The 129,779-nt window shown below is 44.3% G+C and overlaps 4 protein-coding genes across 8 annotated transcripts; 3 read left to right on the forward strand and 1 right to left on the reverse strand.

Moving 5' to 3' along the window:
• The first annotated feature begins 5,003 nt into the window (after positions 1-5,003).
• PRKCI (protein kinase C iota) lies at positions 5,004-31,164 on the forward strand. 2 transcript variants are annotated; one of them, XM_064665830.1, is made up of 18 exons: positions 5,004-5,242; positions 10,844-10,965; positions 15,349-15,438; positions 16,810-16,860; positions 18,029-18,114; positions 19,159-19,299; positions 20,107-20,161; positions 20,634-20,692; positions 21,152-21,328; positions 22,314-22,411; positions 23,374-23,460; positions 24,031-24,166; positions 24,689-24,776; positions 25,701-25,826; positions 25,936-26,015; positions 27,021-27,110; positions 27,397-27,512; positions 28,624-31,164. In XM_064665830.1, exons 1-18 carry the CDS (start codon positions 5,127-5,129, stop codon positions 28,709-28,711), a joined length of 1,806 nt encoding a protein of 601 aa, XP_064521900.1. In that variant the 5' UTR covers positions 5,004-5,126; the 3' UTR covers positions 28,712-31,164. The 2 variants fall into 2 exon arrangements, with proteins under 2 accessions (XP_064521900.1, XP_064521901.1); XM_064665831.1 differs by lacking the exons at positions 5,004-5,242; positions 18,029-18,114.
• Positions 31,165-36,408: 5,244 nt separating this feature from the next.
• Positions 36,409-54,499, forward strand: SKIL (SKI like proto-oncogene). Its single transcript, XM_064665829.1, has 7 exons — positions 36,409-36,563; positions 37,464-39,386; positions 43,925-44,022; positions 45,402-45,640; positions 45,851-46,095; positions 46,873-47,097; positions 49,372-54,499. The coding sequence occupies exons 2-7, from the start codon at positions 38,280-38,282 to the stop codon at positions 49,531-49,533; spliced, it is 2,076 nt and encodes a 691-aa protein (XP_064521899.1). The 5' UTR covers positions 36,409-36,563; positions 37,464-38,279; the 3' UTR covers positions 49,534-54,499.
• Positions 54,500-57,984: 3,485 nt separating this feature from the next.
• Positions 57,985-68,056, forward strand: CLDN11 (claudin 11). Of its 2 annotated transcripts, none has more exons than XM_064665814.1 (4): positions 57,985-58,438; positions 61,156-61,320; positions 66,871-67,035; positions 67,547-68,056. In XM_064665814.1, the coding sequence occupies exons 1-4, from the start codon at positions 58,213-58,215 to the stop codon at positions 67,579-67,581; spliced, it is 591 nt and encodes a 196-aa protein (XP_064521884.1). In that variant the 5' UTR covers positions 57,985-58,212; the 3' UTR covers positions 67,582-68,056. The 2 variants fall into 2 exon arrangements, with proteins under 2 accessions (XP_064521884.1, XP_064521883.1); XM_064665813.1 differs by having other exon boundaries at positions 57,987-58,438; positions 66,871-67,147.
• Positions 68,057-70,796: 2,740 nt separating this feature from the next.
• On the reverse strand, positions 70,797-101,370 carry SLC7A14 (solute carrier family 7 member 14). Of its 3 annotated transcripts, none has more exons than XM_064665811.1 (8): positions 101,149-101,370; positions 87,057-87,456; positions 81,786-82,022; positions 80,814-81,031; positions 78,787-78,933; positions 77,485-77,693; positions 76,060-76,937; positions 70,797-74,823 (listed from the first exon to the last, which is right to left on the reverse strand). In XM_064665811.1, the coding sequence occupies exons 2-8, from the start codon at positions 87,358-87,360 to the stop codon at positions 74,501-74,503; spliced, it is 2,316 nt and encodes a 771-aa protein (XP_064521881.1). In that variant the 5' UTR covers positions 87,361-87,456; positions 101,149-101,370; the 3' UTR covers positions 70,797-74,500. The 3 variants fall into 3 exon arrangements, with proteins under 3 accessions (XP_064521881.1, XP_064521882.1, XP_064521880.1); XM_064665812.1 differs by lacking the exon at positions 101,149-101,370 and adding an exon at positions 100,718-100,861; XM_064665810.1 differs by lacking the exon at positions 101,149-101,370 and having other exon boundaries at positions 87,057-87,823.
• Positions 101,371-129,779: the final 28,409 nt, after the last annotated feature.

Raw genomic sequence — 129,779 nt, forward strand, 5'->3', positions numbered from 1 at the left:
TACTCATTTCCATGTATAACAAAATAGAGACTCTTTCAAGTGCACCTTACATTTAGCAGCTGTTGTTTCGATGCTATCGGCAGCTTCTCGCTCTTAATCGCAGCACAAGCCATCCAACTTTCCTTTTTGAGGCTCTGCTTGCTTCATTCCACCCTTCCTGCCACCCATCAGCTCGAAGCACTGTGTGAATATGAGTTAAAACAGTATCTCTGGTCTCTCCTGCATCACTGATATATATATATATATATATATATATATATATATGCACTTTCACAATACTTATGGGGTTTGGATGTATTTGGATGCCTGTGAGAGGTGCCTTCAGGATAAATCCTGTGTAACCTCCCTTGCCCATCACCATAGGTACTGTGGCAGCTGCACTGGGGGATCTCGGAATGGACTTTTGGAATTCCATTTGGAATGGAATTCCATTTGGCATGGACTGTGTAGGGAGATGGTGGAGTCACTGTCCCTGGAGGTGTTTAAGGAAAGACCGGACATAGCACTTGGTGCTCTGATCAAGTTGACATGGTGGCTTTCGGTCATCGGTTGGACTCGATGATTGCAGAGGTCCTTTCCAACCTAACTGATCCTTGATCCTCCTGAAGGGGATGGGGATGTGAGAGCCAGGCTGGGGGATGCCCCAGCAGCTCTGGGATCACTGTGAGACAGTGACCAGCTTCATACCAGTGCAGCGAGGTTGTGGTGAGGGGCCCAGTCTCCATCACACCCACAGCTCTGCATGTGGTGCTGTGTGGTCATTCAGGTTACTGACTGGGGAACAAAATCAGGCTCATTCCCCAGTGTGCAACAAGCCAATAATGACACACTTGAGAGTGACATGGATTATTTATTTCAGAGCTGCCCAAGCCCAGATGCTTGGTGGTATCCCACAAATCCAGCACACCCCACTGGACTTTCCACACTGTCATTTATACACAGAAGTTTGGAGTTAGTCACTTCCCAAGCACAGCCCCTCCATTAGAATCAAAGAATCCCAGAATGGCCTGGGTTGGAGGTACCTTAAAGCTCATCTCATTCCACCCCACTGCCATGGGCAGGGACACCTTCCACTAGACCAGGTTGCTCCAAGCCCCGTCCAATCTGGCCTTGGACACTTCCAGGGATGGGACAACCTGTGCTAGTGCTTCCCCACCCTCACAGGGAAGAACTTCCTCCTAATACTCAATCTAAACCTCCTCTTTGTCAGTTTGAAGCAATTCCCCCTTGTCCTGTCACTCCAGGCCCTTGTAAATAGTCTATGTCTTCCTTGTAGGATCCCTTCAGGAACTGGGAAGCGGCAGTAGGTCACCCTGGAGCCGTCTCTTTCCCAGGCTAAACAATCCCAATTCTCTCAGCCTTTCCTTTTAGAAGAGATGCTCCATCCCTCTGATCATCTTGGTGGCCTCCTCTGGACATTAGGATTCATTATTAACTTCTATACAAAGTACATAGTCCCAGCTAACTTCTACACATGCTCCAGGGAAGGGTCTGCACCTGGCCAGGGTCTTTTTGACCTGTAGGCATGATTTTTGGTATTACAATGAAGATAGTTCAGCTACAGTATACAAGGACCTTGAGTATTTTGCCAAGTTAGCACTGTATGCATAGACATCAACATCTTGATTTACTGCTTCCTTAAAGCTTGTTGCTTCCAGGATGTCCTTGACTAAGGGATGCATCTGCTGCCTGTCCCACTGATGAGTTCTCCTTTCTTGCTGATTAGGCTTGAAAGTATAAAAAGATCTTACATCACAGAACATCCTGACTTCAGATAATTCTAACATATTCTGCATTTTGCAACAAAGTGAACACGGCTGCAGGGACAGGTACTGCAAGGTTCCTGTGGGAGTGGTAGAATTCAGGTATGTGTTGCCTGTGACAAATGAGCTTTATTTTTTTCATGCTTTAGCTACAGTAGGAAAACGGAGGATGTGGTAGATGATGCTTGGAGAGTGCTGTTGGGAGGTGAATCACAAAATAATTTGGGTTGGAAGGGATCTTTAAGATCATCCAGTTCCAGCCCCCTGCCATGGACAGGGACACCTTCCTCGTTCCCATGGTTAAGGTCAGGGAATTACCTGCTTGTAGTGCTTCTCCATATATGGAATACCTGCTGCTCAAGGACCTCAGCAGCTCCAGCCAGGGCACTGCTGGTGAACTATTAACTTCTCTGAGGAATGTGAAACAGCCTTTTATCCCTGTTAAGCGAGTTTTTACTTCCTTCCTATATAACACTGCCTCAGAGCTTTCCCTGCTATGGGGAAGACTAACCCTCCCCCTAAATTAACCATGATTCATCAGAATTGAATTATGTCAATAATTCCAGTCTGAAATTAGCAGCTCCTGCATATTACCAGGCATAGATGAGCAAAGCCCAAACTCCGTGAAGACAAGTAGTCGCTCCACCTCACAGACCCAATTCAAATTTTACGTGGGACATCTTGATAAACTCATCCCTCTTCGTGAAATATATTTCTGTGATGAAGCAACGTCTTCTGTATCTTAGAATTATGCAACATTATTACACAGCCTTAGGTATACCAGTGTTTCCAAAGCTGTTGTATTCCCAAGGATACAGAAAGAGTGGCTCCATGCAGTGAGAGGCGGAGAACTGCTACCTCAGACAGGAGTGCTGGTTCATGGCAGTTTAAATATTTTATACAGAACCAGCTGTATGAATAAGAATGAAATGCTTGACCAACTGCTGATTGGACATTTAGCCTCAAGCTGCACCAGGGGAGGTTCAGGTTGGATATCAGGAAGAATTTTCATGGGAAGGGTTGTTAGACATTAGAAGAGGCTGCCCAGGGAGGTGGAGACCCAGCAGGAGGCAGAAAACATGTTGGAAGTCTTGGTGCAAGACAAAGGTGAGTTCAGGTAGACCAAGGTACTTCCTGTTGTACAAATAAGACTCTGTGGATGCTGGGTGGAGCAAATAACTTGCTTCTGGGGAACAAAGAACTGAACAAATCCCTGCAGGAAGGTCAGGTAGAAAAAAAAAGCTGTACTTTGCAACCACAACTAAAGCAAAGAAAATAAGGCTCTAAGTTGTTTTATCACAAACATGAGGAAGAGCCAAATGTGTTGCTTTGGAAGTGCAGCAGCCTGTAACAAAAAGCTGAACTCCAGGGTGCTCCAATACTGATTGGAGGGGGCAGTGGGAAAAAGGAATTGTTTTACTGTTACAGAAGAAAAAAAATGTTCTCACTTTCTTAGGACTGCCGGAAGCATCCCTCAGTTCAGGAAGTGTTGGGCAATAAATGTGTGTTGTCAAAGTTATTGATGTTAAATAGGCAAAGCTGAGAGGAAATACTGCTTGCAGTGATAAGGTGGCTTATGATTAACAGATTTAATCAAAATACCTTTTGTTAACCACCCTCTTTACCCTCTCAGTGAAAACAAATCCTTCATGTTACTTTTCTAAAAAAAGTATGTATGGGAATTAAAGCTTCGCCTGAACTGACCATATTGTCTTGTGGGGAGTCCACACTGCATGGAGTCTTGAGAATTCCCACAGAAAACACTTTGGTCAGTGGTAATTGTAAGAAATGCATTGCCATCATTTCTGAACAGCTCCTGCTGCCCATCAGCTCTGCACTGACTGCTTTTGCCACGGATTTGTGTTAACATCCAGAATTTTCTGTCACCTCAAATCAGATTGGGATCAGCCACAACAGTGGAGGAGTCATGGTGTGAACTGATTGCAAAGGAGCTTAGTTAGATGTGCCCAATGCTTTTATTCCTGGCATTGGGATGGTAGTGATGGGTTTGGTTTCATGGAACAGCTCAGCTGGAGCCTGGCCCACAGATGGAGAGCTACTTCCAGCCAGTACCTCTATAGGCATTTCTGGCTCCTTCAGCCTTAAAAGAAGAACAACTGCAGAATGGTTTGGGTTGGAGCACTAAAGATCATCTCGTTCCAACCCCCTGCCATGGGCAGGGACACTTTCCACTAGACCAGGATACTCAGAGCTCCATCCAACCTGGCCTTGAACGCTTCCAGAGATGGGGCAGCCACAGCTTCTCTGGGCAACCTGTGCCAGGGGCCTCACGTCCCTCGCAGGGTAGAATTTTTTCCTAATATCTAATCCTAACTCTTTTTCAGTTTAAAGCCACTACTGTGTGTCCTGTCACTCCATCCCTTGTCCAAAGTCCCTCTCCAGCTCTTTCGGAGCTCCTTTAGGCACTTAAGAGGGCTTTCAGGTCTCCCTGGAGCCTTCTCTTCTCCAGGCTGAACATCCCCAGCTCTCCCAACCTGTCTCCAGAGCAGAGGGGCTCCAGCTCTCGAAGCATCTTCACGATCCTCCTCTGGACTCACTCCAGCAGCTCCACGACCTTCTCGTGTCCAGGATCCCGGAGCTGGAAGTAGCACTGCAGGTGGGATCTCCCCAGAGCAGAGGGGGAGAATCCCTCCCTCGCCTGCTGCCCACGCTGTGCGGATGAGCCCCGTCGGTACCTGGGTAAAACGAGTTTTCCTCCTTAGCTCCCTGTGCCGGCGCTGAATATCCAATACCCCACATCCTGCTGCGCTCCCGCCGCGCCGGCGCCGCGGCCCCGCCATGCCCCGCGCTGGGCCGTACCAAGTGCCGGGGAGTTGTGTGTGGATCGCGGTGCCGGCCCCGCTCCGGGGGCGGCGAAGGGAGCAGAGGGACCGTCCGACGGGTTCGGACCTGCCCGACTGGGAGCGGCGGCTGCGACGGCTCCGCCACTGCGGCCCCTGTTACCTGCGTGCCGCCACCCCCTCTCCCCCCTCCGCTCCGGCGTGGAACATCCCGCCCCAGAGGTGTGGAGTCCCGCCGGGGAGAGCCCACGCAGCTCGCGGGGGGGGCACACACAGGGCGCTGTCACCCTCATCCCTGTGCAGCAGAGCTGCCACCCGGCTCCTCTCAGAACGACTCCTCCGAAAAAAATCCCACGCTCCCCTCCGGTGCCGCCCCGCGCGGTTCTGGGCTCCCCCCGCCCCGCTTCTCCTGCGCGCTGCCCTCCGCCCCCCTCCCGGCACGTAGTGCCGCCCGGCGCGGGCGGGGCGCGCTGAGGCGCGGGGGTCGCGCAGCCGCCGCCGCCCCGGCCCCGCTCCCGGCCCTGGTCCCTCCCTGAGGATCCCCCGGCCCGGCCCGGGGGCGATGCCGACGCAGCGGGACGGCACCGCCGGCAGCACCATGTCGGCTCCGGGCGGCCTCGGCGGCAGCCTCGGCGGGGACGGCGCCCACCAGGTCCGGGTGAAAGCCTACTACAAGGGGTGAGTGCGGCGTCGAGCCCCGCAGGCGGGGAGCGGGGTCTGGGGTCCGGGGTGCCCGGCACGGGATCCCCCGGACACCCCTGGCTCCAGCCCTGGGTATCCCCTGACTCCAAGGGAGGAGGGAGAGAAGGTAGGATGAACCCTCTACGACCGTCCAGCCGTGTTTACATGGATTTCAAGTGCAGCGCTTGTGTCCGGAGGAGCCTCCCCTCCGTATGTTGGGGTCTGGGGGGAGCTGGATCCTCCCTCTTGCTGGGATGGCCTTCCCGATGAACAAGGATGTACCTGAGCAGTCTCTCTGCCCTGCTCACCCTGCTTCCCTTCATCCCCAGGCCCTGCTGGCAGAAACAACTGCATATTCCTTCATAATACACGCCAAAATTCATACTTGGTGTGTTCAGGGTCCAGCTTTGGTCCTGGTTGCTCTGTATTAGGTGATGTCCAGATCTAGAAAAAGAGGATGTTTGTATGAAAATCTGTTTCATAGGTTTTTAGGCTGTTTCCCAGGGACTGAGTGACTTCCAAGGGAACCTATGAGTGGTAACTAAGATTATTATTATTATGTACCATCTATTATGCTTCTGCTGTTAAAAACAAACAAAGCAAAATATTACAGGTCAGCAGAATGGAAATTTGAATTTTGTTGGCCTAATTCAGTGTCTCTCCAGCAATAACATATAAGGCAGAAGAAATGTTCTGTCTTGGGCTCATGCCCCCCTATTAAATAGTAACAGTTACAGGACTTAAAAAGTTTGAGTGCAAGGGTTGCCAGTGGTTCACTGAGCCATTAAGTCTGAGTGGAGGTGATCTAAGCAGCAAAAAATGTAGATTGCATTTTTGGATTAAGAGTGAACACATGACACTTGACAGCTTCCTTGCAGTTATCTGTGTTCAGCACAAGAAGGGATGCATTACTTCTTCAGTATTTACTCTCTGCTATCTCTGGCCCTATAATTTTAAGGAGAGGTATAGAAACCACACTGAGCATTTGGCATTTGCTGCTGTGTTTAGTTTCTGGCTTGTGTCTGATTTGGGGCTTTTCTTGCCTGAAGTCTGTAGAAGTTACTCTAGAGACTGGCACAGTCTGTGGCCTTAAAGGATGTGTGAGACTCTGTCAAAGTAATAGTATGTGAAATTCTCAGCTCTTTGTTTCACAGTCTCTTTAATCTACCTTTTCTTAAGGAAGTGGAGATGCCCGTGGCTATCAGCTGGCAGAAGCATTCATTTGGTCAGACAGTGAACTAAAAGGGGAATTGTTCTGCGTTAAAACCATTTATTTTTCTTCTGCTGGGTCAGTTCTAGTCTTGATCATTTTCACGTGCAATCACATGAATTCTTGCTTTAGCAGACGGAGGCTGTGGAGCAGGAAGGGAGAAAGCAGCTCAAGGGTGTGGGAGTGAGGAAAAAATCTGCTACACTGGGCAGAAATGCTGCCTCATGACCCTGGTAATAATTTCAGAGATATTGGAATGTTTCTTTTGAGTCTCATCCGTTGACTTTTTCTCTGTTAATGCAGTTATCAGTTTAATAACATCACTGAGTCATGGAGGGTGTTGGTTAACCACTGTGAATACCTACAGACTAACAGGCTGAATGCCTTAGTCATGATTTATTTTGAGATAGAAGCAAATTATTCTCTCCACTTTCTTACAACAGAAAGTCTCAAGCCCCTTTTCAGACTCACATTATCAAGTGGGTATCAAAGCCAAACACTTTATTTGCACTTACCCTGGAATGACTTGGAGACTGAGGATCTGAGTGCTGATATCAAAGGCACCTTTTTCCCCTTTCCTCAAATAAACCATCTCGAGATTAGAGCTGGATCGAGGATTTAATGGGAAATAGTATTAATCAGGAAATGTTAATCTCTCTTAATTTCATTTTAATAGAAGCGTTTAAGTGGGTTGTAGAAGTTATTCAGAAAGTCCTGCTGGGAAGGTCTTTTCATCTTCCAGGAGGAGTTTCTGGCTAAAGAAAAAACCAGAAACCAACAGCCACTTCGAAGTAGAGAGTTGTTCTTGAAAGGTTTGTGAATCTGATAGTTGGGATACTTGCCTGGGGAAAAGAGCCGAACCTGAATTCCTAAAACATGGGTCTGGCCCGGAGCCCAATTGCTTTTCTCAGCCAAGACAAAGACTTCACACAGGACCCTTTGAAGAGTCTTTGTTTCATTGAACTGTGCAGTGCTAATTCTTTATCTTAAATTCATGAAAGATGTTAAAACAGGAAGGAAAATTTTCCTGAAAATGAACAGAGATCATGAGAATAAGGGGGTGGGGATTTCCCGGAGACTTGGGAACTAGGGCAGTGGGTTGAGTTTGTCCACGTATTTCCTTCTCTCGGGTGAACTTTGCTTATCTTTCTCATAGGGCTGGTTGTTTAAAACGCTTAAAATAGTGTTACCAGTTGTAAAGAGTTAGTGTGATTTGTGCAGTGTGTGTAATAGAGGGTCCTCACAGAGTTTTTAGGAATTTATTACTCTAAAAGTTTCCATAGTTTTTTGTTGATGCAGTAACAAAAGTATAGCAGCTCCATGCTTATGGCACTGATCAGCATCTGTAATTACAGCCATTTCAGCTCTCTGATGATATTCAAAGTTTGCCTTTTGTCTTATCTCATTTGTTGTAGATGCTTTTTGTCAGGTCAGCACAAGTTGTTATATCATTAATACATGTTGTAGCAGCAGAGAACAGGTGGGAATAACACACTGCTTGTGCTCAAGGAGCCCTGTAGAATTCATGCTGTTGATTTAAAAAAAGAAGCAAAACCAATCAAGTATAAGAACCATTTTTCTGTCATGATTAGAAATCCTAGCTTGTATTCTTTCAGTGCCTGACATAGGTTTTATGCTGTGTAGGCTGTAATGTAGGTTAGATTTTTAATAAAAAAGCAGTTACCAGTGCTCTGCCTGCCTTCAGTTTGACTTGGTTCGAATGAAAAATACTCCTGACAGTCCTCTCATGATACATGTTAAACTTGCTTCTTTTCTTAATATTAGTGTAGTTGCATGAGTGGGAAAAGAGGGGTGAAAAAAGTTGAATTTTAATTGTAAAATCAAAATGTACCTCCATAATGATTTCCATAAAATTAATTTCTAAAGGATTCTTGAGTTCTTGCATACTTTCTTTTTGTTGTTCTTTGTCTTGAATGCTTTCTGACCAATTCTTCAGCCTAATGTCTTGGGTTGTCTGTTGATGATCAAGGAGAGTGTTCAGCGTAAGAAAGCCTTGGTCTAAGCCTATGGAGACACTTTCATCCCTTCTTGCTGTTTCAACACTGGTTTACTTTTGCAAAAGTACATTTTTTCCTGAAAAACTGATTGTGGGATCAGGTAGTTTGATACCTCAGACCTCCACAGGGGAAGGAAATGCTTTAAATGGTTGTGAGTGTCAGTGCCTGTCCCTTATGGTACAGAAATGACCCTGACACAGCAGAATTCCCCAGGAGTCCTGTGTGGCTTCATTTCAGTGGTCTGTAATTAGACATTACCAAAAGCCTTAATGACTGACCCAGGTGTGTGATAAATATATGGGTATGTAGATAATATGTATAATGTATTTCCACATCCATAATATGGGATACATTAGGCTGTTTTGTAGATGTTGCTTGTGGAACCTTTTTTATACTTATATAGTCTTTTTCTTTTAATATTGCTCTGAGCCATAGTTCTCTGAACCAGTGATCATTGTGTGGTATAGCAGAGGAGATCTTCCAAATTATCTCATAACTGTCTGATACATGTCCTGTTGGAGTTATTAAGATAGTAATCTAGAGGATTTGCTTAAATTCTAAAATAATTAAACTAGCCTTTATTTGAAGGACTAAAATGTGAATAAACAAAGGAATGGTAAACTTTAGCACCAAATCAGTGGAGCTGCCAAGTAAGCAGTGCCTTATTTCCTTCCCGGAAAAACAGGAAATACAGGTTAAGGCTTTGCCTCCCAACACGGAGCTGCTCTGTGGGGGGTGCCCGTGTGTCTGTGACAGTAACACGCTGTCACATCCACCTCCCTCAGGGGCACAAACGTTGGAATTGGGTTCCCAGTTATTGCTGGTTTTAGGGAGGATGCAAAGGGAGACCTTTGTGTTGCACAGAAGTTTGCTGTGTGGAGTGAGCACAGTTGGGCCTTTCAAATGAAGCCTCATTTGCCCCAAATTGCTGTATTGTGCCTAAATACCGGGCTCCAAATGTTTTGGTTTGCATCTTGTCTCATGTGGAAAGATGAGGAGCAATTCCTCAACCAAACCATGTAGCAACTTTTTGACTGCTTTATTCAGATTACTGAAGAGGTATGGTGTCTATCCTGGACACCTCTATCCTATTTACTGGAGTCTTTCCTGTACCCAAACCAGCTGATCGTGCTCATAAATCCAGAAGCAGACTCGCTGTTCTTCTGGAGTGCTTAGAAACTGCTGCTTGATTTTATTCCTGCTGCTGAACGTGGAGGAGCCTCAGGCCAGCAGTTTGTTTATCGTGTGCTCTCTGCACTCTGGAGCGTCGTTCTGGTTCCCTGACCATAACTGTTACATTAAGTCACCTCCTCGATCCCACTCTGCCCATGCACAAGGTGATTTAAAGACATTTAACTTGCTGCATATGTACACTTCATTCTGGTGGAAAGCTTGATGTGAATTTTGACCAGATAAAAACTTTCTCTGTTGCTTTGGTTATTTTTTTCCCCCCACCAAACACTCCTGGGAGCTGGCACCCACTGATGCAAATCCAGCTAGCTGAGTTTTTTATGGGAAAATTAGTCTTGTAGCTCAGACATTGGGTTTAAATTAGTTGTTTGAGGAGGAGTGTGTTGTAAACAGCCTTCCACCTTCCTCTGAACTGTATCTCCTGACTCCTTTGTTTAAGGGACTGAACCCTGAGTCACCTGTTCCCCTTTAAGGCCAGACAATACCAACACAATTGGTCAGCATTTTATGCTAACATATTAAAAACAGGTTAACTCAACTTTTAATCTCAATTATCACAGAAATACCCATTCTGCTTAACAGATAAATTTGAATTCTAAGTATATGGCTCTCTGTCAGCCTTCCCTTCATAGAGTGAAACACCATTCTTGTTTTAAAGGCACTTTCAATATTTGGAACATCCCCCCAAATCTCCTAGAAAACCTGTTTAATATTTGTCATTAATTTTTTATAACATCTACACAATCAGAAATTAGTCAGAGAAGATGTGTATATTTTTACATTTTGATATCTAATAACAAAATAACTCTTACAGAGCAAGTAAAACCAAAAACATTATTCAAAACATTTGTAGCATTTCATTCTTGAGTTTCCATTGGTGTAATATATCTGATTTCTCTGTGTGGCTAATATCTGCTGCAACTCACTCCATAGTTATTTGAGCATTAAATCTTAGTTTCTCTGAAGCAGATACCTGGAGGATTAAATGTCAAGTAATAAAAATCACTTGGAACCTGACTTTTCTATAGGAAGGGAACCTCTGTACTTCACTTTAACATTTTGGAGGGAGGCTGCATCAGGGGTGGGTTTTATATTGTGGCATATGAACAGTGTTAGAGGTGACGGTCAAATGCTACATTTTGCAGTGTAATTTCTCAAATCTGGTTTTCTCTTGCTCAGGGACATCATGATAACCTATTTTGAACCTTCCATCTCGTTTGAGGGACTGTGCAGTGAAGTTCGGGACATGTGCTCCTTCGACAACGAGCAGCTGTTCACCATGAAGTGGATTGATGAGGAAGGTAAATCAATGCTCATCAATATGCTGCTCAACTTTCCAGCTTTTCTTTCCCTTTCATCTTTTCCTTTCCCTCTACCTTCTTAGAGAGCATAGAAATAGTAAATCTGACTCCAAAAATAATGGTTATCCAGTGCTTTTGTAAATGCAGCTTAATGAAAAAGGTGGTTGTTTCACACTGCTGAGTGTGTAACTTTCTCTCTTTTTAAACCAAGTAAGATCTCAGTGAATATCAAAATGTTAATTTAATGTTGGGATTTCTTATGAAGGGAACAGAAAGTACTCCCTTATACTGCTGAAGAAGACCATGATTCCCTTTACATCTTTGAAAAAGAGTTCAACTGACATTGAATTATACAAATAGCAGTATTTATCTAAAATATTGGTGCAACTTAAGATATAGTTGAGTTGTATGTGTAACCAAAAACATTATATCTCGAGTGTTATCAGCTGTTACTTTAACAACCTGAAGTCTATTAACACATAGCTTCTAATAAAACCTTTTCTAAATATTAAAAGGGAAATTACTTGTCTGAATGATGTATAGTTGCTTTTCATCAAAGTGCAATAACAACTTTAGCTGAGAACCTGTCATCTTTAGCACTTAGAGTATCCATCTTAAAGTTTACCTTGGATGAAAAAAGTCTGGAGGCTGTTCTCCCTGTTCCTTAGCAGATGTCATCCAGTCGAGCTGTATGTGTACAGTAGTATTTTTTTTTTTTAAAGGTTATTTGTAGGTCCTATTTTCTCTGTGCATTCAGTTTATTCTGCACATAGTTTTGAGCGCCAGCAAAGACACATCTGGGTTATGGGATGGCTGTGGAGTTGTTTTAGCTGATGCAGTACATAAAGGGCTGCAGTGTGCAGTGATTTGTTGGCCGTGGTTGGTGTTTGCAGGCAGCCATCAGCATAAAAGGTGCTTATAGAACTCTTTTCTCCCTTTCAAAATTGGATGACTGCCAGTTTATTTGGAGCTGAAAGCTAAACATGGACCAGAGCTGATTTTTGGAAGAGCCCTGTAGGCAGGTGTGTTGAAGATTGTGTGGGTTTGGGAGTCTGAGCGGGGTGGGGGTTTTTATTTCCTCTCATTATGCCACAGTTATTTACACCAGGCAGATGCAGTACAGTAAAATGAAGTGTTTATGGCTGATCATACAGCAGAGCTATTGGAGTTGAACATTTACTTCACAGTAAACTGGCTGTGTTGTTTTATCATGAGGAGGATAATGGATTCCTCACTGCAGAGGAAGAGTCTGCAGTGTCTGTCTTAGTAAGAAGTATATATTTTAATAAAAATTTTGTGCTGATTCAATAATTTATTTGAAGTCACAGTTTGTTCTGTCTCAATTTCTGCTCTTTAATTAGACATAAGTTAAGAAAAAAGGAATGCTGCAGTTTGACTGAATTATATTCATATGTTCACAAAGGAATTCATTTTCATGAGCAAGCCGTGTTTGCTTTAATCATTGACTTACAGTTTAATGTCAGTGGATAAAAAGTTAATTTGGTGATGAGGAGTGTATTTAAAAAAATCCTTCTGTCTTTTTTGTGAGCAATTCTTGCATGAAAAATGCATGGCCTCTTGCCCAGACCCTTGCCTCCTCTCTCTCCACCACTCTGAAGTGTTTTCAGTAGATATTCTTTCTAGAAACCTGCTTTGCTTTCTTGGAAAATTCCTGTATCACATCCTCTTCACTAAAACTGAAGTTTGCTCTTTAATAGTAACATGAGGAAATGTGTGTTGTGGGCTGGTTCGTGTTACACTATTGCTTTTTATAGTATAAGACAAGATAAGGGATCTAAGGCATCACTGCTTCCTGACTGAACTGCCCGTTCATGTGTGTGACTGAACTGGATTTACCTGGTCAGTAAGGCTTTTATTTGACATATAGTAAGTGTGGTTTTAGCCTTTGCAAGCTGAAAGCATCATGTGTAACTACTCCTGTGTCATAAAGGTAATGGCACACTAAGACAGATCTAATTTAGTTGAGTGGAATCACTTCCAAAATTCTCAGATGCTACTAGAAAATAGTATTAACTTGATTTGGTTTTAGACAAATTTCTATTTTATCTGTATATGGCTGATTCATCTTCCCTCTGTCTCCTGAAACATCCTGTGGGATGGGCACTGGCCTTGTGTGTGTCCTCAGTCTGTTGTTTCTTGCTGTATAACTCAAAAGTAAATATTTTCCTGTGTGTCCCAGCTGTCTTTGACTGCAATATTTGTACTGCTTGAACTTGTTGAAAGAGATGTCTATCAACTTCTGTTCCTGGTTTGCTTATTCTTGAGACCCTCTTTTGCTTCTGCCAAAAGGAAACACAAAGCTGTTTGTACAGATGTCAAAAACAAATGAAGAGAAACTGGTTTGTTGATTCCAATAGTGAGTCTGAGTAAATAAGTTGTTCCTTCTCTTCCCTGTGCTCTGCATGATGTAAGTTTGTGGAGTGGGTGGGCAGTGGGATGTTCAGGTTGGCCAGTTGTAGGGAAATGGATGGGAAATGATGGCAGGTGGCTTCAGAGTCTCATCTGCAGAAAACAGTAAAGGCAGAACGCTGCAAATGGACCATTTACATTTATTACTATTTTAACAACAGAAAAGAATGGACAGAATCACAGAATGGCCTGGGTTGGAAGGGACCCTAAAGTTCATCCAGTTCCACCCCCTGCCATGGGCAGGGACACCTTCCACTAGCCCAAGTTGCTCCAAGCCCTGTCCAACCTGGCCTTGGACACTTCCAGGGATGGGACATCCACAGCTTCTCTGGGCAACCTGTGCCAGGGCCTCCCCACCCTCACAGGGAAGAACTTCTTCCTAATACCCAATTTAAACATATTCTCTGTCAGTTTGAAGCCGTTCCCCCTTGTCCTGTCATTCCAGGCCCTTGTAAATAGTCTCTCTTCATCTCTCTTATGAGCTCCTTCAGGTACTGGGAGGCCACAATAAGGTCACCCCAAAGCTTCTCTTCTCCAGACTGAACAATCCCAATTCTCTCAGCCTGTTCTCACAGCAGAGCAGCATGCTCCATCCCTCTGATCATCTTGGTGGCCTCCTTGGACTTGCTCCAACAGGTCCATGTCCTTCCTGTGCTGGGGGAAGAGACATTAGAAACAAATACATTATGATACATTAGAAACAAAACAAATTAACTGGAAAAACTTCTGTGGGGTGAGTTTAATGTTGAGCTTAAATAGTTAATAGACTGTTGCTCATTAACTTTCAAACCATGGTCTTGACCAAAGACTCAGAGCAGTAAAACCTCCAGAGTGGATCCAGTACAGCTGAGATGGGAATTGTCCTGCCTTCTTCCAATTTACCACTTAAGGACATGAAAAGTAGCATTTATTTTAAAAATTGGAAGTGTTATATGGCAGCAGACTTGCTCTGTGGGGTTTTGGCTAGAAAGAATCTTGTTCTGCTCATGTTGGAGTACAAGCAGGCAGAGATAAATCCCTTGTTCTTGCACAGAACATCTTGTGTAGGTGGAGAGAGGGGGAAAAATTGAACTAATAACTAGGAATATTTTCTTTCTTTGGGGCAGATGATTGAGATTCAACATTGTTTTTAAAATGTTTCAGTTGTAATTGTAGTATTATTTTGAAAAAGGCTTACTGTTTTAGGGGGACAGTTTTTTTATAATGTTTCTAATCTGCATCAGACACCAAAGAAAACACAGTCTTGGCAGAGAAACTCTATCCAAGTATTTGGCATGTAATTTAACCTGCATCGTCTCAAATGGTTGACAAAACTGCAATTGTTTTATAAAAAAGAAACAAAACCAGCCAACCCACACTTTTTTTCCTGCCTTGATGCCCTTTCTTTAAGGGATTTTATTTCAAAAAAGTGAGAGTGTGAAAGTAGTAGTTAAAAATCAGAAAAATGGGATGTTGTGCTTAGATTATGTTATTTGTCAGAAGTTTTCATTGGGGTTTGAGGAGAGACTAGAGGTGTAACTGCTTTTGCACCTCTGGTTAAATTCTTGGCAGTGTTGAAGCAGCTGTGAAAATAGAATTGACTCTGTTCTAATTAAAAATCTGCTAAATAAAATGTAATCTCAGAAGGTTTTTAGGTGCAGGACCATAACCTGCCCCCCCTGTACTGAGATGATCTATGACCATGCTTGTAGCAGACCAAACCAGTGATGTTTTGGGATGATGATCTGCTTGCCTCTTGGGAATATCCCATATTTTTATTTCCCCTGAAAGCATTCAATATGAATGTATTTTCAGATGTACTCTCTGAAGAGCGTTAAAAATAAATACTACCACAATTGAGAATGTTGTTCTGCTTTGTTACAATAATTATCTCAGAACCAACTGTGAGGAAACTGTGGAATGGCACAGAACAAATTGGGATGAGTGCTGTGTTGTTCTGTTATCTTTCCACAGGAGATCCATGTACAGTTTCTTCTCAGCTGGAGTTAGAAGAGGCCTTTCGGTTGTATGAACTAAACAAGGATTCAGAGCTTCTGATTCATGGTAAGGGGAAATTTGCTGTATTGCTGCTCATGTTTGTACCTGTGAAGAGTGGAATTCTGACCTTGCATTATCTGTGCCTTTTGCACGTCCTCCGTGGTTAAAGCCTGTGGTGGAGTTGTGTCAGGGGGATGCTGATGACCTTGCACTGTGATTTTAGCTGCTCTTTATTAAATTAAGGGGGGAAAAATAATCTGCTGGTAGTTTATTGATGAAGGACAATCTTCCTGACAGACTTCAAGTGTCATCATTCATTCAACCCAAGTGCCTGCATACACTTGCTGGCAGTGAGTGGGAAAAGGGATGCAGTGCAGTTTATTTGTTTGTTTTATTTATTAAATTTATTTACTATCCTGCACTTTGTTGTTGATGAGTGGTTTAGAGCAGCATCTATATAAGGAAAAAAGTTAATAAGCTCCACTTGTGATGCCAGATGAGTCAAAAGTTTGACTTTTCTAAAACTAAATACTTCAGTTTTAAACCCAATACCAGTTTTAAACCAAATAATATCGTGCACCTGTTTGATGTGGAATTGTTCAATTTTTATTTTTCAGGGTTATATGCCTATTTTGGCAGCTTCTGCAAAGTATTTTTCTTGTTGTTTGTAAGTTTTTGCAAGTAGAATGTTGATCTTGGTTTACCAGATTAGAGCAGAAGAGCAGGGGATCATTGTGAAGTATTGTTGTGTTACATTACAGTGTCTTAACATGCTCCTGCTCTTAAAAGGGTGCAAAAAATCTAGTTCACCATCAGCCCATTTGAAAGGAAGAGGAAGCTTTTCAGCTTTCCACAGGGAGTTTTAAAATGTGGAAGAAGAATGTAGTCTTCTTCCACATGTAATGTTTGTAGGTGTATTTCACCGGGTTTCTGTATATTACTTTACTTTTTGATCTGCCCTTTCTCCATTTATTTTGGTATTTGATAAGCTTCTGATTAAACTGGCACTAGGGCTGTCTCTCCGCAGTTATACTTCTCTTTGACAGTTCTGAAGCTGAATAAACTGTAAAAAGTGGGTAGTGTTACTAAAACTAAATAAACTGGAGAAAAAAAGACATGTTGTCAACATCATATGTAGCTGATTTTAATATATATTGTCATATAATACATTTATAGCATTTGGAAATCTTGACTAACTGTGAAGATTGGTCACATGAGAAACCAGAATCATTATTTTTTTCTGGTTACTTTCTTTAGGAAGTAACTTCATTTATTCTGCTTTTTGCTTGTATTTCTCATGTATGTAGGTTTTGTTGAAATGCAGTCAGTGTTGTCCTCCCATATGGCTGAATGCCTTTCAGGAGTGTTGTATTTAACCCAAAGATTTATTTTCTGTCTGAAATAAAAATTCATGAGAAGTTAATGTCTTTGTTGCAGTGTTTCCTTGTGTACCAGAGCGGCCTGGCATGCCTTGTCCAGGAGAAGACAGTAAGTGGGCATTTTATTTGAGAAGTACAGAAAACCAGTTCAGATTTCCTGTTTTAGCAGATTCTGATATTCTATGGTTTGGCATCCCACACTTATGAATATTAATAATGCAAATCTGTATAAATTAAATATTGAAAAGGAATAGAAAGTCTTGCTAAACTTAATGTTGTTTGTCACTTCTGACTCATTGTTAATAAGCATTTCACATTCCTGTTAACTATCCATGTCACTCTGCTTTCCTTGCTTTTGCCTTTTCTATCGTGACAGTTTTTTATCCTATTCCTGTCTTTTTGGGAGTTGACAGATTGCTGGGTGACAAATATAAGGCTTGTAACCAGTGGTAACCAGTGGTAATGACTTGTGTCACCATTTACAGATCTGTGGTTAATTGATTTAAAATGGATCTTTAGGTACTATCAGGAGGATTCTCTGAAAACCCCTAAGTTATGTTAGCTGATGTTCTAGGCATTAGAGGGGTAATTTCCCCTCAGTCTTAAAGTTGTATAAAAGAGTGTGTATATGTTATGCACACTCACATCTGTCAGCTTGGTGTCCAAGTCTCTGACAAATGCAAATGTGCAGTTAACTTGGGCAGAATGTCTGAAAAAAATGAGGTTGCAGGCTGAATCAGGAAGAGATTTGCAGCTCAGTGTGGGTTTGTATATCTTAGTTTTCAGTTTTGTTTCCTGATATGCCTCAAGTAAGAAAAAAATAAAAATAATAATTAAAAAAAAATCAACCAACCAAACAGTGTCAGCCTTGGATCTAAAACACTGGAGGATTTGTCAAGCCATCATATAAATCAGGACATGCTCCCAAAATTCACATCCCTTCCTCCTTCCCCTTCTCCCACAGCTCCTCCCTAAGTTTAGGTAAGGCAGGTGCATACTTTGCACACCAGTGTTTGTATTGTTTGGACAGCTTTCCTCCTCTTGACTCACTGTTCCTTTTAATTCTGGAAAATCAAAATCAACTGCATTGATTGGGATATTCTATTTCAAATTTTTCCAAAACTTCAGAAGATACTTGGAACGTTCCTCTGTCTTCCTGTAAGGTGCAGGAGTGAAACCTTACTCTGCAAATCCCTCTACACAGAAAGGTCCATGAGCAGCTGTTGTAGTTCTGTGTTTGTATTTGTATGGAGATAATCCTGTGTTTTTCCTCTTAGAATCCATTTATCGCCGAGGCGCCCGCCGGTGGCGAAAGCTCTATTGTGCAAATGGTCACACTTTCCAAGCCAAACGATTTAACAGGGTGAGACTCTTGTTGGGTACTTAAAGCCATGATACAGGGATGTCTTACTTTCCTAACGATGATGTCGCTGCCTTGAAAAGTTGTAAGGTAGTTTTATTCTCATTTTTGTTGTTTGTCTGTAGGCTTTTGGTAACCCTGTACTTTCAGGAAACTTAATATTAAATTATCAGGAACTTTAAAATAGAAAAACATGAATTGGTTGCAATTTTCTCTACATATACTTTGAAACCATGATATCAATCATATAAAAGCTCCTGTGTTCCCTTAAAATCTTCCCAGAGGGCAAACTGAGATGCTGGCACTAGATGTCTGTGAGCTGGAAGTGCATATTCAGTTCTTTAAGTTCTGGGGGTAAAAAGGTCTGAAGTTGCTTATGATGCATAGACTTTTCTTTTGTTACTTTGGAGAAACATCTCAGTTTTCTCCTTTAAAACTGCCTGCTTCTGGTGCCATGTAATCGACTGAAAATAACAAACCATTGGGAATATTTTCAAGAAGCAGTGGTCAAATATAATTAGTGAAGGACCCAGAAGGCTGTCTGCTGTATTCAGAAAAAGACACAGCAGAAAACAAACCCAAAATATTTGAAAAAGTCAGGTCCCTTGACAGCTTCAATGATCTTTCCTTCTTCTCTAAGCTTAGTGTATTGTGTGCTTAATGCTTGAGATTGTCTCCACTAAACTTCATCTTGAGCATCCTCATATCTAACTTTGGCTTTTTTTTTCGTTTTGTTTTTTGACCTCATGCAGGTCAGAGGCTGTCAAGGCACCCTAGTTTAATCACTTCCCACTCTTGCCTCTGTAGGCACCCTGTACGTGGATCTTTAGAGTTGTGTTGTGACTGTCAGTGAGTTGTGATCTTCCCATTCCCGTTATCTGGTGGTTTAATGTGTTGAAGCTTTCGCTCTCCTGCCTTCCTCTGTTAAGGACTCCTATGCACAGAGAGATGAGATACACAGCAAATGAGCTTGGTTACTGAAAATGTGGCTGGATGGTTTTTATGGTTTAGTTTTGCTCTTTAATCAGGGCTGGTTTATGATTGCAGAGAGCTCACTGTGCCATCTGCACTGACCGGATATGGGGCCTGGGGCGCCAGGGCTACAAGTGCATCAACTGCAAACTCCTGGTTCACAAGAAGTGTCACAAGCTTGTCAGCAGTGATTGTGGCCGTCACACACTACAGCCAGTAAGTAAAAATTACCCAAGAGGTTGTCTTGAAAAAGCAACAACCAACCAATCAAACAAACAAAAGATTTTATGCTGTTGGTTTTCCGACTGCAAATGATCACAGTAGATGAAACATCATTTTTTATGGTTAATGTGACTTTTGCAAGAAAAATTTGGCATTCACTGAGCAGAATTAGTAGCAAGACAGGAGTCTGGTTTTCACATCTGTGTCAAGTGTAAGCATACAAGTGACATTTATCTCATCCTTCACGATATCATTACACAGCACATTATTTTACATCTTCAAAGTGAAGTACAGGTAAAATAAATTCTCTGTCAGTTAGATTATTGGATTATTTCCAATTTACAGAAAAGGAAGATGAAGTGTAGAAAACTTAACTTTTCTCCCAAGAAGTTTCAATCATCCTTAGTTCTTAAGTCACCAGAAAATTTTATTACTGCTTCTGGTTTAATAAAGCAGACAGCTACAAGTCTACATTTTATGAATTCTTTTGACAAATATATGTACTGCTGAAGTACTTAAGTTTTTCTCACTTCTCATCTGCTATCCTTCTGTCCTATGTTGTACTGAGTTGTCACTTCAACAGCTTCTGGAAATGTCGTAACTTCCAGAAAATAGGGAAAATAAGGACTGCAGTTGGGTTTTTTTGTTGTTTAAGGGTTAGAGCCGTAATTATATTGACTAGTCAAGTTAAAAAGTAGCTAGATTGTATTCCTTAGGGATCATTAATTTCATTTATTGACTCTAAAATAATGCTTCTCACACTTGGACAGTTTATTACAAGAATTTTGTGCATATTTACAGGAGCCAATAATGCCTATGGATCCATCATCAGTGCATTCAGATAATGTAGAATCAGGTAACATCAATAATTTTATTTCTTTAAATTATTGCAACCTGCTGAAACATGAACTTTGAAGTAAAATTATTTTAAAAACCCTTCTTTACTTTTTCGTAGAATAAGAAAAGTAAGACAGCTTCTTAATAATCAGGAGGATGTAAATACAAAAATTCCAGTTTTCCATATCAGTTTAAGAAACTTGACAAAAAACAGAGAATTTAGGCTGGCAGTTACATTTTTCCATCAGTAAGCTTTAAATGCCCTGATCAAGCAAAAAAAACAACCCTTACCAGCATCAGCATAGTTTCTACTGGAGTGGTAACCAAACAGTTTATTCTTGTAGCAGTCAGAGTGATGGTTCTAACTCAAACCCATCAGTTGAATACTTGCCATAGATGCATTTAAATTGTGTATCTGAGTGTGGAAATCTTAGGGCAAAAGAAAATACTTTTGTGCTGCATTGGTCTAATAATTCTTCCTTCACCTCTAGTGATTCCATACAATCCCTCGAGTCATGAGAGCTTGGACCATGTTGGTGAAGAAAAAGAGGTAAAATAGCTTAACCAGGCTAACTCTGTGCATGGAATATCTCAAGCTGGAAGGGATCCATGAGGATCCTCAGAGATCTTACAGCCTGTGTGTCTCTCAGTTTGTAGATTTTGGTAATCTAATTTGTCACAAACTGAAAATGAGCACATAAGGCACATTTGGGTTGCTCACTCAGGTGTGTGCACGTATGGCTTGCTCACTGTTTTGTTTTGAACCTTCACTTGATTTAGAAAGTATTCCAAATTCCTCCAGTCTGGTTTGTTTCTTAGCTACCACCTCTCCTCTGCCTCCTTTTTTTCCCCTCACATTCCTTTCCAGGACAGTGCAGTTTTAAGAATAACAACTTGTTAATTGAATTACTTGTTTATATTAATTTTGCTCTTCTGTTCGAAATGCCGACTTCTGCAGTTGCTCACATTGGCAAGCTGCTTCCCCATTCCCAAGTGTCTTTATCCACAGGCAATGAGCATCAGGGAAAGTGGCAAAGCTTCCTCCAGCCTGGGCCTTCAGGATTTTGACTTGCTCCGAGTCATTGGAAGAGGCAGCTATGCCAAAGTGCTGCTGGTCCGACTGAAGAAAACCGAGCGCATTTACGCCATGAAAGTGGTGAAGAAAGAGCTCGTCAACGATGATGAGGTGGGCAGGGGGTTTGTCAGTGAATTGGGCAGGGGGTTTGTCAGTGAATTGGGCAGCTCTTCCCAAGAGCTCCAGTATCCCCCACGAGGTGAGAGCCAGGCTGTGGGCTGCAGCACTCATGGAAAATTAAACATGTATTATTATACTGCACTATAGAAGGTAAACAAGGCAGGTAACAGATTTTGGGATCTTCACTGCCAGGCTGGTGGCTCCAGCCACCCTCCTGTACCTGTGGTTCTGTCATGGGCCTCATGATTTCTGCTCTCAGTGTCTCCTTCCATACTCAGCACTGTCTGCAGCAGCACTCCTGCAGAATTGAAGTGAATAAGCCTGGATTGATTCCTTATTTTGGAGCAGTATTCTGTATCACTCCTCTTATGTTGGTTTGCTGGGCTGAAATGAAGTGGGTGGAGTCTGATTTTCTTATGTTCAAGTCTGGGGTTTTTTTGTCACGAAGGAATCTCCCAATGTTATTTGAATTGCTGTTTAAATCAGACCTCTATCTTAACAATTTTTGTACCTTGCACAGTGATGAGTGAAAACTTGTCAGCAACTGCAGTGTTAAATTGCTGAAAACCTCCTGTTAGTGAGGATTTCTTTGGGTTTCTTTAGGCTACTCTGAAAAGATTTGAGTGACTGTGACTTGCTGTCCAAGAGGTTTTACATTTATTTCTCAGTCTGCCATTAATTTCTGCTCCACCTCTTGGTGCTACTTTACATTTGTCTGCACCAGTTTATCTTTGATAGATGTTTTCATTCACAAGTGTGGTTACACATTGAGGTTAAAAGTACAGGATGTTCAGGAAAAAAATGGAATATACTGTATTGTATTGCTTCACATAGCAGAACTATGTAATATTTAATTTCTTGCAAGTAAAATAAGGGCAGCAAAGCACTTGGAAGTCTTTCTGCTAATTGTCATTAATACTTGACGTAAGAAGTGCAACAGTCCTTTTTCTGAATGTCACTTTTCTTCAATAAACAGGATATTGATTGGGTTCAGACAGAGAAACACGTCTTTGAACAGGCTTCAAACCATCCCTTTCTGGTTGGACTGCACTCTTGCTTTCAGACAGAAAGCAGGTAAAGGTCATAAGAAAATAAGAAGATAGTCTTATTAAAAAAAAAATCATCCTGTTAGGCACCTCAAAGGCCTATTTAAAGCATAAGGTGGTAGGTAGGTAGCAAAAGTCAGTGTTTTGTAAATCATTGTAGCATTTTATGAGCCAAATCCCGTGTTCATCTAAGGTTTTCAGATGGGAAAGATGCAAAAGAATATAAAGTACTGTTAGGTGTGATGTGAAGATTTCTGGACAGAAAGAGAAGTGCAGCTAGTGGGGAAAAAAGGCTTGAGAGTATGAGATATAAGGGACCTTGAAATGGGAGGGGAAAAGCGAGAGGAAAATCATAAGTTTAAACAATGAGGAAATTGGTCTCAAACTTGCCTGGATTCTCTGAAGATGAATCTCCGGGCAAGACTCAGAAAATAGAATCTGAATTTTTAAAAGGAAAGCACAAGTAATAGAGACGAAAATGATTGTTTTCCTACTCTATACAGTAATAACTTTAAGTACCTATAAAATACAGTTATTGTATATTTAAATAATACTCTTATTGTTTTGTAAAGGTGACAAGCTAGGGGAGGGAAGTGAGAAGAAAGTATTAACCACAAACAAAGGAGATTAAAAGGATCAGGAATGAAAATCAGTTTGGGTTTTTTTCCTGGTTTGTGCATAGAAACTGATGTACATCTATTTATGTAGTCACAGATATAATAATGACAAGCACTAGCTCTAATCTAGGAGTATGGAAAGGTTTACCTACTTTCTTTTAGCAATAAAGGAATTACCTAGAGAAACTTAGTATACTTTTATATTATATTTAACACTGGAAATTTATTCAAAAGGAGGGGAAGTGGTGAAACCAGCCATATTAGCAGAGAGGTGGGAGGAATGGAATTGGCATTCACTGATACCAGACCTGTAGCATCTCAAACCCCTTTCAGCCATGTGCACAATCATTTGTAACAATCCTGTGTGTTCCAGGTTATTCTTTGTTATAGAATATGTGAATGGAGGAGACCTGATGTTCCATATGCAGAGACAGAGGAAGCTGCCAGAGGAGCATGCCAGGTGTGTCTCATTCCAGATTTCTTGCATCAAAACAGTGCAGAGATTATGAGGATGAGCCAGCAAATCCTCTCCAGATGTTAAGGATTTAAGCAATGTGGAACTGCATCCTCATTTTGGTGCTGCAAGCCTCCGTACTTTCATTTCAAGGAGGAACTGTAGTAGGAATCCCTTAGGTATCGTTTGCATTGGCATTACCCTGTATGACTTAAGTGTGATTTTTTTTTTTCCTAGAAAAACAGTTCTGTGGTATTTTTTTACATGTCTAAATCAATGTGTTTCTCTTACAACAACCACTACCAGCTGTCCAGGCAAATGCTGAGTTCTTGGTGCATATGCTTAATCTCAGATGGTGAGATGAAAGGGATGATTGCAGTAGTCATTAATATTAATTAAAAACAAATTTTGAAGTGGATAGAAACATTTGGATGATTATAAACAACTTGCCACTTCTCTGTGGAAAAATAATAGAATACATGGGATTATGCTTCAAAACTATCATACTACCAAGACTTGTGTTATTGTGGGTTGGGTTTTGATCACTCGAGCAATCAATATCTCTTTCTACATCAGGTTTTATTCTGCTGAAATCAGTCTGGCATTGAACTATTTACATGAACGAGGGATAATCTACAGGGATTTAAAACTGGATAATGTGCTGCTAGATTCTGAAGGGCATATCAAACTCACAGATTATGGCATGTGCAAGGTAAGCTTTATTTTCTTGCTAACCAGGGAAATCAACAATTAAGAAGTTGTCATAAATTAAAAGGTGCAGAGACTTAAAAATGTGAAATGTCAAGGTATAGATTTGGACACAGGGCTCATGAGCTGTTTACTCATTTCACTTCCACGCATGGAGAAAAGACAAATGCCAAAGTGCACAGACTACAAGTGTAGGTACTCTTTGTGTTTTTATAAAGCTGCTGGATCGACTTGCCTGGGAGGGATTGACTGAACAGTCAGGGCAGCTGGATTTCAAACAGAGCAAGAGGCTGAAATGTGTCAGTCCCGCTTGGTTCTGTTTGGATCCTGTGACTCTGCCCATTTCCTCTGGAAAAACTTCTGTCACTACAAAGACTCTGGAGCACAAGTTTGACTTTGCCCTGGAATTGCCATTATGCTGGTTATTAAGGACACTTAAATGAACTCAAAATTAACTTCTTAACAGAGAGAGAGTGTGGGATCTTTGGTTAACTGTAAAGTATTTTCTTCCTGTCTCTTCTCAAAGGAGGGTCTGAGACCTGGTGACACAACCAGCACATTCTGTGGGACTCCAAACTATATTGCTCCTGAAATTCTCCGGGGAGAGGATTATGGTAAATGGAATTTTTTTGGTGCTACTTCATAACTTCCACCTTGTCTCTTACTTCTTACGTGAGTTGCTTAGCAGTAGAAAGTCTAAATCTCCATTAGAAGTCTTAATTCATCATCCTGTCTGAAAAAGTAAATAAAGCCTTCAAAGGAAGAGCAGAAAACATCACACAAAGCAAATGAGAGACTCTGCCTTCCCTGTTTTAAATTCTTTTTGCCAGTCTTGAAGAATAGCTTGAGTCTTTCAAATGTATTATTGTTTATAACTATTTTAGATACTACTAATGATATACTTGCAGTCTGGAATTGTGTTTGGCTTTGGAGCTTTACATTTGGCAGCAGTGATAGATTAGATACAAATGCATTGCAAAGGGCCTAGATAGTAGATGTTTGCGTATTTTTTTTTTTTTAATCTGCCATTTTATTTCAGTCAGATGTCTCTTTCAGACTGGCTTTAGATCTTCCTTTCTTATCACAAACATTCTAGGCCAGACAGACTGTATCAGTCCCAGCCTGGCTACTGGGATTTTCCTTTAGCAGAGTAGATGTGCTTTGCTCCATGAATGACTGACTTGCTACTGTTAGGAATCACATACTTCCTCCTTGTCCTTATCTCCCTCCCTGGATAACACACTGTTGGTTAGTAATGAGTAGCTTAAATATTATCTAAACCTTTGTTAAGGTCTTAACACCAACCTTTAAACTCTACATTTCCTTGTCTCTGTACAGCATCCCCTCCTGTTGTGCACATAATGATCCAAGTAACGTCTGCTACAACCATTATCTCTCCTTTATTCAGCTGATTGGAAAGACTGGCAATACTTACATTTTTTATTTTATTCTTTCTTCTCTGACTGTTTTTAGCCTCAAAAGTGTTGGTATTTTTGTTGTGAAATGTCTCCAGTGGTGTTTTCTCTCTTGAATTCTAGGCTTCAGCGTAGACTGGTGGGCTCTTGGCGTGCTCATGTTTGAGATGATGGCGGGCCGGTCACCGTTTGACATCGTGGGGAGTTCTGACAATCCTGATCAGAACACAGAAGATTATCTCTTCCAAGGTAAGGACCATAGGTGCTTCTACACTCTACACTTCAGTGCTGTGCTTCTGCTTACCTTTAATCTGACTTCAAAGATGTCAAGGCTGATAGGAACCTTGTTTTCTTGCAGTAATTTTGGAAAAACAGATCCGAATTCCCCGATCCCTCTCTGTTAAAGCAGCAGGTGTTCTAAAGAGTTTCCTTAACAAGGTAAGAGCTAAAGGGGTTTATTGAAGGCTTCTCAAGAGCAGCTGGTTTTTTGAATACCTGTTGACTGATGTGCAGCTGATGTACTTTGTCTGCCATATAGAGAAACGGAGTAGAAAAGGCGTGAGCCTAAAACAGAATTTTAGTGGGGCTGAACACTTGTCTGAAAACGTGAAGCTGCAGGATCTCAGGCTGGGATTGTAAGGAAATTTCAAAGTGAAAGGCATAGACGTGCTCCAAGTGATTTCTTTAACCTGGGGAACTGAACAAACTTATCAGATTTATTTTGGTTCTTACAGAAGCAGCTTAACAAATCACTTTAACACCTCCTGATGACTCCAGGGAGGGAACGCAGAGGCAGGATGTGCTCACTGCTTGCTGGGAGCTCTCCAGCCTGAGGGTCAGAAGGTGCTCATTTAGTAGAGGATGAGTCCAAGCACGTGCTGTCCTTCAGTGAGAGTTGCATGAGTAGGAAGAAAGGAACAGGAGAAACCAGATTTTGTTAAATTACTTTAAGAAAATAACACTGCTCACTGCACACTGTTACAGCTCCCTGGTAGGAGAGCTGTACATGGAGGTGGAATTGTCTTATTAAAAGAACCTTCTTTCCACAGTATTTACCAGCTGCAGTTACTGCCCCAGTGTGACTGCCTGGCATAATCTGCTCAGGGAGGAGCAGGGGAGGGTATGGGTTAGAAATCAAATTAATTAGTAATCTAACCACACCTGCTCTGAAACATGTGATGTGTTTAAAAAGGTCTGAATACAAATGAAGAAATATGGCATGGTCGTTCATATAACATTCAGTTAGGGGCTTCCATATATTCGTGCCTGTTTCAGACAGTGAATTGGGGCAGTTTCCAAAGTAAATAATGTGAACTTAGTTCTTCAGTGTCCCGTATGACTCTGGTGTTTCATTTCTTGTGGGATTTGTAGCATTTGCATTTCATTCATGGCACCATGAATAGGCCAGGGCACTTATTTAGAAATACTTTCTTCCTTGCACAGGATCCAAAGGAGCGTTTGGGCTGCCATCCTCAGACAGGGTTTGCAGATATCCAGGGACATCCCTTCTTCCGCAATGTGGATTGGGATCTGGTATGTGAGAGCCCACTGGCTTGGCTGATCTTCTTTGCTACAGTAATTGGCTTGAAAACTCGTATTGAGCACAAGAGATGACTAAGCTCAAAACCCTTGAGCTCTTAATTTGTCTTATACCATGATTGCAATGCAGAATCTTTTAACCCTTTTACACACAGTAAGTGCCAGGAGATTAATAGAATGATTGTAGAAAGTGTAAAACATAGTAGTAACTTCCAGCCTTGTTTAAAAGCAAGGTTGTAACTCGTTCTTGGTGTCACTTATTAAGTGCATTTATTCTTAGATGGAGCAAAAACAAGTGGTGCCTCCATTTAAGCCAAATATATCTGGAGAGTTTGGTCTGGATAACTTTGATTCCCAGTTCACCAATGAACCTGTGCAGCTCACTCCAGACGATGAGTAAGTAATGGAGAATTTACAAGGTTCTGATTAAATCAGTGAAGAGGTTGTCAAAATTCATTTACTAGCTGTAGTTGTAGTACATGAAAGGATATTTAAAGCAGTAAATAGCATTTTCTTGTGTTAGTTCAAAGAAAATTCTGTTGTGTGTCCTCATGATAGACATAGTATTTCTGGATTAAGCAATTTACTCTGGCACAATGTAAAAATTAACTAACAGTGGAAAAGTTGCTATAAAGAATCTTAGTTCAGGAAAAGACAAACAAGTGCTATTTCACAAGTTTTAGTGGTATCATCTGCAAGAAATGAATGTGTGAAGGAAAAGACCTGTTTTGTCAAGTAGTTTCTTTTTGCATTGCTTCAAGCAATGTTATTTCTAGAATGTTGGGTTTAAATTGAATTTATCTGAACAAGAGAAGATGCTTGGTTTGGCTTGTTTGGGTGTTTTAAATTGTTAGTAGTCAGGTGAGGTTTTCCTGGCTGAAAAGCCTTGGTAAAATGCATGATAATGTGGTTGATTTTGGTAGTGGATTTGTGGTTCCTTACTCTGGAGGGGCCCTGATGTGGGATGAGGAGGGAAGGGCCTTTCTAGTTTGATTGAGTCACTGCTGTTCACATTTCAGGAATTTTTCTAGGGTTTTATGTAACATTCATGTAGCACATTAACACAGTGAGCATTAAATGTTACCTGTGCACCTTAATCAGGTCTGAGATCCAGCTTCCTTCTTCATCCCTTTCTAAATGTGGAATGTGCAAATAAAGTGTAGAAAAGTTCCTGATGCAGGTGCAGTATCTGTCACATCTAATGTTTTCAGGTTTTTACAAAACTGACTGTTTAGGGAAAGTTTTAAAACTGCAGACCTTGTAGATTGCTTTGTGTGAGAACATGCAGCCCAGTCACTGCTCCTGAGGGGTTTTGTGTTTCAGTACCATTATAAGGGTTAGAAAAAAACCAGTGGTAACTATAAAGGTAGAGAGGAACAAAAGAGAGAAGGGAAATGTTCTCAATTGCAATCCACTGTGCAAGTTTAAATTTTAAGTCAAACTATTTAGTTAATATTGTTATCTTTTAAATTTTGCTGAACTAATGACTGTTTCTTAATCTTAATAGTGATATTGTGAAGAAGATTGACCAGTCTGAATTTGAAGGCTTTGAATACATAAATCCTCTTTTGATGTCAGCTGAGGAATGTGTCTGAATTCTCCATTTCTGGACTGTGCCAATTGTTACTCTGTTTGTTTCTGCATGGATAAACATCTCTCCATTTGGATGCACTTGCATAGAATGAGTAACTGAACATCCTGCCCTTGCCACCAGTGAATTACTCACTAATTTTCTTTTTGTATTAATGTTGTCCAGGACAGTTGTTACGCTGAACCTTCAGCTGCCAGATTTAAAATGTTCAACTTTCCAGCAGTTTTGCCAAACTTGAATTTTAACACAGGAGTTGGTCTATGGGGCTCCTGTGCCTGAACAAAGGTGTCGGGCTGTATAGGTTGCCAGTACAGCTTTCTGAGCAAGGAGAGGTTTTTAGTGCTTAATAAACACAAATTGCATCAGGTGATGTAATTAATTATCATTCAAGGATTTCAGGTTTTTCAGCAAGATGAGTAAGAACTTATCACTTCTGTAGTTCTGAATCTCTTCTCTCTAAACATCTGATTTCCCTGTTTTATGCTTAGAGCTATGTTAGTGCCCTTCAGATTGAAATGACAGCAAGGAGAGCAGACACTGCACAGGTCAAGAATGGCTGCTTTCACAGGGTTTATTGATCCTGTCCTGAAGGAGATGATTAACTCGATATTAGAATTGGTAGACTTTGCTCCAGAATTCACACTAGGAATTACATGCTGATGCAGAGAGTGCCTTTCTAGCCTGGCCCTGTCAGCAAGGGTTGGACACGGCATCAAGTGTCAGTTTAAATAAAGAATTCAGTTAACACTTTGAGAAGTTAAAATCTCTACAGCATAGTTTAGCGGTAATGGGCAGCTAATACTGACAGATGTAGAGCCTCATTCTGTTTATTGTTTTTACACTTTCTGTCTTAACTGCATCAGAACTGCACACGGTACAGCTGGGGCCTGGATCAGGGCGTTGGTTCCTTTTTGATCTTACTGCCACATTGTTGGGAATGTGTTCCACTTTGCCAGTGGAAAAAGCACATCTAGAATAAAAATAGGTGCTGTCCACAATAACTCCCTCAACTCCTCCCCTTAGAGATGGTGATCTGTAATCACAGTCAAACCTGAAATGTTGGGAGCAGGCTCAAGGAAAGCAATTGAAAGAATGGTTCAAACTAGGACTTAGGAGGTGTGTTTCTTACATTTCATGTTAGTAAGCAGTGTAATATACAGCACAGGTAATTCTTATTTGTAATGTTTAAGCAATAGTTATGAATGTTTTGGGCTGAAGAAATGCCAAATGTACCACTTTTTTTTTTTTAATTGCTTTGGGGAAAAGGGATTAAGAGACATTGAAGAAAGGAATCTGTATTGTGTAAGAGCTGCAAGACAAGCTAAGTGTCACTGAAAGCAGGTCTGAGTATCTGCAAGCACAAGTTAGCAAACATTACCTGGAGCTTTTACAAAGACTTTCTGCTTGGCCAGTGTCTCTCCTTGAAAATCCTTGTATTGCAACACTGTAAATTCATAGTACAAATCTTCCTGTCTATGTTTGTTCACTTCCATGTGAGCTGCAAGGAGAGAGATTGCACAAATACATGCTGGTGTCATGGTATCATAGTCAGCTCATATTTTTCTTTGCAACATGAATAGGAAACTTTATACTGGGCTGAGTTTTCAAAACTGGGAAGTGATTTGAGAGGCTTCGGTTTCAGGGAAGTGTTGAACCTCCACACTGTTAAAAATCATGTTCCCTTAAACTCAAGTTGTGTCTTTTCAAATGTAAAATATCAGAGTAAACCTTTTAAAGAGCAGCTAATACCTTCAGCACGCTTATGTCAAGTGAACTGCTTACGTGCAGTTTTAAAATGGTGATTGTTCAGCCTCTGACTCCTGCACCCACATGGCTGGTTTAGACATCAGGGCAGAACTGATATTAAATGCAGAAGCTATTTAAACAAGAAAAGCCTTGTCTCTACAGTGGCTTAGTTTCCTATGGGGTATTAAGGAAAACGGCTTTATGTAAGGGAGGACATTTCTGCCATTTATCACAGAAGAGTAAAGCAAAACTTAATTTTTGTTTTTTAACATAGATAATGCCACAGAAAAGATACTTTTTCTATTTACATATCTAACCATTAAGAATGTTGCAAAAGTGACAAATATCTTAAATTACTGTAAATCCAGTTTTAAACTTTAATTTTTTCCAAAGTGCCATGATATTAACTGTTATTTTTCACTGTTAAGCATATAGCAACTGTCATAAATATTCAGAAGGGACATTGGGTGTAAACAGTCCAGTGCAGTAGGCTTTGTTTTTTGGAGAACGTGTCTGCATCAGAAGCATGATGTATTTATGTGGAGTAACCTCCTTTTTTGTATGTGAGTTGGATTCCTATGGGTGCTCTGCTAGTTAATATTGTCACTATTATTTTCCTGTTTCATATGGAATATGGTCTTGAATGTTGTTGTGTAATCATTTCCTTTGTTTGTGCACACTTTTTACTTTAAATAAAACATTTATATTAGGCCTCTGTGTGTTAAAATCTCAAACAAATGCTGTGAAATGCTGAGCTTTGCTTGGGATTGACCCTTTTAACTATCCACAACTCACAAGAGCCTTGTTCTAATCTTGTCATTTCTTGTAGAACGTTGCTCTGGGATAGACCCCAGCAACCCAAGAAATGCCTTCCTCAGCCTGCATTTCCCAAATGTGTCTGAGAATGCAGGTCCCTCTCCAGCATCATTCCTCAGCCTCATGTTCCTCATGCCCTTTTGGAGAAAAAGCATCCTCGTAGGTTCTGTCTTTCATTCTAACACCAGAGCTGAGACAAAAGCTGTGAGGCTTCAGTGTGCTGGGCAGAGACTGAAACCTTCAAGGGAAATACAAAACGCGACTCCAGCTTGCTCGTCCAAGGGCCTCTTTCAGCTGGAACTTGTACAACGTCACCTCAGCTGCCAGAGCTGGGATTTGGAGTTCTGAGCAAAGCTCTCGTCTGCTGCACTTATTTCTGCATGATTTCTTTCTTTGTTTCTTCAACTCCTCCCCTGCATTCTCTGAGATTTCTGACATGAGAGGGGGCGAGGGCACTTACCTCATACCCTGCTATGGATGCAGTATTTTAATATATCTGTGTTCCAGTCTCTGTGTATGTTTTAGCAAGAGGAAATCTCTTCAGTCTGGCTGGTTATGCAGAGTGTTACCAGCAGTCCCCGGCGAGTGCTGCAGATGGCTGCATATCTTACATGCTTAACCTCCCCCCACGCACGCTCCTTGTTTCTGTTCAGTTGGGTGCCCAGCTGCTCTCGCCTCAGTCTGAGCAATTGTTTATGCTAAGACACTCTGTAAAAGAAATTAATAGCTTGTATAATCTATATATACACTTGATAACTGCTAAGCGTGCGTCCTCTCTTTGTGCTGGACGGTGTAAGACGTTTAAGCAAGAGACATTTAATCTGAAATTGGCCACAGAATAATGATGTTTTCCTGGGAAGAGGGAGGTGGGGATTGAAGCCTCTTTGAGCAAAAGGGGATTTTACCATATCTTGCATTTTCTTTTGAAGAGTTCCCCCAGGAACTTATTTTATTTTAATTATCTTATTTTAAGATAATTTTTTTTCTGCTTGCCATAAAGGGATCTGAACTGCCTACTTGAAGTGTGGGCTCTTACCATTTAATCACCAATAATTAAAAGCAGAGAAGCATCTACCTCCCCTGTCTGTTTGGCTTTTGCAGGAGATGGATGGCATAAATAGAACCACATTTGTATCCACATTTGACTTCTAAACGTGAACAAAGTGCCTGGGTTTACACCTCTTCTGCTCTAGGGTAGCACTAAGGTGTAGTTCAAGTTCTTCAGGAGCTTCAGTGTTCTGTACGGGTCTGTTCCCACAATGACTTATCCTGCAGGATGTGGTGCCTGCCAAAATCCATCAACTTTCTGTGCTTAGGGTAAGATAATAGGGTATCTGATACAGTATCTTGTCTGACTTAATGTGGCATAGGAGGTTTCACAACAGTGGTCTGAAGTGTTACAGTTTACTATTAAACATTACTACTGAAGTGATTTAAAAGTGCAGTATAATACCTTAAGAGAAGGCACAGTCTTTAGTTTAGGGTTGAACTGTGCTCTTTAGCATCTTCAGGGAGTGTGTATATGAAAAGTTTGTAACCTTCCCCACAGCCCCAGCACTTCTTGAAAATTCAGAGACTTTAGTAGTCAAAAGATTCCTCCTGTGCACTGTTAGTGCACTTTATTACCTCTTGCAAAGGTCTGTAACTCAGGTTTTAGTTGCACAGTGTCTTCAGAACTGCTTTTCACAGTCCACAGTAGAAGTTGTAGGCAGAGTTAACATCTTTTTTTAGACAATCCTCTACCTACAAACTTTGTCTTCCATTGCCTGATTATTGTAGCTCTATAGCAACACTATCATTACAGCACAATAGTTACCAGAATTTGCAACCTGAAATGGAAAATGTGCAGCAGAACTTGAAAAAAAACCCCAAATTAAACAATGCCACTGACTTTCTAAGCTTCCATTACATCAGTAGGTCTAATAAAAGATGGAATATCTGCCTACGTACATTGCCTTCCTTACAGCCATCGATCAGTCCAGCTCTGGTGTTATACATCTTGCATTTTCTTCAGTAAATTTAAAATGGATTATGATAAAGTGCATTTAGCAGATTGGTATTTGAAAAGAATTTTTTTTTATCAGGTCCTAAATTCCTAGAGGGTGGAGCAGACAGGAATGTCTAGAAAGTTTGGACAATTCTATCACAGGTCTGGGTCTTTCAGGATCAGCTCCAAAAGCTGGTATATTTAGAAATCTTGTTTTATTCTGCTATTATATATATGTGTATATATTTAAAAATATATAAATATGTTCTGCTATTCATGGCTTTGTATCTCAATAAATAAGTACAGGGTGTTAGTCTTCTTCACAAATGTGTTTGCTTTTCTATAAAGCTATTTGTTGTCTTACCTGCAAACATCTTATTGCAGAACAGTAGAGAATTAAACAGAATTTAAACAGACAATTGAGATCAAACATAAGTGCACTTCTGCATGTTCCCTATCCCTTTCCTTGCAGTTCACATTTTCCTGTAAGGCTGGTGCTTGTACTCCTGCAACTGCTTTGCCTCCTGGTGTTTGCTTAACTGTAAATGGAGAGGAAATGCCAATATTTATAAATCCTTCTGCAGAATCACTGTGTGAGGCAATCCTGGAAATGGCTGCAGAGGCATTTGTTGTCGCAGCCACAGTGAGATGACGCCTGCACAGCCCTGTGCAATTGTGTTGCTGCAGGCTAGAGGATGGAATTCATGGAAAGCACCAGGATTCAACTGCCCATTGCTGCACAGTGCTGGATTCAGGTTTATGGTCCAGCATCCATGAAATTTTCTTAAAATACACACTATTTGTGGTGACTTTCGAGTGGCTGGAAAGCACAGAGGTGTCAGTCCTGGTCATACCTACCCTTTTTGGCGATGATTTTGCTGCTGTGGGGGAGTTGCACAGGCAAAGTCTGGCAAAAGGAGCTAGAAAGTACTAGGGTACATGTAAGTAAGGAAATATGCTCTCCTCATAATGGTAGTAGTCATGAAAATAACTAAATAAGTACTATTATGGGGAAAGACTGACAATCTTTAATGATTTACAGAAACAAAAAAAAGGATAAGTAATCAAGTATTAAAGGAAGTTGGGGGGGGATGTATTTCTCCAATGCTTGTTTTCTTCCCCAGTATTAAATCTCAGTCCCAGTTTTTGGGAAGCTTTCCTCTCTGCTTTGGCCTACATGGAATGAAAGGAATTTATGCCTTCTCTTCCTTCTCTGTTTTCACAGGTAATTCAGAGGTTTACATCCCTCAACAACACTAAGGTTTGGTTTTGGTACCCCTTTGTTTCTAGGAAAGCTGCCTGAGTGCTGCAATGTGGCAACAGTAAAACAGTGATCCTTGTTACGAGATTTTCTACTGAATGTAAAAATTGAGGTCGTGCTCTATTTCAGTTTTACGATTCCTTCATCTGTACCTGTGTTCTTTAATAATAGAAAGGTGAAGTGGTTTTCTGTAGGTTTTAAAAAATGAATATAATCATTATTGTCTTTGTCATCACAGTTATCATTAAAAGCTCAGGCATTGTTATTTTATACAGTTATTCTAAACCCTATTCTACTACTTAAACTGTCAAAAATGAATTATTTTTGCAATATAACGCACCACAGGGCCCAAAGATTGCACCAGCTGCTGTGCAAACATGGAATGAGGGATTGCTCCTCCCTACAGATGTGACAATCTAAGATCAGCAAGGGGCAAAACCCACACACAACATCAGTAATTCCAGGTCACTCCTTGCCCAGCCATCATCAGGAGGAAATGTAGATCATAGAATCATGGAATGATTTGGGTTGGAAGGGACCTTAAAGATCACCCAGTACCAAAGATACTGTAGATATTGTTGTAGATATCACAATGGATGTGGTGGTTTACAAGCAAGAGATGACTCATGAAGCAGCTTCAGAGATGCTCAAGGACCCATTGGTGGGCCCTGCCAGCCCAGAGGGAAGCTGAGCATACCAAAGGTGCAAAGTCAAGGATTAAAACTCCCCTCTCAGCTGATCAACAGTGAGGCAGGTTTTGCCGCTCTCTAATAATCCTTCTGGGACAGCATTAGGAAACAGCTCAGGAGGGAGCCCTGGCCGTGGGCAGCGCTGGCCGGTGCTAGGCAGTGCCTGGCAGTTGTACAACTGCCCCATTTTCATGTGCTGTGCTTTTGTACTCGCATCAAAATATGTAACTGTGTGGGATGAAAGGCAACGGCAAATTGGACTGTGCCGTAATCCCAGCTGAAGCGCTGTCTTCTCAAAGATGTAAAACAGAAAAGCTTTGGGTTTCTTGCAGGCAGCAGGAATTTGTAATATGTGAACTAGTTGTACAGCGACTAAGCAGTCCCTGAAGAGCATCTTCCCCACCTCTCTGCAGAATTTGATCGTTCCGCTTCCCTAAATGTCTCTTGCACTTCAGCATCTCCTGTGAGTCTGTGACTGGGGGAGCAGTCTTGTGAGACTGCTCTGGGGACAGACACCATCGCACCCACTCGCCTTCACCACATCTCCGTGTCCCCAGCAGTGGGGGAGCAGAGCAGAGCCCACCCTGCGTGGGGACCCTCGCTGGGGGACAGTCACTGAGGGACAGTCACTGAGGGACCCTCTGTCGGGACAGTCACTGAAGGAGCTTTGCTGGGGACAGTCGCTGAGGAACCTTCGCTGAGGGACCCTCTATGAGGGATCCTCGCCGAGGGACAGTCCCTGAGGGACCCCCATTGAGGGACACTCACTGGGAGCCCCTCGGTGAGGGCCTCCGCCTGCCGCCGCCGCGCCTCGGGGGCGCGACCCTCCCGACAGTTCCCTGCCGGCGCCGGGGCCTCCTCCTGCCCGGCTTTGCCCTTCTGCCATAGCCGCTCTCCCTCCCCCCCGCCGCAGCTGCCGCTCCGTGCCCGTCCCTCCGCCGGCGCCTGCCGAGCTCTGACGGGGGAGAGAGGGCGGCGCGGGGCCGCGTCTGACCCGGGCGGGCTGAGGTGGGGGCGGCGGACGGACAGAAACAACACTTTTTAATGTCTATTATATTTATATATTTTTAAAATATAATTTTTAACGTATTCCGCCCTCTCCCGCGGGCGGAGGGGGCCGCTCGGGGCTCCCCGGCGCTGAGGCGGCGGCGGTGTCGGGAGGGAGGGGGGGAGGGGCGGGCGGGCGCTCCCGCCGCTGCCCCAGACAGTGGGCGGGGCCGGCGCGCGCCGCCGGCGGGTTCGTGCCCGCGCGCCGCCGCCGCCGCCGTCTCGGTCTCCGCAGTGAGGTCACGGGTGGGCGGCGCGAGCGCGGCGCCTGTTCCGCTCCCCGCGGCCGCCCGAGCCCCCGCGGCGCCGGGTGAGGAGCGGGGAGCGCGACGGGGACCCGCCGGGAGCGGCGGCGAGCGGGGCGGCCTCGCCGCGGGTGGAGGGGGGGGAGAGCCGGGGGGAAGGGCGGGAGCGCCCGCGGGGGATGGGAGGGAGCGGCGGCGGCGCGGAGGCGGCGGGGAGAGGGGGACAAGGGGGGCGCGGGGGAAGCGGGCGGCACGGCGGCGGTGCGGGGCGGACAGCGGGGAGCCGGGCGGGGCGGAGGGGAGAGCCCGGCGGCGGGAGGGGGAAGGGCTGAGCCGTGCCCGGAGCGCTGCCGGCGGGGCCGGGGTGAGTCACGGCGCGGGAGGGAGCGGCGGGATGCGGCGTCCCGGGAGGGGCTGGGGTTCGGGGGCCGGGAACCGGGAGTGGGGTCGGTGCCCGGCCCTGGGCTCGGGGGAGCGCCCGCCCTGCGGGGCGTGCTCGCCGGGAGAGCCGCTCCGGGCCGCCCCTTCCCCCGCCGGCATCGCCCGTCTGCCGGGCTCGTCCCGGGGCTCCGTGAGTCACTGGGAAAGGCACCCTGCCTCTGGCAGCCAACCCCAGGGTGGCTTGGGTTCCAAAGGGCCTTAAAGCTCATCTCATTCCACCCCCCTGCCATGGGCAGGGACACCTTCCACTAGCCCAGGTTGCTCCAACCTGGTCTTGGTCACTCCCAGGGATGGGGCAGCCACAGCTTCTCTGGGCAACTTGTGCCAGGGCCTCCCCACCCTCCCAGCGAAGGATTTCTTCCTTGTATCAAATTAAACCTCCCTTCTTTCAGCTTAAAGCCGTTCCCCCTTGTCCTGTCACTCCATGCTCCTGTCAAAGGTCCCTCTCCAGCTCTCTTGAAGCCCCTTTAGGTGCTGAGCAAACCCTGAGATTGCCTGTGACCGGCCCCTCTCTCTGTTCACAGGTTATCAGGAAGGACTGGCAGAACTCTGCTATAGCACATGAATTCAGCCCATGGCCTGGATCTCACCTCTACTACTAATAACTCAGGCTGGGAAAATTCTGACACACGCCAGTGACATCTGGGCGAAAGGTGACTCTCTAGGGACGTTTAGCTTTTGCTGTCGATCTGGATCAGCCTTTAGTTTGAGGATTTATTTGTGAACTGCCGTAGTAACTCTTATGGTGGTGGTGAAATCATAAAGCTGGCAGCACAATAAAGCAAGCCCTTAAGATTGTGTTTGGTCTCTGGGAGCTGAAAGTGCTGAATAAAATTTTCGCACAACTTAAAACTGCGTTTTGGATTGGCTGCGTTAAGATTGACGTTCTTCAAGCTGAGCCCATTTTTCTATTTTAATATTTAAATAGAGACTTGTTTGAAAAGACAGTATATTTTTTAAAGGAAAACAATGATCAAGGATGGACATGTATCAGCACATCATTTTTTACTAAATTGCTGTACAAGACTACTGTGTAAAATAGGGGGCAGGGTGTGAAGAAAAGCCTTTTGTATAAATATTGCAGTGGGTTTTTTATATTAGAAAATTGAACAAATAACTAAAAAAGTTGTATAACCTCTCCATTAATGATTTTATGGTATTACATGCAAAATGGGTTACAGTTTTTACTGTTGGAGGCTGAAGAAGTAACATTTTACTGAAAGGATTGTGAAACTTGTTGTACCTGAGGTAATCCAAGATCACTTGAAACTATTTTTTATATGAACAATCAGGAAAATGCACATTTAAGACTAACTTAATTAAAGTTCTGGTGTTTAGCAATGGAAAGCCCACAGATAAACTTCCCTCTAGGTCTGGTTTCAGACCAGAAAAGGAGCAGGATCCAAGAGGATGGGAGTCCTCCACTGAAAAAAGCAATGACAGAAATGCATGTAAATAACAAAGTGCAGGTTGTAATAAATAAATTGCCAACAATAAAGAAGGAAAACTTGGATGACTATGACGAAACTCCTGTGGAGGCTGATGGGGAATCTGCCAAGCCAAACAGTGCTTCACTATCTGAGCCTTTGAGTTTAAATCCAGGTTTGAAACACACATTGGCACAGTTCCACCTGAGCAGCCAGAGTTCTCTGGGTGGACCGGCAGCTTTTTCAGCTCGTTATTCCCAGGAGACCATGTCACCCACCGTCTTCCTGCCTCTTCCATCGCCACAAGTACTCTCCGGCCCGCTGCTCATCCCTCCGGACAGCTCCACGGAGCTCACCCAGACTCTGCTGGAGGGGGAATCCATCTCTTGTTTTAAAGTTGGGGGAGAAAAAAGACTTTGCCTTCCTCAAGTGTTGAACTCGGTTCTCCGAGACTTCTCACTGCAGCAGATCAACACGGTGTGTGATGAACTCTACATTTACTGCTCACGGTGCACTTCCGACCAGCTCCATATCCTGAAGGTTTTGGGAATTCTTCCGTTCAACGCTCCGTCCTGTGGGCTCATTACGCTGACGGATGCTCAGAGACTATGCAATGCTTTACTGCGCCCCCGCACTTTTCCCCAAAACGGCAGTTTTCTCCCCTGTAAGAACACCTTGGCCCAGCTGAAAGAGACTGGCAGTGCCTTTGAAGTAGAGCATGAATGCCTGGGCAAGTGCCAGGGGCTGTTTGCACCTCAGTTCTACCTTGCGCCGGACGACCCGTGTATCCAGTGTCTGGAGTGCTACGGGATGTTCTCGCCCCAGACGTTCGTGATGCATTCGCACAGATCCCCGGACAAGAGGACCTGCCACTGGGGGTTTGAGTCGGCCAAGTGGCACTGCTACCTGCACATTAACCAAAAATACCTGGGAACGTCGGAGGAGCGGGAGCTGAAGCATCTCTTGGAGGAAATGAAGGAGAAATTCAGTGAGAAAAATCAGAAAAGGACGCGGTCCAAAGTAAGTTCACCTGCTCTGGTAAAACTCCCAAATCTCTTCCTGCTCACATGTAAATACTTGTTTTGGAAGCGCGTTGCTTGGCTTTGCTAAGTGGGAATGCTTGTCACATCAAGCCTAAGTTAAATTTGTGAGAGAGCTTCACCATGGAAATAACATTTCTCATTAAAAGGGGCGGTAATTTCTTTCCTCTTTGGGCTGTAAGTAACCACTGGAGCCGGCTTGGCTCTGTTGGTTCTTGTTCTGTTCTGACGTATTACAGACTCTGGAAAAATCAGGGCCGTTGTGGGAATTTTCATTCTCCCATTTGACCTTTGAGTAGGTTTTATGTGGCGTGTGTTGCAGCAGCTGAGCAAAGCAGAAAGGAGCTTGAAAATCAAGTATTACAAATGAATTCTTCATTTGTTATTTGTGCTCCAGCTCACACACGTGGGCAGGGTGGCGACCTGGCTTGCTGGCCACCCATCTCATGACTTGTGTGCAGGGTAGTGGTGCATTGCTAAAGGGCTATTTAGGAGCCCAAAGTCTGCTTGTTCAGCAAGAGCTTTCTGTTTAAACCACTTGTGTAGAGAAATATGCCAAAAAGAGGGGGGTTTTAAGCAGCCCAAGTAATGAGCTGTAGGCCGGTATCTTGACAATGGTTAATAATAGACGTCTTATTTTTTCCTAAAATACTGCTGCAAGTCTGTGCTGTGGTTCAAAAATACAGAGCTTATTTGTCCCTTGGAGAGCTTCTATTTTAAATAATAAGACAAGCACCAGATAAACATTTACATCATAGATGTTTCCATTCATAGAAAGTATAAGTTTTGGGTATAATTTAAGCTTAAAAGAGGTCTTTAATGATTTCTGCCCCTTGTCTTTGTTTCTTTTCAGTGTATTTGGTTTTCCATGTCTGTTTGATGGCTCTTGGTTTGATGATAAATCCATTTTGCCTGTTGGATGTTTTGTGGTGGATTTCAAAATAGCAGCAAGAGCAGGCCAGATGGCTGAGCCCAAAAAGGGGTGCTATAAGCTGACACCTTTTGACATAAATTCCTGAAAAGTTAGTGTTGCAGGAAGGCTTGCTGTAGTAACAGGTACTGTTACAGTGGTGTCAGTCTACAAGAAGAGGTTTTAGCAGCAAATTCCTATGGAAGTCTGCAGTATGGCACACTTCCATGTGCTGAATTAGTTGAAGATGCAGTCTCCTAGCAAGGAAACTTTGCATTTCAACTGATAAAGACCTGTCAGTCTTTATCCCTGCAAAGCCAGCGTAGGAAATAAGCTACAACATGGTGGAAATAGTCTTCCATATTCATACCTATAAATGCTGCTTCCCTTTCCACAGTAGCAGATTTCAGACCATGAGATCTTTCGGTTTCTTGTGCACAGACAAAAAAAGCCAGCTGAAATTGGCAGTAGCAGTCATTTGGACTGGACCGGTGCAAATGAAATACAGAAACTTTCTGCAGTCTTCCGTTGCAGACCTGTGTAATTCTTTCTTACAAAGCTTCGTATGAAACCAGAGTGAGAAGCTGTGAAAACGTGAACAAAATTGAGTGATGGGGGAGGATTTTTTCTTGGTTTCTTTTTTTTTTTTTTTTGTCTTGTGGATATTCATCTGGAAAGTATAAAAGATTAGAATAGTTTAAGAGGGCAGTGTTGGAGCACAGCCTCTGTTTCCTTGTCCTGGGGAAGCTTGGGCTGCTTCAGTCGTCTTTTCATGGAATCATCGAATGGTTTGGAAGGGACCTTAAAGCTCATCTCGTTCCACCCCCTGCCATAGGCAGGGACACCTTTCACTAGACCAGGTTGCTCCAAGCCCGGTCCAACCTGGCCTTGGACACTTCCAGAAATGGGACAGCCACAGTTTCTTTCCTTCGTTTCTGTGGTGTGAGAGAAGTATTAGGTACAACATGTAGACATTCCCTTTCCTTATACTCCTAAGGGAATTTATTTGCAGGATGTTCCATTTGCCGTTCTGTCACCTCTTTACCACCTTTGCTGAGTCAGTGCTCTGAAGTGCCAATGCATCTTTGTTATCTTGGAGGGCCCAGGAAGAACAGTTGCCCTTGGCCAGATCTTTATCCATCTAGTAATAATAAATCAGTTCATTCCCATAGCCTTTGGAGCATCTTAGACCCCATGCCTCGCCTTTCTCCTTAACGTTTCACTCTGAGTTTATTCACCTCACAGTGCATAAATATTCTGCTTCAGTATTTTAAGAGCAGACAAAGTACTCAGGAGGTTAATTCCTTTCTGTTCTTTGTACTAGTAAGAAATCTGTAAGCTGTGTGCTTGATTATCATAGTTTTCTGTGGAGTTCTAGACTGCAGTGCCACATCCACCTGCTCTTCATGGAACAGCTGTCACTGAGTCTGTGCTGATCTCTGCGCTCACAGATCCTCGTTTCCTTTGACTTTGCGACAGCTTCTGACCTCTCTGCATTAAAACTTTGTCTTGCTTCTCAGACTAATTCCTTGAGTTGGTCACAGTGTGTGGGGAAAAGCTCAGTGTGAAGAGTTAACATTGCTTCTGAGTATTTTGTAAATCCTGTCTCTGCTGAAACTAGTGGCTTAATGATTAGACTGAAAAAGCTACTTTCCTATATATTATTTTTCCTTGGAGAACAGCTTTGTCCAAGTAGCTTAGAAGAAAAATAAGACATATTTCTTGTAGCCCTTTCAAACAGTTTGGGTATAACTAATTCAATGTGTTTACAGAATTATTTAAGAGCATCTAAAATAAACAAATTGTTGGGTAATGAAATAATATACATATGTATATATATATAAGTAGATGCTTTTTTTTATTAACCTGTATGTGGAGGGAAGAATCCTGTTAGAAAATGACTTCATGTTTATGGTTACATTGCATTTTCTTTCATAAGTAAAAATTTGATTGCATGCTGTGAAATTTATTTGCAAAATGCACATTAACGGGTGGCCAGTAAAGTTGGTTTCCATTTGAAATAGGTTAAAAAAAAGTAAAAATCTGACTTAATAACTGGAAAATAGAGATTACATGATAGGTAATCTCATATGTAAATATATAAACATGTTAAAATGTAGATTGTAAAATATGGACAAGTGTGGTTCAGGACAAAATCAGGTTGCTGCATACTAGCTGCTGTATAAGTAGATTATATGTGATTATTTAAATTACTCGAATGATCTGAGTAAGTAGAAAAGACTTCACAAGTGTCAGGATGAGGCCAATTTTTCTAGAGATTATTCAAGTCTTTATTGTTTAAAGGCTTGATTATGAATTTTCTACTCTGGAGCTCTACTTCCTTGTGCCCTCCCTCCTTTCTGTCTGCATTGGAACTGACTTGAGGAACTGCAGGGGTGGAGTTAAATTTCAGTTTCATTGTGAGAGCTGAGTTTAGGGGGCTGGAAGTTGTGATCAGAATGAAATAGGTGGGATTTGGTCCCTCATGTTGGATTCCAATCATGTGGGATTCTGCAGACCATGGCACAGACAATCCTGGTGTCATTGGGTGCTCTCTGACTGCCAGGGATGGAGTTCTGTGACAGTTTATTTCAGGGTGTGTAGTTATAAACTTTTCTGATGATACAGCACACAAGGAGTGATATCCTTTGCTTCACTTGTATTTTTCCCTTTCCTTCACTTATTAAACCGTCTTTATCTTGTCCTGGGAACTTTCTTGTCCTTGTCCCCATCTCGCTGGGGGTGGTGCTGAGGGAGTGGCTGTGTGGGTGTTTGACAGCTGCCTGGGGTCAGCCAACCACACCCTACCCAAAAACCCACATCCCAGGGCTGTTTTAACACAGTGAAATTAAGAACCAATTTCTTACCTACAAGTCTTGCTTAAATATATGATGAGACACCTTTCCCTTGAAATTACCAGCAGCTTTGCAGGGGAGCACAAAGGATCACAAGTAACTTTGATTAAAGTGTGATTCCAAAAATATTTCTTGAGACACACAGAACAGGAATTGCTATCCAAAGGGAGAATGCACAGAAGTTTTTAAGATGATGTATTCTGATGCACCTGAGTTAATTTTGTTTGTTACTGCAAAGGGAATGGAGTTGTCATGTTACTGTGAGCAGCTCTGCCTGCTTCTACAATAAAAATTCACGATTGAATAAAATTCAGTCCCTGGAACACCATCAAATTGTTCCTTTTTATTTTGTAATAAAGTGTCTCACAGGTTCTTAGTCTTTGTAGAGATACTTTATTGCAAAAGGCTCCCACAACCTTTTGGGAATCCTAGTTTCTGCTATTTCCCCCAAACTTGTTTAACGTGCCTCTGGCAGAGTTCTGGGAACTCAGCAGAGCTTTTAGATAGGTTTGTAAAGAGATTTTCTTTTAATTTCATTGCTATTTTGCCCATAATGGGATATTGGAGATCGAGGAAACTTCTGTGGCTTGGCCTCACCCTGAAGCTCTGCCAAAGACACCCCACTTCCCATACTCCAGTTTCTCTGGTGTGTCTGCATTAATGGTGTAAATGCCATTCCTCTGAGGAGTGCTTATGAAAATGTAAATAACATGTACCCATGTTCCAATTACCAATTTATTTTCTTTTCTTTAGGCAGAGCCACAGCAGAACCTTGAATTATCGCAGTGGTATCCAGTTATAAAGCAAGAAGCAGAAACTGATCCTCAACCACCCTCCTTTTTCCATCCCAGGTAACTGAATTTCCTGGTTAAAAGTATAAGTACTTTCAAATATTTAAATATTTTTGGCTATTTAAGTATAATTCAAACTGAAAAAAAAGGTATTTGCAACCTGAACTGTTAAGGAAACTCTTAAGGGATCACACAGGGATAATTGAACTCTAACTTTTTATGCATTTCTTAATGTCAATACTAATGAACTGCTTGTGAGTAGTTTTTGGTACAGGACTCAAGCTGTGATCTGTGAGTGTTCTTCAGTAGGCAGTACTATTGAAATGTAATTAAAATTTCACTTTTCAGAGTAGAAATGACAGAAGATAATTTTTGACCTTTCACATTATAGTACAATGCGTGCTCCTGGAAAGCTGCACTTGCCATGAAGGCAACTTAATCTTCTTCCAGAAAAGACTTGCAAAAGGTGTTTGAAGGCTTTCTTCCACAGTGGAGCAATGGCTGCAGCTGAGTTATCTGTTGAGTAGTTTCCTGGTTTGAGAAACTGAGTGCATTTCCTTAACTTCTCACACAGTTTGTCATCTGCTTCAATGAGGGAAACAGTTTTTCTTGACCTCCCGTGTGCCTTCACCCCCTGTGGGATTTGGGTCAGAGCAGACCCTTTTGGTTAACAGCAGGCAGCAAAGCAGCAAACACTGGTTCCCACACAGGCACGAGAGTGGGAGCACTCCTGTGATGGTCCCTCACATTCCCGTTTCTGTCAGTGCCTTCCTTCAGACCCAGAAGAAAGGGAGGTGTTGGAGACAGCAATGTTGACTCCAGCATCAGGACACTGGTTGTCTTGGCAGTGACTTGGACACATCTGGGACTCTCTTCCCTCTGTACTACCCAAAAGCTGAGTGGTGAGGTTGGAGTGGTACACAGGGATGCTCCTGGGAGCCCAGGAAAATCCAAACAGGCTGCTCAGTGTATGTGGAAAAGAAGGTCCAGCATTGGTCCGGGACATACCCCAGCACTGTCAGGATGCAGCTTTGCTGTTTAAGATGCTCATTCCCACTTCACTGATCACTTCCCCATCCTCCACTGCTAATATAAGTATAAGGATTATGAAAATGCTAGAGTCTGGATTTAGTGGCATTCTAATTTCACTCTTTGCATTTAAATGAAGACTTCATATGATTTTCTGTATGTTTTTTTTTTTTAATCAGCCATGTTTGGAAAATCCTCTTGTTTGATAGCCTCAAAACCTTATCTAGATTATCTACTCAGTAAAGATTAAGTGGATTGTTAGGATTTCCTTTTGCATAGGAAAAATTTAAAAAGGGCGTGCTTATTTTTTACAGTTTGAACTCGTGTTAAATTAAACTTACTGCTCTGTACCAGCCATCATTTATTATGTCTTACCTTTCACTATGAATTTTACTCTTCTGCTGTTTCAGTTACTACCTGTATATGTGTGATAAAGTGGTTGCCCCGAATGTATCTCTTGCATCACAATATAAGGATGTTGCAAAAACAACAGTCAAAGCTTCAGAAGTAATTAAATCCTCACCTGGGCAGTCGGAGAAGAAGCTCAGCAGTGGAAAGCACAAAAAGGCTGCCTCCTATCCAGAGGTTTCTCTTGAAGAACAGGAAAAAATTGACTTGAAAAGTGGTGTGGAGCAGCATAAACGTTTAGGTGAGTAGTCAGAATCATGTCTAAGTCTTTGATTTTTATAGCACAGAATTTTGGAAATTCTGAGCAAGAACTTTGTGACGTCACCTCAGGTTTCCAAAAATTCCTTGCACCTTTTTGTTATCTTGCTTTTCTTTGCCTTTTTTTTTTTTCCCCCACTCTGGGAGTTGAATTTTCTGTGGTTGTTATGCTGCGTTCTTCTTTTCTGTGTAGATCCACCTGTGGTGCCGACTCGTCCTGCGAGAGGTGGGAAATCCGAACGCGTCTCTTCCAAACTCACCAGAGACTCTGCCCGTGCCGAAGGGGGGGGTGATGCACGGACCTTGTCCCCCACGCTCATGAAGGACATCAGTTGTGAAGATGACAAGGGAAAGATCATGGAAGAAGTGATGAAAACCTACATCAAACAGCAGGAAAAGCTGAACACCATTTTGCGGAGGAAGCAGCAGCTCCAAATGGTACAGTGCCAGTCTGAGAGCGCTTCACCTCTGACACCAGAGAGCTGCTGGGAGCTGGCTGGCCCCAGAGTCAATAGCACAGATTACATTCATTTAGGAACAGCAAAACACACAGATCATCTTTCCCTCAGCTTGAATCCAGACACCAGATCTTTAGTATCCCTTACGCTCAGGAGGTTTGAGCCCGCTAATAATTGGTGTCTCTTCAGTTTGCAGCTGCTGGGTCCAAGCAGCTCCTGCTTTTGCTGTATCCTCTCAAATTTCTCAGTTTTAAGGGTTTTAAAGAGGTGACATCAATATTCTAGGAGTGGTCTTATCGCTGCCCTGTGCAAAAAAAGAACACCACCCTCCTATTTCAGTTTTCTGAGGCTTGTTTTTAGGGATTTTAGTTTTAGCCCTTTTGTAATAATGGATGATTTTAGAGGCTGGTGTTTCCTTGTGACATTTCTGTTTTCTGAATTAAGTTAAATACTGTCTTTGCTTCTTACATTCATGGAACAGACCTAATATTTTATTTTAATTTAGTTTAGTTTAGTTTAAATGCTAATCTCAGATTCTATGAGTTCAGGTAGGGCCCTAAAGCTACTACTTTTAAGTTGTTCTGCTGTTGGAGGTAATAAGGTCTTTAAAGATATCAAAATGCTAGTGGAAAAAGAAGCCAAACACATTTATTCTGTTTTCTGATTATGCACTTCTTACAACTTTTAGTAAACCAGGTTTTTTTACTTTTCTGGTCTTAGAAAAAAAGGTGTATGTGATCTTGATTTTTCTTTACAGGAAGTGGAAATGTTAAGTAACTCTAAAGCTATGAAGGAACTGACTGAAGAGCAGCAGAATTTACAGAAAGAACTCGAGTGTTTGCAAGCAGATCATGCTCAAAGAATGGAAGAGTTTTATTTTGAGCAGAGAGACTTGGAGAAGAAACTGGACCAAGTGATGAAGCAAAAGTGTAGCTGTGACTCCAATCTGGAAAAAGACAAAGAAGCTGAATATGCAGCACAGGTGAGAAGGGAAGGTTTGTTTCCAACCAAGCAGTATTTAGTTATCAGGAAATGGTGAAGCTGTTGCTCAGGCACTTAAGGGTTTCATTTTCTCTGTGCGTTTTGACACCACAGACAAATACCAAAATAGGTCACAGTGACAGCAATATTTATTTTCCTGTCCCTTGATTGAAACTGGGGTAGAATGCAACCTACAGAAACACATGATGTTATTGATGAAATATTAATCTTAAACATGAGGTCTGTTATATCCTCATTTAAAACAAACTCTGTTCTGAATGTATATGGGCTTGCCAGTGGTATAGAGTTAAACAATCTCATTTTATTTCTTTGAATAAGCTATTCATCTTCTTCCTTTTATGTTAAAAAGAAAATCCAAACCTCTAAACCATGGTTTTGTCAGATTAGTGGCATAACTTGCTGCTCTTTCTGTTCCTCAGTGGTAGAATCTTCTGCACTATTTGCTGAGCCCCTTCTGTGCTGTAGCAGAGCATTTGGCCAAGAGTTCTCTTGGAAATGAAAATGATATTTGTGTCTCTCATTCCTGCCCCTTGGATTCATATGTCAAAACCTGTGGAGTTGTTGTTTTTTCCTTTCACTTTCCTTTCAGCTTTTACTATTGTCCCTTTATGTTGGAGGGTATTCATGTCATTCCAATGGGACAAAATATAGCCAATGCCAAAGGGAATCCTGGAATACCCTTTTAAAAATCAGCTGCAGTTATGATCAAATGTATAGTGATGTATTTTGCACCATGTCACAGAAAACTGGTCCTAACAGACTCATTTTTAAAGTAAACAAAATCGAAAACTTGAGCTCAGCAAAGTTTTGTGGTCACTTATTTGTTCCTGACTGTGTATATTTCCTGTTCTTACTGACTCAAAGTGAGAAACAGGCAGTACTTGAGAGACAGGTTTTGGTATTTTTGGTGAGTAGGGCAGAGACCAGCATCGTAAATCCTTCTCACGAATTTAATTTCATGACATCCCACTCCACTGATTCCTGGCCTTTGCTGCCAGAAATAATCCTCTCTGACTAAGGCCTGATTTACTAAACATCTGGTACAAGCCCTATTAGTGCAAGTAACAACGTGTTCTAATTCATGAAGATAATCATGTATAGCACGTTTTATGTGGCTTGTGCAACTTTCTTTCTTTAGAGGGTAAAAACCACGGATTGTTCCCCCAAGTTCTAACTTCTTTTGAAGTTAGACTTTGAAAACTAAATACATTCCTTGTGTAAAAGTTTACTCTGATATTACCTGTGTGATGGAGCTATTCACAACATATAATTTGAACATTTTTCTTCACTTATCACATCTTATAGTAGATTTTGGTTCCAAGAAGCATCAGATTTAAACAGAGGTCCTGGGAACAGGGAACTTCCCCAAGCCTTAATCCAATGTCTTCCTGAAGCAGTTGCCCAGGCTGCCTTTTCTGTCAGAGAATTGTGGACTGGGAGGAACCCTCTGAGTGCATTAAACAAAATTAATAATTTGGGATTTGTTACTTGCTTAAAAGTCTCTTTTTCTTTTTAGGCCTGTCTAGGCACTGCCTTCTCCCCCTTTTTGGCTTCTTTATTAAATTGGCTTCTTTATTGTCTACTTTAATTGTTGCTTCACCCTGTCAATCACAGCAGGGCAGAATAACCAGTACTGGAACCTTTCCTTAGAGCTGGAAATCAAAACTCAGCCAGAGAAATGTGTATGTGGGACGTGCTGCAACATGCAGGCAGTGGGCACTGTTGTGCTGCAGCACTTCACTGAATCCAAGTCTGGAGTCAGAGGACTTGCATTAACAGCCTATTACTGTATTCCAAAGATGAAGAAGGTACTTTATTTCTGTGTTTAAACATAAAATATTTCACAGAAACATTTGAGTGGACTCAGGTTTACGTTTGAACGTGCACACATGGTTATGGTCAAGATTTTCTAAATGTCATTTCTGGTAATTCTGTTTCATTTATACCAAAGGGTATCAGAAAGCAGTGTTGGTGGGTTTGTTTGCTCTAGAAATGCATTCAGGTATTGAAATAAAGAAGTAACATTTTGTCAGGTCGGAGAAATGAACCTGGGAAATGAAAAGTGCAGTTTGTCCTGGGATTTGTGAAACATCTGATGCAGACATCATCCTAATCTCCCCAACAGATTATATGTATTGTCAACGTGGTCTAGCGTGACAGGTCCTATAACTACAACTTATATGTATTTAAAAATTAGATTTTCTCATTTTTGCTAAAATGTGCTCTGCCTCTCTCTCTCTCTCCTGTTTCACAGCTGGCAGAACTGAGACAGAGGTTGGATCATGCAGAGGCAGATAGACAAGAGCTTCAGGATGAACTGAGACAGGAACGAGAGGCACGGGAGAAGTTAGAGATGATGATAAAGGAATTGAAGCTACAGATCCTGAAGTCTTCAAAAAATGGGAAAGGAAAATAGAAATCGGAAGAGGAAGCACGACTGCCTCCTTCAAACAGGGTGTTTTGGTTTTTAATGAGTTGTGAACAATTTCTGTGTGCTGAGAAAAAGTGTTCTCTACAGGTTTCTGTTTCCCAGACAGGTCCAGATGAAGATATACATAGATATAAATAACTAGAGATAGATAGACATTTTTAGATTTTCCTAACCAATGAAAATCTGCATTAATTTGTACTGGTGTTTTTCTCAAACAATGAAAAATATGAAACCCTTGGTTTAGAGTGACCAGTTTCTGTCTATTTCTAACACAGTCTTAAGGACTCCACACCTTTTAACACTGTCTGTTAAAACATATGTGGGTATCTTTATTTTGCTATCAGTTGCACATCCAGTTATACAAGTACATTAAGAACATTCTGAATTCTTCAAAGTCAAAAATAGTTTGGGTTTCAGTGAGAATTAAATGTTCTTGAACTGAGGAAAGTAAAGGCAGCTTTTCATCTGTTAGGTAATGCTCAGAATTGCCTCAATGACTGATGACTGAGCCTCAAAAGTGATTTACCAGCATGAGTTTTCCCTATAATTTCATTGTGTGAAGTCAGGCTGATCTTTTCAGTATTGTCTATTTAACAGCTCGTTATCAATCTAAAGAGTGCTTGAGCCAGCATTTACCTGCTGTGCTGGAAGAAGAAAACATTGGGATTTTTTTAATTAATTAAAAAATTTATAATTACAATGGAATCTTTGGAAGTTAAAAATTCACAAGTTTTCTTCTGTTTTCTTCTATGTAGTAGGTGTGAAAGAAACATTAATAAAAGGCTTAAAGGTGGGGCTATTTCTTCTAGAAACTGAGAAAGCTTGACTTAACTGTTTTCAAGATTCTAATGCTTTCAAGAAAAATATTTATTAAGGAATATGTATTAATTTCTTTAGCACCCTAAGCCTCCACACTTTGAGCTTCTTGCCGACTTGTGGGTTTTTCTTTCATTGCATAGAACAGGCCTTAACTGACATTGTGATCATAGCTTAAAAAATAAAATTCTGAGGTATGGCACTTTGAAAAATCATTTTGATAGTCTCTGTATTTGACTGGCATGGTAGGGTTACCATGAGTTAAGAAATACAGCATGTTTGTTAAGCTATAACGTTGGGAAATGTGTAATTGTACAGAATTACTGTTTTATGTATATATAATGTTTGAGTACTTCTGAAGTCTGGTTCCTGGTGGATTAAATGCATGGCTACAGAGTTGGATGAAGAAATACTTTATTTGCACTTCTCTCCAAAACGTTGGATACAGCTGGCAGATGTCAGCTGATCATGTCAGTGATAGGAATATTTTCGTAATTCTAGTATTTCACTACATATTTTAACTTGTGCTTTAGCTTCTTTTTTTAAGGTACTTAGGTTTAATATCCTCTTAATAATTCAGTTAATTTTGGATGAAGCCACTAGTAAAAGCCTACGTCGATTAATTTTTTTCCCTGAACTTGTAAAACTGAAAACTTTTGAGCTCTTTTTTGTTTCTATTTTAGTGGTATAACAAGACTGAATATCACAGAGAAAGATGAAATTGCACATATCTTTAAATTGGATGAGAAATGAGGTGGTAAATTAAATGTCATGGAGTCATAGGATGATTTTTTTATAACTATGTACAATTTTGTTTATGAACTCTGTTTCATAGTTACACTGACAATTAAAGCAGGATAGATGAAAAATTATCAGTTTTCTTTGTCAGTGTCGATCAGAATCATAGAATGGTTTGGATTGGAAGGGGCCTTAAAGATGATCTTGAACCACCCCCCTGCCAGAAAAGAAAACCCAGATTATATTTTCCCCTTCTTCAACTCCATCTCCAAATTCTTACATTAAAAAAAATAAAAATAAAAAAGAAAAGGCCTGTCTTTGCAGCGTGGTTTGGAGGGGAAGGTGCTGACTAAATAGTTCTGGCTGTGTATGCAGCACTTGTTTTAAAAACACCGTAAATGTTTTATTGTACCAACCACCAAACCCAGGGATGGCAGGAGAGGAGGCAGGAATATTGATAAAAGTGTGATGATTAGGGAATGGAGCAAGTTGCCCAACTTGCTTGGCAGATCCTGTGTTGGATTAGCTGGATGGGCAAGGGAAAAAGGTGTTATTAAAGGATGGAGAGGTGCATTTCTAGTTGCTTTTCAGTGTCAGTGTTTGGACCCAGACTTGCTGGGTTGTCAGTGTAGATAAATAAGGCCACCAGCTCGTTTAATACAGCTGCAGTGACTAATTCACACAGTATTTATAGCTTAGCTGTTGAATGTATGGAATCCTCCTGGGATTATTATATTAGAACACTGTATATTCCGTTTCCATGCAGGTCTTGTCTTTGTTTTGTGACTTCTGCTCAAATCTCCCCTTTTGCCAGCAGTTGATGTTCAGCAGCACTTGGTGGACTGCTGGAGGCTCTTAAAATGCTGGTGCCTGTCCTTTGTTCTAATATTTTCACTGTTGCAAGAATTCCAGCAGCTGTAGGATGTTTTACCAATTCCAACTGCAGATGAGGCCTCCTGATCGTTTTCAAACATCTGGCTGATAAAGCTAACGGGACGTTTCTTAAAATGACTTTAAAAGTAGCTTTGTAAATATTCCATTTAGTTAACCTAAAGTTAGAATGCATTTTAAATTATTGTAATCCTCTTAAAATTCTTAAATACTACTTCCAGGCTCTTGGCATAACATAATTTTCATACGCGTAGACTTAATTTTATACTGATTTTCAGTAATAATGTATACATAAATGTGCCATAGCCTTTTGTGTGTTCACAGTCTTCGAAAGATAGTTTTTTAGTAAATTGTAAATAGTACTGTATAAGTTCTAGAACAAATATATGTTGACTTTTTTTTTTTTTTTTGCCCCTACCTTATGCTAGTTCTATTGAATGGTTTATTTTGCAGCCTGATTTAGGAACTTGGAATGCACACTTGAGGGCACTCACTTAAGTGCACACTTAATGGTAGAAACTAATTCTGTCATCAGATCCTTGCTTTTAGTCATAGCATGCTCATTTTATGTATTGTTATTTGTTTTTCCTTCAGCTGTTGCTTGCTGGTCTTTCGGGCAGGAAGTCATGTTCCCAGATACTTGTGACATGAAGCCTGTAGGAAAAAAAAAATCCTAAAATTGCCCCTAATTTGAAAGTTGGATTATTAAACACCTAGGGCAAGATTGAAGTTGCCTAGTGCACCTTTTGGAACAAAGTAAGTAGGATTCAAGGTGAATACCTAGTTTGCTCCTATACCTTTTTAAAAGAGAACTTTCACGTGCTTTGTGTATTTTAATCAACAAAATATAAGAGCTTAGAGAGTAAAACTCTTGTAATTTTGGCAGTCTAGAAACACCCTCACTCACAGTATAACCAGGTATCCCTCAACGAAAGAGATTTGTATCTAAATCTCCAGATTTAAGTCCGTGTTTTAGGTTTTTATGAAGCATATCCTTCAGTTTGAGCATTTAGATGAATGTAGTTATGTTTCACCTTCTTAAACTAATTTTATTCTATATTTAATATATTGATAGCTTAGGTGTAAAACCATTTGTACATAGTAAAGGCATAATGCAATTAGTGAAGTAGGAAAAGTTGGGTGGGAGCATAAAGCTACTGGTGGCCTGGAAAAAAAATAAGTCTTGGCCCGTATTTTAGAAGTCACAATGTTTTATTCATACATCTTGTTTTATATTGGGGAGGGGATAGCTAGAATGTGTTATGAAATTTTTGGAAACCTTTCCTAGCATTAGTCAGGAGGTTGGCCTTGCAGTGCTGTCATGGTCAGCTACCTAGAATTCACTTGTTTGTAGAGTATATATTTTGATTGTCGGTAAAGATAACAACTTTGTATTTTTTCTGCACTTAATTTGTGTAATTAATCCACACAACAGAGTTTTCTATAACATGGTGAAGTCGACAAAAGACGTAATTTCTCCTACCTGTTAATCTGTGCTTGCAATATTTCAGTAATTTTATTTAAGCCATCAATAGGAAGCAGCAGAAAGCTGCAAATTTCAATATTTTTTTTTTGCTCATTACATTTGTAGTGTGCGTGTTCATCAGTTTTCTTTACAGAAAGCTTGTAGAATTTTCTATTTGCTGCATATATCTATTTAAAAAAAATGCAGTCATTTTTTAGCTTTTGTGAAAGCAGTTATTGCTTACAAATTGCACGATGATTTTCTAGTGTGTCTCCATTACTTAGCAAATTGTTTTTTTCAGGGTTAGTGGTTCAGTTGGAAAACGCTTGAAAAACGAGTTTTAAGCACTTCATCAAGCACAGCAAACACGGTATAAAACTTTGCTATTTGAAAATGGATTAAATGTAACAATACCAATTGAATTTTTTTTTTTTCTTCTAAGAGATACCTCACTTAAAGGAAAGCACAGCTGTACTGTATTTAAACTAATTCTAGGAAATAATAAAAAAGTTGGTCTGAAATATTTCGTTGCCATCAACGTTGCTTTCTGTGATTGACAAAACGTTTTTGTGTTTTCATCCTCGCTCTCCAAAGTATTTTTTGCTGTTGACATGCCAGTATAATTCTCTCAAATGACAGAAAGTAGCTGCAAAACAACCGAGTCCGTGTGAGCTCGAGGCAACAGGTTGAATGACTATTCTGAAACCATAGGAAAAACGATCCGTGCATTCAACAATTTTTAATACTTTGCCAATGATGTACAGTCTTATTGTCAGCGTTGCTGTGGTTGCATTACATGACACACAGAACTGTCCTCTACCTCACGTGAGATTTAACAGATATTTTATATGGTTTTAGTAAACAAGATGCATCTATCTGGTCACTTAGTTTACAAATTTTGAATTATATTTATTGAAACATGACATACTGTGCTCTTAGCTTATACCTCAATTGTATTTTGTGCTGTTATCCATTTCCATGCCTTGTAAATACCTGTATAGATCGTGGATTCAAAAGCAAATAAAGAACTGTAATGTCAGAGCACTTTGTCTCTGTCATATTTTTGAACACCGACTTCTAAACTTGACTCTTTGAAGGTGTTTAACACGAGGACAGAGCCTTCCTTGCTTTGATTACAGTAAATCAAAACCTGATTATGCTGAAATTTGTTAGCAGAACTCCCGTGGCCTGCAGCAGGTCCCCACTTCTCTAGAGGGTATTTTTAGCAAAATCTACAAGATCAAAGCTCTCCCTCCCCACGACTCCACTTCCTAAAGCTCTTATGGCTCTGTCAAAGTATTGACAGTAAGATTTCTGTGTATCTTGGCATAAATTTGGGGTTTATACCTGTAAATACAACCACTTGCATGCTTGGCAAGTTCTGTGGTGCTCAATTTTGTCACCACTCGGCTGCTCAAGCAATGTTTGAGTTGTTCACACCTCCCTTCAAGAGCTCAATAATGGATGAGGTTAAAACCACACATTACCAGAATAAATGCTGAGTTTATACAAAGTTAAAATCAGAAATGAGAATTTTACTGTGTTTCCTGAAAAAATGGTTACTGCTGATGGGAAATATTTCCTAGAGCAACTCTTGGGAGTTCTTAGTTTTTGTAAACCACGTGATTGTGTTGCTTAACACAAGTTTTGTGTCCTATCAGAGAGCTTAAATAGCAGAAAAATCTGAATAGGAGAGGGAAAGAGCAGTTGAGATGAAAAAAGGGAGCAGTTCCTCTAAGCTGTAAATGAATGAGTCTTCCATTTACCTTGAGCTTCCACCACTTATAACAATTAACTGTATTCTGTTTGTCACTTAAAAACACCCTGTATTGTAGTAAAATAAAACTTTTGGCACAAGTAATATTTTGGAGGTTTTCCGGGTGATTTTATGCATCCTGAGAGTTTTTTCTAGGCAGATAAGAAAGCACATTCACATACACACACTTTGGTATTTTTTCCTCTCCTCAAATCAGTGCAAAAATGCTTTGTCCTTGTTTTAAGGAACTGTTCTTGCATATAGGAAATCCTGATGATGATTCAGGTTATTGCAAACCCTTAATGCTGCCTTGTAATTGCCCGTGTTTTACAGCTGAGGAGAGAAAGGGGTGGTATAAGCCAGGATAAATTGATATTTTCATGAGCTCAGCCTTCAGTATAGAAGAAAATGAAAAACAAGCTGTACCACTTAAACCTGCTTTTATTCTGCATCCTATCTTGCATTTTCATACTGCTATGTTTCTAAATAGGGAGCAGCTGGAGGGCTGAAGATGTAAAGAAAAAGTTCAAGGTGAGTCATCTGGATGAGAAAGAGCCATGGGGTGTTGATAGCTTGGCTATGACTAATTGCAGCTCCTGTCTTTTGTCAGAGAGAACAATGAGGATCAAACAGAAACTGTGAGTGAAGGGTGAAAAGATTGATCTTTAAGGAGTTCACACTGTTGCTGAAATAAATGTGTGTGCAGCAGTGTCTTTTAAAAGGGTAACTTTTAAGACTGTGGCCCAAAGTGATTCAGTTTCTTTGGCATATTACTGGGAAAGTCATTCTTATTTCATATTTTATTGATCTTATAAATCATTGTTCACTTGTCTCGTAGTAACTTATACTCACTTAACTACTGATGGAGTGATTTATAAGACAGATAAAATTCTGTCTCTATCGACATTAGTGAAATAATTCACACTGTGCTCTGCAGGCTCCAGCTCCAGTACTATTGAATAGTGTTAGTTACCAAAGTGTAAAATTTATTCCTTGCCTGTTTTGCTGCTGCACAGTCCCTGATAAATACATTTGTGAAGGAAAACATGGAGTTAGAAGGTTTTGTGGTTAAGGAAGATGTAACTGTAGGAGACTGAATTACAGAAGGATGTGTTTGCAACCTGCAAATTAATACCTTGCAGCATTTTTAAAATACTTTTATTGTACATTAGGATGCACCTGCACTATCACTGTGTAAAATGCCTCTAACCTCAGCCTTGGGATGAAATTTGTAATCTCCTTCCAAATTCAGGAGGTGACACGTGATCCATCCAAAGCAAATGTGCAGTCCAAGAAGTGGAACAACACTAGTTTCACTCAAGAGAAGACAAGTTTATCTACTGAATAATAGATAAACAGGGATATTGTTTGGAGAAAGATTAAATCTATCTAGAACTGAACCCTAGGCAACATAAAAATGGTGGTTGGATGTAAGAACAACATGCTCCACTGGAAGTGGGTGCAGTAGAGGAGTAAGTTATGTAGGCAGCTGGAATAGCATCAGGAAAGTCAATTTTTCACAAAAATACCATAAACCAGGTATCACAAAAAACCAAGGAGTAACCAACAATATAAAACAAATGTGAAAACAACTATTAAACTTCTATTTATTATAAAAGTTTCTCTTTAAAGATAATTTTCAGCTATTTATGTAGCAACTCCAATGTGTGGATGAAGCTTCGTGACAAAACTGTGCCCTCAATGTCCTTGAATTTTGTATCTAAGGAACAGATGACAGATGAAGTTTAGGATGCTCTTGTTCATGTTTTTCACTTTATTTGCTAAAAAATGGGAAAAAATACCGTTGGACAAAAGAGGGTGAAGAGCAGGATATATTTCATTCCCGACACCTTAATCGCAGAGTGGAGCTTCCACTATTTCTCACTAACAGCTCTAGGAGTGAATCAAATCCATTGCAGTGTCATTTTCTTGCCTCTTTTCCCTCCCCGTGCACCACAGACAGCTCTCCACTAGTGGTCTCTCCAGGCACGTGGCATCTGCCGAGATCCAAACCTTCCCCTGGCAAACCCAGCAGCGCTGGAGGAGGACGCACAGTGAGGAAATATCCTTAGGAGTGTGTTGGCACGCGATAACTCATTTATGTGTTGTGAAAATACAAAGCAACGTTAGGAAAATATCCTCCCTGCCTGCTTTTCCTGATGCAGAACGAGCTGCAAAGTTTCCCTTCTTTTGTCGTTTTGAAGCAGGCTGTTCCTGTTCTATCAAATACACTGAAATTCATATAATAAATTGACTCAGACTAAAAGTCTCAGTTAAAATCTGCTTATTCTATTTTGAGCGTTCAAAAGTGGAAATAAGATGCTGTTAAAAATACAGATATTTAAGACTCGGTGACTGTTAGTTAATACTTCTGAAAACCCAGGTGCAGCAGAGAATGCAGTGATGGGTCTTTTATATTTTTACAATTACTGAAAACACCAGGAAAGACCCCAGAGTGATTTTGTCCCTTTACTGCAGCCGTGCTGATGGCTTTGGTGAGTTGATCAGTTCCACCTCTCCAGTAACTCCGTCCACCACGTTTCTTCCCTCATCATTCCACGAGGAGGTACCAGTGTGACCATTTGTCTTCAGCTCACAAACACTGCCTTAATTTTTCTCCGTCGATGCTGAATTTTGAATGGTCAGGCTGTTTGCATTTGAATAAACCCCTCTGGTTTGTTTTTCAGGCACGGCTGGGTGTGATTGTGCATCTCCTCCTCTCCACACCCTCCTTCCCCTCGGACGCTCTGGATGAACTGGCAGAAGTTGGGGCTCCCCGCTCGCTCCTCCCATGTGTTGTGGGGCTGGAGGCAGCTCTGACCCCTCCCAGGGAGGGAGCTGGGCAGAGGCAGCCGAGTTCTTTCAGCAGAGCCTGATCAAGGACCTCATCCTGCCAAACCCCATCCCTCCTGCTCCCAGCAACCGGGATCTCGCCGGGCGGCTTCGCTGAACCCCTGCGGGCACTGTCCTGTCCAGCTCGACCCAGCAAGGGACAGAGATGGTGGCCACCTGCCTGCACCTGGCTGGATTTGTCTGCAGTTTTATAGGGTGGATCGGGGTGGTTGTGGCGACAGCCACCAACGACTGGGTGGTGACCTGCGGCTACACCATCACCACCTGCAGGAAGATGGATGAGCTGGGATCCAAGGGGCTGTGGGCAGACTGTGTCATGGCAACAGGTCTCTATCACTGCAAGCCCCTCGTGGACATCCTCATACTGCCAGGTACGTGTGTCCCATCCTCCCCCTTCCACCCAGAGTGAAGGGTGAAGCCTTGCCCGGAGCAGCACAGGTCCTGCTGCCAGAGGAGCTCGTGGTGGAGCTCCTTCAGCTTCATCAGCACAAGAGATGGTCCATTAAATACCCTAAAGAATGTGAATGATAGCTCTTAACAGGATTCCTATTGATTTATACCTGGTTTTAATCATACCCAGGTATCGTGTTATCTGTGGCTACGAAAATCCAGTTAATGTTTAATCATTGCTCTGAGTAAAAGCTCACTGTTCCTCTCATATCTTGTCTCTAGATTGCACTGCAAAACATACAGAGCACACTGAGGTGTAATAGAGTATTTCAAGAGGATGGTGAACTATTACAAACGTTAAGGCTCAATTCCTTAAAGTGATTTGGAGCATAATGAATCTTTCAGCATCTATTATTAATGCTCCTATGGCTTTTAATCTTTTGGAAGATCATCATTAGTCTTGATGGTCTTGTGCTTCCCAAGGTTCTGAGGCAAGACAGAACTTTTACACAGCAAACAGATGTGACTATATTTAACTTGTCTTGATGTTTTTTAATGATATAGCAATTTTCACCTAGTTTATTACAAAGCAAAAATTAAGCAAGGTGTTTAATTAGCATTTTGAGCTAACTAAACCTGCCAAAGTCTAGTGAGGTCTGGTCCCTGTAGGTTTAGTTTGTGATCTTGCCCGTTTCAATCACTGTTAACTCTGAAGTGCTTCATTCTCCTGTGCTTTAAATTGCAATTCCTATATCATGTCAGAGGTGCCTCTCCCAAAGCTGACAGCATAGAAATTACTATTCCTCGTCATTTTCTTTCATGTTTCTTGGTTTATTTGTTTAAACTGATGTGAAAATTGTTTTACCAGAGGTAAAAGGGATTGTTCCTGACTTTCTCTCTGTTACAGAGCTTGGTCTGTGTCACACAGTGCTCAGCAATATTGAGTCTCTCAGATTCACTCCTGTTCTCCCTTTCTCTCTGTGTGTGTATACTTTTATTTTAGAGGGTTTGCCTTTCTTATTACTCCTGTTGTTAAATCTGATCCAGCAGAGAAGTGAGTGTTTGTCCCAAAGAAACGTTATTGAATGCAACTCAAGAAATAGGTAAATGGGTCTTGCAGCAGCAGAGAGCAAGGCTTCCCTCCAGCAGAAACAAATTACAAACCAAGATGTTTCTGCTTGTAGCCTGTTTGATACCCACAGCTTGCCATGAGAGGGAAATTTATCCTGGTGAAATTTATCCTGGTGTGCCCAAGAGTCTTTCATGGTCTGAATCAAGTCTTTAAAATGAATTGTTGGTATTCTCGTTTAATTGGAAGTGATTGCACAGAAACCTCACCTGGCACTGCCATCACCTTTGTTTAAGGCTTTGTTTTACGCCCTGAATTCCTCAGGTAACTTTTTTTGTTAAGTTTCCTCTTGAAAAAAAATCAAGCAAATATTCAATATACAGAGAGTCTGCATTTCCAGGAACAGTAAGTCCTCATTCCTGGTGCCATACCCGTGTGTCAGTGGGACATGCTTGAGGCTCCAGTGTGCTGTTGTTGTTTGAGGCATCATGAAACCCTGTGTCTGTATCTGGCAGCTTTGTTATTGAGAGGGTACAAGGAGCCAGCACACCCGCTGAGACTGTCTCGGGAGCTGGGGGAGGTCACCAGATACTGGGGCAAATCTGACACTGGTTCTTTTTCTTTTGTATATATACACTTTTATATAGTGTATATATACATTGTATATAAAATAAATAAAATTTATATATACAGTCTACGTATGAATATTTTTAAAATCATATATTAGGATACATAGACCCTCCCAGAGTGGCAGAAACGCCATAGTCCTGCCCAGCACACCCATAGCCCCTGATTTCCTATTGTTTCTTGCTGCCTTGTGTGTAGGAACAGGCAGGAGAGGAGTGGGAGATGATGAAAAGCCAGGAGATCCTGTGATGTCTGTAGGGACCCAAAGGAATAACGTGGCCCTCAGTTATGGCAACTCAGGCAGCTCTGCAAAGTACAGTCACTTCTCCCTAAGGAAGAGCTGTGCCAGTGGTCAGCTCGAGCCATGGATCTTCTCTGAAGCCCCACAGCCAGGCTGAGCTCCAGGGGTGCAGCACTGGGATGTGGTTGAGGAATGTCCCTCCTCCTCCTCTTCCTCCTCCTCCTCCTCCCAGGTCAACATTGCTCAGCACCTCAGGGCAGCTCCTCGTAGTATTCCACAGACCTGAGAGTTTCAGTAGTGGGTCTTCCACTATTCAACCCTCTGAATGATGGGAGATTCTTTAAAACTTTAAATGCCTTTATTTAATCTTGAAGACTGCAAATTCTTGTTATTTAATCAAAGCTCTTGCTATGAAAAGCTATAGGAAAACTCCTTCCTAGCCATTTCTTCTACTTTCCCTTCCCATATTTTCCAGCTCCATGATTTCTCAGTGTCTTGCTGGGAAGAGCTTGTGTTTTCCAGGCAGTGCTATTTGTTTGTTGGAAAATTCTGAGCCTGCACATCCTGTACTCATGCACTGCCCACTGCACTGTGGCCTCGCCGCCTCACGCCTGGCGCAGGTTTAATGTTTACCCGAGGGATGATCCCATCTCCCATACTCCATGCAAGTCTCTGGATCTAATCAAACAGGAGCCTTTGTCCAAAGGTCTCCTTCTCTTGTGCCAAATAACCCAAATCCTCTTTCCTTGCCTTGCCAACAGGGTATGTCCAAGCATGTCGAGCACTGATGATCGCCGCCTCCGTCCTGGGCCTTCCTGCCATATTCCTGCTGATAACGGTCCTGCCCTGCATCCGGATGGGCCACGAGCCTGGAGCAGCCAAGTACCGGCGGTCCCAGCTGGGAGGGATCCTCATCATCCTCCTGGGTAAGGCACCTGCTGCGTATGGAGAGCTGGAGCTCTTCCCCTGCTCCAGGATGGCATGGTGTGGGCTGGCTGAGCGTGTTCACCTGGAAGGATGTTTGTCCAGGCTGGGCTGACTCTGGAGCTCTCCAGCATCCCTGCAGTCTGTGGGGTGGACAAAAGGCACAGACAGGAGTGGGGGGACAAAGACAGGAGGCAGGGAGTGAAGCAGAGTGAGGAAGGAGGGATGGGAATCCCCCTGTCTCTGTCCTGTGAGTCCTCAGGCATGGCCTGCAGGCACTGGTTTTGCTGGTTTGCTGTGGAAGCCACGTTATTTTGGGAAAAAGACCTAAAGTACCAAGCTGCTTCCAGGGAATGGATGACCTCCAAATTTTCACAGGGCATTGCGGATGCAACAGGGTGAAATAAATGGAGGCGTGTGGGAAGGGAAAGCCCCTACTGAGCGAGGGCTGGTCCTGTGGAAGCAGCAGGGGAAGGAGCACAGAGTGGGCATGGACATGGGAAGAGGGCTGGTGTGTCCCCTGTGTCTCCCAACCCCCTCTGACCAGCCTAGTCCTTGGCCTCCAAGTTCCCCTGGGAATTTCTTCCCGCCCTCAGTGCTTGTGGAGGAGATTGTTTTGAGCAGCACAGACTGTGGAGCTCATTGTCCCCCATGCAACACCTGCATGTTCTTGAAGCCTCGTCATCTCAGCAACAGCCTGCGGTGCCTTGTTTTCACCCGTCTGTGTGGCAGAGGAGGAGGGGGGAGGGAAAGTGGCCTCTTTGTGTGGCTCTGCTGGTCACTGGCAGCCAGCACTGACATCATGCCCGTCTTCTTTCTTCTTCTTCTCCTTATTTTTTTTCAAGTGGGCACTGAATATAGGCTGCACACTCAGAAGGGATGTCCCCTGGGTGCTTATTCTATGCAAGTGATCCCTACTCTGGCCCCCTGTGGTTAGTACGAGTCCATACATCCCAATCTAAGGGATTGAGTCCAAGGGGCCCTATTAGTATCTGTAGGGTTTAGGGGCACATTATCGTGGTTGGAAGTCCTAAAATCAGCTTTATAGGGCCTGTTTTGAGCATCCTAATCACAAAGAGCCACATTAGAGAGCTGTTAGAATGCGATTTTCATCCCTGTCCCAAAACCTTGAGTCACAGATCTGGGCTCAACAAAATGAAAGAATAAGTGGGGTTATTTTCTGCCTGTGAGTGAAACTTCAGTGCTGGAGGAGTCTGCCCAGGATGAGGAGGCCCAGCAGAGCTGCACTGTGTCACAAAAGCCAGGAGTTTCTGGTTCTAGCCAAGGAGAACCATGCTGCAGGTCAGTTCTGCTTCTGTGGCTGCAGACACAGAGGCAGGAAGATTGTCCCTAAAAATCCCAAAGGGTAATGGGATGACAGGACCAGAACACATGTGGCAAATTGCAGTGATAATATTGGATAATGCTGCACTAGAACAAGTGAAACCCCTTATCCTGCAGTGTCACACCAGGATTTGGGTCTGCTGTGCCACTATCCTGTCTTGGTCGTGCTGTGGTGGGACAGCAGGGAGGAGAATAGATGTGCAAGGATGATGGAGAGTTGTGGTGCTCCATAGGCCAGGCTCCCCTCTGCCTCTGAACATGGTTTTCCCACTAGGTAGATCCTGTGAGGAAAGGAAATGTTTTTTTAAGAAAAAACAAACCAACCCACATTTACTTTTATAAAGCTCAAATTTTTCCAGGCTGATCAGCAAGACAGTCCCTTTGGAAGAAGAATAATATACAGAGCTTTGGACTTTGACATTGTTTAGGTTGATGAATTATCTGTTACTTGCAAAATGAGGTGTTACCGTTCCAGAGCATTTAACAAGCACGGATCAGGCCTTGAGAGATATAATACCGACTTAAAATCCATTATATTCTAGAAGTAACATGCTCTGGACTGTTCTTATTTCCCCCTGGCCACTGAACTCTCACTTGTGGTTTCCAGAACCTCACAGGCTCCAGACGTTTCCTCTTAGGAGAGAGCAAGTCCCAGAGCTCTGGCTAAAAGAAAACAACCCCCAAAACACTCCTTAACACAGCAGAAATGGGGAGTGGGAATACAATCAGGGAAACTGGCCCCATGGCAAACTTCGCTTCCTTGGGGGAGGGATGGCAGTTTGTCACTGACATTTATTACAAGGGAAAATAGGGGTTGAAACACAGCATGGAGCAAAAAAAAAAAAAAAAATTATATATATAAGAAGTTGAAAACTTGCCAGGAAAACAATGGGCTCAGATATTCCATTGATTTTTCTGTCCACTGATAATCGCAGGCTGCAGAGTGCAACCTGTGTACACGCCCTCCTATCCTGCTGCTGATGTGTTTATGGCTTGGCTTGATCCTATCTGACTGAGAGAATTGATTTATAGTTGAAAACAACCATCAGCAGAGGTTTGCTCTGAGCTGGCATGAAAACATTTCATAGGCTGGTGTTGATGGAAAAACCCGTGTTGTTGATACTAATCTGGGGTCCCCTTGCTGGTAACCAAAGGGGCATCTTCCTAATGGAGGAGAGAGACTGAGACACTGGAAAACACAGTGAAATATATATCAGTTAATGGGAATTGCTACTACAAAATGACCTATCAGCTATTGTGTACTAAACAAAGGATGTTAATGAGCTTTTCTGGACACTGCCTGAGTTTTACTTGTAAAACCATAGGTATCAAGAGAAAAAGATTACCTTGAGCATAGAACAAAAAAATTGTGGATATCTATTATTTCAACCAAATGCTTTGAAAGAGAAATCTGTGTGACTTTGAGTCAGCAACTCAGAGTAGTTAAATTTAGCTGTGAAAGAAAACTTCTTTATTCTGTAGAAAGCCTTAACTTACTGTTAAGGAATTTGGCAGGGACTCACTGTCCCTTGAGTTAGAGTAATCCTGCTCCCTCTCCCCCAGCTCTCCAAGTACCCTCTGTGCTTCTTGTTTCTGTGCACTTCCATCTGACTCAAATATTCCTGTAATGTAGAATATTAAGAGTTTCAGCTCAGCAGACTGAGCTACTGCAAGTTCACAGTCAAAAAAGGACTTGGAAATGCTGGGAGCTGGAATATCTCCCTGTGGATTCACAGGAATCTGGTGGAGCAAGGACATTCATGCCATGCAGAGCTGAGATATTTTAGGTAGAGGCAGTAGCTTCTACAGGATTGCCTACTCCAGATGCAAAAAGCAGGCAAGCTTTCCATACGTGTGTGCTCCAAAACATGCCTGTTTTTTCAGCTAACCTGGTTGTTCTAATAGAAAATATTCCTTCTGTTTGTTGAAGGACTTCCTTTTCTCCTAGGCTATATTGGCTACAGCAGCTCTACTATCTGAAGACTTTCTTATTTAGAGAGAGGCAAAGGGTATCTCGGCATTAACAGAAGAGAAGGGATGATAACTTCCATCTGCACTCCTTTTCCATGTAGGCAGCTGTTTCAGAACTTGAAATTTGCCCTAAAATGCCTTTTCCAATCCCTTTGGGTTCCTTGTCAAATCACCTGGTTTTTTTCAGCCTTTCCCTATGATACAACTAGACCAATATTTGGATCCATGGAGAGGCATTCCAATTGCTGACTGTCCTTTTCCCATCTCCTCGGAGGATTTACAGCCCAATCTCATCTGTGCAGGGCAATGAAACCCAGTCCTGTTCCAGGGCATCCCTCTTGCTCAGCAACGGGGTCACTGGTGACTGATGGCAGCTGGTGGCCTCCAAAGGCAGAGAGGTCAAAAGGACCCATGCAAAGTCCTTGGCTTGTGTTTCACAGCTTTCTGGTATTGTCAGCACTAAAATAAGATGGGTTTACATGTAGTGGGGCCACACACACAAAGAGATGCCATTGTGTGAGCATCCCTGAGAGCTCTTCTCACCCCAGTGCAAGTGTTTTCCTTGCTCCTGTGTTGTGGGGGAGGGTCTGGATAGATAAGGCTCTTATAGTCTATAGACAAAAATATATATATTTATATATATTTACTGCTGACAGAAAAAAGAAAAGATGATTGTGTTTTTTCGGACAACAAAGCAGCTTTGTTTCCAGAGCCCATTAGAATGCTTTGTGGATTCCCAACTGATACATTTTTGTTTTAAAGCGTTGGAAGCTCATGAGCTGTTTGCAGGACTGCTCCACACGCAGGAGAAATGCTCTTTCCCCTCCCTGCCTTCTCCAAAAATTCCTTCCAAAGCTGCGGGGCCCTTGCTTTGAGGAGGCCCAAAATTATTACTGGCTTCATTAGCATCCTTCAAATGTTCTTCTCTCTTCCATAAGAAAATATTTTCTCTCACAATAACTGCAGCTTTGGGGATGGGTTTTCTGCTGTACTGGCCAGGAGCTATGGTTTGTTCTCTGCTTTAACTAAACAATTTTATTTTTAATTTCACCCCTTTCTTTTTCCCTCTTGCAACCTTAACTTTCTGACACTGCCTCCAGATACCTTTTAACGCGGTCGGTGGAATCTGTAACGCTGCCACGGACCTGTTATTGTTTTGCTCTCATTCTCTGATAGCCACAAGGATGGAGTCCTGCACAGCTTGTCCCGGAGGCAAGTAAATATTGACACATTAATTCTTCTCAGATGTACAGGCCATCAAGGAGTATTGTTTTAGGACCTGCTCATGGGAGGTGATTAACACCATCAACTCCCGTTGCCCTCGGTGCATGCAGGGACTCTGTGGGGACTGTCTCCCTCACACGTCACCTCACAGCACCTCTGAACCAGCATTCCTGCTTTCTGTGGGAAAAAACCATGCATTTTCTGACCCGTTGTACACTCTAGGTAGACTCCTGTTTAGACCCTCCAGGTCCCACTTCTGTTCAACTCAGTAAGTTTCTGGACAGCCTTGCCAGGTTTGACCCCATCACTTGATAGAAATTTTCCATAGGGAAGCAGAATCTGCTTTCCAGAGTTGTGAGACATTTTCTTCTCCATAAAAAAATCCTGATAATGCTGAACTGCTGCTCATTTCGTCTCTGCCCATTTTCTGCTCCTATTTCATAAGGCCCTACTCTGCCTTGCCGGGATATTTTGGTGACATTTGTGTGACCATTTAGTAGAGCCACTGCAATGATGTGGATTGACATGGGCTGAGGACACAGCACATGGGCCCATGCAAAAATAGTGATTTAAATCAGGTGATTCTGGGCCACTGATTTTGCTCTGTCACTAATGCATACAGCTTTTGTGGTCTTGCTTCATATTTAACCTATTCCTAATTCTGCAGCCCTCCAGAGCATCAGTTGCAGGGATGACTCTCATTCTTCCTCCTTAAAAATAATTCTAGGGGAACAAATCTTTTCCCCTTCTCATAAACATATCAGATTGTGTCAGGCAGCAGTTCTTTTTTCTTCTTGTTTGCTGGCTCCTGAGAGGGATGGTTGTTCTCTCTTGCTCCCTCTCTCATGAGGCCTCCGGCTCGGAGACCTCTTGGAGGGATGGGCTTCGTCTCTGTCCCCTGTCCTACAGAGCCTTCCTTCCCTTTTGGCATGCTGTGTGTCCCGTGGTGGGGTTCCATGCTGGAGTCCCCTCCGGTTTGGAACCCTGACTCTTTCCTCCCCCTCTCTCCCCAGCCATGTGCGGTGTCGTCGCGACGATCTGGTTCCCGGTGTGCGCCCACCGCGAGACCACCATCATGAGCTTCGGCTACTCCCTGTACACGGGCTGGATCGGCTCTGCCCTCTGCCTCTTCGGTGGCTGTGTCATCGTCTGCTGCTCGGGAGATGCCCAGACGTTCGGTGAGAACCGCTTCTACTACGGCTCGGGGTCCAGCTCCCCCACCCACGCCAAGAGCGCGCACGTGTAACCGCCCCGGGGACGCCCCACGGCTGCCGTCGGATGCTTTGGCTGGTGGGTTTGTGTGCCCTGGGTTTGCTCCTACTGACACACACGGCTGTCAGGCTCCCAGGGGGAGATTTAGAAAAAGCAGCACAAATGTCTGGTAGTTTGAAGCATTATTCCCCCCCCATCTGTTCCCCCTTTCTCTAGAAAGACAGCTCCAGCCAGCCCTACCTCTTAGTCCCTCCCCAGTTTGTCCTTGACTGCCTGCCCTGTCTTCTTGCAGCCAGGATGACTCAGATGGTTTGGGGTTGTCATGTGGGTTTTAGGGATTTTAGTTTATTTTCTAGCTCCCCTGATTATAGGAGAGTTTAAAGCAATAAAACAGAAATGAGAGAGACACTTTCCCATTGTTAGAAGGACTCTGACAGCTTCTCCCCCCACCTCACTGTTTCCTTTCCCCTGCTCAAGGTCTCGGCTCTGGCACAGTTGGGGAGAGAGGATAGGGAGGAAGGCTGTCCTCTCCCACCGGGCGAATGTTTCTCTTTTGGAACAAGAGGAGGGGACTTTTCTGCCTTTCTCTGTAAATACTTTTGTATCAGTTTCATCATTTTAGTAACAGTATTTCCCCCACCCCCACAGTCATCAGTATGAAGGAAACCGAACCCAAAGGTCCTAATGACGCGGTAGATAACAGTGCCTTTTCAAATAGTTATAAATGACTTTGGGGGCTCTTATCCCCACCCTCTGGTTTAGTTTCTTATCTTTCTTTTGTACAGACCAGTTACTAAAAATGTATTTTTACATTTTTTTAAACTCCTCGCTTTCCTCCTCTAAGTTTGTGTTCTGTATTGCCTCGTTAAAGCACCACATTTTAACATGCAGTATAATGTACCTGTTACAATACAATTCTGGTGAGTACTGATGATGCCTTTGTACTTTCAGTGAAATACTGTACAATAAATAACAGAGTACCTGCAACCTCTGACTTCATTTTTTTCCTTCCTTCCTGTGTGTTTCCATAGCTAGTTTTTCCATGACAGGAGTTTCCCAAAGATTTTTTTTTTATTTTTTTTTTTTGGTAGCAGTTTCAGGATGAAAAATTCTGCTCTGCTGTGGCATTAAGTGGGGAATATTTAAAATATGAGTAATCTTCCTGCACGGAACTGACCATTATCTTATTCATTGGCTCTTTCGATGTTCCCAGTAGCAGCTTGTACCAGTAGTACCGACTTGTGGGATTCTTTGTTATGAAGAAGACTTAGAAACTCCCTGAGGTGGTGGAGATGCACCCCCAGCACTGTAAAGTTGAGACCTCGTGTTGCTGGAAGTGCTCTCAACTAAAAGAAGAGACTGATCTGGGGTCATCGCTCTGATTAAAACTCTGTAAGATCAAGATCTGACTCTGTCCTTACCAGAGGCTGTAGCAATTTAATTATGTTGATACAAAATCCCATCTGTTCCCAGAGATGTTAACTCAGTTCAAATAATTTGTGTAAGCCAGGAGAGGGAAAAGAGGAATAGCTGCTGTTCAGGGATGGGCATGGAGAGAGCCACAATGGAAAGGTGAGGGGAGGAGAAGGGTCTGAACAACCAAATTGTTTGGGGTGACGAAGAATAATTTGAAAACAAGGCTGTGGATTCGGGACTGTCCTTTCACCTTGATCTGCTTCAGGAGAAGCCAAATTGTGCAACACAGCCATGGGCAAGGCTGTTGCAGCTCCCACCTCCCCCCACCTCCCTGCGGGAAGCAGAGGCTGGAGCATTTAAAACGAGCCAAAGGGAGGCTGATTGTGCTCCACAGCGACCCTTTGCCTGCCTGGGCCAGGGATGGGCAGCAGCCCGAGCATCTGCCTCTAACGCCGCGCAGCCTTGAAGGCGGCTCTGTTGTGTGCGCTGTGCCTCGCCGCCGTGCTGTGCGATGTCCCCAGGGCGGGCAGGGCCGGTGGCAGGACACTTGTGCCCATGACATCACAGGCAGGGCACAGGCAGTTGTTGTACGCGCCGGGCGCTGTCAGTGCTGCCATTGATGTGCGGGTGCCACGGGCGAGGGGGCGGCGCACAGACGTGCCAGCTTGTGCGGGCTGCCCGGGGATTGTGGATTGTGCCCCGCGGATTGAGCCCCGGGATTTAACCCCGGGACTGACAGCGGCGTGGGAGCAGGACACCGCTGGAATGCTGCCCCGCAAGCAGCCCTGGAGCAAAGCGGGAGGGGAAAGCACAGGAATACCGCTCTCAGGTGCCTGACTCGGGTCTTTGGCAAGGTGTTGGTGCTGCTGGAGGTGCATGGCCTGATGGGGAACGAGCCCTGCCAGGCAGCCCTTAGGGGTTTTTTCCTGTCCACATCCTTGGACTGCACCTTGTCCCTTCCAACTTTACCCGTTCTGTGATTCCACGATCTTCAGGCAGGTGGGGCTGGGGCCCCTTGGCAGGGCATGGTGCCAGGGCTCTGCTTGCTCTGCCCATGGTCACAAGTTACCGGTGTCAGATCCCAAATGCAACCCTTGAAAAGCCCTGGGCGAGCTGCTCAGAGGGAATAAACTTTATTTCAGGGAAGAAAATAAAAAAAACCAAACTAAACAAAACAACCCCCCAGCAGTTGTGGGGAAAATGTACTGTCTGCAACTGTGGGGTGTGAGGAGAAGGGGCCAAGAATGTGACAGGATATTAGTGCTGGCACGGCAGAGGGGAAGTGTTCAAAGGAAGCACCAAGAACACTAAACTATTCAAGTTTTTAAAGGATCAAAGCTGAAATACCTGCTTTGTGCCCTCCCCAAACACGCTGCTCCCCTGTGGGCTGTCAGAGGTGGGGATGGCCATGGTACTGTCGGCTCTTGAAGGCTTTGGGTGCTTGTTTGCTGACTCAAAGCCTCAAAACAGGGTCAAATAGGATTGTCTTGAATGTAAAAACTGCTCCACACCGTGCCTACCATCGAGTCTGGAGCAGTGGGTGTGAGCTGTAGTGGCCACCCCACTGTGGGGGTGGAGATCCCCGATGCCCAGTGGAGCTCTCCCCAGCTCCACCAGGACCAGTTGGAGCTGGTGATCCCATCCCCATGATGGGAATGCACCTGGTAGCCTCCCCACTCCCCAGATAGCAAGGATATAAGGAAGAAGACCATGGGGGGACACTGGTGGCCCTGAGCACCCCAAAGAGGACAGGCAGCTGTGTCTTCACAAGTGAAACCTGGCTCCCGATAGTGCCGGTACCTGTGCAGGGAGGGGACAGTGCTGTGACACTCCAGTTTCTCCAGGGAAAGGTGGGTGCTAGCAGCACCACAGGCAGATGGAAAGGCCAGGTAGCTCCCCAGGGCTTCACACTGCAGTAATCAACCTGTGGTCATTAGCTTTAGGCTTTTTCCTTCTATTTTTTTTTTTTTTTAATTGTGTAAACAGATAACCATTTTCTTTCACAACAATGCAAGTCAATACCAAAGTCAGCTCACTGAAATGGATCTTCTACAATGGAAATTTTGAAGCACTTAAGGCAAGATTTTTTTCATCTCTAGCTTCAATTTAGCACTGAAAAAGTATCAGACCTTCAGGTACTGATTGGGTTAACAAAATTTACATGGGAAATTTTCTTTTATTATTTTTTGGTTTAGTCTTTCATTTAAAAGATTTACATTACTATGGAAACTGATACTAAGACACATTTGTATCTGGCTTTCTTTACAAATCCCTTAGTTCCTCTTTGATTTTTAAATATAAAGGCACACAATAAAGCTTTATGCATTTATTAAAATATACAGATTTGGTAAATTTAGATTTTTTTCTTAGTATCTTGATTATATATATGTATTATATGTATAGTTGTCAACAACACAATCATTTGAAAATAAAAATCACTCCATAACATATCTGCATATTTTTTTTCTTTCTCATGACACACTACAAGATCCCATTGTACAATGCACCAATGGGATTCTGGAAACCACAAAAAAAGAAAATAAATGGATATAACAAACTGCTTTTAACAAATACACCAACTTCATACCAGAACTGCAGAGAATTGTTACACCAGAAAGTACCACCTGCAAAAAAAAAAGCAAGATATACATCAGAGAGACCAAACAAAACAAAGTGAAGGTCATTTACAAGCTGGATTTACAACATCCCACGTAGTTCAGGGTGTGATTTCGCTGCCATGTGGAGGATGCCAGCGTGCTGGGCCTCGGACTGAGGGGTTGTGATGGTGCAGAGTGAATTTGTGGAGGGGCTGAGATCTTATAGAGTTGGTCTGGAAGGTCTGAGGTATTTATGCTCAATCTGTACCATGCACTGGGCCCCTCAGGAGGGGTGGTCAGGCATGAAGGGGTGCCTCTCACCGGTGGTGGGAGCGGGATGGTACCGCTCTGCCTGTGCCCTTGTGATGGTCAGGGATGTGAGAACATCCCTCAGGGCACCCAGGGAGAAAGGCTGGATTTGGGGTTACAGCAAAACAAGCACTTGTGCCTCTTGCAGCACCCAAGACTGTCCCAGGGGCCAGCGGTGCCCAGGGATGATGGACACACCTGGACATTTTGCCTTGGCAGCTTTTGCTCGTGCCCACTGAAGACCCCAACACTGCTACAAGAGACAGCACATAAGCTCCCAAATGGAGACTGAATCCACATATTCCCCAGGAACTGCCACCCGGAGCAGGGGGCAGGGATCCTGCTGTGAACCAGGCCTGACCCAGCCTGTGGCTTGGCCATTTCTCCTTGAACAGCTCCATTGGGTGGGATGTAGTGGGCTTGGGAAGAGGGTACAGCTTCCACCCCTGACACGGCGAGAGCTGACGGCAGCCCATCCGCACCAGACAGTGCTGTGGCATCAAATGCTGTTTCCTGGCAGTCCCAGGATGTGGCACAGCCATCCTGCCCCAGCACTTCCTTGGGAAGGGGAAGGAAGATGGGTGAATGGGAACAAGAGCAGCCAAAGGGCTTCACTCAATGCTTGGATCCAATGGAGAGGTTCCTACAGACACCAAAGAGCAAGGGGTCAAGCCCCCACCAAATTATACGGCATAACTAGAGCAGACATGACGACAGACACTGGAACTGGTAACTGCTCTGTAGCAAGAGATTAAGGCTGCAAGAAGAATAACGGGCTTTGATTCAACAGGGTACTTGGGCTTGAGTTTGTGGCTCGGCAGATGCCTAAATACCATGAGGAAGCAGGACAAAACGACTACCTGGGATATGGTACAGTACAAGAGCTGGTAGCAAAATAGCATCAATCTTTCTCCCTGAAAATGTAACGCCAGACCTGCGAGGTGCCATCTCTCTTGGGAACTTCTAAGGCATTGAGGAGGAGAGCAGCCAAGCATGAGTGAGCGGTGACCGTTGCGAGAGGAGCTCAGCACCACCAGGAAGGTTTTCCAAGCTGGCCCGTGAGCGGTGCACACATTGCAAACAGTTTTTCGGTGGGACACACTCCGGTTTTCTGCTGTAGGAGCGTGGTAGGGGTGGGCAGCAGGAGGCAATGCCAGAGCAAAGCTTACAAGTCCATTAACCAAATCCTCACTCCCAGTCGGAAGCCCCCACAGAGGTCAAACATCCCTTGGCTTGCCCGCAGCGCTCCAGGTTAATATCTGCAGAATCAGATACTCTTCTCCACTGGGAGAATGACTGTAGTTTGTCACTGTTTGGGACAGGCGCTGCAGGGAAACTTCTGTGGCCCCAGGCAGAGCCTGTCCATTGAACCCTTGAGCTCTGGGAACAATGGGGGTGGACACACGTCCAGGCACCCTCTGCACCCAGCAGCCACTTACCCACAGAGGGTGCCAGGAAGTGTTTTGGGGGTTGAGTCTCATTCAGTGAACCAAAGTGTTAATGGTTCTCAATATCCATGAGGATAATTCCATGTTGGAAACTCTGCCCCCACTGATGTTAAATTTTCCTCTGGAATGCCAGCAGCAGCACCTGATACCAGGGATTGGTCTAGGCTGTGCTGAGGAGCCCCACGGATGGATTCACCTGTGGCCTTCAGCAGCCAGGAGGAGGATGGGCATTGCTGTCTGATGGGGTGCTTTTTTTGTTATTATTTATTCAATAAGATGTTCCTCCATTGCAGTGTTTTACACCAAGCATGATGGGCTTCAGCACTGGACCTGCTGCTAATCACTGACCAAACCCCATCACTGCTAATGGTTCTGTGGGGACGCTGGCATCAGGGAATCTGATGGCACTGCTGGGGGCCATGGCCATGTTCAGGAGGTTTAACATCCACCTGCTGACCACCTCTGCCCTGCGAGCCAGCAGCTCAGTTTGGTTTCAGACTGAAATATGGACACTTAAGGAACGAGCAGCATTTCAGTGTTTTTCATACAGCACCCACCAAGCCAAAGTCAGAGGAAATGGTACAAGGCGGAGATGGCAGCAGGGAGACAGATTTCAGCTGCCAAGTCCTCTCTGCTCACCCCGTGTGGCCCAGCCCTGTCAAGGCGTGGCTGACCCAGGGACGCTGCTGTTTTGTGAGGGCATGGATGCATCCCCGAAGCACTGAGGCCAGAGCGAGCACTGAAATGTGCCCAGCGCGGTGAGGGAATGATGGTGCAGTCATTTCTGCAAAAGACACAAGGTGCTGGAAGCAGCGCTCAGCCTCAGACAGGTGATGCTCAGAGCAGCAGCGCGTGGTCCTTGTCGACCATTCCTAAAAAGTGGGTTAGCCAAGAGTGGGTCACAGCCCTCGCTGCAACCAGAAATGGGACCAGGGTCGCAACCACAGATTTGGGATGTTGGGCTGTGCTGGGACTTCAAGGTTGGACTAAGACATGGATTAATTTCGAATCCCTGTATTTGGGGTACTTGAGTTCAGGATGTGGGGATGGACTCAGGGGTAGCACTGCTGTGTGCACCGAGTGCCTTCGCACCAGAACGGGCCACGGAAACACCATGTGATGGAAACAACCATCTACCTCTGAACAACTCCTGGGAAAGAGTTTGTCCATCTCCATTTTGTACCTATCCACATGCCCGTGTCTCTGGCTCAGCTGTCACTTTAGGTGGTTCAAAGGAAAAAAATACACATGCCAAGAAAGTGCCAAAAATGTAAGAGTGACATCCCACTGCTGCGGCCTTCGGGTGGACATTCCCCAGGGACAATTTGTCTTGTCCCCTCATGTGGCTCCTTCCACCTCTCAACACCCTGCCAGTTTGGCACGTCTCCCACTCCACTGCCTCCACTGGTGCAGCTGGCGCCAGGAGATCAACAAGTGCTGGGGGATCAGCCAGCATTCACCGGGGCGAGACCCGACTGGTGGAGCTGGGACGGGCCACGAGTGATTTTGGTTCGGGGTCAACGGCAATCGCAGAGCGTGTCCCGAGGACCGGAGGTGAGCAGGGCGGTGGTGGAGGACCCGGGGAGGATGGGACAGGACGAGGGAGCCACAGGGACCCTTCCTCATGGTCTGGGTGGTGTGGCACCCCGCTGCCCGTCCTGCTACTCGGGCGAGTAGTCCAACTCATCGTTGGCAATGAGAGCCTCTGATGGCGCTTTGTGCCTGCCTTTGCTTTTCGACCTGCTACTTGTCCGATGGCTTTCCTTGGCGCCCGCCATTTGCTGGTACGAGAAGCCCTTGTCCTCGGGAGGATCCCAGCCCGGGTAGCTCTCACCCTCAGGGGCGAAGGAGAAGCTGTCGTCTACAGAGAAGGGGTCGACGTCCACGTCGTAGCGCTGGTAGGTGCTCTGGTGCAGGGCCTCCTCCCGGGCGCTGATCTCCAGAGTGCTGTTCCACATCCCGTAGCCAAAGTAGATGAGCAGACCTGCGGTGGGTGAGAGGGAGAGGGTTGGACCCCAGCTAGCTACTACCCCTACCTGATCCCACCCTCCTGCACCAATGCTTTCCCTGAGCGCAAATGTATCCAGAGATCTCCTTTCCAGTTGATCCTGGGATTAACCTACACCACAGTGTGCACAGAGAAACCCCAGACTTCTCCACATGCTGTGGACTGACCACAGGGGACTGCTTGTGATGTTAAATCAGGACCACACATCTCTGCCAGAAAAAACAATGGGATGTGCCTCCCCCAGCAAACAAACATCTGTGGATGGGCTGCTGGAGCCCATAACACCTAATGCAGTGGCTTAATTGACTTTTTGCCATTGCTGGCAGCTGAAGAGGTATTAGATGTATCCACAGGGGAAAGTACTTAATCACAGCAGATTAAATTGATGCTTCAGAGTCATCTTTGCTTCTAGGTAGAAGGGCTTTCCCTGGATTTACAGCTTCACCTATCACCTTCAAGGGCCAAAAAAGCACCGAGTGTGGCTTAGCCAGCCCACACAGTGCAGGTGGCAGCTCCTGCTCAGTGGCTCAGCATGGAGGAGCTATGAGAGCTGCCTATTTCTCTTGGGTTTGTGGAGTAAGTGGGTTGCAATGTAAAGCAAGGGAAACTGTGGTTGTGCTGGACTCCTGGCTATGCATCAGAAAGCCTACATTTGGAAAAACAAGGATCCACAACAGAGCCTGTGAGTCCTAAGATGCTCCTGCCACATAGTTAAGAATTTAGACAAGAAAAGGAGATACATTCTACAGGTCCCTTGGTTCTGTCTTCCCCAGGGCTGTTGGGGTTGGGCAGCTCCAGGCTTTGGAAACACAGTGCTGAGATATTGGTGTGGGCTGCTGAAGAGCTCAAGTGGGTGCAATAGCAAGAAAGCAGGCTGATATCTGTATGAAACCTGCCTGCGAGGCAATTTCTAGAACCCGCCTACCTTGCATCAAAAAAGCCATCAAAATAGTCACCTTTGCATGGAGCAGTTTGCTTCCATCAAACTGACATTTCCTGGAGGTGTAATTTTCCATTTAGATGTGGTTCAGGGGCTTGATAAAATGAGGTCTCTGAGAACTTCAGGATGACAAGGGGCAGACGAAAAGGATTGGGCATGTCCCAGCTGAAGAAGCCTCAGTCTAAGCACTCTAATTAGGGAAGTTGTTATTATTAACAACTTTTCAAAGAAGTGTCAGTTAAAAAATTAAAATAAATGAATCTGAGACTCACCCACAAAACACCAGACAGCAAATCGGATCCATGTGACCGTGGAGAGCTTCAGCATGAGATAGATGTTCACCAGCATAGCGAAGGCAGGGACGAAGGGCAGACAGGGTGCCATGTAGGGCAGCTTCTTGGGGTTTTCTGGCTGCTGCAAGATCACGAACACCAGCACAGCGATGAGCAGGACCATCAGCACGACCAGGAGGACAGCCCACCAGCTCTGCTCGGAGATGTAGTCTGCCCCGAAAATGATGAAGGAGCAGAAGATGAACATCAGGACGAAGAGCAGGAGCACGCAGGTGGTGACCGTGTGGCCGGTGGCTGCTGTCGGACGGTCCATCTTCCCTGGCAGCCCCAGGTGGATCCGCATCGTGTAGTATCGAGGGCCAATCAGCTTCTTCAGCTTGATGAGGTAAATGTTCTCAGACTCATCTGCCTCTATTCCCGAGGTCATGTCGACCGTGCCATAATTGGGGTGATTCACGTTGTAGGCGGATTTATCGGATTTCCCAATCAGCATCTCGTTATCCCCCAGCGATGGCAGATTCTTTGCCCCACACGTGTTGGTCGGTGGGCCGGAGAACTCCTCTCCTTCGCTCCCTGGGGAGCAAGCTTCCTTCTCACAGTCAGCCAGGATGCCCTCCTTCTTCTTGGTGTGCTCCTCGGAGAGGAATTTGACGAAGCCGTCGATGTCGCTCTCGGGCTGATAGCGGAGGAGCAGGACGCAGACGGACACCAGCGTGTAGGCGAGCAGGGTGCCGATGGACATCATTTCTATCAGGTCCCGCAGGCTGACCAGCAAGGAGAGCAGCGCTGCGAGGAACCCGGAGACGATACAAGCCACCACGGGGGTTTCCGTGTAAGAACTGATGTGGGACAAAAACCTGGAGCAAAAAAGAGTTGCAGGAAGTTAAAATTTCACATCACGGCAGTTCTCTGCTGCAATAACCCATCCCCAGCTAGAAGGGACAGACTCACAGCTGGGACCCCTTCAGCTCTTGCTGCTTTTTGGAGCTTAGACTCCAGAAAGCTGGTGACTGGCAGTACTGCTGGGGCTGGATCTGGAGTTAGATCTAGGTCTGAGCAGCTCTGAAATGGGCACTGGAACACTTGCAAATAAGTGCCTAGATTTTATGTGTATAAGCTGATCTCCTTTGCAAGTAACTCTGGAATTAAACTCTCATCCTCACATAAGAGGAACCTCCACGTACCAGCACCAAATGAGAAACTTCTGGGTAGACCACTCCTGATATTTTCCCCCCAGGCTATTGCTTTGGTGTGTGCCCTGCTCTGCAAGCGCTGAGTCACTGTGTGCCCATTGCCCCCTGCACTGTCGGGGTGTTGGGGCACAGGACAGCCCCCATCCCCCTGCACAATTCCCCTCCAGATCCCAAGGGGCCAAAAATAAATGCCAGCATGGGCATGACCGACCTGAAGAGCAGCCCATCACCAGCCATGGCATAAATGACTCTGGGCATTGGGAAGAGGGAGCCCAGCAAGCTGACGGTCAGTCCGGCCACGGACCCGATGGCAACGATGAATTTGGCCGCGTAGAAGCCGTGGACCACAAACATTTCCATCAGTGGGGACTCGGTGTCGATGGCATCGTAGGGCACCATCAGCGTGAGGATCATGCTCACCTGGGGAAGGGGAGAGGAGCAGGACAGAGGTCTCAGCAGCAGCTCCAGCAGCTCCAAGGGACTCTCAGGGTGTGGGGGCTGCTTGTCAAGGGTGGAAACCCAAAAAATTTCAAGTCTGATTGGGATTGTACTCCTGTGTCCCCTGTGGAGGGGATGTAAAATGCTGGAGGCTAGGACTGTACATGCTTTGTTGTGGGGTGGTTAATCCAGAAAACTGTGTGAACTTGGCCCCTGCTATTCAAAAGCAGGAAAGGGACCCTTGAACCTTGCTGTAGTGGTGATGCAGGAGTCAAGTGGGACTGGTTTGACTGGTGGGGCTGGCGGGGTCATTAACACTCTTATTGGCCACGTTCCACTGCTGGGACAGCACTACCTGAGTCATGCACTCCTGATGGGACAGACCTCAAATCCAGATTGCATTCCTTTGGGAAACACTCTGATCCTATTTGAGTCAAAGAATTTGGTTTTGCAAGAAGCTTTCTTTGAAATTATCAGAACAATGTTTTTTCTCTTCATGACTCAATTTTGCTCCCTTACAGGGAAAATCCCTGAGTACAGACATGCATTTATTGGGTTGCAGAGCAGCAGAATCTCTCACACAGCCACCCCTGCCCATCCCTCCCCTCCCTTGGACCCTCTCCCATATCTCCAGCAGAGGCAGTGCTGCTTTTCCCATAAACACAGAGAAAGGATGCTGCAATGCTGCTTCTCCTTCTGCTTTCCTGCACTCCTGGATGCAAAAATAGCTGTGGGTGGGGATGAGGAAAAAGAATAGTCTGCCACATGTCCCTGCAGCTGGAAGAGGGGTCTTGTCAGGTGACAGGAGCCTGGGGACAAACCAGGCCATGGCCAAGAGGAGCCTTGGCAGGTACTGCAGGCACATGGAAACAAAGCTGATGTCAGTTCCTACCAAGGAAAGGGACCTTGTCCAAGAGTCAGACTGGCACCTTGGCTCACCTCACCTCAGACTGGAGAGGGGAGCCGTGCAGATGCCCAGAAGGGACTCACACTGTACATATATATATATATATATAAAACATGCTTACATGCATATTTTTGTACATTTCTGTACACCTGTATAGGTGTTACTTACAGACACATATGCTGTCAAGCACGTGACCAGTGAGGCTGTGATGGCATAGGGGATGGAGGTGTTGGGATTCTTCGCTTCTTCTCCCGTGGTAGCGATAATGTCGAAGCCGATGAAGGCATAGAAACAGGTCGCAGCCCCTTTGAGCACCTGCGTGGAGGATCAAACTTCTGGGTGCCAGGAGGGAGGCTGGTACCCAGCCAGGGAGAGGGAGCTGAGCAAAAACTGCAGGACCCCAGTTCTGCTCCTTGTCTGAGCTAAAGGATGAGTGAGGGCAGGTCAGGGGACGCACACATAGAGCTGGGGACCGACCCTGGGAGCGCCCCTAACCCAGTGATCTGGTCTGGGGGAAAGGTTTCCCTGTGTGTCCTGAGTCACTGGAGGCACCTGTGACCCATGGCACACCACAAACCTGTGCACACTCAGGGCCCCAGCAGCAGAGGAAAACAGTCAACCAATTTCAGGTTTGCTTTCACAATCCTCCACCCCAAATCCGTTTATATTAGTAGGGATTTGGAACATGTTTACACGTTCTGTGTTAGCAAGATGTCTCATGTGGCAGCAAGAGCCGTTAGCAGAGGAAGCAGGAGAGAGCAGCAGCAATCAGATGTGTGCCGCTCTCCAAACAACCTCTGTTTTGCTTGGAAGCTGCAGACAGGTTAGGAGCACACACTGGAGCCCTTAGATGAGGAATTATTTGTACTTTTTAGGGTTTTTTTAAATGTGATTTTTTAAAATATACAATACTAGCGAGGACATTTATAGGAAAGAAACGCTGAAGCAGGGTAAAGACTGCCTGGCTGTGAGTGAGCTGATCTGGAGTTGTGAAACCCTTGCATGCACCTAGATTGCTTGCTGGGCACCACCTGTCCATCACATCTCTGTCATCTCAGTGTCTGGTGATAGAGAACACAGTAAAATTCACCTCTTTTAGGGACTATCTGTAATTACCTTTTTAAAGTATCCCCTACACTGCTGGTGATCTCACACCTCTGCTTGGTGGATTTACTTTTACAAACAACTTGTGACAGAATCAACCAGCTGAACATGATGGGACCACCCTATTGGGTTTGATATGTCTTGGATATGTACCTTTTAAAATTATGGGTTTTTGCTCTCAACTTGGTGAGCTGAATTGGAGCAAAACAGATGTTTTCTATTTCCTCTTTTTCACTCCTGTTGTATGGCACAAAAAGCCAATCACAACCCAAAGGTAAAGATGACCTCTGGTCTCAAGTGAGCCTCAGTGCTCTTCTCACTGTTGTTCTCTGGCAGAGAGGTATTGATTTACTGAAGGGAGGTGCAGGGACTGTATGGCAGCCTGGGATCCTTTCAATAATCAAAATTCTTGGTTTACTTTACTTTCTTGCTTGTTTTTCTGCACAAAACCCCAATGGAGTCGAGCAGTATAAATCTGAGAAATTATCTTGGGTTTAGGCCAGCTGAGATATTTTCAGTCTCTGTTCATCCTTGGATAAAAACCAGTGCAAGCAAGCTAAAAAAGCCAAATATGTCCAAATTCTCAGTAAGCTATGAGGGAACGTCCATAAAATAAGTACTGGCAGGTGGCATTATCAAGTGCTCAAAACAAATGCTTGAGAACATTGTTGTTGAAAAACAGCCAACACAAGTATCTCCCCACTCCACAGAGGCTGAGCCAGCTCCTCTGGAGCTCCCTGCCTTGGATGGCCACAGCATTTTGCTCCATGGCCTGACAATTAGTGGCATTTCCTGGGGGATGCTTTCATGTGGAGTTTGGCTCTCCAGGAGGATGTTTTGGAAAAGTTCTGGGTTTATCCTAAGAGGTATCAGGAGATAAAAGCAAAGCATTGCTGTAGTCTCTGGATTTGGCGGACCGAGCTGGTCTGGATCCAAGCCTACAGTCCTGGGATTTGGAGGTCCCTGGCCAAAGCATAGGTGGGTTTAGCAGAGCTGGGGTTTGAAGGGTGCAGTGGAAGCACCCCATGAGCAAACCTGAGTGTGAGGCACCACTTGGGTGCTGCGTGTCCCTCCATGTGCCCAGGACTTACCCCTGGCCATCCAAAGGGCAGGAATTGCCCTTCAGCCCAGTTGTCACTTTTGATGTAGAAGAGTCCAGCAATCATGATGAAGATCCAGACTGCCAAGTTAATGACATTGAGCACATTGTTCAGCCCCACCGAGTTCTTCACCCCCATAGCCACGATGATGGTGACAATGACAGCAATGACCAGAGCAAGAAGGTCAGGGTATGACTCCTCTCCTTTCCCTAGGTGAGAGAAAAAAGATGTGTTACTCTCCATCCACAGCATCGCCAGGAACTCTGTGGGGGAGTGGGAGTTTTAAACACTTTCCAGACCTTAAAGCTTTGCAGAACCCACTGGTCTCATTGCAAAGGCAGTCTCTAGATGCCCTCAACTCCACCAGTTAAAGTTATTTAATTAAGGTGATAAATCTTGATGCCTAAAGACCCTGTTCAGAGTTTTGGGAGAGCAGCAAACAAGTGATCAGGTCCCAGTTTGCATAACATGTATCTGCCAAATACTCATTAAAAATCCACCAGTCATGAAGTTTTCATGACAGGTACAGGACATCTGACTGGTTTAATTACTGGTAGGACCCATGGACTGCTGCTGGAAATGATGGTCATGCAGGATCACCACAGCCCTGAGTTTGTCCATGGCAGTACCGCAGACACCAGCTTGTGCTCTCTACCAAAATTCTGTGTGTGCCCCAATGGGACTGAGCAGAGCGTTTGCACTGGGTGAAGTGTTTCTGTGCTGTCGCTACCCTTTGACATTTGACTGTTTCTGTGCGTTTACTCCAAATTCCAGCTCATCCTGAAGGGGCTCAAAGTATCCCGTATCCCATCTCCTCAAACCCTGCCTGTAAACCCGGCCACCGAGGCAAAGTAGCAGAGCCAGACAGACAGTAAATAATGAATGAAGCCTAATATCCATGTCTGACTTTTGACGAGCTTCCAATTGCTTTCCAGACCCTCATTACGCGGAAGCGCGGCGTACCCAGCCCGTTCAGCGTCCCAACGCTGCTGATCATCCAGCGGCTGATGGTGTGGTTGGCCAGCGAGTCGAACATGCTGCTGAGGGCGCTGGCCCCCGCGGCCGTGCCGATCAGGTACTCCAGGATGAGGTTCCAGCCGATGAAGAACGCCACGAACTCCCCCACGGTCACGTAGCTGTAGGTGTAGGCAGAGCCCGTGGTCTTGGGGACGCGCACGCCGAACTCGGCGTAGCAAACGCCTGGTTGGAAGAATACGAAGAGAGATAAGGAAGATGTGCTTGGAAAAGGAGGAAGTAAAACTGCCTTGGTGGCACCTCCCAGGAGGTGCCAGGAGGTGTCAGGGCTGCAGTCAGCATCAGGAGCCCAGAGACATTGCAGGGGACCATGGTGACCCTCCATCCCCAGTTTCTTGGCTTGAAAACCAGATAAATTTCCGCTAAAATCAAGTTGTGATGGATTTTTCTTTTTTTCTGGGGAGACACAGTTCAAACTAGCTAAATGTTTACATGGGATCCTGGACTGGTGTTGCCCTGATCGAGATGCCACTGAAGGGCTCACACAAGGCCATGCCTCTCCCTGCCCCAACCTTCCAATCTCCAAACAACTATTACTGTGTTGTTTGCCAGATCCAGGCACGAGCACTGTCCTGATCATCCCTGCTCTTGTTCATGCAAGAGGAGTTTGAAGACATCTCACATAGAGAACATAAGTTATTTTAACACTTAAAAAATGTTATATTTAAATCTTCTAAAGAATAATTGCAAAACTAACTGTGCAGAAGAAGAAAAGAAAAGCAAAAAGAAGTATTTAACTGGAACTGTTTGGGAGGAGAATTCAGTGGACATTAATACCTTCTGAACTCCTTGTGCGCTTACTATGTCAGGATAATTTTTAATAAAAACTTGACCCTGACACATTGATGTCTTAAAACAATCATTAGCTTTTATTTAAAAGGAATGGATGGACTTACTTATAAATTCCCCAAATATTAGTCAGGACAAGTGCCAGAAGGGCACACAGTGTCTTGCATGTTTAACACTGATTAAGTCCCAAAACCCCTTTCCCAAAGACCCTAGTACAGCTTGTATGGGTGAATTGGTTAAGGCTGTTACTACCATTGTGTAAACACTTAGTAATTATTGAGTTCTTTACCATCTACTATTCTCCATTTAAAAGATAATAATTGCTTCAAATTTGCAATCACTTCAGTATAGAGAGGGGAATGAATAATTTATAAAAACGTTATGAGGTGGCTGCTCTCAGACTCTAAGTGCAGTTTTTATACAGTACAAACACAGAGTTATTGAATCTCTTAAACTGAATTTGGTGGTGCTTTTTTTCTTGCTATTGGAGGACTTTTATATTCCATTCACTGTTCAACTTGCATGTGTGTTGCTTTGCAATGGGGCTCTTCAAAACTTGATTTCTGTAAAGCAGCCCAACAGGAGCTGCAAGACATCCCCATCATCCATCCAGCCCTACTGACAGTCATTATTCAAAGCTGATGAAAAATGCATGTGCTTGGCAAAGGTACGACGTTCACAGACAACTACAGCCCTGAATGATTTATGAAACTGGTGCTCTGATGGGGACAAGTATCTAGTGTCACTCTCTGATGGCCCTAAAAATCATATACACTTTCCTGGAGGCAGCTCTACTTCTAGCCAATGACAAGATAACAAGTTAAAGGCAATTGTGATCAATACACAACGATAATGGCAAAGCAAGGACATAATTATGTATAAAATGTTGGAGTTTTCAATTATTCTACTAGCATCCCAAAATAGAAGAGCAGTCTCTCACTATGCATTGGGTACAGTAATACATTATGGATATCAGCATTAGGTATCAGCGTATTATATATATATATATATATATATATATATAAATACATATTATATATAGTAATCTGCTGCATCTGCAGTGTAGAATAATACTAGTAAAATTATTATTATTATTACTATTACTACTGCTACTACTACTGTTACTGCTGCAATATAACTGCACAACAACACTGTGTGAGTTACTCCTTGGCAGCCTGAGCTATTCAGCACCTTGTCCCTCTGTATCCAGAGGGATGCAGCTCTCCCAGTACTCCTGCACAGTCCAGCTTGGGGGCTGTAGGCAGAGACTGGGCACACCCTCCCTGCCACAACTCTTTGGAGACAGATTTCTCTTCCCCCCCCCAGTCAAGAGTGTTTGCAAGCTTCTGCAGAAAACAAGCCAACACAGTGGCTGTTCGGAAGAGCAAACATTCTACAGAGGACCATTTCTTTTCCTTGAATATCTACTACACTTGTGCAGTTGATGTGACACAATTACACTTGTGTAATTACATGGTTGTTGACATTATTCAGCAGGACATAAACACAGCTGAGGGGTTTGGTCCAAGGCATTGGCCCTTCTAAGATGAAAACGGGCAGCACAACCGGTGGCATGAGGAACTGGTGCTTTTGGTGTGCTGGGATGGTGGTGGCCATGCTGTGGGTTATGGCCCTCCCAGTACTACCTGGCACAGGAACTATGAGACATCCCACAGGGCACTGTCATGATGGGAGTGACGTTTCAGGTTAAAAAAAAATGCCTTCAGAGAGGGGCTTTTCAGATGCACTGGAGGTAACACCAAATAATTCATGTTACCGTGCAAGAAACCCAGAGGGATCATACTTTGTTAACGAACAGCACCTAATTTATTGAGGTATTCATATTATTTGCAGCAGGCCACTGAGCCTGTCCATTGTGTTTCATGACCACTATGTGCTGATATATGAGGCAGCTCCCTAAAGAAAGATTCCTTAGAACAAGGACTCCCATCTCTCCAGCTCCACCCAAATGGCTGCAGCTGGAGCCCCTTAGCCCAGCCCTCATCCTGCAGCCAGGCAGCACCTGAGGCACATGCTCAGCTCCCTCCCGTTCCATGGAGCATCCCGGCTGCTGGTGAGCTGTTCCTACATGGGTACCAGGTAAGACCATGGCACTGTGCTCCAAATAAGGTTGTATTACTTCAGGAGAGGAGATCACCAAGCAACAGCTGGTGAAAAAGGCTGCAGAGAGGGTGATGGGGTTGGGTGACATGGAAACTGTTGATTTTTGCCAAAGGAGAGGTTTTGGTTAGACATGGGTGTGAGAGTGGAAAATGCTGGTGGTCATGGGAGCCTGCAGAGGCTTTGTGGAGGGAAGCTTCTACTTGAGAGCTAAACAAAAGGCCTTCCAGTGAGAGAATAATTGACTTAATTTAATTTATCAGGTTAATGGATTATGGTGCCTGTGTAAGTACCCTGATGGGGTACATGTTGCTTAAACCTCGGGGAAGGTGTAACTGGAATTTGTTGGGTAGATGAAATTGGAAAAATCCCTATCTGAAACTGGGCTAACCAGTGCAGAGGGGTTTCCCATTGGCAGGGCTCCCAGTTGAGCTGGATGGCTTGCTGGATGGTATTGGTTTTGTTTGTTTGCTTTCTGTTGTTAGAAATTTTTTTAATCCAAACACTCCTGGGCTCACTTTGCACCCAGTGGGGTTTGACTTGGTGATCTGTGATGGACCAAGGGAGAGTGAGTGATCTAGTGGTCCCATCTGGCCTTAAAACTTTTAAAAGCTCCTTAAAATCTGTCCGTGCACACTTGCCCAAACTCCGTGCCTGACACACCGGGAGCAACCATGATGTGAGAGCTGAAATCACATCCCCAGTGAGTCCAACAGCCCGTCCAGCTCCTGAATTCTTGCTTGGTTTTACTTGCCAAGAAAGTGTTGCTGTTACAAACAACAGCAGTGTAAAAGGATAAAGAGAGGAAGAGGCCAAGGAGACTATCAAAACACTGCATCCTTCACAAAACACTTTCCCAGAGCTACAAAAGCAAGGGGAGATGAAAGCGGAGTGGGAAGTGGCGCAGGCTCCCGTGGGCGAAGGCGGGAGGAGCTCCTGCTGTGGGGCAGGGCTCATGTCTGGGGTGAAATAGCCCCTTTTGGAGGACAGCATGTTTTTGTTAGCACAGACCCACCCAAGCTCCATTTGCTCTTGGTTTGCATCCCAGCTAACCAAACCCTCACAGAGGAGAGAAAGCAGGCAGTGGGAAAGGAGAGACACTGATGCTATCTACTGCCTCGGTTAAAAAATGGACGTTTAGGGTTATTTGTTCTGTTGGGATCTCAAATAAACATCAGATCTCATTGCAAGCTCTCTGCTCTTTTTGTGGGCTTTGGAGAGAATGTGATGCTCACCCCTGTGCTGTGCCAGGGCTGTACCTCTGGGCTGCAGGATGTCAGGGGTTCAAACTCGCACATGCTTTGATGGGATCTCCATAGAGCAGCATGGCAACCTCCAGGGAAAGAGCACAGTGTGTTTCCACCTCCACCTACAAAAATCTGGAGGCTTGAAAAGCTGAGCTGGGTCATTTTGCCACGTTTGCTTCTATCAAAGCTCTTTGCCATTTACTCAAGTTTCCTTATCCAACCCGCAGACAAAAGCTGGATACCAGACTGACACAGCATGCAAAGTCCTCTGAGCGGGGGAGAGCAGGAATATCACATCATCGTGTTAGCACTGATCTGGAAAGGACAAATGCCAGCAGTACTGGCTTCATGTGGAAACCGCAGCTCGAGCCATATGCTCAGCTGGGTTCCTACAGAGGAGATGGAATTCACAGGGTTTTCGCTAAAATACGTAATTCCTCTGTCCCTGCACATTTGTTTGTTGTGGTTTTTGTTTGGAAATTCAAAGAGTGACCCTGCGTGAATAGGAGCCAATAAAATCAACTCCAGAACTAATTTCTTAATTCCAGGAATTTCTTAACTGTTAGCCATGTCAACAAAGGAAGCTGGCCCTGGTGCTGCCCAAGCCACTGATATCCTCCCTGCTGGAACTGAGTTTCCCACAAGCCACGTTTTGCTCTCGCTCCAATACTGTGGCTTGGCCAAGCTCTCTGCCTGGGACACGCACTGCAAAACTCTCCAATGTCTCAAAACATATTGGCCACAGGCTCCATCCTTGTGGAAGCCATCAGCAGTTCATCAGGATAATTGTGCTTGGGCTGCTGGCTCCCAGTACAAGGTTTGGTCTGATATTTGGGCAGTGAGGGACAGTGCACCCCACAAGTTGGGTGAACCCAGCTGGGTGAACCAGGGAAATGGTTTTTTAGTCTGTGGGGAAGGTGCTGCCTCCTTGCAGCTTGTGCTGCTGAGCATGGATCCTGCCAGGTGTCCACCCATGAATGGAGAGGATGTACGAGGTGGCACGAGAGGGAACATCACCCAAAATCCCACACACACGACTCACCCGACAAGATGGAGGCGACGGCCGCGATGATGAAGGACACGATGACCCCGGGCCCCGCCATCTCCTTGGCCACCAGGCCGGACACCACGTACATGCCGGTGCCCACGCAGCTCCCGACGCCGAGGGAGATGAGGTCGAGGGTGGTGAGGACCTTGGCCAGCCTGGCACCCTGGGTGGCCGCAGTCCCCGTGCCCTCCAGCATGGACTCCACGGGCTTGGTGCGCAGGACGCGGGTGCGCAGGGCATGGCCCGCCGCCCCCCACGGCACCCGCCGCGGGTCCAGCCGCGAGAAGAACCCGCTCATGGCTGCGGCTGGGCTCCAGGGAGGGGGGTCACAGATGTTTTTGGCAGCACCCGCTCAGGGCTGTGGCTGCATCTCCGTCCTGCGCTGGTGGCCCGGCTGCAAGAGAGAGGAACAGATTTTTTGACTGAAATAGCAAAGAAAGAGGGATGTGCTCCAAAAGGACCCCCTAAGCTGTTTTCTGACTGGGCTCCAGTGCTGGGAGAGCTTTGGTTTCACCTTTGCTGCTGCTACAAGAAATCTCCTCCTTCCATCCCAGTTGTTCTGTACAGCAGGGATGCACTGCCCTCCTTCATATTTGGATGGGTGTAACTCTGGTCATTGCTACAGTGCTACAACAGCAGGAACCTGATTTCCTCCAAGTGCTCATTACATGGCTTAGCTGCTACAAAAAGCAGTGATGGCTACGTGTAGCTGTGAGGTGTTGGTGGCCACTGTGGCACACTGGGAACTGGTCAGGACCCAGTGTGACTCCAAGCCTGATGGCACTGCACTTCCAGCAGCTGGGCTGTCAGCCCACCATCACCATGGCAGACTATGTGGGGACCATGTGTGGGATACCTCCTGTGGAGGCAGGCTGAGAGAGTTGGGGTTGCTCAGCTTGGAGAAGAGAAGGCTCCAGGGAGACCTCAGAGCCCCTTCCAGTATAAAAATGGGCTCCAAAAGAGCTGGAGAGGGACTTGGACAAGGGCATGAAGTGACAGGACAAGGGGGAATGGGCCTTCAAACTGACAGGGGGCAGGTTTAAACTAAATGAAAGAAGAAATTCTTCCCTGTGAGGGTGGGGAGGCCCTGGCACAGGTTGCCCAGAGAAGCTGTGGATGCCCCATGCCTGGAATTGTTTAAGGCCAGGTTGGATGGGGCTTGGAGCAACCTGGTCTAGTGGAAGATGTCCCTGGTCACGGCAGGAGGGTTGGAATGAGATGATCTTGAAGGTCCCTTCCAACCCAAACCATTTTGTGATCACTGTGCTCCACTTGTGCTGCAAAAAATTAAGGAAGTCTGTACCTTTGCTCCTACATCCAGTGTGTTGAGACCACTGCCCACCTGTGCCAGGCTGGGGCTGGATCACTACAAACCGGCCCTTACAAGGACAGGTGATTTTTCAGTCTGGTGCTATAGACTTTCAGTCCTACAGCTCTCAGGCTATACTGGTTGTTTGTGGGTTTTTTGCGTGCTACTGTCGTCCTGGTGAAACCTAAAGGGAAAAGTTTTAAAAGGTACCGTTTGTTCAGGTCCCCATGAATCACAAAGTTAAAAAGGCTCCTCGGTGTGGTTTCTTCATTCAATTTATCGCTTCATTCTTGTAGTTGTTTAAATACTGTTTAAGCAGTACTTTTTAAAATTGAGATATGTGTTCTTGCTGGTGTAACTGCAATGCATTTTGGGGTCTGGCTTCTGTGTAGTTAAGCTGGGTGGGAAGCTCAGTAGAAGCAGTGCCAGCTTCACTGGCCACTGAAAAGCAAGTAACTGATAGCTCCAGCCATTTTTAAATACTTTTAAATTATCCTGCCTGAACCCATCTCTTCTAGGATTGTCTTAAAAATCATGACATTATCTTATTTAGCTCTTTCTCTGTGCTTTTTCCTCCCCAGTCATATTTTCAAGAACTATTCAGCAACTGCCATTCCCACTTCCTTTTCTGCTGTTCTTCACAAATGGTGTAGTTCTCATAATATCAGCAGCAGTGACTTTCTAGTGACACATGATGACTTAGCTTTGAGCAAAACAATAAGAATTGACAGTCTGCAAGTTAATACAAAGGAACAGGAAAAATAGTTTATGAAATATGAATTTTAACCTGACAGTTTCTTTTCTGTTAATAGAGAAATCTTTCTTATTCTCTAATTGCCTTGAAGACAAAACAATTATTTTTTTCCATCTTTACATCCAAAACAAATTACATTGTGTCCACCAGGCAGCCTTGTGTTGCTGGAGTTTATTAAATGAAACACAGCATTCATTTCATGTTTTGGTTGATCACAGTTCAAATTGTGCTGATTTTTTTCAAGCAACCACAAGCTGAAAGGCTGGATGTTCTAGCTAGGAATAATAATAAGGAAAAATTGTTACTGCTCCCAAGTAAATGTGCATCTGTGGTTTCAACCACAGGGAAAAATACTTCTCCAAGAAAAGTGCTCATCATTACCCAAAATTGAGCTTCCTGCTATCCAAAGCACATGTCTGAAGCATGGGCTGGCCAAGAGGTATTGCAGTGCTTCCCACCTCCCATCCTCTATATAATTATTTACCCTGGGCTTTATGGGTGCTCCTAGTTGAATTTGAAAGACTCAGGTTGCTATGCTAAGGTTTGCACCAAATTGACTTAAACCAGTCGAGAAGGGCCATTGGGAGAGGTAGGATGGTGTGGGATGGAGGTGCTGAGGTTATGGGCTGGTCCTTGGTCCCATCACCAGGTTGTGTTTTGTCATGGGAAGACCTGCCCTGTGTTTTTAATAGGGGTTGGGACCGTGATTTGAGATCAGCAATTTTTCATTATCTTGTCTGGCGTGTTTGTGAGTGGCTGATGAAGGCTTTGAGAAGGGTGGCAAATGCTCAGGTCTTGCTGTAGAGATTCACATCCACACTGGAAAAATCAGTGCATTCCCCCAGCTGAAGAGAGCTGAGCATGACTGATTTGGACTGCTCAGTTCACTCTTGAGCCACGTCATGGTATAGAAATTACTGTCTCACCAGCATTGCAAAGAACTCCAAGAGAAGACATGGCAGTCTTATTCTGGAATAATCTCAACTGCTAAAATAATGAAAAAAACCTTAAATATTTTAAATACTTTAAATTTAAAGCAGGAACTAGCTGGTGGATTGGTGATGCACCCAGATTTAGGCTGTCAGGCAGTTCCAGCTGCCTGGAGCTGGGCTGTGACCAAATCCTTCTGCATGGCAGCCCAACGTAGCCCTGCAATTCATATGGCCCCTCCTAAGTCACCAAGGAAAAGAAAAAGAACCTTTCAAAACATCTGAAATGAAATAACTCTATAATTGCTGCTACATTCAATTAAAGCAGTCACTCGAAACTATTCCAGATGTTTAAGTGAGATCAGCATATTGCTGCTCTGTAGCTTGGAAAACATCCTTTCACTCCATTTGAAACAATGAAAAAATATGTCATGGATGGCAACCCTTTCCATGGGGCAGAGACAGCTCCCTTCTGCTCTGCTTCACTCACCCTGGCTGACTAAAAGCACACAGTGGGAAGGAAAGGGAATTTATACTTGTTTTCTTTAATCTGCTCTCCTCCTCATAAACCCAGGAAGATGAAGGGAGCTGTGGCTTGGGGGGATAAGCTGCAGCTGGATTTTGGAGCTGCTCAGCTCTCCATCATCAGGCTGTTGGGGCTGGTTTTCCTTGCTGGCTGGCGCTTGGGGCTGCCACCACGTGCTTGTTGGTGACTGCTGTTTGTACCGAAACACTCTTCTTCATCAGGGTAAATTAACTAAAACTGCAATCAAGTCAGAAGGAGAGGTCTAGGTATTAACAGGCATAGATCTTCCTTAGTGTCTGGGCCAGTGCTGAATTATTCCTGTTGTAAAACTCGTTCTGCTGGTGAAATGCAGCACAGTGCACCCCAGCATCGCCCATCCTCATCACCCCCACAGCTCCAGCTTCCCCAGACAACCTTCCCCAAACCACTACTTGATTTGTCTGTTAATGACAGAAAAAAATCTGTCCAGGAGTCCATAGGAGTATTTTTGAGCAAAGATCTCTATTAAAAGCTGTTGAGGATGTAAAAGAAACAGAATATTGATGGTGGTAAATGAAAAAAGAGAGCTCCTGTTGGTATATGGAAAGTCAGCCAAGGGCCCTCATTAAGAGGAAAAGGTTGGATTTTCTCTGCTTTTCCATGGCTCCCAGAGTAATTATTACAGAGGGAAACTGGATGATGCCCCCAGCAGCTGGGTCAGTAGCACCCAGTTTGCTGCAGGATTTTCTAGGGGGAAAGCACCTTCATCCTTGCCCAGGGGAGATGAGCTCCAGAAATGTGAGATTGAAGCAGGTTCCTACCAATCCCCAAGGCAGTGCCTGCAGTGGACCCCGGGAATAGTAACACGGGTGTTTATGATGTGGGAGCAGCAGCCCTCAGACACCCTCCTCGTAGGGGCTGCATGGAGAGCTGGGCTAAAGCATTTGCCTGGGGAAAGGGAGCCCCAAAGGCTCAAAGGGATGCGAGAGGTGGCTCGAGATGATGGAAAAGGCGGCTCCAGGCAGCAAACCCGCTGCAATCCCAGAAAAAGGACAAGTGGAACAGTGTGCTAGCCTGACCTCCCCCTTCTCGTTTTCCTTTGATTGTGAGCTCGGTAGCGGTGAGGCGGCTCGTCTGAAGAGACACTGGATCCTGAATTTCATTCCAGCTCCTACAGCAGGGACAGCACTGACGTCAGCGGGGCGATGCGGGAGTCGGGCAGCAGCTCCGACCCGAGCGGAGCCTTCTGCTGGGGCTGCTCCTCACCGCCGTGTTTTCCTTACGAGTGCGATTTCATCCGGAGTTTTACGTGCTTGTTTTTACAGTGCTGAGCCCCAGCTGGGCTGCCACTGTAAAAGCTGGCTCTGTCTCCATCGTCAGCCCTCCTTAAAGGGATTTAAAACCAGGCACAGAGCCGAGAGCGAGGGCTGGTCCCTGCCGATCCCGGCGCCGCTCACGTGGGTCCAGCTTCAGCAATCTGGCCTTGTGCCTTTGCTGGTAATTTTGGGCTCTTCTTATTTTTAATCTTTCCATTTTTATTTCTGCTGGAGCAATTCAAGTGGAGCTGTCATTAATTTAAACTAAAACTGTTGCTAAGTTAAACCAGTGACAATATCTCAGGTTTAAGGCTAACTTTCTGTGTGCATCAACTTAAAAAAGGGGTTCAGGGATTGTTTCTGTGTGTCTTCCCAGCAAAATGGAAGTGGAGAGGTTGAATGGCCGTTATTTCCATCCGTGTTACATTTAGTGCTTCACCGATGTTAGCACTGCTCCAAGCTGGCTAAATATCATTAACCTCTTTTCACAAATAAACAAAACAAGAGGAAATATTTAATTGCACCAAAGTCACAAGGCAAGGGTGCCATGCATCCAGAGCTAGCCCCCAAGGAATTCACAAACTTTGTATTCTAGTCTCTAGTGCAAGAGTTAAAAGAGCATAGACAAGTAATCCACTGATATAATTAGCATGTGCATAGAGATCACCCTTTTTTGCCTCTCTCCAGCCTTCAGGGGGGATACAGTGTGATGGTTTAACTGCTGTCCTTGCTGGGAAGAGACTGGATTGCCTGAATTATCAGGGAAAAGGCAGAGTGGAGGATGGGAGAGATGTTAAAGCTTTTTCCTGTCTTGCAGCTGATGGTTCCCATGTCCCAAGTAAATAGCTAATCAGTATTTGAGCACTGCTCTGTGGGCAGTCTGTTCACACAGGAGGTTTTGGTGGTTGAGAGCTCATCTTCCTGCCTGGATGAGACAGGAGATGAAGTGACGTATTCAGAGGTGAAATTAGAGCTGGTCATGGTGAAGGCCAGCAGATCCCTTGATACTGAGTTGCTCTATGCTCTACCAGGGTTAATTACATGCCAGCCTCACAAGCAGTCAGTCCAGGCTGTCAGGGTCCCTTGGGATCCTCTGGAGCACCAGTCTAGTGAGAAACAGCTCTGGGATTGAAGGAATCAGTGTTTTCCTCCTTCCTAGGGCCTGGATGCATTTGGAGACAGCACCTACAGTTCTTACAGCCTGCATGGGATGGAAGCCAAAATACCCTGTTCACCCTTTCAGAGATGCTCATGTGCATCCCTGAAGGCACATCCCCTCCCCTTAGTAAATCCACCTATCCAAGATATCAGATTTTCTCCTGTCCCTGTGTCTGTAGAAGGCAGTCCAATGCCTAGAAATTTGGTTTTTCACTTGCTTTCTGCTGGATTTGTACAGGTACCAATGATTTCCATGGTGCAGAGCAGCATAGGAATGAGTGCAGGGCACGACAGACAAGAGTCTTTGCGTGCCTAGCTGTAGGTAATGCAATATGTATGAAGTGCTCCATTTGGGTTTGCAAAAAAGCTATTTAACCACCAAAAGAAAAAAAAAAAAAGAGAGAGAGAACTGCAGAGAAAGAGGCATAACCAATTTGCACATTTGCAAAAAGGTCTAGTTTGTCATTGTTGCCTTGAGATGGGAAACTAAAAGCCTTAAAGACTGTAACGATACAGTTAATGCAGGGAAATGGTAAATAAATAGATGGGTGAGCTGAGCAGAAAGTGGGCAACCAGGAACTTCTTGGAGCTGTTCTGACACGATCCCTCTAGGAGAGTAGTGAAACCACATGAGATTAGTAAATTTGTTCCTCCATCAGCACAATGGAGAAAACCACTGCCTTACAGAAGTGTGTGGTGATTAACTCGGTTGGGTTTTCTAAGGAAGCAGAAGAGAAAACACACTCAAAAATGATTCATGCTCCTCTAGATGTGCCTTGTTGAAGTCAATGTTGGTTTTGCACTTGCACGTGGTCATCTGCAGAAGGACCCTTGAGGCTCTGGGCACTTGCAAACAGTCATTTTTGGCAGCTGTGTGACTCTGCATTCCAAGTGCAGATATTGACACCAAAGCTGACAGCCACTGGATACAGCCTTCCCCATCCTGCTGCAGTCACAAGCCACAGTGGTATTGGAAAAGTGCAACTCCTAAAGGAAGTTTGGGCTCACAGGTCTGGATGCTCAGACTCTTTCAAGCACTAATGTGTTGACTGCTGAAGTTCAGGCATTTTAAATACTGTGAGATGGGTGCCCAGGAACCCAGATTTGTCTCTCATGGAATCACAGATTCATAGAATGGTTTGGGTTCAAAGGGACCCTAAAGATCCTGTAGTTCCAACCCAACTTGCCATGGGCAGGGACACCTTTTGCTAGAGCAGGTTTCTCAGGGCTCCATCCAACCTGGTCTTGGAAATATGCTGGCAGATCCTTCTGCACCCTTCCCTCTGGTTTTGAGAGGAGCAGTTCCAGACCCTGAGCTGCCACAAGAGGAAAAGCATCTTCCTGATATTCTGGTATCTCTGGATTGTAGTGAGTGGCCTGTTTGCAATGCTGGGTATACATTTCTCTAACAGTATTACTGCTGATGGCATCAGTGGAGTGGTTGCAGCCCTGTGTTTGCAACTCTGAGCTTTTCCCTGGTTTTGGTTAGTAGATTATACTTTCAGTAATTACCACTTTGATGATATAGCACATTTTCTGTATCAAATCTCACTGTGAGAATGGGAAAGGGTTGCTTTTGTGTCACTGAAGCATTTAGTCCTGGGTTACCAGACGGTCTCTTCTAGAATTATACTCATTTAAAAACTGTCTTTGCTTTAACAACACACAGGAGGAAATCTCTCTAATTACTGGGCTGTGTTTTCTTTTTCTTTCCTCAGTGGATCCATACTTTTACACCACAGAATGAAAGTCATTATGGTTTGCTGCAAGCCAGACAGGAGAGCTTTTTTCATTTGACATAATTCACAGAATGGGTTATTTATTAACGTGTGAGGCTCTCTAAACAAAATGGATTTTTACTGTTGCAAGAGTCTGGCTGATGCATCATTATGACAACTTATTTAATTTCTGGGTAGCATTTTGCATTCAGAGGCAAAATCACAAATCTTTCAGTAAAGAACTGGTTTAACACTTTGGCTTCATCACCTGAGTCAGAAAAAGATTTACCTGTATGGCAAACACAGGACCTGAAAATCCACTATTTTTAAACCTCTACTTCTATTTTGAAGATTGCTGGGTTTATAGAGATTCCTTTATTCCCAGCTAAGAAACTGCTGGTTTTTTTTGCTCTTAGTGCTGACTCTCACTCACCAGCAATCTTTCCAGCTTTCTGTAATAATTTAGTAGGAGTCCTGAACTGGCCCTTTACACAGTAAACACATCAGGCTTACAAACACAAATCAGCTCTTGCCAGGTTTCAAATGCATTTTTCTTTTGGGCGTGCACATGGTCTCATTAATTAGTTATCGTATTCCATCAGCAGTTCTACAAATGTAATTGATTATGCCTTGCTGTCCTGCTTCCACTATTTTGGCTATCAGCTAATTAATACAGGAGAGGTTCTCAAACAACTGCTTTCCTCAGAAGAAGCTGGAAAGACACATTCTTCAATCCCAAGCCTACTAAATGTTCCAGAAAAAGCAGTAGTAGCATATGCAAATCAACGGGAGGTTTTTTGCATATGCAAATGAGAGCTTTGAGCTGGGGGGTAATTTGGCTGCTTGTAACCTGTGTCACCAAATTCCTCAGCAGAAGCCTGAGGTAGATTCACTGCACTTCCAAAGAAGTGAATAGCAGCTCCTGCTGCTTTTATTACATTTTGCTGCTTATTCTTTTTGTTCACTAGGACAAAACATCCTTGCCTTACATGAGTAATCCTCCTGCTTTTCAACACAACCGATTATATGAGTAATGTGAGCACAAGATGATCAAAGATTTAGCATAGGGTTCCTGTGTTTAGTCATTTTTCATCATCAGTCAGGCAAAGGCAACGTAACACCTAAGCAGTGTGTAGCGTGAGTAATACCTGGAGCTTTAGCATGAGAGCTCTTTGACATTTCCCAGTGAGTTGAAAATGCATATCTAAGGCTAAATCAGTATCTAGGATGGTACTAGAGAAGTAGAATTAAATGAAGAATTATGTGTTCTTAAAAATTATAAGTTCGGGTATGATAACATCCCTGAGTGATAAACATGCCCTGCCCAGAGATGTCCTTATGGAGCAAGGGAATCAGCTGAGCCAACGTGATTACCTCCAGTTTAAAGTAGCTAATTGCATACTTGCTCTTAGCCTCCCTTAGTGCTAAGACCCCAAAACTTAATTTCTTTCATTGAGACAACACAGTCACAGCCAGCAGAGTGTCCCCATGCTGTGCTGCCCTGCCTGGTAGGTGTAATTCCACTGGCGTGCCCACAAACAACTAAGAGTAGAGCTGCTGGAATATTATTGCCGTAGTTCTTGCTTGTGCCAGAGCTCTCAGCCAAAGGAACTTGACATATTGCTTCTTTCTGTCTTAATTTACTCTGTGCAGAGCTGGTGCCCCTGGTTATTAATTGCACATCTCCTGGTCCCTGTTGATTCCACAGCCGGTTAATGAGTGGAACACACCTGCTGCTGCCCAGGTGTCTAAGACAAGGCACTGGCATATCCAGATGCTTCCCGAGCTCCTTGCTCCAGGGCTGGAGTGGTGCAAGGCCTGTCATCAATGCTTTCTGCCTAGTCCCAGCTGAAAATGAAGGACAGGCAGGAGAAGCACACATTTCCTTCTCTACCAGACTAGGGTGTCCAAATCCTACCTGGAGCCACCCTGGCATTGTTGAGCACCGTGGGGCAGTGGCTTATTCAGAATGGTTAGATGGGTCCATCATCAAGACCTAGTTCAATAATGCTCAAGCACATGATTAAAGCTAAGTTTTAATTGGGCTGCTGTGGGTGAAACCTGCCCAGGTTTGAAATAGATGTCTAGCACGAACAGGTGTCTCCATCCTCAGCTTTAAAAACCTGTGTTGAAGAAAACCTAGCCTGCACTCATGGAGCTGAGGGACCCGCAGGAGGAATGGACCAAACCACTTACTGAGGTCATGGTCACCAACAAGCAGGAGTCAATGTCTGCTGAGAGGGACTAAATGCACACGTGTGGTTTTACAGACATCAACCTAAAGTTTTGACACCCTCATAGGCACTTGTAGCACGGCAGCAGTAACCCATTTCCCCACAGGCAGCAAACCACTGGGTCCTGTGACACTGTCTTCTGAGAATTAGGTTGTGGTGCTTGAAAAACCTGTACTGTAAAAGCAATTCTTCTGATCCCCTCCCAGGTAGATTTAATTTATGGTATCATGACTTTCGGTAAATTATTGATACAGTCACTGTGCTGAGGAACAAAAACAATAGAGTCACGTGCTGTGTGGCTCCACCTCACTGGTTTTGTTTCATAAGTACCAGAGTTTTATTGTGGGAAAAAATAGTTTTCCCTTAGAGATGTTCCTGTCTGGTGACAGAAAGGAAGGGCTGTGGTGGCAGCATCAATGCTACTCAGAACATCCAGTGCCATGCAGATGACCACATGGTCTAGAGGAAGGGCTGCTATTTGATGAGTCAAGGAAACATACACAAGAAAAACCTTTTCCTGTAGTAGGGAGCAGTTTCCCGTTGGCAACCACAGCTTAACTATGTCTCATACCTCGTAAATGAAAAATGTTTTAGGAATCTCTGTGGATCTGAGTCTGCTCCCATTTACACTTTGGGTGGTTTAATGAGTTCAGCAGACTCAACCTGGGTTGAGGTGAGACTCTGGACATGTTTTCACATCCATATGAAGTAGCTTAAAAATGCCTACTATATTTCTGGGCTCTGGATACTTTGCATCCCTAGATCTTCTATCTTCCACAGGAGTGACAAGGTCAGACCCAACCATGGCTTTATATTTTATAGAGGGAATGATTTTTATATATATATATATATATATTTTTATATATATATATATATAATTTTATTCTGCGAGTGATTTGTGTTTTTTAATTATTTTTAATCGATGTTAAAGACACAAATACTGCCCACCAGATAAGTGTTTTTGAGCGACATATAGATCCCACTACCACACACAGATGAAGTATATGCTTTCCTTTTATATTCTTATTTTTAAATGTCTTAATAATCCAAACAATGACATGTTGCTTACACATATACATTATGATGACTTTAATAGCTCAAGTGCTCTGAAAGCAAAATTCTGATTATCTGGAGGCTAAGAAGTCTGTTACAGACTGCTCTGTTATCCTCTTTGTTTGCTTGTTTGTTTGTTTTCATGAGGAGTCCAGGATGGTGTTTACGTTTGTGTAAGTTCTTGCCATTCTATTTGATTGAGTGTTGCAGGCCTTCACAGGAAAACCATTAATTTAGCCAGTAAGAGGTTTGCCTGTTCTCACTGAATTTTCTAGAAAAACTCCTGTTGCCTTCAAGGGAAGATGGATGAAATCCTATTATATGTGCGTGATTTCAGAACTGAGAAAACAGACTGTCTTGTGCTCAAGAAGGAAGTAGTGTCACATCAGCCTACAAATATATCCTTTAAAATAATTTTGGCTGGAATCCTTTCTGATATGATCCCATCTGAGATTCTGAAGTTACACAAAGAATGAATTTTCATCATTTTCATATAATCCTAAAAAAATTGGAGAAGGATAAGATACGTCTTGAATTGAGAGTCATAACTGACTCCCTGAGGAGAAGGGTTTTAAAATGCTTCACTTCACTGCAATATGCACAAAGAAAGAGATTATTTTTAGGCAGAGTTAATTAATGAAACCAATTGGAAAACTGGGGGATTCAAAATAGAATTTGGTCAGTCATTTGTTCTGCTCCTGGCACGTAGTTAAAATCCCACTCACTGGGAACATTATACTTGTCTAGAGGGGAGGCTGGAATACCTCTACATTCCTGTGCCTTACTTGGAGAATTAAGAATCAAAGGTACCATTAAGTCCTCTGAGTTAATTCTGTCTGAATTGCAGGCCATTAGTTTCCAGGCAATTACTCCTGCAGGGAGCCCAATGACTTGTTTTGGCTAAGTTACATATTCTGGGAGGACATCAAGTCTTGACATAAACAGATGGAGAATCCAGCAGGTTTTCTGATGGCTCCTTCATCAGGTCATCAGCCCTCCACTGTTCAAAAATGCAATCCCTCACTTAAATTGGAATGTTTTGGCTTCAGCACCTCCGTACTAGCTCATGTTGTGTCTCTCTTTGGCAGATGGAAGAATAAGTCAGTGCCTAATAATTTCTTTCTGTAGAGGCAAGAATCATGTCACCTTTCTTTGTAATGAAGTGAATTCTCAGGTGGCATAGTTCCTCCTTTGTAAGGGCCTTTCTCCAGTCCTTGACAGGCTTTGGCTTTTCTTTCCTCCTTTTTTTTCCTCCTTTTTTTTTTTTTTTAACCTTACTTACAATTTTATTGTCATTTTTGTTGATGTCTAATGTATTCTAGCAGTCTGTCTCTAAGGGCTGAGGCAAAAATTCCTTCCTACGTCTCCACTTACTGATCAGCAACTGAACAAGACATTTTTCCCTAGTTCTTGTTCAACAGCTTGTCCTATCACAGCTCTTGCTTCTGTGCTGTCTTCTCAGATATGTACTGCACATTTGACTTTGAGAGGATCCAATATTCCTTGTTGGTATTATTTACTACTTATCAGTCTCTGCTTTGTTGGCAAAGTTTAGCAGCTTTGACAGATGAAAAAGGGAAATTGGACCTTGGATCTCTGCAAGAACCCCTTAATTCTCTGCTGTCATGGAACAAGGATTCCTCATGGAGAGCAAGAACAGATTGTCAGTTTAACCTAGGTAACTTTTCTCTCTAGTGTCATTTTTGGCTTATTTGAGGTTTTTTGTTTATTTACAATACGTTGTTCAGCTCCTGTAAGTCACATGCCTTAAGCAACGTGTGCCAATAAAACAAACACACGTAAATATCTTTAGCAATCAGACTTTCAGTCTCATGACAGTTTTTGGGCAGTTAAACAAATGCCTTGGCATGCTAAAATGTACTCGCCTACTGCTTAGGGACACTGGGAGAATTAATTAGCTAATATGCTAGATAAAATCAGACATGGTCCTTTTGAGAAAAAGTCTTCTCTGGGGTCGACCAGAGTGATACGGCTTCCTACTCCCAGAGTCGGTGTTGATTTTGGAAGCCCTGTACTAGAGCACTTTCAGCATGGTCTGTGACAGGAAGGCACTAAGTCTATTTGCATAAACTCTTATTTAATAAGCAACAGAACCTGGGCTGGAAAGCAATCTGAGGGAAGAAATTAGGCTGCTGGAGCACACCTACCCGGGGCCGAGGCGGGCAGGCGGCTGGTACCAGTCAGCTCCAAAATACCCGTGTGGAATCAATAAACAGCACCGAGCCGGGGTGACGTAAAGAGGAAGCCAACTCCATTACCGGCTTCCAAGTCGCGGGGAGTTTTGCCGACGCCGGAGGGAAGACGGAGCCGCAAACGGGGCCCGTGTGCGTGGGTCGCCCGCGGCCACGGGGGAGCCTCGGGGGGCCGGGGCTGCCTGAGCCGGGGTCCGCCCCGTCGGGGCTTCAGCACCGCGGACAGCGCCCGCCCGGCGCCGCCGGCCCCACGCGGGACCGACCCCCGCATCACCCCGAGCGGCCCCGCCGGGTGACACCGGCCACGCGAGTGTCACCGGCCCCGCGGGTGTCACCTGCCCCGCAGGTCTCATCTCTCCGCGCCCGCCTCCCTCGCGGTTTTCCATCTCCTCCGATTCTGTTCCCCCATTTCCCCCCTTTCCGCAGCTTCCCGACGTTTCCCCACCGGCGCGTTCCGCGCGGTCACCTGTAGCAAGAGCTGTCGCTTCTCTCAGACCACCCGATATCCCTCCTCTCACTCTGCTTTTCCCCCGTTTCCTATCAATCCCGCGTAGTCAGCGCCGGCGCCCCCGCCTCCTCCTCCCCGCCGGCGAGTGCCCCGACACTCCGTAAACACGGGGCCGCGGCGGGCCGGGACGAGGGGATGCTCAGGCGGGCTGGGGTCCCCCGGGGCCGGTTCCCCGTGTCCCGGAGGAGCCGGGGCGCTGCCCTTGCCGAGCGGGGCACAAAACCTACCCCGTGTGCGCGGCGGGGGGGCCGCGGCCGCGCTCCGCCGCGGGGCTCCGGGCAGACCTTTCCCGGGCTCGCCGCCCGTCCCCCGCTCCCCGAGGGGCTCCGAGGGGCTCCCACCTCCCCTCTCTCTCTCCCTCCCTCCCTCCCCGCGGCGCGGGCACTCACCGCGGGCGCGGAGCGCGGCGGGCGGGCGGTGCTGCGGGGCGGCCGCGGGCGCGCTCCCCGCGGGGGCGGCTGCGCTGCTGCAGCCGGAGGGGCGGGGGGGCTGCGCCGGCACCGCCGACCCCGGCTCCCGGCAGCGCACGCAGGGCGGAGGGAGTGTGGAGGGAGGGGGGAGGGAGGGATGGATGGAGGGAGAGAGGGATGGAGGGAGGAGGGAAGGAGGGAGGGAGGGAGGAGGGCGCTGCAGCTCCTCAATTATTCGGCGCTTCCCCTCCCCGCCTCTGCCGCATGTGACCGCCGGCAATACCCACGGGCCGTGCCGGGCCCGGGAGATCTCCCTGCACGGGGCTGTCGCCTCCCCTCCCACTGAGTCGTTCCTGCCTGCCCAAGTGTCCTGAGGGCTGCAGACGGCATCCCCCAAACTGTCTGGCTGCTGAAAAATAACTCTTCTGTCTGCCTCCCCCAGAGCAGGGCTTTCCTCATCCCAGGGACAAAACGTGGGGAGCCTGCTTTTTGTTTTCTCCTTGAACTGCACTGTGAGATTTGGGTGCTAATGCCATAATCCCGGAACAGACAGAATTAGGACTAAAATAATGCCTCATGCATTGCAGCACGCCGGGTTGTCCAGCCCTCGGCATGGCATGGCTGGGAGGAGTTAGGTATCAGGTGCAGGATGTGTTTAATATTTTATATCCATAGCTGCTTTTCAGGATAGCTGGAATTCATGTTCAAGATTATTCCTTTTTGCATTTTTATTTCTTGATTCTTGCAGTTTGGTTTGCTCTGGATACACTCCCTGGCTGTATCTATGTTGTACCATTTTGGCATCAAATCCAAACTGGTTTCATCTCCAGTTATGCCTGGTGAGAATCAGATTTCAGTCTCTGTTACAGCTTCATGCTTCTAACAGGACCTATTCCAAATGCAGGCTGTGTCTCGAGTGGAGAGAAACTTCTCATTCTCTAAGTACTGAAATAAATGTCTGCTCATAAAAGTGAAAGATGGTATCCTTCAGTGGGATCAGTTCAGTTCAGAAGTCAGTGTTTGTCCAATGTGAGTGACCCTGACAGGAGCTGCATCAATGGCAGTGACCTTCTGGGGACATACAGACAGTGACACTGCACAGATAAACCCAGACAGGGTGGGGGTTGGACTAGGTGACCTTTAAAGGTCCCTTCCAGCCCAAACTATTCTATGATTCTATGTCCATGATCTTGTCTTTGTCCAGGGTAGCAGACCACATGCCACGTCTGATTTCCTTTCCAGCTTTGATTTCTGTGGTGGTTTTTGTGGCTTTCCAGATGAGCGCCATCATTTTCCCAGTTTCTTACCAGACTCTCTCCAGCTTAGCTTTACCTTGCTCTTTCCCCCCCTTGCAGCAGTCTCTTTGCAGCCCCTCTCTTCCCAGACAGGAACAGAAAAGACCTCTCCCAGGTTACTGCTGGTCAGCAGAAGGTGTCATCACAGGATATCAGGATGCTCTGTCCCCTTCCTGTTGCTGTGGCCAGCACACATCTCATCGTACAGCACACAGCAGAAAAAGCTTTGTTGGAGCCAAAGTGCAGCCAGCTGACTACCCTCTTCACAACCAGCCATTTTGAAACCCTGTTTTTATTCTTTTCCTTATTCTTTGGTTGCCTGAAAGCAACACTGAGCACTGCAGCTTCTCTCCTGTCCCTCTCTGTAGTCCCCATGCTTCCTGTTTGGTTGTTGCTTCTCTTCTCATTCACTGGCTTCCCCCAGCTGCTTTTCCTCAGTCTGTGGACACTGGATACAGCTGATATCAGGAGCTTTCCTTTGACTAAATCTGTGCAAAAGTGAAAACCTTCTCCATTTGTTATTGCACCTTGTTTTGCAGCACTTCTAAGACCATGGTGAACTCTATCTGACAGCACCGCCAGCCTTTTGTGCTCACATCCAACTCCTTGGTGCTTGTAGAGCGTGTGAGTAAAGGACATGGGACTGTTTGTTTCTTAAAGGATTGTCAGTCTGGCCAAGTTTTAATGGGACTTATCTGTGGGGGGGGGGGTTCAGAATCGAGTCATATTTACTACTTGGGGCTTGCATAGCAGAGCATGTGCAGTTTGAGGGCAGTTTGGTTGGCAGCAGCAGAGAGGCTTTTGTATCCTCTTAGGAAAGCCTTCTAGCACCCAAGTTGGTATAAATCACTGTGCAGTTCCACAATACCACCCCCACCTTCCACCTTCTACTGCTCAGAACTCTTGCTCCGGCAGACTTTGCTGTGTAATAGCTTTGAAGACCCTGTTTTAGTCCAGCCTTGATCTACTTTGTGTAAGTTTGCTTCTGTTCTATCCAGTGGTACCTGCTGTTAGCGCCACAAAACAACTTGCCACCACTTTGAGTAATAAATGTTGCAAGCATTTTGTCAGAGGCTCATTTAAGCTCTTTCTCATTAATCTTTACCCTGTTCTCATGAGTTTTGTAACTTCCAATCTTGCAGGAAGATGAATTTCTACACCTACCCCTCTAATGGTGCTCTTCAAGGTGATTAAATGTGGATAAAGAACTGAGTGAGGACAAGTTACCCTCTCAACAAGTCCCATCAGCGAGGTCGCCCTCAGGTTAAGGTAAAATTTTCCATAGCAGCCAAGCACAGGATGATACTTTCACAGCAGAATTTCTTCTGTTCTCAGGCACTGCCCACTTTCTAGACCAAACTAATTTCTGCCCTTTTTTCCCTAACAGCAAGTGGCCATCTGACTAGTAATTTAAATACTTAATCCTATTCTGAATTTCACTTTGGCCTCAATAACACCTTGTAGCAGGGATCTCTACCAGCTGCTATCTCATTATCTCAGCTGCTTTGCTTATCAGTGTTAAATATGGCCTTTCCAATTTCGTGGGACATAGGTTTCTTTTTTTTGTGACTCTGAATACAGAGAGAGAAGAAGCCAGCAGAATCCATTCAATTGATTTTCTTTCTTCCTTTTATTAAAATCTTTGTTTACCTCCCTCATAATCCCCTCATACTTGTCTCATCGGTGACTAATTAATCCTGCCATTTAAATACCATGGTTACTGCAGTTTTCTGGGTTATTTCTCTGTCTACAGAGCTTTCTATTAGGACAGTCAACATCTCTTGGCCTGCTGACCCCCAAATTCTTCCAGGGCTTCCAGCATCCTCATCTCATGGGGCCTCTTTCCCAGATTGGGAAGGTTCATCCCTAATTCCTTTAGTTTGATGAGTTTTCCTCAGTGCTGTTCCTCAAAATGTTTTGACATTATCAAAACTGACTAATGGGATGTTCAAGCTTGGATTTACATCAAGGTCCCAGAGTGTGTGCTTGGTCACCGAATGACATTTTTGTTGGGTTTAAAAAGGTGCACTGGTTTGGGTAATGTTTCCAAACAAAAAATTATTTGAAACTATTTGAGAGAACCCACAGCACCTTTCCCTTTCCATTTCTGTGTCCGTGTGTGCTGCCTGCCATCCCTCCAGCAGCTCCTGTTAGACAAGCAAGGCACAGCCTCTATCATACACTCATCATTTAGTGAAGGTAGTTCCAGTGTCAGCTGGCTCTTAGGAACAATTGATATTTCATAGAAAAGCTCTTCTGTCTGCAAACACCAGGTTGCACAGGGACACTGTATTAAGCAGCCACTGGGATGAAGTGGTGGGAGCCTGTTAGCCCTGCACTTGCTTGCTCTGCATGCCTAGGAGCTCATGTCCACAGCTTTGGCAAGTGTTCTCTCTTTGATTCGGTCTCTGGCATCACAAGATATCTCAGAGAACAGCAGGATCTCCCAGACGTCCACTGCAAAGTTCAGCTGACAGTGTCTCTGAGCCTAGACCAGGCAGAGCCCTGCAGAAGTGCCAGTATTTTTAGAAACAGTTTTAGAAACGCTGCCTGATCTCAGGGAGCATGTTGACTGCACAGGCTGTAATTTCTTTGGGTGAGGGACGGTCTCTACATGTTTTATGGGATCCTGACCTCACTGGGACAGTTCAGCTGTGAACACACAGTGCAAGCCTAGTTCCAAGCCTGCAAATGAAGTGATTGGTTGTGCTGTCACTGCCCCAACAGGGAGATCACACTGGCACTGAGATAGCTGTGCTTGCCTTGGCCATGGACACATAAAGAACCATGTGATGGGGATGGAGGCTGCATGGTGTGGGGATACCTGTGGGGACATCCCACCTTGGGGAGCTGCAGTCCCCAGTGGGGCTCCCCTTCCTGCACTGGGACAGGGGCTGCAGATGTGCCTCTGGGGGAGGCTGGGATAAAGCAGCTGCCAGTGAGAAGGGATTAAATGATTCACTGTTTGGAGGCTGCTGCCTTATTTAAAGGACCACACACTATTTTTTCCTTATCCAGTGAAGACTGCTTTTAACAACCAAATCAAGCAGAAACTTGATTTTTGTTGCCTTCCCATGTTCTTCATCCCACGGTTTAACATTAATGCTTTGGGCCACTGTGTAGCTTCTAAGTGCTACCTGTCCATCCAGGTCACACCAGGTATGCTGTGATGATTATGGCTTAATCAAGTGAGACTTGATACTCTGCTGAGTATCAGTTCCCACTGTCTTGCAGGTGGGTTTAGCTCTTCTGAATTTCAGTTAAAGTCACCCGGGTGCAGCTGGTGGCAGGATTTTGTTTTAATTGTCTGTTCTGAGAGTAAAAGGTAAAGTACCATAGAACAAAGGTGGTACCAGTGCAGGGACATTTGATGGCTTTGTTGACAGACCATACATGGGATGTGACTCTGGATATAGAGACACCACAGGATGACAGCTCTGTGTTAGGCAAGAGTGTGATTCCCGTGGATGTTTCCCAGAAGATCAGCACCTACTTGATGTCTTCGAGCCCTCCAAAGTCTGCCAGGCACCTTGGGTTTGAAGTGATGTAACCCATATCTGTCGGCACTGACTTGTCTGGTGTTGAGAGCTTAGTCCAGAGCAGTGGGTTGTGGTGTTTACCACCTGTCACATGCCCTGTAAAGACGAGCCTCTGAAGCTGAGAGGATTGCTTGGCTTAGCCAGCTACTTGTCTTAGAAAAGCTGGTTCTAGCAGGACACATGCTGGGCTACTTTTAGGCAGAAACTCACTCTATCAGTAAAGAGCTTGGAGAGAACATTTTTTCTTTGCTTTAGAAGCAAGTGCTGTAAATGCTTTTAGTGGGAATACTTTGAGGAAAATGCTTTGAAAGCAAAGCTTTGACAAGGGGACACGTGACCTGGTTCACCCATGATGAACAGGGGGCAGGAAAGATGTTCTGCTGCAGGACATCTTCCACTAGACCAGGTTGCTCAAAGTCCCATCCAACCCAGCCTTGAACACTTCCAGGTATGTTCTGGGAGGCTTTTGAGGGATGACTTGCTCTGCTGTGGTGTTGCACACACCAGATTGTGTCTGATCTCCATGGCTTTCCCGTGTTGCCTCTCATGCTCCCTACCCTGGACTCATTTCAGCTCCCCATCACTTGTTGTACCTGGCTGCCTCACACAGGGCTGGAGAGATACTGAGCTCTTTGTCCCCACTGTGGCACAATGTGGTGACAGGTCCAGCTCAGTCTCTGCTGGGCTGCCCATGCCCAGGAGAAGCTGTTTACATTATCCTCAGTAAAAGCAGTGTTAGGCCACAGTATCTGTTTTGGGTTCATACACAAATAACTCACTCGTTATTGCTGAGAGTGCCAGGTTAGATTATTGGTCTTGAGAGTATTTTAGCATTTACTTGCCAAATTTTACCCAAGGACTGAACTATTTCTGCTTGGATAAAAACCAAAACAGAACATTTTCTTCTGGGGAAGGAAAACAGAAAGATATATGAATGCTTCCTGGGCACTCTAACTGGCTGTGTGATTTATCCATCCTGCTGCTAATCATGGACAGGGCTTTGCCCATCCCAGGATTTGCTGAGAGGCTGTTGTTTGCATGACTGCATTTGCTTTGCATGTAAATAAGAAGGTCTATTGTCTGTTGTTTGTTTTTCACAAAAGTGCGGTTTTTGCGTGCCCAGAATAACTGCTGTTGTCCCAGAAGTAGGCCTTCCAGGAAAGGAAAGGTTTATAAACATCCCAGGGATTGAAGATAAGTAGCATCAGCTATTCAGCAGGAGAGCACTGCACATCTGCTCTGAAACCAACAGCACTGCAGAAAAAGAGAGGACAATATTGATTTGATAGTTTGTTGTCATTGACATTTCTATTGATCTACTATTCCCTGATGATTTCTTACTGCTAAAGTCAAAGGCCAGTGCTGGGAAGGGCCAGCACTGAAGGCAAAAGCCTCATCCAGATGTGCACCATTGTGCAGTTTTCCTTGGACTAAACACAGTTTCTCAGTTGAAGCTCAGCCAAGGTACTTCAACTGGGTCATTCCAGGTCTGTTCAACCTGATTTTGCATGTCAGCTGAAGGACAATGAGCCAAAGCCTACACCTCTGAAGTCGCCATGGATTTAATATCATAACGCAGCCTTGGCCGAGTGCAGCTCGAAAGAGCAGAGCAGCACAGATTGAATTACCTGCAGCATATTAGTTGAAATCTCCTACTCAAGACCCACAGGGCATGAAGCAGCTCAGCTTTCGGGGGAGGTTGATAAGATCTAGCCTGTGGTAGCATAGTTTTAGGTTTTAATTTGGCATTCATTATATCATTATCAGCGATCAGGGTCCAGGCTCACTTACGAGCTGCTAATGGGATCTCAGCCAGGTGGCTCTGGTGAAATAACTTGCCACGTGTTGGGTCTCTGGTGTAGGTCCCATGGCTTGGATAACCATCCTTTAGTGACCCTCTGGCACATGGGGGTGTGCTGTCCATAGGAATACCCCAAAGAAGCTTTAAAACTGATGCAAAAGAAGGACCATGAACCAGATGGCTTCTCCTGAAAATGAAGATTGGATTTTCAGTAGTTTGTGTATCTTCTGCTAACTTAAAATAGCTCCTTTCTGTTTGGTGAGGCAAATAAGACAAGACATTAATATGCACATCCCAGCAGTAAATAGGTTTCAAGAAAGCTTCTGCAGGGCTGGGGGAGGATATTAGGACAGTGTGTTTTTCATCATTGATGTGCCAGCTAGTATGCAAAACACTTGCAGTGCAGGGAAAGGACTGGAAAATTGGGGAAAAAATAAATTTTTCCACTAGTCTGTAGACTGAAAAAAAAAAGTTGATCCAGAATGGAGACCAAATACTGGTATTGAGTCTGATCCAGTGAGATCTAATGCTAAAAGTATATGTTTTGAAGAATCAGTTCTGGAGTCGCCAGGTACAGGCATGATGTAGCTCTTGAACTCAGCTGGAGTGTACATAAATGAAGTGCTGCTTACATTGACCCCTTCTGCTTTTTTTTTTTTTCTAATTTATTGTTATTTTCCTGGCCCCTGACGTTGCACATTTATAAAGACAGGCTTTTAGAAATTGCATCTCATGGAAAAATCCACTGGGCTTTTCCGCAGAGGAGTTAATGGCTTTTATGAAAAGATTTACCTAATCTGAGGTGATGTTTTCAGTCTCATGAAACCAGCGCTGAACAGAGCTGGAAACAAGTGCTGAAGCAGGAGCTGAAGCCATCTCTTCTGTGCAGGGCACAAGGGAAAAAGAAGGGCTTTGCTTTGTTTCGTGCTTTTAGGCAAAATAAAGTAGATTTCCATCAAAAACCTGGAGGAGTGAATGAGCAATTTCTTAATGTATCCAGTCAGCAAAAGAGAAATGACCACATCAATTAGACAAACCAGATTAATGGCTGGGGTGTGTCCTGGCTGTCCACACAAAGCATGGACAGCCCAGCTACTGCTCAAATACACTCGGATAAACCCAGGCAGTGACTGATCTATATTTACCTTCTTGATTTACCAGAACAGAAGCCAGCAGGGACTCTGAAGCATATGATTCAATCATGTTTCTCATGGCTTATACAACTCCTGGTTAGGAAATGCTGCCTGTTGCAGGCAGGAGAGAGGGCGAGGGAAAGCCCCCGCCTTTTCATCCCCTCTCCATCCCCTTGATGGGGGAGGTGAGTCTTTAGAGGTCCTCATCATGCAGTGCTGGAGACAGCATTTACATGCTGGATCCACCCTTGTCTCATTCAGATGTTGTGTTTGACTTGCTCTGTGAAAACCACAATATTTGAATTGCATTTTGATGACCTGCATCGAACCACAAGCCAGGGCTGTGAGTTCACCGTTGTGCTGCAGGGCAAGGGGATGTGCCACAGTTCAGTGGCCTCCTCGGGGACAGCAGGGACCCCAGGTGCCTCAGCCAGGCTGAGGACACACAGCATGTCCTGGGTGCTTGGCAGGGTGGGCAAAGCTGACAAGAGGTAGCTGTTGACCAAACAAGAGCATGAGAAAGTGAGCAAACAAGCCTAAGCTGCAGAGGAACCATGTAGCACTACAAAGGGAAGGAGGAGAAGCCCTCTGTTAGAGTTCATCGTCATCTTTTACATTCACAGCATCACAAGTAATTAAAAAATGCTAATGCTCCATTGCCCTCCCACCAGCCTAAAAAAAAATGGTTTCAATCCCCAGCTCTTATTGCCATTCCCTTTGCATCGGTGCTGAGCTGATGGGTGCAGTGCTGATAACTGGGACTGGCCACTGGGTCTTTCCCACTGGGAATTATCAAGCAGAGGCACTGGGAACAAAGCTGCTCTGTGGAAAAGTGCTTCATGGAAATGGCAACCAGAGGCTACTGACCCAGAAGCTGCTCCTGTGTGGTGGCACGGGTCACCCTAGGGGACAGTGGGGACCTGCCTGCACAGGAACAGCCCCACAGTGAGGCTGAGCTCAGGCAGGAGGAGCAGGAGCACGGATGGCAGTGGATGGGATTAAACCCAGCATCTATGCTTTAAGGAAAAATTGAAATTGGTCTTTCTGTTAACAACCTTATTGTGCTGATATAGGATTATATCTAGATCGAGTTCCGAACGGAGACTTGGCTGCTAATTTTGGCATTATGGAATTTCCTGAGGTGTTTTTATTACACAGAAAGGAGTAAGGAGAGTTACACATAATGAAATTTTTGCAGTAGGATAGCACATACTGCAGAGTGTGACAGTTACTTAACCACCCCCCCTACACACTAATGTATGTATAAACAGGCTTCACCCGGCTTGAATTCCCACTTTCCCATTCACCAGGGAGCACGAGCTGCCTGGCGCTTTGTGCCACACACAGTGCCCAGCACCACCAGTTCCTTAAATACATTATAGATGTACATTCCTGCAGGCAATTTTTATCCTCTTGTGCCCACACAGAATCACAAAGTCAAATTATCCTGGGGCTTTTATGAAGTTTCTGGTGTTGAGGTATGCAGGAGGAGACACAGGAAAATGTGGTTTGTTTCACTCTTTCCACTGTCCACTCTGGAAATAGCTGTTTAGGAGAGTAATTTCCCTTTTCCTGCTGGGGATTGGTCTGAAAGTGTGCTGTGCTTCAACACAGTTGCTGTAGAGCATCACTGGCCACTGCTGAGTGACTTACCCCATATCACTCTCCACCAGCTCATCTTCAGAAAGGTGAATGATGAATAAAGAACACTGGCTTGACAAGATGTGTGTTTTCCTTTCTTTTTATTTTTTTTTTAAGCAAGAAACCCCAGTGTTTTGTTGACACAGAACAAGTAACAGTTCATTTGCAACTTCCCAAATGAAGCTAAATTATTCTGAATAAATTAAACATTAAGGCAACATCTAAGCAAACCCAGGCTCCTCATGGGAGTTTAGTTCTACTTGGAAATGCAGATGTTCAGCCTAATGGGTTCCTCCAAGATAACCAGTGACAGCCCTTATCCAGCCTCACAGTTCCCTCACAATATCCAAGTCTATCCTCCATTTTTTTTCTGGCTTTTCCATGACTTATATTATTTCCTGCTGTCAGTGGATTGTCTTTGTATTTCCCAGTCAGAGCATTCTCACAAGTGGAATGCTACCAGTCGGTCTCCTCATACAGCAGTTTGGCTCTGAACTGATAAAAACAGACGAGCACTTAAACTGAAGAGTCATTTGACATTGTGCAGTTAAAGGAAATGTTCTTTGTTATGATAATTAATGATTCTTGAAGGCAGGGAGCAGGGAGTGGGCAGTCAAGGTTTCTGCTGGTTGGGGAGAGGAGGAGGAGGGGAGAGGGCAGGGGAACATACTGCCAACTCCTCTCCACAGGAAAAGCGGTGCATATCTGTGGGGAGGGAAGAAATGCATACTCAACACTAAAGCAGAAATCTAGAGTAATCTTAGTAATCTCCAAGGAAATTTGTGATTTTGGCTCTGGTAGGAAGGACCACTGGGTAATACACAGCTGTCAGAGGGTGCCAAGTGGCCAAATCTGGCAGCAGAGACATACATGCTTAAATCAGAGCTGAATTTGCTTGCTTGTTCTGATTTACTAGTGCCCTTTCCTGAGTTTTTCCCCAGGTAAGGTTGTCATTTCTGTCAAAATGTAACTGAGGAGCTGTACATTTTAATTCCATGTAACTACAGTCCTTGGGAACTTGGTCTTCCCCTGCATCAGACATCATCCCTGTCCCCTCTGCCCCGGCAGAAGGAGATTGAAGTGTTATTACGGAAGGTGGCTGAAAGCCACTCTTGTTCTCAGAGGCCTTTCTTGTCCCCCTGCTGTTATTTTCAGAGCTCTGACTCGAGTTTCACTGCCACATGGACAACCTCCTCCCCAGCACTCCCTCCCGAGGCGGAGAGAGGGTGACACAAAAGCCACCCCGCTCCCACCTTCAAAGCAGATGTGACTCAGCCTGCAGTCTGGGGGCTCTTTGTTGAATTCGGAGGAGGATGAGTCACAGGAGGCGAAGGCAGAGGCTCAGCTGGCAGGAATCAGCTGATGGCCTCACAGATCAGCTCAGCTGGGCTGATTCACGTGGGTGGAGGGTCCTACCTACAACCATCCCACTCACCCTGGTTGTGCTGGATAAACACCATCGACAGGGTGGGGCAGCTGATCTGAGAAGCACAATTTTCAAGTCAATTGTGATGGAGATACAAGGGGAAAAAAAGTCTTCCTGCTCTATTTAAAGGACTAGGAAAAGTAGTTCTCTGTTAATAGTTCTCAGTGCCACCTCAACAAGGATGCCTGGTCTCCTTGTCCAGCAGCATGGTAAGTGTGGGCCTGTGAGGGCTTGCAGCAAGTCTCTTCTTCTGTTCTTCAGTTCCAAATATCTTGCTTTAGAGGAACAAAATGTAATCTATAAAGCTTATTTTCTTTATAACGCTTAAGGATGAGGGTGGCAGTCAGAATGTGGAGAAAACCAAGTAAAAAACAATGTTTCCTGCAGTGGTTTTATTGAGAGTATAAGGAGAACTCATAATTTTTTTTGTCCTCTGTGTCACTTTTGGTTTCCAGTTCCTTCAATGTATTTAGTCCACTCCCATCTTAATTTTCCTTGCTCTTTCAGCTGGGTGATGTATTCTCCTTCCCATCCTCTAAATCATGTCAGATTGCTGTATCCCATGGGTGATGCAACTCAGAGTCAATAATCCTCTCCTGGAGAAATTGCTCCTGCCGGTTCAGAGACCCAACTGAACAAAAGACATATTAGGGAGGGGTGTGTCTCTTCTGGGCTGGGCTCATAGCACCTTCATCTATGGGAGAAGGGATGTGATTCAGAAGGCAACTCCTGAATGAGCTGTCCAAAAACTGTTACCAATTAAAGCCACATTTTTTGTACTAACATAGAAGCAGAATTTCCATCGGCTTTGTGTCAGGTTGGTTGTCAAATGGACTGTTTGGCTGCTGCTGAGAAACAGTCTGTTCCTGTTCCCCTCCTGAACTGAAAATCAAGAGCCTCTTATGTGGAGGAAGTGCAAGGGTGGAGTAGAACCATTAAAAAATAGTAGTATACGTACAACAGGTTACCACCATTGCATAACGTGGTATACAAAATAGATTCCTACATATCTGCCATTGGTGGTAACTGCTCTTGTCACCCATCTGCTTATAGATCCTCATGTAAAAACTGTTATTTATAGAACAGATTGCAAAAGGGCATCTCTTAAAAATAAGTCAATTTGTCATTTCTGTTGGGTTGTGTGGACAGTAGTTGTGCACCAAACCCAGCCTTTTTTGTAAGGACGGTACTGGAAGAGAAATGCCTGAACAGAAGTGGTGTTGGTTTGAAACACAGAAAATGGCCATGTTTTTGCTCTTTCACCTTGACTTACCTTAGCAAAGATAGAACTGGAAAGGGACGTGTGTCCTTGACCAAAAGTCCAGGGTGAGGAAGCCCAGGTTGTGAGGATGGGTGCAGAGGAGCCCATTGGATTTTGACAGAGCGCGATCAGGATGAGACCCTTTTGGTCTGAGTCAGGATGGGCTTTGGCACAGAGGAACCAGATGGAACATTCCCATAAACTCCACCAAGCTTCAGGTCATGATCCCTTTTGGTATGTCGATGCTTTTGGAGCTCACGGGTGAGTGACTCCTGCTGGCATAGTCTTAATTTCCTGCAGCTTTTTGAGCAGAAAGGCTGTTGTGTTTGTAGCCATCTTCTCCAGAATGTTATTCCTGTAGAAAAGAGTGTTTTAGAAAAAAATGAATTTTAGCTACTGCTCAGGTTTTGACAGAAGACTTTGTTGTAGCCACAAAAGACCTCACAAAAGAATGTAGCAAGCACAACTGTTGGTTTTTTGAGCAAGGATAAAAGTTTAAAGTATATGGCAGAGAGTGAATAAAAACAAACTAAGCATGGTCCTGCTGTCAAGTGTCCAATGTAGTCAGGAGAGAGCCCCATGGCAAATGCAGCACTTTGCTGGCAGAGAGCTCTTGTTGGGCCTGGAAAGTCTTGTCTGAAGCCCAGAAAAATCAAGGGGATCCTATTGAGTTCCTTGACCTTGGGATTAGGCAGGATGTAAAACAGGAGGACATGGATAGAGATAACGTGTTTTCAAAAAGTTATGCAAATGATGTTAAAATACACGATTTAAAATATTAGCTCTGGCAGAGAAGGACTGCTGAAGTTTCGGTCAAGGGGAACAAATACTCAATAAATTAAAAAGTCAGGAGTTGGCTCTAAAACAGTTGCTTTGTAAGCAAATGCTCCCTTTTGTGTTCAGCATGGAATGTGCTCTGGGAAGGGAATACAGCTCAATGACTTTCTCAGGGGGTGGATATTGCCATCATCAAATCCATCCGAAGAAATGGCTCAAGTTTACACTTTTGTTGGCACTCAGGAACTGGACAGAGGTTTATCAATTCTTTTTATCATTTCCTTTGTAGATGAGATCTTCCCAGAAGGGAGCTGAGGTCCATTTGTAACTGTAGGAGAAAAACTATGCCATTATGGCCAGGTCAGAGCCCCCTCTGTGCCAGTCCAGCAAGGATTAATTTGTATTTTAAAATTACAAGCCTTATCTAGTTCAAGATATTAATTTTTTTAAAAAGTTCACTTTTATGTTATAAATACACATGTATTTGATGCTTGCAAGGCAAATGTAGAGCATATAACACTATTCTTTGTTATGTTAATTATCTGGTGAATCTTCAGTGCTCTTACCATGACTTTGTCTACCCAGGGGAAAGGAGGTCACAGACTACAAATTGTTGGCAAAGAAAATTCAATTTTTGGCAATGCAAATAACCCTTAATGGGAAGGGGAAATTTGTGAAATTTAAAAAAAAAAAAGGATGGCTAGTCAGTGGTAATTACTTCTGTGTGGGAGAACACTGTTGGTTTGGTTTTAATTTTCCTTCCAGCTTCAGCACTTCCAGAATATTGCATGATTTCTTCTGTTTTCTTCATGTTTAACTAAAGCTATCCCTGACCTCCCACTTGAGCATCCTTCAGATGAGATTAAAAGAAGGGAAGGTCTGAACAGCAAGGGGGAGATATACTTTAAAAATACATGAAATACCTTTTGGGCATGCAAAATCTTGATCCATGCTTTCCACTGCCTTGGCATGGATCCATGGGAGTCATGTGGTGCAGACAGATTAAACTTCAACCAAACAGTGGGCAGAAATGAAGGAAAGAAAAGCAATAAGTACAAATTTGAAATAAGATAAATAAATTCTGGGTTTGGGTTTGTTTATTTAATTGTCCTGTTGCTCAGTGAATCAGATGAAGTGGCACTTTAAAATCCCTGCTTGCTTTTCCCCATGTTGAACATACCAGCTCCTGGCCCTCAGCCCACAGCTGCCAGGGGGTTCCAGTTCTCCAGCACCAAAAGCAACCAGCCCTTTCATTCCATCAGTATTTTTAAGAAACGAATGGATAACACTTTGCTCTGGGGATGCACAACACTCCTGAGGTCCCAGACCTTCAGGTGTGTTACACCATCTTCATAATGACCCGCCTTCACAACAAACTTTTTACTCCAGAGACTATTGGAGATGAACTCAGGAATGTTTGTGGAAGAATACTGATGTACTGAGATCCCCTGCCCTTTAAAATATTTACAAGTAAAGCAAAATACATGTTATAGGTTTCACTTCTCTTTTCAAATGATTGAAATGACACTGGAGTGGGAGGCATTCGTGTTATATTGCTGAAGAACATTGAATTTGATTAGTTCCTGCTCTGCTTTTCTTTTGGCTGAGAAAATACCTATTTCTCTTGCAGAAACAATTTATTTGCAGCATGTAATAGCAGAGCACTGGGATGTGCTTTGTCCCGTTTTGAGGCTTTATGTTATAGAGAACAACTTTATGTTGCTTTTTCTTGCCTGAATATTTAACGCTCACCTTCCCCTGTGAATTTTTTTTTTATCAGCTGTGTTTTTCAACTGAACATTTCTCATTTTACACAAGGTTGATAGTGATAGGACAAGGAGGAATGGTTTTTGACTAAAAGAGGAGAGATTTAGATTAGAAGTCAGGAAGAAATTCTCTAATCAGAGAGTGGTGAGGCCCTGGCACAGGTTGCCCAGAGAAGCTGTGGATATCCCATCCCTGGAAGTGTTCAAGGCCAGGTTGGACAGGGCTTGGAGCAACCTGGGATAGTGGAAGGTGTCCCTGCCCATGGCAGGGAAACGGAATGAGATGAGCTTTAAGGTCCCTTCCAATCCAAACCATTCTGTGATTTCTGTATTAAAGAGAGACCACTGGCCCTGTCTTATGGGCAGAACAGCAGTCCCTGACTGTGACCCTGGAGCCTGATGCTGAGGAGACTCCACTTTGCTCACAGAGGTACAGACAGTGACTTCAGGTGATCACGAAGTGAGGAGCCCTTGGGTTGTGCTGACCTGGCCATGGGTGGCTGGGGAGAGACTGGCAGCTCTGATTGCACAGCCTGCTGTGAACCCTCATGGGGATTTACCCTGTTTGTCCCCAAAAGGTCAAGGCAAACAGGGAACAAGACAAACCCAGCTTGTCAGAGTCTGCTCTGTTTAACTGTGGGAAGATGTGAAGGCTGAGCTTGTCCATCACAGCTCTCAAGAGCAAAATCTAATGATACACACTTTCTTCTGGAGATATTGCTAAGCTGTGCTAACCCATCGCTCATCCACAGCATCTCCCTGCAGTTATTTCTTTTATTGACTGCATTTAAAAAAAAAAATAGAAAAGAACACTCTCTGTCTTTCTTGTCTAACGCAATTGCTTTACTTCCCATCCCTGCTCAGTCCTGTGCTCAATGAATCCCTCAGCCTCTCAGGGCTGTGCTGAGAGTCACCTCCTGCGGGTGAAGGGACCCTGCTGGGGAGCGCTGGAGATGAAGTGTCACATATAACCACAGGTTTGGAACAGGAGGGCTGGGTAATGTTTTTCAGGATGATTTTGAGCTAAAAGACTGTGCATGTAGTGGTCTTCATAGGAGTAACTGTAAATACAGGAGGACTGTAGGGTGATAGAAATCAAGAAATATACATGGAGAAGCTGGAGGCAAGGAGTGTTTGTAGATGAGCAAAATTGGTGATATCTGAGTGCTAGAAAGCCACACAGGACTGGTAGATGGCAGAAGACATTTAACAAAACGCTGTGCTGTCCTAATTGCTCCCTTTGCAGTCCACTGGACTCTTGTCAGAGACACTTTGGGGGCATAGAGTTAACATCCTGAAATAATAATAATATGAATTTAGTAATACTTGTGTTGTTCTCAGAAGTAGCCAATACTTTCCTTTTAAGTTGTTAGGATGGAATATATGTTAGCCCCACTCTTTTCCCCTGGAGTTACAGTTTTTCCTGACTTATGTTGCAATTATTTCTTTTCTTTGTTTTTGTTTTTCAATATTACATTGTAAACGACCTGACTGATGTCAGTGCAGAATATCCCAGGCCTTGCAGACAAGGCCAGCCCTGGCCACAGCTCTGTTGATGCCTGGGAGGACCAGCCTCCACCAGCCCCTTGCCTGCTGTGTGCACCCACAGAGCTGTTGTAGAGTGCTTGTAATGCTGTGCTGGGAGAAGGCTGTGCTGGATGTTGGCAATATAACACTGAGCTTCTATGAGAGGAATGAAGAACTCTAAAGCACTTAAAATAGGTAAAGGAGGAGAGAATTAACCTTTTCCTCATAACTAACAGCCTCAGCATGGGGTCAGAAATCATCACTCATGGTTCTCCACAGCCCAGCCTGTTGCCCCATAATGCCACGTTTTTGTTGGGTTTGGAGTTTTTTTTCCCATTAAGTTTGAAAAGAGCTGGGTGTAGATGAGTTTCTCCTCTGATGCTGAAGTTGCAGCCCATGCTGTGTGATCCCATGGTGTTGTCTGGGGGCGAGGGATTGAACTGCTGCTCTTCATGCCCCAGCTGCAGAGCGGTCTTTGTTTGCAGAGCTTAGAGCATGGGTGAAACAGCATGTCAGCTTTGGTAAAGTGGGATATTGGGACCTTTGTTATCCCAAACTGTCACAGCCATTTCCCTATCTGCATTGTCTGTACTGTCAGCTTTCTTTTGCATTTTCTGCAGTTGTCCTTCCCAGTCCCTGTGGGATGTGCAGAGCTGTGCCACACACAGGGCACGTGTCCCCAGGCTGTGTGAAAGGGCAGTGAACACATGCGAAGCTGTGGATGGGCATTTAGTGCCCCTGCACACCATTTCCAGCTCCTCTGTTGCTGCTGCAACAGTGGTTGTAGACTAAATATCTTTTGGAAGTGCACCCAAGTAAAGCCCAATTGGCTGTACAATAGCCTGGAAATTGTTCTTTGATCAAGTGGCACTTTCATGTCATCCTAAACACTGTAGAAAGACAAACTAGGTTACAGGATGCCTTTTTTTCCCCATTGTTTCATTTAATTTGATAGCCTTTCCTTGGGTATGTAAGTGCTTCCTGGCTCTCTCTCCGAACATGAAACGCAGATGGTGCAGTACTGCCTGTATAACACAGAATAAAAGTTATTTAATGGGTTTTGATGCACTTCAAACAAAGGAAAAATGCCCATCCTCAGAGCTTTTGAGAAATCCTTGGCCTGAATTAGGGAAGGACTAGACAGGGAAGATGAGAACCAGAGGAACGGAGCTAAATGGAGGTTACAGTGCAAGCGCAGCTGGGGGTCTGTGTTTGACATTCGCCTGGGGTTTGTTGTGACATCTCTGGAGGGAGCAGACACTGGAACAAGCAGAAAATATTTTGAAATAACTGACTTAAATTAAAGGTGCTCTCTTGAACAGGAAGGTGGTGCCCTTCTGGGAGAGTGACTTCTGAGCCACCAGCAAGAGTCTGGTGGTGAGCCCAAGAGCCCCTCTGGCTCTGGTTTTGGCTGTCCTTCCCATCTCTTCAGTACAGGTTCTCCATGTTCAGACTCCAATATAAATTTCCATTGCAGTATAAGCAATGCAAAGCCATATTAAGGAAATTGAATATGGCATTAGTCATTCCCTAGGCAAGAGCTCTGCCTAAGGAGGAGGAGGCGGAGGCAAACAGAGCAAGGCATCACGCCATGGTTTCTGTGCAGTGCCAAGGCAGCCAAAGCCCAGATCTCCCTTGCTGCTGCTCAGGGGCAGCAATATGTTCAATACTGAACATATTGAATCAGCTGGATTATTTCACAACATTGGTTTGTCAGTAGTCAGTGTCAATTTATGCTGCTCTGTTAATGCTTCCTCTCACTCTTATCCACGAGGGATTAAGTGAAGAAATACAGTAATGTGGTGGATTTTACAGGAATTGTTCAAGTTTTCCTATCAACTGCATCAAGAAGGCATTTCCACAACTGGAAAACTTCAAGTTCAAACTTCCAGGATTAACCCAAAGAGCATAATGTTTAGCTGAACTCAGGAGCCTTGGCTCACTTTTTACATTTGGATTCATTGATGGATTCCCTGACTAAGGGCTGTGCAAACTTAGCAACAAGTGCTGACCCAAGTTGGACTGTGGGGCTACATTTGAACTCATGTTCAGGGAGTCTGGGGTCTTGTCCTTGATACCATTTAGTTGTTAGAGTTGTCCATGGTCTGTGCCCAGCAGCACACCCTGGGCACGGTGCAGGTGTCAGGATGGGTCAACCCTTCCCACAGGCAGTTTTCACACAGCCTTTTTGTTCTGCAGGGTGAGAGAGTTGAGCATTACTGACATGGGTCATCCTGTGCCAGCTGGCCAATATCCAAGAGAATGGTCCCAAGCCTATCTAATTTATTAGCAGAGAAGTACCCTGATTAAATTGATGGTTTGCTTTCTGGGGGCTTCTTTCAAGATTTGGTCATTTGGAGGTGATGAATTTTTGCCTCAATAAAGGCTTCTGGATTTGACCCAAAGTAAATTAGTTCAGATGAGTCAAAAAGCCAAGCAAAAAAGGCTCAGAGGGCCCCACACAAACTGTAAGTTTTGTATGAAGGGTTATGAAGGCAGCCTTGTTATTGTCTTGTTCTTTCAGTGTTCCAGGGAATACTTTGGGCAAATACCATGGGAATAAAGGAAATATTTTTGTCAACAGAAAATCCCCAGATAGTCTCAAAAGGGCAACCCTACTAATAAATTTGTTGAGGGTGTGTTCTGCCTTGTGCAGAAACTGCTGAGCATTGTGTACAGTGCCTGAACTTGATTACTTCATGTCGTGGAACTCTAATCACTTCTGAGTGTTAACATGTGCAAATTAGGAAAAGGATTAAAATGATTCTTGGGAGTGAAATATGTTCTTTCTGATGAAGCATAAAATTAGTTGTCTCTTGGGGAAGGCCCAACTGAACCATTGTTTACAGGGGGTTCTTTCAGAATTGGGGCATTGATGGTTTCAGTTCAGATTTAATTAAAAAAAAAAAGGAATATATTTGTCATAGATTCAGGACCACTGAGTGGTGTTTTGCTTGCTGACAGTGATCTTTCTTGCTGCAAGATAACATCAAGTTATCCTGGGGTTTCTTCTCTGCTGTTACTTGACTCTTTCCAGGTAGGGAATGGTCTCCCTTGCTAGGGAATGGAAGAAACTGTATGATTAAAAAATTTAAATTTAAATAAGACAACTGTTGTCCAGGCAGTCAAGAGGAAAGCAGGAATGCACACAAACCACAGGCATGAGAAGCAGGATCACAGGAATAGAGTGCCCATGCCCAAGGGAAATACTAAGACAGAATAAGAAATCACTCTGTTTTAAAACCCCTGGCTCTGTTGCTGTATTTCTGTGGATAAATGATTCAGGCTTTGTTTTAAGATACTGTATGTTGTCACTGCATTTTCTGAAATGTGAAAATCCATAGGGAAGCATCAAAGCCAGTAATGATCCTTAGAAAAACACCTGTTTCATTTCATTTAAATGACCTTCACATTAACTTTTAACAGCTGGGCTATGACCACTGTAATCAATGGAGAGCTGAGTCACAGGTACCTGAATCACTCCATGAGTCATGTCTAATCCAAGATATTTCTGTGAAAATCCCTGGAGTTCTTGGGTAGATGTCTGGGTGAGGTGAGATACTTTGTCCTCAGGAAGTGCTACCATCCCTTGCTGGCTCTGGAGAACCTCGGTGATGCCTTAGACCAGGCAGGAACCTTTCAGGCAGCCATTTCTCATTTTATGTTATGACATGAAACCACCCTGAAGTGGGTGGACTTGGCAGTGTTAGATTTATGGTTGGACTCAGTGATCTTAGAATTCCAACTTAAATGATTCTATAGTTCTACATCTGTCCTTTGCCCATCTACAGATGAAGCCAGTGACAGAGCTGGGAACAATCCTTGGGGCAAACTGTACTCAAGTCCAAAGCCCACCTAGCCACTGATAATGTGCACAGAGTAGAGGCACTTCCCCTTCCAAATTCTCTGACAGCAGTACATTTTATGGCCAATGTTCTCAGTAAGTTCCCAGCTGAACACACTTATGATCTACAACAGGTCTCTTAATTCCTGGTTTTGTATCTGTGCCGTGGCTCAGTGTGCAATGATTAGGTGTGACCTGGCAGGAATGTGTGCTAGTGGAATCAGTGCCTGCTGCTTGGCTACAGCAGGGAATGGGCAGTTCTCACAATGGGGTTTGAAATTTTATACTAAAATTTAATGCCTAGAAAGTAAATGGTTTGCAATTTTAATCCAAGTATGTCCAAGCAGGTAAGGTTTGCATTGTAAAGATTGGTAAGGTTGAGCCCTGAGGTAGATTAGTGCTTTAGGAACAACTAGAAGAGGTTCAGAGCTCAGAGGTTGATTAATTTACCATTTAGAGCAGATACCATCACTTCTTGTAAGTGGGTCTGTGAGCATCCTGCACTCAAAGACTGTAGGAAGGTGTCATCTTATTTTTGTGATAGTTCCAGGTTGGAGTACTGGGCATTAGGCTTGTGTAACACTGCTGTAAAAGAAAGAGAAGTTGTCAGAGCCTGCTCAGAGGATTTACCACAGAGATGAGCTGCATGTCTTAGGGCAGTAAGGAACTGAATGTGCTGTTCCTGGCGTCCTCATTGTCCTCCAAAGGCAGCATGTCATATTCCTTTCTGTTCACTGAGAAATGCTTTATGAGTTCAAAACCATACCCAGGTGGTCACCTGAGCCCACAGGCTGCCACCTTTCCATGTGAGTTGTTTGCTTTGGTGTTAGATTTACTCTGCAGCAGTCAGGAAGAGGTCAATTCACCATGAAGAGTTCAGTCAGTGCAAAACCAAGACCCCATGAAGGAGCTGCTGAGCAACCCACTAGGCTGGTCTGCAGTGTCAGAATCATTAAAACTCCATGGTAGCACCTAAATCTGCTCCAAATAACCCCAAATAGACATTTTTCCCAGATGAGTGAAGGATGTTGGCTGGGGTTATAGTTTTGTTTTATGGACACTCTCCTGTCTTCCAGTTCTTTGTGTTTGGTTTTTTTTTAATCAAGAGATAACCAGCTTATTCAAAGGATGGAGGAGATTTGCCAGACATAACACTGTTGGTTTAATTTCCTTCTGTGTAATCACTTCTGTACTCATTTTTCTTTAAAATTTATTTCCATTTCACCTTCCCGAAGACAAATGTATCTTTTTGAAGATATGCCAGGGCAATAAAAAGAAAGCTGCAAGGTCACAGTGATGTCACATATGGGTTTCATGGGCCATCTGCAATGGAAATATTAGAATTAGATTGGCCTTCCTGGGGCTAAACTGGACTTACAGGGGCTGCTGTACTTTCAGCTGTAAGTTACTCTTTTCTGCCTGTCATCAGAACAGTCAGGTTTTAATTACAATTCCATGTCATGCAAAGCTGGACATGGGGTTTAACACCAAAAAACGGAAGTTAGCTCTTCTTTCATAACTTCAGAAGAAGGTTCCCAGTTCTAATGTCTGGCAAAGAAGCTTGAAATGTGAGTCTGTGTGGTGGGTCTTCATGGATCGTGGGGACTCCAAATCTCACTTCTGAGGGTGAGCTGCTCTGTTCATTCCCATGAGAAATGGTTAGGAAATGCAGAGAAAATGATCAGGAGACCCCTATCTGCATTTAAATATCCTTTTGCTTTCATCCACCAGTTGTAGCTGCTGGCAGGAGTCAGGGCTTGCCAAGGGTTAGACAACACACACTTAATCTCTGCTGAAACTCTGTCTCCAAGTAGAAGAGGGTTGGAAGTCTGAACTGTCTCTGCTGTTAAAGTTGCATCTTACACAGCATGATTTAAGTTCTCACTGCTCCAGACTCTAGCTGTGGAGTAAATAAGTGGTGTAGTTTGGCACACTGTTGAGAAAAACTTTGGATTTAATATTCCTCGATACTTTCAAACAAGAAAACTTTCCATAGCAGACACTGAAATTGAATGTTAATTAGAAACAAAGATCCTAAAATATAGCAATGACAGATTTAATTTGAGAAGAGCTTTCTGTGCTTTTTTGGAAGCCATACAAAAATATAGAGTGAAGCAGTCTGAAATCCAGCTCTCTGAATGCCGTGTCTTCACTGTTACTGTTGTGGAGAGGTACAAGCAGGTTAATTCAGCCCTCTAACCAAAGTGCTTTTACTGGCTGAATTCTCTGTTCCTCAAGACAAACACAAACACCTGCTTCCAATCTCCCACCTCTTACCTGATGGCCACAACGTCAGCAGAAGGAAACTCTCTCGCTGTGCAAAATGACTTTCAGTACCCAGAAGAAAGCTGCCTTTCCAGATTGGTCTTTCCCTGCTGTTTTCTTTTTCATTCTGACTCCAGTGATAGCACTGCCAGAGTTACTCCCATCCCTGTCACCTTACAGGACAGTTTGAATTCTGCAACAGGCTGGGACATCCAGGAGCGTCACAAGCGTAAAGCTGGGAGAAAGCTTCTGGAAGTGCTAAGGAGGCAAAGCAAAATTCAAAACAGCAAGCCTTTGGAGACAGATGGAAAGGATTAGATGCTTTGGTTTGGATCTTTTTGCTCTTGTAGTGGGAACTCAAGAATGAGTTTTGCACGACTTCTAATTAACTGGAAGTCTGACACTTTGCAAGGCAGAGGTGGCAAAGACTGTGTCCAGCTGAAATACCTGGGAAACAGGTGATAGTATTCAAATGCACCCCTCTCTGTCATTCTGACCAGGGTCAAAGCTCTTACACATCCAATGCATTATGTCTTCTCTTGAAAACTGGCTCTCCAGAAAATAAACCAGGCCATTCATCCCAACCTTCTGGCACTGGCTCCAAATGCAAATACCAGGTTGCACAGCCTGCCCTTCTCAGCATCGCATGCTCCAAACTGGGAGGCTTTTTGTGTGCAATGCCTCCTGCAGCTGGCATGTCCCCATTTTGTACTAGACAAACACTGACAGCTTTATTTCTTGTTTGTTCGGTCGCAAAGATCCTCAGCATCCTGGTTTGAATTGAGTATTGTGGTTCCTCGCTAGCAGAAATGTAAATAACAAAGAAATTTCATGTATTTTAATTACCTGAAGGCGTCTGTTTTAATCTGGTAAATCCTCTTATGTGATAAAAGTAATGTTGCTATGGGAACCCTATCTAACAGGAAAGGTAGCACCAATCTGCTTGTAAATAATTAGGAAACTGATGCAGTGAAGGGATTTTTCAGTCACTTGGCACAGAATTGGCTTCACGGTGAAAGTTTAGACCAGTGTTACAGTTTTATATTTGTATATGAGTGAAAGGCATGGATTTAACTGGGAGGATCCCCTTCAGGCATCTCGGAAGGGTGGGTAGATGTTTTGGGGAATATATGGGAGAAAGAAACACAGCCCACTCCCACCAGCAGTGCATTTATATACTGTGACACTCTCATCAGTGTTTATTAAGTGCTTTAACTCAGTAATGTGTGAAGTTCACTCAGGAGTGAGACGCTCACTGAAATAATCCCTCGAAGGCAAATTCCACCCAGTAACTCACTTGTGCATCTCTGCAGCAGCCAAGGAGCCCCATCAGTGCCCTGGGAGCAGAGCCAGCAGTGCAGGTCCCCTCTGTGTCACCCCCAGCAGCCCCTGGTGTGACACCAGCTCCTGCCACGGCTTTGGCTGGAGCAGACAGGTGAAGGGTTTGGGAGTTGGACGTGGTCCTGTTTGCCTTTACATCACCAAATCCCTTTGCTTTGCATAAAGCCTCCAGGGACAGCAGTGCTGCCCAGATGGATGAGTGCCTGCTGGTGTGTCCCCGAGGGGCAGGACAGGCATCCTCTGCCTTGCCTGGCACTCTCCTCAGTCGTCCCATCCCACAGTTATCCAGAGCTGTGTGTTGTGAAAGGGTTTATTCATTTACCAAGTGGATGTTCTGATAAGAGCCCTGTGATAACTGGCAATAAAGCAATAATGGCAATATGGTTCAATATATTAGCAAATTTTCCATGCCATGAAATCCTTGTCTCTTTTCTTAGATTAAAAGGAACTGACTAATAGGATATTCCTCATTTTAGTTTATGTAAGTACATAATATTCAGTATATTCTATTACATTTTAGGATGGACCTGGTCTATGACAAACTTGCTTTCCTCCAAGGCAATCCTTGTGCCTCGAGGCCACTCTTGAGAAAGAAGCTGTCATTATAAGTTTGGAAGAGATATTGAGTCACTCTAAAATCTGGGAAGCAAAGGAAAGAGGGAAAGATGAAATCTGCCATTAATTAAATACTTTTATATTTAGTAAATTCATTACATGCTAAAGAGAACTCATTGTTTGCCATCTAATTGTATGGTGATCACTGAAAAACAAGTAGACTTTGTTTCATAAACTGAAGAACTATGCATCAGTCTACTCCATGTACTGCTCAACCACATTCATTATGCAGTGGTGAGTGGCATATTACTGTCTCATCACATGTCAGTAGTGTGGTTTCCATGGATAACGTTTCCATGAGAAATTGTAAATTTTTGTCAAGCAAATATTTTGTCTGCAAAGAAAACCCTTGTAGAGGCAAGTAAGATATGTCTGCTTCATAAAGACACTTGATTTGCAAATTAATATTACTCCAGTCAACACTGTCAGTGTGCTGGCATAATTTGAAGGGAATTATTTCCTTTAACACAGGGAAAGGTTTGATACAGCTGAATAGGAAGACTTGAACTTATCCTAAAATTTTGACTTCCAGGAAAGGGATGTTCATGAGGAAATTTCAACATCAGAGACGTTTTTCAGAGACTGCTCCAGGTGGGAGCACCATGTGGATCACTCTCAGTATAAGGTTTCAGTGATCCTATGGATTTTATCCAGCCTCACCAATGAGAAAATCGTATTGTAATAAATTGAACCTCAAAAATCATAATCAGGTTTGCAGAAAATAATCCCACTAGCCCAACAATTTCAGGCAGAACCTGCCTCATCGCAAACAACATTTAAGGACATTTAGCTGCTGTTTGGGTTGTGCAGGTGATCTCCAAATGCCCTGGGATGGTGATTTGGGGGGAAGGGGCGAGAGAGGAGAGGCATCACACTGGGCGTATCTGATTCTTGGGCATAAAAATATTGCAAGCCATGTTTCATGCTGCAGTATTATGTTAAATTAAAGTCATGTTCCTGACATAGCTCCTGCCCAGCTAGATACGAATCATTAGTACAAAACCAATTTCCTAATTATCTTTCCATTGCAGGGTAATGCAATGAATTTTGTAAAGCTGTAATTTTATCCTGGTTTACTTCCATGTCCTCTATTTTCTCTAGAGACGTGCTCTGTTTTCCTCTGAGGTTATTTTTGATGTGATCTTTGGCTACAGGATCTTTGGATACAGGTGGTGTATGGAGGAATTAATCCATCTTCAGCTTCTTTCCCAAATTCCCAGGGAATTTTTTCTGGGAATGTATAAACTTGTGCAGGTGTTGGATGGTCTCTAGTGAAGCAAATAGTTTGTCTTAATGGTTGAATTGATCTTAGTGGCAGGTCACAGGAATATTTTTTTTGCTGACTTGCCATGTCATCTATAGGTGGTTTGTATAAAACAGATGTGAAAAACCACAGCAGGGGACCACATTATGAGTAGGTTTCTGAAAATTCTCTGTGCTAATAGATATTTCTGTTAGTAGCTGTAGATATTGTAGAGGTTAATTAGTGGAATTTGTGAAAAAAGTTGACACAGCAAAGTGTTAAAAGAGGAAGCTCTGGCACTCTTCACCCTCCAAAAGTGTCAATGTTCCTGTCCTGGTTGCACAAAGTTGCATCAGTTGGGTTCAAAACCAAATCCTCTCTGTAGAAAAAGGGGGAAAGACCTCAAACTTAAGTGATGGGAAGTGAGTAATGTGCCATCACCCCTGGGCCAGGGTGGGTCTGTCTGTGCGAGCTGCAGCCACGCTGCCAGCACATGAACCTGTCACTCCATCCAGGGAGGGAAAGAAGCACACTGGCACCATCCCGGGAGGGGAAGGATGGGAGAGTCCCCAGCTCCACTTAGTGGGCAAAGCATAAACAACATGTAACAGCTCGGCAACAACCACCGAAGACAACTGAATAGCGTGTTTAAACCCTCCGGCTAAGTCATGAGCGGGAAAAAAGCTTTCTTTGGCCTTGGAAGACCATTCTGAAGCCCCGGGTTCCCAGAGGAGGATCCATAGGAAGTGTTACCGCACTGACTTGTGGATTTCTCTGGAGTTATGGAGGGATGCAGTGGTTTGGTCATGTTCCTGCTCAGGAAAATATTTAATCAACAATGGTCAGATTTTCTAATGCTCTTTTTATTCAAAGCTCCTGTGAAAGGTACCTGCAAGGAGCATCAGAAAACATATCTCCTGAAGGCAAGGCTTCAGCCTGCCAACAAGGATCAGCCTGCACAGTAGTGGCTCCTCTCCAAGGAGCAAAGACCTTTGTTGATAGCCCTGGTCCTTCAGGATGCAGGGGAGGCTGCTTGAGGATTTTTAGGAGGTCATCAGAGCCAGGAGAAAAGAAAAACCAGGATTTTAGTGCAATCATCTTTTCTGCTGATAGCTGCAAGATAGCTCAGTAGCTCTGTAGATATATTAAGGGCAGTTCATTAAGCTACTTCCATTGGTGAGACACCTCACCTGAATCACTTGCTTCATTCTCTGGTGCTCCAACTTTTGGCATTTCATTGAGAAAAGCCTTTTAAGGTTATATCTTAATTAAAAACATTCACCAACCTGGCTACAGCTCTTTCTGAAATGCTCTTCAAGAAACAGCACTTCATATGCTATTAGCTACCTCCTGACCCCCCTCCTCTCCTGGTGATCAGGTCCATTTAAGATGATAAATCAGAAAATTACCACAAATCATATAAATGAGGCACATTTTGAAGGGCTAGTTGCCATTTCACATTTTCCTGTGCTCCACAGGGAGTTAGGGTGCGTTTCCTATGCTCCCATGGGGATCTTGTTTTTGAACAGTCCATTGCATCAGAAATGAAGACTCCTGGTCCCAAGGTTTCAGGATTACTTGCAGACAGGATGGCTTTCATGGCCTATCAAGTTTCATCTAAACAAGTATTCCCCTCTTTCTCCATGTCAGAGCCTTCAGCACATCAGAGGCAGGGGAACTAAAATGCTTTTAGCATCTGATATATTTTCTCTATTAATTTTTATGAAAAAGGATTGTGATTCCTGCAAGGGAATCACAAAAATGGAAGTGGTCCTCTCTGCATTTGGAGGGGATGCAAAGAGAGGATAATGCTTGGTGGGTTTGGGTTGCACTCTAGTTTGGATATCCAACTTTTATTATTATTATTATTATTATTATTTCTTCCTGTGAAATTCAAGTTAGAGACATTCCCAAGCCACCAGTCTTTCCAAAAGTTACTGGATTTTTTTTCCCCCTCATGCTCTCTGTATCTCTGCTGTTGCTCCACCCTTTCTGCAATCACCCTGAGAAGCTGATGAGCACCGAGGTAGCTGCACAGCAGACACTGGATCCTCAGTGTAATTTTCAGCAGTTACTTAGCAGCTCTGCTACTCACATTGAAAAAATAGAAAGCTTTAATTAGACTCGCAAAGGGACCTGAAAAACTAGCCAGCAAGTAGCCCCTCTGTGTTTGGGTAGGTGAGGGACTTGCACTGAAACGTGGCTCTGGTTGTAACCTCTGCAGCGCTCATAGAAAATAATTTTATTAACTCATAGAAAATAATTTTATTAGAGGAAAATGAGATGGAAGAGGTTCCTGTTTACAGTCTGAAGTGTGATTTCTCTACTTGGTGCCTTACACTGGCTTGAAACGTAGTTTTACATGTCATTATTCTGTAGCCACTGTCAGGCAATATCTGCTGCTGCTCCTGCTCTTACTTAATTTTTTTCCTCTCCATCCATCTTTGCTCATTCAGTGTCTCTTGAAGTATTGGCAGATTCCAGGTTTGCTTTTCAGTGGTGTGACTGAGCAGTGCCTGCTCTGAAGATCAGGAGGGAAACACTCCAGACATGTGTGCAAATGGGCCCCAATTAAAATGAAAAGGCTGAATAGTGTTGAGAGGGGACAGAATGTAGAATCAAAGAATGGTTTGGGTATGAAGGGACCTTAAAGATCCTCTCATGCCAACCTCCCTACCATGGACAGGGACACCTTCCACTACACCAGGTTGCTCAGAGTCCCACCCAACCCAGCCTTGAACACTCTCAGGAACAGGCTGTCCACATGGGAGTGTCTTAACAGCTGCACGAATAATCTTTAAGTTCTGTGCTGATACCAATATCTGCTGTAGAAAGGGGATTTTTTTAGGACTGAAAAAGATGTGGACTTGACAATCCAGGCACCAGCTTATATTTAAAATAAATTATTACTCTGTTGTATGATTTAATCAGCTAATGAATTTAACATTTTTGGATAGTGTTGTTAATGTTTTCAGAATGTCTTTAAGATACTCTTTGCTTGCCTCAAAGCCTTTTCTGACCTTAAATTAGATGAGCCATTTCAAGCCTGAGGCAATGAGAAGGGTGAAACACAGGTCCAGGTCTTGCACTGCCTGGTTCAAGGGGCACTCAGGGTGCAGGATCTGCGTTTGGGTTC

Source organism: Pseudopipra pipra, chromosome 10 (assembly GCF_036250125.1).
Source record: "Pseudopipra pipra isolate bDixPip1 chromosome 10, bDixPip1.hap1, whole genome shotgun sequence".
In the NCBI taxonomy this organism is placed as follows: domain Eukaryota; kingdom Metazoa; phylum Chordata; class Aves; order Passeriformes; family Pipridae; genus Pseudopipra; species Pseudopipra pipra.

Excerpts from the sequence above, each read along its gene's own strand:
- SLC7A14 (XM_064665811.1), bottom strand. The coding sequence starts at position 87,360 with ATGAGCGGGTTCTTCTCGCGGCTGGACCCGCGGCGGGTGCCGTGGGGG. Across the intron at positions 82,023-87,056 it reads CGTCGCCTCCATCTTGTCGG|GCGTTTGCTACGCCGAGTTC; the intron begins GTGAGTCGTGTG and ends TCTTCCAACCAG. Across the intron at positions 78,934-80,813 it reads TGCCCTTTGGATGGCCAGGG|GTGCTCAAAGGGGCTGCGAC; the intron begins GTAAGTCCTGGG and ends TCCTCCACGCAG.
- PRKCI (XM_064665830.1), top strand. The coding sequence starts at position 5,127 with ATGCCGACGCAGCGGGACGGCACCGCCGGCAGCACCATGTCGGCTCCG. Across the intron at positions 15,439-16,809 it reads TTCAGAGCTTCTGATTCATG|TGTTTCCTTGTGTACCAGAG; the intron begins GTAAGGGGAAAT and ends TCTTTGTTGCAG. Across the intron at positions 21,329-22,313 it reads AGCTCGTCAACGATGATGAG|GATATTGATTGGGTTCAGAC; the intron begins GTGGGCAGGGGG and ends TTCAATAAACAG.
- SKIL (XM_064665829.1), top strand. The coding sequence starts at position 38,280 with ATGGAAAGCCCACAGATAAACTTCCCTCTAGGTCTGGTTTCAGACCAG. Across the intron at positions 39,387-43,924 it reads AGAAAAGGACGCGGTCCAAA|GCAGAGCCACAGCAGAACCT; the intron begins GTAAGTTCACCT and ends TCTTTTCTTTAG. Across the intron at positions 44,023-45,401 it reads CCCTCCTTTTTCCATCCCAG|TTACTACCTGTATATGTGTG; the intron begins GTAACTGAATTT and ends CTGCTGTTTCAG.
- CLDN11 (XM_064665813.1), top strand. The coding sequence starts at position 58,213 with ATGGTGGCCACCTGCCTGCACCTGGCTGGATTTGTCTGCAGTTTTATA. Across the intron at positions 58,439-61,155 it reads GGACATCCTCATACTGCCAG|GGTATGTCCAAGCATGTCGA; the intron begins GTACGTGTGTCC and ends CCTTGCCAACAG. Across the intron at positions 61,321-66,870 it reads GATCCTCATCATCCTCCTGG|CCATGTGCGGTGTCGTCGCG; the intron begins GTAAGGCACCTG and ends CTCTCTCCCCAG.